Raw genomic sequence first — 144179 nt, 5'->3', positions numbered from 1 at the left:
AAACAGTTGAGGGAACATTCTGAACTGTGACTTTTGGGTGTAATTTTAAGCTGCATTAGTTGTTATAAAAGTGATAAATAGGGTGCAATGTTGGGTTTTACCCTGATCCACCCCCTCAAACCCACCCCACAACCCCACCCCCTCAACCCCACCCCACACCCCATCCCACACCTCACCCCACAACCTCACCCCACAACCCCAGCCCTGCCAGATTACCACAGACAGTGAAGATCAACTGTGATGTGATCGCACAAAACATATTTACAACTGGACAAAATGCAAGCAGTTCCTGGTATAATTTGGAAAAGACAATGAACATAAATGGGCTTTGAATTATATTTTATTCTATTAATTCTTGAGCTGTGAATATCACCGATATATTTATTGCTCACCACAAGATGCCCTTGAGAAGCTGGTGTGCCTCCTTACAGACCATTCTGATGTGTTGGGTGTTCTGGATCACAAACAGGTCACCCACACTGGAAGTGGTGCAACTCTATTTTATTACAAGGTTAACTATATTAACATACTTGAACTGTGGGTAAATGCAATACCAGCTTTAACTGTTGACCCTTGCCTAGTGCTAATCAGGTGATGCACTCAGCACATGGTGAATGTCTGTGTTGCAGGCTGTGAGCTCTGTGCTCTGAGCTGGCTGCTACTAGAATGAGCGGGAACTCTCCTGTCCCCTGTCTTTATAGTGCGTGTGCTCTCACTGGTGATTGGCTGCGGCGTTGTGTATGTTGATTGGTCCCACTGCATGTCCATCAGTGTGTGTGTGTGTGTCCGCACCATAATATACTGGTGTATATTATGACATCCCCGTTTTATATAAAGAATATGTGCCTGCGTGACAATAAATATTGTGTAGTGAATGTACCGGACTATGTGTGTGCGTGTTATTTACATGACTATGTACTGAGGCTAATCTATTTACACGGGAAGGTGCCTGGTGCAGAGAAAGAGGGTGTCACACCAACAACGAAATGAACATTATATACAAACTACTGGAACGATGAAACAGGACAACAGAACAGATCAAAGAGTCCAACATTGTAAAACTCATAAGTCAAGTCTCTGAGGTGGGCGACGAATTCTGGTTGACCGCCTCAAGGGTGGGTCAGGAGCCACCGGCTGAGGAACAGGCTGGGCCACGGCAGAGTGAGGAGGACGCAGAGTATTCGGAATCTCCACATAGTCCAGGTTGGGGACAACAGGAGGGCGTGGCACCGGTGGAGGATCGCGTAGCGAGCGTGGAATGAGACGAAGGGCACGCCGATTGCGGCGGCGAATGGAACCATCTGGCAGACGAACCAGGAACGAGCGGGGAGACACCTGCCGAAAAACCACAGCAGTTACAGACCAGCCACCATCCGGAAGATGGATGCGGACGTTGTCATCCGGCGCCAGAGCAGGGACATCAGTCACCCGAGCGTCATGCGCCGCCTTGTGTTGTGCACGAGACTGTTGCATCTGCTAAAGGACCAGAAGGTGTTCGAGGTCTGGGACGTGAATGGACGGCACTGTGGTCCTGAGGGTGCGACCCATGAGCAGCTGGGCTGGCGACAGGCCTGTGGAGAGTGGGGCCGAACGATAGGCCAGCAAGGCGAGGTAGAAGTCGGATCCTGCATCGGCAGCCTAGCAGAGGAGCCGTTTGACGATGTGGACGCCCTTTTACGCTTTGCTATTGGATTGGGGGTGCAGGGGACTGGATGTCACATGCACAAAGTTGTACCTGCTGGTAAAGTTGGACATTCCTGGCTCGCGAAGCAGGGGCCATTGTCCGACATCACAGTGAGTGGGATGCCATGACGAGCAAAGGTCTCCTTGCAGGCATGGATGACCGCCGATGATATGATGTCATGCAGGCATATGACCTCCGGGTAGTTCGAAAAATAGTCTACAATCAGAACATAGTCCCTGCCGAGGTCAACACCTACCTTAGACCAAGGGGACGTGACCAACTCATGGGGCTGTAGGGTCTCACGTGGTTGGGCCAGCTGGAACCGCAGACAGGCGGGGCAGTTGAGCACTGTGTTGGCGATGTCCTCATTGATGCCGGGCCAGTGCACAGCCTCTCGGGCCCTCCGTCGGCACTTCTCCACGCCAAGATGACCCTCGTGTAGCTGTTCCAAAACGAGCTGGCGCATGCTGTGCGGGATCACGATGCGGTCCAGCTTCAGGAGGACACCATCGACTACTGCCAGATCGTCCCTGATATTGTAGAACTGTGGGCATTGGCCCTTGAGCCACCCGTCCGTCATGTGGCGCATGACACGCTGTAGTAGGGGGTCAGCCGCAGTCTCGCGGCGAATGTGGATAAGGCGTTCATCTGTGGCCGGCAGATTGGAGGCCGTGAAGGCCACATGGGCGTCAACCTGGCAGACGAACCCCTCTGGGTCACAAGGGGTGTTGACTGCCCTGGACAGAGCATCGGCTATGATCAGGTCCTTGCCCGGGGTGTATCGGAGCTGAAATTCATACCGCCGGAGTTTAAGCAGAATGCGCTGGAGGCGAGGGGTCATATCATTCAGATCTTTTTGTATAATGTTGACCAGCGGGCGATGGTCGGTCTCGATACTGAATTGGGGAGGCCGTACACGTAATCATGAAATTTGTTGACCCCAGTCAACAGGCCCAGGCACTCCTTTTCGATCTGAGCGTAGTGCTGTTCCATGGGGGTCATGGCACGTGACGCATATGCAATGGGGACCCATGATGAGGCCTCATCGCGTTGCAGGAGCACCGCCCCAATGCCGGATTGGCTGGCATCCGTTGAAATGTTTGTTTCCTTCGTGGGATCAAAAAATGCCAATACCGGGGCCGTGGTAAGCTTGGTCTTAAGCTCCTCCCATTCGCGCTCGTGGGCGGGAAGCCATTGGAAGTCTGTCGCCTTCCTGGCGAGGTTCTGAGCAGTATTGCATTTCTTGAGGTAAGCATTCATGAAATGAAAGTTAGGTTTCTCATTGCCCCAGATGACTTTTAATAATGATGCAAGATCGAATTATTTTTCCTGCCTTATTCACAAGGAAAGTCAGTCCACAGGTGTATTAAACAAAATAATTGCTATTTGGATAAATGGCGAATTCTGGGTTACATAGACGATTTCTTGCGACTCATCTGAATAAGATTAGTCTGGGCTTCTGAAAATTCTAAAAATTCTGGGAGACAATCTCTGTGCCTATTAGCCTCACTTTGGTGATTTTGACTAATTGGCAAATTAGGACTAATTTTATGAGTCTGCACAGCTGGTAGGGGGTTCTGTATCCCGTGCCCCCGTCCACACACAGGAAGCCCCCAGGAGGACACGATCGAAATTCAAAGATACATGACTCATTACATTTTTGACCATTCTGTTTAATGGTCAGAAAATAATGGTCTGTCTGCGCCAGAGTTTCTGATCTGTTCCCCCGGCAGGCCATAATTCCCATCTGAAATACAGCCTCATAAAATTACCCAGTTTGATCTCCTTATGCAGGGTCCCACATGAAAGGGTGACGGAGGCTATAACTAAGGTTGCAGGCAGCTGCGTTTCACTCCTATTCCTACTTGGCTGCTCTGAAAGCTGGGGATAGGGAAAGATGCGAAAGTTGCCCTCCTCTCATTATAGCTCCTCATCGCAGGCGCTTGTTCTAAATTAAGAAATGTAATTTAGACAAATGCTAGAGTTGAGACATTTATTGCTTTGTCACAAATGCTGTAATTATGTGACATAATGCAGCTAATGAAGCTTGTTGAGTTCTTCATCTGGTTTTTTTTTGCAGATGCAAATAAGGAGCTTTCAAGCTTCAGATGCGGGGGTGCTATTCCTCTTCAAAATTTAGCATCAAACTGAGTGGACCATTTGTCCCTTCCAGAACTCATCAGGTTACTCCTGAAGCAAGGAACGAGAACATCCCCTCTGGTCTGAGAACTATCTGTCGGGAAACTGCGAGAACCTGAATCATTTCCCAGGGAAATACACTAGTAGCAGAATTTATTGTCCAATCTGCAGTCTGCTCTTCAGATTGCTCAGCATGTAAGATCAATTCATATCGAGTGAGGATTTGCCTCGAGTAGCAAAGAGATGTGTTACATACAGTAAGAAGGGGCTGAATTCTCCGTCATCGGGATGCTCCATTTTGCCGGCAGCCCAGGGGTTCCCGACAGCGTGGGGTTGCCCCATAATGGGAAATCCCATTGACTAGCCGGTGAAACGGAGAATCCCAGCGGCGTGCTGAACCAGAAATCTGGGGCTGGATTCTCTGCCCCCCCCCCCCGACACCGAATTCGCGTTCAGCGACGGGCGGAGAATCCGCTTTGCACCAAAATCGGGATCGGTACCAGTTTTAAATTATCCCCCCCCACCCCCACCCCCCCCTGAAAATCAGCATATTCGTGGAGTATGCCGCGCCGAGTATCCACCGCCTCAAGCCACGGCCTGAGGCCTACCCCGCGATGCTCCGTCCCCGATCGGCCGAATTCCTGACGGCGTGGAACGCTCGTGATCCCAGCCGTACGGGAACCTCGCGAAGCGGCTGTGGACTCAGTCCGGGGCCGCCACAGTCGGGGGAGGGCCAATCTGCGGGCAAGGGGGGTGCTTCATTCGGGGCTGAGGGCAATGTGGGCGGGCGGTCCGGGGCGCACGAGCGGCCGATGCGGGGCTCTATTTCCGCTGTCCTGGTCCGCGGGCTGAGTCGGCCATGGAGCACGGCGCTGCCCCGGGTGGTGCAGCTGGAAGATTACAGTGAGTTCTGCGTGAAGTGGACGAAAAATACAAATTAGGAGCAGGAAGAGCCACTCGGCCTCTCGAGCCTGCTCCCCCATTCAATAAGATCACGGCTGATCTCATTGTAACTTCGACCCCACATTCCTGCCGACCCCCATAACCTGTTACCCCATTTGTTAAACAAGAGTCGATCTAACTCTGGCTTAAAAATATACAAAGAGTCTGCTCCCAAGCCTTTCAGCAGAGAGTTCCAAAGACTCACAACCCTCTGACAGAAAAAACCCGAATTTGCTCCTTTTTGAAATGCTCGCCTCAGATTCTGTCCAATCTTCTGACCAATCTCTGTGTAATTATATGCCTTTTGTTTAAGTTACATAGAATTTACAGTGCAGAAGGAGGCCGTTCAACCCATCAAGTCTGCACCAGCTCTTGGAAAGAGCACCCGACTTAAGCCCACGCCTCCACCCTATCCCCGTAACCCAGTAACCCCACCAAATCTTTTTGAACACTAAGGGCAATTTATCATGGCTAATCCACCTAACCTGCACATTTCTGGACTGTGGGAGGAAACCGGAGCACCCGGAGGAAACCCACGCAGACACGGGGAGAACGTGCAGACTCCACACAGACAGTGACCCAAGCCGGGAATTGAACCTGGGACCCTGGAGCTGTGAAGCAACTGTGCTAACCACTATGCTAGCGTGCATAGTTTGATCCTATCTTTAACTGTTTTAGCTGGCCATGGGTGGTGGGACCTCCCCTCGAAAATGTTCTTTATTGTTGGAATGTATCTATTCAGTGTATTCTGAAATATTCTCTTAAATGTCCACCACTGCATCTCAATTGACCTTTCCCTTAACTTTTATGCCGGTTCAGTTTAGCTAACTCTGCTTCCATACACTCATAATTACCCATATTTAAGTTAAAAGTACTAGTCTTGGACCCACTCTTCTCTCCCTCAAATGAAATGTAAAATTTGGTCACATTATGATCACTGCTACCTAGGGGTGTCTTCACTAGTAGGTTATTAATTAATCCTACCTCACTGTATAATGCCCACATGGAGATGGGGCTTTTTACAGACGATTAGTGATATCAGGGGCGTCATTCTCCGACCCCCCACCGAGTCGGAGAATGGCCGTTGGCCGCCGTGAATCCCGCCCCCGCCCCCGCCGAAGTCTCCGGTACCGGAGATTGGGCGGGGGCGGGAATCGGGCCGCGCCGGTTGGCGGGATGGGCCGAAGTCCCGCCCAGAAATTGCCTGTCCCGCCGGCGTAAATCAAAGCTGGTATTTACCGGTGGGACCAGGCGGCGTGGGCAGGCTCCGGGGTCCTGGGGGGGTCGCGGGGCGATCTGACCCCGGGGGGTGCCCCCACGGTGGCCTGGCCCGCGATCGGGGCCCACCGATCCGCGGGCGGGCCTGTGCCGTGGGTGCACTCTTTCCCTTCCGCCTCCGCAACGGTCTCCACCATGGCGGAGGCGGAAGAGACTCTCCCCACTGCACATGCGCGGGAAACTGTCGGCGGCCGCTGACGCTCCCGCGCATGCGCCGCATTTCCGCGCCAGCTGGCGGGTCAACAAACGCCATTTCCGCCAGCTGGCGGGGCAACAAACGCCATTTCCGCCAGCTGGCGGGGCGGAAATCCCTCCGGCGCCGGCCTAGCCCCTCAATGTTGGGGCTCGGCCCCCAAAGATGCGGAGCATTCCGCACCTTTGGGCCGGCGCGATGCCCGTCTGATTGGCGCCGTTTTTGGCACCAGTCGGCGGAGATTGCGCCGTTGGGGGAGAATTTCGCCCGTTATTCTTCTTGAGCCTGGGTATATAGTTTGATGGACTTACAAGGAAATCAGGCAGTGAGCAGCACTTATGGAACTAAGTTCAATTCCTACCCTATTAACTTATCTGGAGAGACAATCAAGGCAACTCCTTTCTCAATCATCTGATTTTGCCCTGTTCATGGCTGAGCTCCCAGATCCAGGGCAGAGGAAACATTGGCACATTATCTTTAAAGAAAGTAAAAACAGCAGATCGGGCAACATCTGTGGAGAGAGATCATTTCAGTCCTGAGGAAAGATCACAGACTCAAAGTGTGTGAACTCTGTTTCTCTCTCCACCGACATTGCCTGACCTGCCGAGTAATTCCAGCATTGTCTGTTTTCAGTATCAAGGTACTTTGCTTTCGGCCTTTCAGAATGATTTGTGAGAATAACTGTTTTGAGGCTGAGCAATAAGTTATCCATTCTATTTCCGGTTAGCAAAAAAACTGCGAGCTTCTTAGAAAAGTACTTATTTTACCATTAGAATGCATTAAAGCTCTCGGTGGTTAGCACTGTTGCTTCACAGCGCCAGGGTCCCAGGTTCGATTCCTGGCTTGGGCCACTGTCTGTGCGGAGTCTGCACGTTCTCCCCGTGTCTGCGTGGGTTTCCTCCGAGTGCTCCGGCTTCCTCCCACAAGTCCCGAAAGACATTCTCGGTAATTTGGGAATTCTGAATTTGCCCTCTGTGTACCCGAACAAGCGCTGGAATGTAGCGACTAGGGGATTTTCACAGTAATGTCATTGCAGTGTTAATGTAAGCCTACTTGTGACAATAAAGATTATTATTACTAAAAAAAAATTATTATTATTTAATAATTATTATATCTGCTATTTTTAGCTGGAGTTCTTTTCAGAAAGCCATTTATTTGTTACTTGTAATTGGTTACCACAAACCTGTTTGCCTGTGCCAGAATATTACAATCCTTTAAAACAACACTCATTTTTTCAAGTTTCAATCTCCCGAACATTTCTATTCGATGTGTGTGTTTGAATTATTTTCATCTTTGTGCAATATTTTCAAGATGCATCTTGTGTTTTCTTCGTTTCCATGATAAAATAAGGATGAAGTATATTTGATACAGAACCGTTTAGACCCCAAAGTAATCTACAGCCTGAAGCATTTTCTTGATAAAAGAGACTTGAAATTGATCCTTTCACGTTGACCTGGAACAGCGCATCACGATTCATAAGATAGCGAGGAAATGTGTCCTGAAGCAATTATAAATGATTATGATTGAAATTAAGTCTGCATTCACAGTCTGTTGCTTCGACCAATTAAACCACTGCCTTCATGTATGTTTGCGAGGCTATCTATGGTAATCCTTTGCTGTGACCTTCAGTTATTTTCACTTCAATCATCAAACAGAGGCTAGTCTGCTGATGATTACCGTTAATTTTCAGAATCCAAATTACTGGTCTGATTCCACTGAATGACATTAAATTACCATCAGCAGTTCAGCTTGGGAGTAAATGGAACGCTGGCTCTGGGGTTTTCTTCGAGTAGTACAGAAGGGATTGCACAGGATGAAATGGATACAAGGACAGGGAGAGAGCACCTTTCTTTAGAATACCAGACTGAAAGGATAAGGCTGTAGTGTAAATGTTGAAAAATGTAGTAAGCATAAAAATCAGGAGAGAGATATAACTGGGTAGCTAATCCAAAGGCATTCAGCATGCTCGGTTTTATTGGTCAGAATATTGAATACGGGAGTTGGGACGTCTTGTTGATGTTGCACAAGACATTGGTACGGCCACACATGGACCACACTGTGTTCAGCTCGGGTCACCCTATTATAGGAAGGATATTGTTAAATGAGAAAGAGTGCAGAAGAGATTTACAAAGATGCTACCAGGATTTAATGGTCTGAGTTACAAGGAGAGGCTGGACAGGCTGGGACTTTTTTCCCTGGAGTGTAGGAGGCATAGGGGTGATCTTATAGAGGTGTATAAAGTAATGAGGAGCATCGATAACGTAGATAGTCAACATCTTTTCCCAAAGGTAGAGGAGTCTAGAATTAGAGGGCTTGGTTTAAGGTGAGAGGGGAGAGAGACAGAAGAGACCAGAGGGGAAATTTCTTCACACAGAGGGTGGTGAGCATCTGGAACGGGCTGCCAGAGGCAGTGTAGAGGTGGGTACAATGTTTTCCTTTAAAAAGCAGTTCGACAGTTACGTGGGCAGGGTGGGTATTGAGGCATATGGGCCAAATGTGGGCAAGTGGGACTAGCTTAGTGATAGAAACTGGGCGGCATGGACAAGCTGGGCCGAAGGGCCTGTTCCCATGCTGTAAACATCAATGACTCTGTGACTCTAATATGGCAGCATGCATAAAGTCAGAATTAGCCTCCCCTGACCTGCAGTCACTAATGGCATCCCTCATTCTCAGCACTGCCTGTTGTAAACTACCTCAAAGGGATATCTGCATGTCACCAATCAAAGAGACACACATAGCTCTGCTACTGGTGCCTTCCAGATTTCTATGTTGGTGTATGCCCAAAGATCTTTAATTCATTTTTGACATGTAACCCCCGTTGGCCAGGCTTGCATCTATTGTCTTATGATCTGGCAAGTGGTAAGTGCTATGCAAACTAAATCCCAAAGCGAAACTTGGCAAGCTGTCACAACACTTTTCTTTTTGTATTTTGTTTTCTTTTTTTCAATAAATTTAGAGTACCCATTTCTTTTCCAATTAAGGGGCAATTTAGCGTGGCCAATCCACCCAACCTGCACATCTTTTGGGTTGTGGGGGTGAAACCCACGCAGACACGGGGAGAATGTGAAAACTCCACACACACAGTGGAGCCGGGTCCTCAGTGTCATAGGCAGCAGTGCTAACCACTGCGCCACCGTGCTGCCCTTTCTTTTCGTATTTTTACCACAAGGCGATACGTGTGCTGAAGCCACAAAGTCCAGTAACACTTTTGGCATTTTAAATATTAAATTAAAATGTTTATTATGGAAAGAAAACTTAAACACACAAGATTTCCTACTTGTTTGCCTCACAAATAAACGTCCCGTTAGAACATAGAGAACATAGAACATACAGTGCAGAAGGAGGCCATTCGGCCCATCGAGTCTGCACCGACCCACTTAAGCCCTCACTTCCACCCTATCCCCGTAACCCAATAACCCCTCCTAACCTTTTTGGGCACTGAGGCCAATTTAACGTGGCCAATCCACCTAACCTGCACGTCTTTGGACTGTGGGAGGAAACCGGAGCACCCGGAGGAAACCCACGCAGACACGGGGAGAACGTGCAGACTCCGCACAGACAGTCACCCAGCGGGGAATCGAACCTGGGACCCGCAACAATCCCTGATGGATATTTAATCAATAACAATTTTAGTAATATTACCACAAGACCATCCCATGGTCGGCACGGGCTTGGAGGGCCGAAGGGCCTGTTCCTGTGCTGTACATTTCTTTGTTCTTTGTTCTTTGTATGTCACAGGGCTTCTTTCTCTAACTCCCACTCTGCTGTGGAAATTCAAGAAACTTTAAAACAAAACCTACGTTCTGACAAAAACAGACACTTCCCTGGATTGACTTAAGCTGCCTCACTTTGCTTCTTCACAGTTCTATCCAAGCACAGAGCACACACCAAGAGGTCCTACAGGGCCATCTACCATCCCCCAAGCTCTCAGCATCTCTCCTTAAGTACTTCTCCCATTCTTCTTCTTGATTCCATTCCACGATCAATGACCACTAAGCGAGGTTGTAGTCCAACTGAAGGCTTTAATAAGCTAGATGTTTTCCCCCGGCAGCTCAGGTACAGAATGAAGGCTGCTGGGGCGGCACAGGCTCTTATACCCCACCTTGCAGGGCGGAGCTACCATACAGCTTGACCAATAGGAAACATATAATATCTACCAATGGTGTTCCAGCATTACCAGGTCCCGTAATACCTCGACACAGACTACCACACATTGTCCTTATCCTTTTTTGAAATTTAGCTTTCGCAGAATATAAAAATCTTTATTTTCTTTATTGCCACTACTTTTGTGGCCCATGTGTCACTTGTATTACTGTATGATGTCCAGGTATCTCCACATTCAGGCATGGACTGTTTCAGTAGCTAAGAATTTGCGAATGGTTTTAAACGTGGTGTTCATCACCAAATTTTCCCACTACTAACGTTATGATGGAAGAAAAGTCACCAAAGTAGCAGCTGAAAATGTTGAGCCTTGGAGATTTAGACCATCAGGACAGAGAAGAGGAGAAGCATCTTCACCCAGAGAGTGGTCGGCCTGTGGAATTTATTACGACAGGTGGTAGTTGAGGCCAAAACATTGCATGTTTTCAACAAGCAGTCAGATATAGCACTTAGAGTGAAGGGGATCAAAGGATATGGGGGAAAGCGGGATTGGGCGATTTAGTTGGATGATCAGCTATGACCATAATGAATGGCAGAGCGGGCTCGAAGGGCCGAATGGCCTCATCCTTCTCCTGTTTCCTGTGTTTCCATTACCCTGACAAACTCCTGCAGTGATGTCCTCGAACTGAGATGATTGGCCTTCCAACAGGAAGTCAGTAGCCCTGGCGGAACACAAACTCACCAGCGGTGAGCAGGTTTTCGCTTGATAGCAAAGCTAATGACCACTTCCATCACAATAGTGATGATCGAAGAAGAAACTGATTTGGTGACAAGTGGCCGAGTGGGACTGCAGAATGTAAATGCCAGCAGCTACGAGAGGAAAGAGCAAAAGGTGCTACACCACTTACTCTGAAGAAAACTATCATTGAAGGGTGGCCTGATTCAAATCAGCTTGTCCACAAACACCTGAGGCCAGGGCAAGCTCAGCCTCTCTCGGGGAGTCATTTCACAACTGCCACTCCCGGCGCTGTGCGGCATCAGTGCTAAGAACTGTCATCTTGTTTTGTTGTCTGAAATAAAATCACACGATTTGAGCTTCTGCTGTTTAGAAAAAACAAGGCTGCTCATGATTGGTTGAAAACGATGCAGGTTATTTCCTATTTCCATTTTAGAATTTTTCCTGGTGGATTTTCTGGAGATGAAGTGTAGTCACGGGGAGGTCTATAATGATAAGCAAAAGACAGGGTGGATTCTGCAAACAGTCCCAGGCTGAAAGGACTGAGAGGTTCAATAGCTTATTGAGAGGAAGTAGATATTACTGTAATTGTAGCTCATGGAGAATGCTCCATTAAATATTGAATAAATAACTGCATTATCAGAAAGTTGAGACTTGTGAAGAGGTATATGTGTAGGAACACACCAGCAGGTAGATGTGTAAGAACACACCAGCAGGTATATGTGTAAGAACACACCAGCAGGTATATGTGTAGGAACACACCAGCAGGTATATGTATGAGAACACACCAGCAGGTATATGTGTAGGAACACACCAGCAGGTATATGTGTAAGAACACACCAGCAGGTATATGTGTAGGAACACACCAGCAGGTATATGTATAGGAACACAACAGCAGGTATATATGTAGGAACACACCAGCAGGTATATATGTAGGAACACACAAGCAGGTATATGTGTAAGAACACACCAGCAGGTAAATGTGTAAGAACACACCAGCAGGTATATGTGTAGGAACACACCAGCAGGTATACGAGTTAGAACACACGAGCAGGTATATGTGAAAGAACACACCAGCAGGTATGTGTGTGAGAACACACCAGCAGGTATATCTTTAGGAACACACCAGCAGGTAGATGTGTAAGAGCACACCAGCAGGTAAATGTATAGGAACACACCAGCAGGTATATATGTAGGAACACACCAGCAGTTATATGTGTGGGAACACACCAGCAGGTATATCAGTGAGAACACACCAGCAGGTATATGTGTAGCAACACACCAGCAGGTATATGTGTAAGAACACACCAGCAGGTATATGTGAAAGCACACACCAGCAGGTATATGTGTAAGAACACACCAGTAGGTATATGTGTAGGAACACACCAGTAGGTATATGTGTAGGAACACACCAGCAGGAATATATGTAGGAACACACCAGCAGGTATATGTGTAGGAACACACCAGCAGGTAGATGTGTAAGAACACACCAGCAGGTATATGTGTAAGAGCACACCAGCAGGTAAATGTATAGGAACACACCAGCAGGTATATATGTAGGAACACACCAGCAGTTATATGTGTGGGAACACACCAGCAGGTATATCTGTGAGAACACACCAGCAGGTATATGCGTGAGAACACACCAGCAGGTATATATGTAGGAACACACCAGCAGGTACATGTGTAGGAACACACCAGCAGCTACATGTGTGGGAACACACCAGCAGGTATATGTGTAGGAACATACCAGCAGGTATATGTGTAAGAACACACCAGCAGGTATATGTGTAGGAACACACCAGCAGGTATATGTGTAGGAACACACCAGCAGGTATATGTGTAAGAACACACCAGCAGGTATATGTGTAAGAACACACCAGCAGGTATATGTGTAGGAACACACCAGCAGGTATATGTATGAGAACACACCAGCAGGTATATGTGTAGGAACACACCAGCAGGTATATGTGTAAGAACACACCAGCAGGTATATGTGTAGGAACACACCAGCAGGCATATGTATAGGAACACAACAGCAGGTATATATGTAGGAACACACCAGCAGGTATATATGTAGGAACACACAAGCAGGTATATGTGTAAGAACACACCAGCAGGTATATGTGTAAGAACACACCAGCAGGTATATGTGTAAGAACACACCAGCAAGTATATGTGTAGGAACACACCAGCAGGTATACGAGTAAGAACACACGAGCAGGTATATGTGTAAGAACACACCAGCAGGTATGTGTGTAAGAACACACCAGCAGGTATATGTATAGGAACACACCAGCAGGTATATATGTAGGAACACACCAGCAGGTATATATGTAGGAACACACCAGCAGGTATATGTGTAGGAACACACCAGCAGGTAGATGTGTAAGAAAAGACCAGCAGGTATATGTGTAAGAGCACACCAGCAGGTAAATGTATAGGAACACACCAGCAGGTATATATGTAGGAACACACCAGCAGTTATATGTGTGGGAACACACCAGCAGGTATATCTGTAAGAACACACCAGCAGGTATATGTGTAGGAACACACCAGCAGGTATATGTTTAAGAACACACCAGCAGGTATATGTGTAAGCACACACCAGCAGGTATATGTGTAAGAACACACCAGTAGGTATATGTGTAGGAACACACCAGTAGGTATATGTGTAGGAACACATCAGCAGGTATTTGTGTAGGAACACACCAGCAGGTATATGCGTGAGAACACACCAGCAGGCATATATGTAGGAACACACCAGCAGGTACATGTGTAGGAACACACCAGCAGCTACATGTGTGGGAACACACCAGCAGGTATATGTGTAGGAACATACCAGCAGGTATATGTGTAAGAACACACCAGCTGGTATATGTGTAGGAACACACCATCAGGTATATGTGTGAGAACACACCAGCAGGTATATGTGTAAGAACACACCAGCAGGTATATGTGTAAGAACACACCAGCAGGTATATGTGTAAGAACACATGAGCAGGTATATGTTTGAGAACACATCAGCAGGTATATGTGTAAGAACACACCAGCAGGTATATGCGTAAGAACACACCAGCAGGTATATGTATAAGAACTTACCAGCAGGTATATGTGTAAGAACACACCAGCAGATATGTGTGTGAGAACACATCAGCAGGTTTATGTGTAGGAACACACCAGTAGGTGTATGTGTAGCAACATACCAGCAGGTGTATGTGTAGGAACACACCAGCAGGTATATGTGTGAGAACACACCAGCAGGTATATGTGTAACAACACACCAGCAGGGTCATGTGTAAGAACACACCAGCAGGAATATCTGTGAGAACACACCAGCAGGTATATGTGTAGGAACACACCAGCAGGTATATGTGTAAGAACACACCAGCAGGTATATGTGTAAGCACACACCAGCAGGTATATGTGTAAGAACACATCAGCAGGTATTTGTGTAGGAACACACCAGCAGGTATATGCATGAGAACACACCAGCAGGTATATATGTAGGAACACACCAGCAGGTACATGTGTAGGAACACACCAGCAGCTACATGTGTGGGAACACACCAGCAGGTATATGTGTAGGAACATACCAGCAGGTATATGTGTAAGAACACACCAGCTGGTATATGTGTAGGAACACACCATCAGGTATATGTGTGAGAACACACCAGCAGGTATATGTGTAAGAACACACCAGCAGGTATATGTGTAAGAACACACCAGCAGGTATATGTGTAAGAACACATGAGCAGGTATATGTTTGAGAACACATCAGCAGGTATATGTGTAAGAACACACCAGCAGGTATATGCGTAAGAACACACCAGCAGGTATATGTATAAGAACATACCAGCAGGTATATGTGTAAGAACACACCAGCAGATATGTGTGTGAGAACACATCAGCAGGTTTATGTGTAGGAACACACCAGTAGGTGTATGTGTAGCAACACAACCAGCAGGTGTATGTGTAGGAACACACCAGCAGGTATATGTGTGAGAACACACCAGCAGGTATATGTGTAATAACACACCAGCAGGGTCATGTGTAAGAACACACCAGCAGGTATATGTGTGAGAACACACCAGCAGGTATATATGTAAGAACACACCAGCAGGTATATGTGTAGGAACACACCAGCAGGTGTACGTGTAGGACACACCAGCAGGTATATGTGTAGGAACACACCAGCAGGTACATGTGTACGAACACACCAGCAGCTACATGTGTGGGAACACACCAGCAGGTACATGTGTAGGAACATACCAGCAGGTATATGTGTAGGAACACACAAGCAGGTATATGTGTAAGAACACACCAGCAATTATATGTGTGGGAACACACCAGCAGGTATATGGGGAAGAACACACCAGCAGGTATATGGGTAAGAACACACCAGCAGGTATATTTGTTTAAGAACACACCAGCAGGTATATGTGTAGGAACACATCAGCGGGTATATGTGTAAGAACACACCTGCAGGTATATGTGTAAGAACACACCAGCAGGTATATGTGTAGGAACACACCAGCAGGGTTCTGTCTATGAACACACCAGCAGGTATATGCGTAAGATCACACCAGCAGGTATATATGTGGGAACACACCAGCCAGTACATGTGTAGGAACACACCAGCAGCTACATGTGTGGGAACACACCAGCAGGTATATGTGTAGGAACATACCAGCAGGTATATGTGTAAGAACACACCAGCAGGTATATGTGTAAGAACACACCAGCAGGTATATGTGTAAGAACACACCAGCAGGTATATGTGTAAGAACACATGAGCAGGTATATGTGTGAGAACACATCAGCAGGTATATGTGTAAGAACACACCAGCAGGTATATGCATAAGAACACACCAGCAGGTATATGTGTAAGAACACACCAGCAGGTATATGTGTAAGAACACACCAGCAGATATGTGTGTGAGAACACATCAGAAGGTTTATGTGTAGGAACACACCAGTAGGTGTATGTGTAGGAACACGCCAGCAGGTATATGTGTAGGAACACACCAGCAGGTATATGTGTGAGAACACACCAGCAGGTATATGTGTGAGAACACACCAGCAGGTATATGTGTAAGAACACGCCAGCAGGTATATGTGTAAGAACACACTAGCAGGTATATGTGTAAGAACACACCAGCAGGTATATGTGTAAGAACACATCAGCAGGTATATGTGTAAGAACACACCAGCAGGTATATGGGTGAGAACACACCAGCAGGTATATGTGTAGGAACACACCAGCAGGTATGTGTGTGTGAATACACCAGCAGGTATGTGTGTGAGAACACACCAGCAGGTATATGTGTAAGAACACACCAGCAGGGGTGATGGGTGTTTGAATGTAGCTATCAGAATTTTGGAGAAACTCAAATTCATTCAGATTGTTGCAATCTAACACACGGCGGAAATAAGCCATTCGGTCCATCAACTTGTTCCTTTGGCAAATTATGTATAATATACCTTATCACAAATTTCATTTGATTTGTTTTATTATTGTCACATGTATTAGTATACAGCGAAAATATTGTTTCTTGCATGCTGTACAAACAATGCACACCGTACACAAGGAAGGAAGGAGAGTCTGCAGAATATAATGTTACAGTTATAGCAAGGTGCAGAGAAAAGATCAACTTAATACGATGTCGGTTCATTCAAAGTCTGATGGCAGTAGGGAAGAAGCTGTTCTTGAGTCGGTTGGTACGTGACCTCAAACTTTGCTATCTTTTTCCTGACAGAAGAAGGTCGAAGAGAGAATGTCCGGGGTGCGTGGGGTCCTTAATTATGCTGGCTGCCTTTCTGAGGCAGCGGGAATTATAGACAGAGTCAGTGGATGGGAGGCTGGTTTGCGAGATGGACTGGGCTACATTCATGACCTTTTGTAGTTTCCTGCGGTCTTGGGCAGAGCAGGCTCCATACCAAGCTGTGATACAACCAGAAAGAATGCTTTCAGTGGTGCATCTGTAGAAGTTGGTGAGAGTCGTAGCTGGCATGCCAAATTTCCTTATTCTCTATTTCATGTTCTCTATTTAATCTCCTGCTCGAAGATTCTGCAGAAATACTGCCTGAACAATTCAGCTGAACTCCCGAATATCTATCCATCTTCACAATCTTTATTATTCGAGTGGACATGTGCTATTCACAGAAACAAATTCATCCTTTCTCCAGAATGTGGCGACTATGGGATTTTCACAGTAACTTCATTGCAGTGTTAATGTAAGCCCGCTTATTAATAAAGATAATAAAGATTATTATAAAAATATTATTATTATTATATTTGGCACATTGGGCAATTTCCTGACGAAGGAAGCTGAGAGGCGACAAATGTACCCCGATAACCAGGCCAGCGATGTGAAGAAGATGTGTACAGATGTTTTTGAAGAAGGTCCCTGCCTGCAAACTCAACGTGTGGAGGGAAAATAGCAATGGGGAAATCGGGATTGAAATTAAGATATTAATTTAAAACAAATTGCCAGTGCTGGTAGGAACGAAAAGCCTCCTCTTGCCTTTTTCTAACGTTCAACTGAACTCCATATCTAAAAGTAATGCTGGTACCTGGATAACACCTTTTAGCTCCTGATGCTTTCTCCTGTGATTTGATCTGAAAGGTTTGGATTCATGCAGAGCCCACACTGATGGAAATGTATGTGTATTTGTGCCAATCTAGTGATTTAATAAAGAGTGACCTGAGAAAAGTAAACGTCAGGATTAGGCTGTGATAAAAGATAATTATTTTGAAGGTCAGGTGATTTTTTTTTTCTTGATCCTTTTTTGATTGTATTTGTTTATGGTAAATATTTCCTGGTGTAAACCTTGCTGTCAGTGTGTTGTATCAGAAAAACAAAACCTGCTTTGGAGAGGAAGCTACCTGATTTCTGTTGTCCTGCATTTGGCTGTGGAATATACCAAGTAATAAATATCAATCGCACTGGCATAAATGAACTGCTGAACTGGACAAGTGAGTTAGGAACATGCTCCCTATTCTAACACAGCTTGGCTTTGAATCCTGATGGAGAGAGGGTCCTCTCTTACTTGGATCTGGAGACAATAGCAGAGGCAGTAAAGACGTGACTCGTCTTAAAGCTAATATTTTGCTTCTCATTCCCTCTATTCATTTACCCAAACATTCATTTTCTCACACACAGACGGACACTGTGCTAGTTTGGCCATTTCTTGCTCTGTAAAGCTTTGCTTCAAGGGACGTTTCACCCGTTAACGTTCTGAAACATCAACTCTTTTAATTGCCTAAGAAAGGGCAGTGCCAGATTTCCGAGAGTTAATCATGAGTACCTTGCAGAACCCTTGTGTCAGGCATGTAAGGGAGGCGAAGGCATGGTGGAAATGAAAGCCCAATGATGACCATGAATCCATTGTCTTAAAAATTCATCTGCTTCACTAATGTCTCTTCCTCTAGGAAACCTGCCATATTTAGATGGTTTGGCCGACATGTGAGTCCACACCCAGAGCCACACTAATGTGTGTGACTGTTAAATGCTGTGAAATGGCCTGTCTAGCCGCTCTGCTTTATCCAACCATTACAAAGTCAATAAAAAGGAAGGAAACCAGACAGAGCAACCGGCATTAACTGAGGCACCGGAAATGACAACACGAAACCCAACCCTGCAAAAGTCTCCTTGTGCCGAAGTCAAGTTACAGCGTTACACGCATGCAACAGCGTGGAATCAAACCTTGCAGACAAAATGTCCCAGAAACCAGCACACAATTCCTGACAATATCCTATCCCTCCGATAGGCCAGACCCAGCACATTAATGTACAGGCAGGAGGGAGGTGTTGTGGGAGTACTCAACATAGAATGAACATGGGCAAGAAGCCTCCTTCTCATTGGCACGTAGAGCTCCCCCTCAGCTTATGAATCCGTACTCCTCCATGACGCAGAATGCACTCTGGATGGAGGACTTTAATGTCCATTACTAAGAGTGGCTTGGTGGACTACTAGTGACTGGGCTGGCTCTGCAGCAGAGGGTGCGGGAACCAAGAAGAGAGAAAAATATGCTTGACCTCACCCTCACCAACCTGCCTGTCACAGATGAATCTGTCTGTGACAGTATTGGTAGGAGTGACAAATATAAAGTCAATGAGGAGACAAAGTCCCATATTCACATTGAGGAAACCCTTCATTGTGTTGTGTGGCACTACCCCCGTGCTAAATGGGATAGATTTGAACAAATCTAGTGTTGGGGGAGGTTACTGGGTTATGGGGATAGGGTGGAGGTGTTGACCTTAGGTAGGGTGCTCTTTCCAAGAGCCGGTGCAGACTCGATGGGCCGAATGGCCCCCTTCTGCACTGTAAATTCTATGAAACACGTCAGCGAGGGGCTCTGAAATCCTTCCGCTATCAATGAATATTCGCACAATACTTTGACGTTCATTTATGTTTAATGTTTTGTTCAGAATTCAAGTGCTCTGAATCCTAGACCAAAGTCTGGGGAATGTAAATCTGTCGCAGCTCCAGTCAAAGACAGGGGGGAGTCTCCCTCGAACTCTAGGGAACTCATTATGACATGTTAATCAACAGAGAATCTGGAAATACACAGCAGATTTGTCAACATGCCTGGAAAGAGAAATGACTGGTAAATGTTTTGGGTATTGTAACTTAATTCGAGTTGCTAATGATCTGGTGTGCTAATCACTAATTGGACGAGACAAGGAGAAAGGTAATAATGGCCGGTGTAGCTTCCGTTGAAAACCTGCAGTAAGAAAGAAAGTGGTGGAGGGTCTACGAAAAGGATTTCTTTGACAATAAAAAGACAAAAGGCCGCATAGCAGCCTGGAACGTGCCATGCTACACGATGAAAGTGCTGCAGACAGCAACTGCAAATAAGGGGGTACTTTGGTGTAGAGCCCCTCCCATACACATGTCAACGTGTCTCACTTTCATCAGATGCCAACTGCGTACTGTGCCCCCGCTGTGAGGGAAATGAGAGAAAAATACAACCGGACCATGTGTTTAAACTAAACAGCTAAAGAATGTTTTCAGCAGTAACACATCCCAAAGCTATGACCTCTACAACCTCGAAAGACAAGAGTACCAGGCAGATAGGAACGTCACCATCTGCAAGTCATGCAGCATCCTGACTTGGAACCATATCATCGTTCCTTCACTGCTGCTGGGTCAAAATGGTAGGGGCAAGATTCTGGTGCGGCACTCCCCCGCCGGCAGCGGGATTCTCCGTCCCGCCAGCCGGCCAATGGGGTTTCCCATTGTGGCAGCCCCAGGCAGTTGGGAAGTCCCCGGGTGTGGGGTCGTTGCCAGCACAGCGGCGAATGCAGCCCCAGAACTTTCTACTGTTGCTCTTTTTAGCCTCAGTTTATTAGCTCTGATTGTGTCACCTTTGCTCACGAGTCACCAGGTATCTTTCTGATACCGCTACGTGGTTCAAGCTCGAGTTATGATTAATAAGTCAACACACCGCTTAGTAAGATTGACATCAATGGTCATTTATTATGTACAGCAATAAATACTTACATAATAATCCGACTATCTATATCAAAACCTACCACTACTGGCCAATACTTAACTTTAGGAGATGGCCCACCAGGTCAGGGAAACAAATGGTTTATCGAATTGGATCTGGCCTGCGGGATTCAAAAGGCTGATACGGGTCGATGGCTAGGAATTTCTATCGGGTAGCGATCGCTGGAGTAAGACTTACGGTTCTTTGTCGAAGGTTCTTGCGAAGGTTGCGAGCAGGTGAAGAAGGGAGAGAGAGAGAGAGATCTGAACTTGGCCCCTCACTTTATAGGGCCCAGGGGCTTCCCGCCTCTCGGGGCGGCCCTTGACCCTGAGTCCCAAGTGATTGGACTTGTTCCCAATCACTGGGTTCGATATGCTCCAATAATGGGGCGATTCCTCGATCGGGGGGTGGTCGCTCACCTGTCTTTGTTTCGGCCACTGCAGGCGCCGAAAGGTCTGGTCCGGTATTCAATTGCTAATATGTTGCAATTGTTCCCGGGGATAGCCGATTAAACTGTGGATGTCTGGGTTGATGGGCTGCTAATAGTCGCAGGTATCAATCTGGGCCGACTTCCCCAGAGCCGAATACGCTATTCTGTCTGCAGCTGTCCGTTTGTGTCCTGTTGGCTGCTTTTCCCATCAGCCTTTTCGGTGAGCCATTTTATATCGGGTTTTGGCCAAATTAATCGGGAATCAGCCATTTTAGGTGGCTACACTACCGAGCATCACCGTAGATGTATCGACACCAGAGGGGTTGCCATGGTTCAAGAAGGCAGCTCCCTACCGCAGTTTGAAGGGATGTTTTGGATAGGCAACAATTTCCAGCCTTGCCAGTGACTCCACATCCTGAGAAGGGATTTTTAAAAAGCATTTTCAGGAGCAAGGTGAGATGGAGAACCCGCAGTGTGGTGAAGGTGAGATGCGAGGGGTGAATCTGCAGTGTGGTGAAGGTGAGATGCGAGGGGTGAACCCGCAGTGTGGTGAAGGTGAGATGCGAGGGGAGAATCCACAGTGTGGTGATTAAATGGCTGCATTTTCTAGAGTCTGTGTTCAATTTGTTTGGAACTTCATAGCAGGCTGAGGATGAGCGCATCCGAGTGGGGAATAGGAAAATGAGTTGACATGTTGAGTCATGGGGATGACACATCGGAAAAGGCCAGAATCCGCAAAGTGGCCATCCAATCGTTCGACGGAGTTCTCAGTCAGTAATTATCGGACTGAAATCACGTTTGTAGGAATTGGTTTTCAAGAAGGTTTTGAAGGCAGCAAGAGGATAAATATAGTTTACTGAGAAGTTCCAAAGTGTGAGTGAGTATTAGGTAATCTTCGAATACTGGAAGAGCACATTTTCAGCAGTAATCCTTGTGGTAGTATGTATCAGGGGTCATGTGGGACTGGAAGCCCTAATGTCATTGGCTGGCAGATCCCGGGTCCTGGTTGGCCATTGACCTCTAGCTCCGCCCTGAAGGCGGAGTATAAGAAGCCGGAGTCCTCCCCCGCAGGCCATTCTACTATCGAGCTGCGGGGGAACAGACACGCTTAATAAAGCCTCATCGACTTCACTCTATTCGTCTCACGGAGTCTTTGTGCGCTACAATTTATGAAGCGTGCCTAAAAAGGACTATGGAGCTCAGGATCATCCCGGAATGCCTGAGGATCAGCCCCCACGCAGTGAACGCGGCAGCAGCCTTCAAGCACTGGCAGACTTGTTTCGAGGCCTACCTCAGAACGGCCACCGGCCGGGTCACAGAAGACCAAAAACTACAGGTCCTGCACTCGAGGTTAAGCACGGAGATTTTCTCCCTCATCGAAGACGCGGAGGATTTCCAGACGGCGTTCGCAGCACTGAAAAGTATCTATGTCCGCCCAGTTAACCAAATCTACGCTCGCTACCAGCTCGCGACGAGACGGCAAAGTCCCGGAGAATCGATGGACGAATTCTACGCCGCGCTACTAATTTTGGGACGAGCCTGCAGCTGCCCTTCGGTGAACGCAAACGAACACACGGACATGTTAATGCGCGATGCTTTTGTGGCAGGTATGCAATCCTCCCAAATCCGCCAAAGACTTCGAGAAAAAGAGTCGCTAGGACTCTCAGAGGCACGGGCCCTAGCAGCCTCCCTAGACGTGGCCGCGTGTAATACCCGCGCCTACGGCACCGACCGCGTGGCAGCCCATTGGGCTCCGTACGTACCCGTCGCGGCAAACCCCCTACCCCCCCCCCCGGACACCCCACAGGCTTGCGCAGTCCAAACGCCAAGTCGCACCGGGGGCGCCTGCTGCTATTTCTGCGGCCAGGCGAAACACCCCCGGCAGCGCTGCCCGGCCCGCGCAGCGATCTGCAAGAGCTGCGGGAAAAAGGGCCATTTCGCGGTTGTGTGCCGGTCCCGCGCGGTCGCCGCTGTCCCGGGAGAACAGGGAGCCCTGCACGCCGCTTACGCTCCCCAACCTCCCCAGCGCCCCATGTACGACCCGCAGGCGCAGCCACTCTGGGTTCCGACCACCGCGGTCCTGGGAGAACAGGGAGCCCTGCACGCCGTTTACACTCCCCAACCCCCCCCCCCCGTCCCCACGTATGACCCGCCGGCGCTACCAATCTGGGTCCCGACCACCGCTGTCCCCAGAGATGAGGGAGCCCCGCGTGGTTCTAACGCTCCCCAACCCCCCCAGCGCCCCATGTGCGACCCGCAGACGCCGCCATTTTGGGTCCCGGCCACCACGAGGGGAGGAAGGGCGCCGCCATCTTGGACCACCCCAGACCTGTACGACGCGTGGGAGCGGCCATTTTGTCCACCCCCGCCACCATCTTGTGACCCCCCAGCCATGTGCGATGTATGGGGGCAGCCATTTTGTTCATCCCCGACGCCATCTTGGACGGCAACAACGGACCCCACTCCACTACTACAACCACGTCTCGCTTCAATTACGCTCGATCAAGCTCGGCCCCGGACACTCCAGACGACGACGGCAACGATGCTAATAAACGGGCACGAGACACCATGCCTAGTCGACTCCGGGAGCACGGAGAGCTTTATCCACCCCGACACGGTAAGATGCTGTTCCTTGACCACCTATCCCAGCGCACAATAGATTTCCCTAGCTGCAGGATCCCACTCCGTACAGATTCAAAGTTTCTGCATAGTTACCCTAATGGTGCAGGGGAGGGAGTTCAAAAACTACAAACTACACGTCCTTCCCCAACTCTGCACCCCCACATTACTGGGATTAGATTTCCAGTGCAATCTACAGAGCCTTACGTTCAAATTCGGCGGCCCAGTACCCCCACTCACTATCTGCGGCCTCGCAACCCTCAAGGTGCAACCCCCGTCCTTGTTTGCGAACCTCACCCCGGATTGCAAACCCGTCGCCACTAGGAGCAGACGGTACAGCGCCCAGGACCGGACCTTCATTCGGTCCGAAGTCCAGCGGCTACTAAAGGAAGGCATAATCCAGGCCAGCAATAGTCCCTGGAGAGCACAGGTGGTAGTAGTGAAGACAGGGGAGAAATAAAGGATGGTCATAGACTATCGCCAGACCATCAACAGGTACACACAACTAGACGCGTACCCTCTCCCCCGCATATCCGACATGGTCAATCGGATTGCCCAATATAAAGTCTTCTCCACCGTGGACCTCAAGTCCGCCTACCATCAGCTCCCCATCCGCCCAAGTGACCGCAAGTACTCAGCCTTCGAGGCAGACGGGCGATTATACCATTTCCTAAGGGTCCCATTTGGCGTCACAAACGGGGTCTCGGTCTTCCAACGGGAGATGGACCGAATGGTTGATCAACATGGGTTGCGGGCCACGTTCCCGTATCTCGACAATGTAACCAGCTGCGGCCACGACCAGCAGGACCACGACGCCAACCTCCAAAAATTCCTCCAGACCGCCAAAGCCTTGAACCTCACGTACAACGAGGACAAGTGCGTTTTCAGCACCAACCGGCTAGCCATTCTGGGCTACGTAGTGCGCAATGGGATAATAGGCCCCGACCCCGAACGTATGCGTGCCCTCATGGAATTTCCCCTCCCGCACTGCTCAAAAGCCCTGAAACGCTGCCTGGGGTTTTTTTCATACTACGCCCAGTGGGTCCCCCAGTACGCAGACAAGGCCCGCCCCCTAATACAGACCACGACCTTCCCTCTGTCGACAGAGGCTTGCCAGGCCTTCAGCCGCATCAAAGCGGATATCGCAAAGGCCATGATGCGCGCCATCGACGAGTCCCTCCCCTTCCAGGTCGAGAGCGACGCATCCGATGTAGCTCTGGCGGCCACCCTTAACCAAGCGGGCAGACCCGTGGCCTTTTTCTCTCGAACCCTCCACGCTTCAGAAATCCGCCACTCCTCAGTGGAAAAGGAAGCCCAAGCCATAGTGGAAGCTGTGCGACATTGGAGGAATTACCTGGCCGGCAGGAGATTCACTCTCCTCACCGACCAACGGTCGGTAGCCTTCATGTTCGATAATGCACAGAGGGGCAAAATCAAAAACGACAAGATCGAGCTCTCCACCTTCAACTACGAGATCTTGTATCGTCCCGGAAAGCTGAACGAGCCGTCCGATGCCCTATCCCGCAGCACATGTGCCAACGCACAAATTAACCGCCTCCAAACCCTCCACGAGGACCTCTGCCACCCGGGGGTCACTCGGTTTTCCACTTTATCAAGTCCCGCAACCTCCCATACTCTTTAGAGGAGGTCCGTACAGTCACAAGGGACTGCCACATTTGCGCGGAATGCAAACCGCATTTTTTCAGGCCGGATGGTGCGCACCTGATTAAGGCTTCCCGCCCCTTTGAACGCCTTAGTCTGGATTTCAAAGGGCCCCTCCCCTCCACCGACTGCAATACATACTTCCTTAATGTGGTGGACGAATACTCCCGCTTCCCATTTGCCATTCCCTGCTCTGACATGACCGCGGCCACAGTCATTAAAGCCCTGAACACCATCTTCACACTGTTCGGTTGCCCCGCTTACGTCCACAGCGACAGGGGGCCCTCTTTCATGAGTGACGAGCTGCGCCAGTTCCTGCTCAGCAAGGGCATAGCCTCAAGCAGGACGACCGGCGACAACCCCCGGGGGACGGGCAAGTAGAGAGGGAGAACGGCACGGTCTGGATGACCGTCCTACTGGCCCTACGGTCCAGGGACCTCCCAGTTTCACGGTGGCAGGAGGTCCTCCCGGACACTCTCCACTCCATCCGGTCGCTATTATGTACGAGCACTAATCAAACGCCCCATGAGCGTCTCCTTGTCTTCCCTAGGAGGTCCTCCTCTGGAACGGCGCTGCCGACCTGGCTGGCGGCCCCAGGACCCATCTTGCTCCGAAAGCATGTGCGGGCACACAAGGCGGACCCGTTGGTCGAAAGGGTTCACCTCCTCCACGCAAATCCGCAGTACGCTTACGTGGAGTACCCCGACGGCCGACAGGACACGGTCTCCCTGCGGGATCTGGCGCCCGCCGGCAACACACACACCCCCCCGACACCATTCACCCAACCCCCCCCCTTCCTGCCACCGCCGCACCCCGCGACCGCCCCCTTCCCAGGAGTATCGGTTCCCCTCCCCTCAGGCCTGACCAAGAATAAAGCCCAAGCTGAAACCGTAAGGCTCCCGGAGACGACAACACCAGTACAAGCACCACCACCACCACCGGGGCCGAGGCGATCGACACGGACGACCAGACCGCCCGACCGACTCGTGGCGTCGATCTAAATCAATATATGGACTTTTCACAAGAACATTTTGCTTTTCTCCTGATACCTTCTGTAAATAGTTGAAACAGGACAAAATTGTACATACTGTATTGCCATATGAATGTTTTCCTCCCAGGACCAGCCCTGTAAACCCTTACCACCATGCGAAGCATCACCCCGCCGGGTTCATTTTTGACAAGGGGTGAATGTGGTAGTATGTATTAGGGGTCATGTGGGACTGGAAGCCCTAATGTCATTGGCTGACAGATCCCGGGTCCTGGTTGGCCGTTGACCTCTAGCTCCGCCCTGAAGGCAGAGTATAAGAAGCCGGAGTCCTCCCCCGCAGGCCATTCTACTATCGAGCTGCGGGGGAACAGACACGCTTAATAAAGCCTCATCGACTTCACTCTATTCGTCTCACGGAGTCTTTGTGCGCTACAATCCTGAGTTTGAGTAGAATGTGAAAGACTGGCACTAGGCCACAGATCTGAGGTGATAGGGGACATTTGGAGTTCTTTCAGTGGTGGTGGCAAATTGTGTCTGCCATGTGAGCAACTTATATTTACGGGATTTTGCCCACAATACCCTTAATCCAATTATTGATGCATTTACCTCGAGCAAAAACAATGGGGTCCCTCGGGAATCACAGTGGCACAGTGGCACAGTGGCACAGTGGTTGGCATATTTTCCTATCCATCTTGGAAGCGGAGGTCCCAGGTTCGATCCCGGCTCTGGGTCACTGTCTATGTGGAGTTTGCATATTCTCCCCGTGTTCGCGTGGGTTTCGCCCCCACAACCCAAAGATGTGCAGGGTAGGTGGATTGGCCCTTAATTGGAAAAATTGGAAAAAATGAATTGGGTACCCTAAATTTATAAAACAAAACAATGGAGTCCCTTGTGATCTAAATCAGATATCAAAGTTACTTGGTTATAGATTTCTTCAGTCTTTGAGGGCAGAACTAGCTAACGCAAAAGAAAGTGAAGTTTGCTTTAAATTGTCGATCTGTTTATTCCAGAGGAAGGTAAATGTACAGAACCATAATCATAGAACATAGAACATTACAGCGCAGTACAGGCCCTACAGCCCTCGATGCTGCGCCGACCATTCTAAAGCTTATCTACACTATTCCCTTATCATCCATAGGTTTATCCAATGACCATTTAAATGCCCTTAATGTTGGCGAGTCCACTAGTTGCAGGCAGGGCATTCCACGCCCATGGTTAGTTTTCTTCAATTAGAGTTGACGCAAGTTATTTCTGCATTGTGGTTTGCCTTGCCTAATGTAAATAGAGTACCACCTCTATTCAAACATATTGAGGCACGATCAATTTGACTGGAGACGGCGTTGAATCCAAACTGAGGCTTTATTAGTATCAGATGTGTGGCCTCCCACAGCAGCTGGCAAAATGGCTGCGAGCTGGAGGCCACGCATATTTATAACCTGCCTCCTGGACGGAGCTAGCATGCAGGGGCCACAGGTGAACCTGTAGTGCAGGTTCTATCGTACAACCCCTGATATCAGAAAACAGTGGTTTACCACACATATTAAGCCTTCCTTTCCTGCGACTAATCTATCTCGGCAACTACCATGTTTCAAGAAGCGAGGTAGGCTTTTAGATGTTGTTATTTCCCTTTAATCCTTCACATTACACAGAGGACTGAAAGTGTTGTGTGACACAGTGGGTGAGAGCTGTTTTCTGATTAGCCAGACAGAGAATGAATTGCTGAAAGTTTACGGGGGGGAAACAAATCTTCCAATCAGCACATTCGCCATCTGTCTTGTGGGTGACTATTATAAATTTATTAGAACATGCTTCTTTTTCAACAAATGCAGAAGTGAACTATTGTTTACAAATCCTTTCTACAGAAAGGAGGGCACGTGGATGAAATGTGACGGATATGACAGGGAGAATTCTGACTTTCTGTCTTACAGAAAACAAGAAGAACAGAAATTTAATTTGACCATACTGTTTGAAAGCGTGTGGCTCAGGTGGGAGAATCATTAATATCTGTTAATCAGCAATCTCGGTATAGACCCGCCTCAGCCTTCCCGTACCAGCCTCCCCGAACAGGCGGCGGAATGTGGCGACTAGGGACTTTTCACAGTAACTTCATTTGAAGCCTACTTGTGACAATAAGCGATTAAAATAAAAAAATGTTTAAAAAAATACAGCACCTAAATGTCATTTCAACAGTGTATTATTTTCACCTCAGGCGCCTTTGTAAAACATGGTGGTAAATGTGTGAAGGTTCCAAAAGATAAGTTTGAAAATCATCTTCGCGCCATTCGGAAATCCAAAGCTTTCCTTCAGCTGCCGTAAGGGAAGTATGGACCACAGCGGCTGTGGGGAATTGCTCCTCCCAACAGAAAACACAAGCCGATACATCCCTACTGCACTGCAATGGATTAATTAAATCGATACGCTACTGACTGATGGAGATGGTGATGGAGCATGGACATCAAGTAATAATGTGCTTGACTCACTCTCTCTCCAGAGAGAGAGGATGGAGCACACTGTACTCGTGAGCGGCACTTCCTGTAACCTGCTTATATATAGTGTAAAAAAAACAATTTTAATCAAGTAACAGAGTAAGACAGCCGTTTGTCAATAGGTCATGCATACCCATAAACCAAGAACCAGGCAAGAATCCAGAGATCATGATGACAATCCAAACCATGGGGGCAGCAGTGGCAACACCAATGTAACAACATTTGGTGCCATCGTCATAAACACAGCAAGAGTGAAAAACACTTGGTGGAAGCTTATATTTACAACTCGACAAAAGAAAGAGGCAAACTAGAGAAAGGGAATGTTTTCGTAACCTGTGAGCTGTTTATGCTCCTCCCACACCCATGTGAATGTCTCAACAGCTTGCAGAGAGGCCCAAAGTGAGGGTCAGGGAAGTGGCTCCTTTCTGATATCAAGGGGAATTGAGCCTTCAGACTGAGAAGCAAAAGCACCGTCAGTTTGTTTCTTCATACAGTGAGTCCAGTAGCAGACGATGCCTGAGGCAGGATTGGGAGAGTGTGACATCATTCTCAAGGCCTTCAATACATCTTTTAGCCTGAAGTGAAACTTAGTGGCCAGAGGTCCCAATGACCTTCAATTATTTCCCACTGACGTATATCACCTCGCTAATTCTTGAAGGTACAGGGCTCTGACCATGGCCTTTTAGTCGTGGGCATTCGATATGAAAAACTCTTCGAATTTCTGCAGACTCCGGGCTACTCTACATCAGGTAGCCCAGTATCCGAGGCAGGCTGAGCTCAGAGACATAGATCGGGCTATAATTTGGCGTGAATCTGAGGCTGCTGATGACTCTGCTAACTGTGTAGGTCCATAGGTAGTGGCCTCACCCACACAAAGAATGCCAAAATGGGCAGGCCACTCCACAGCGGCAACCATTTTGAGATGTTTGCATTGTGTTGTGAGGAAATGGGACCAATGCCAGGACTGCCCAGCTAGGGGCAATATGGGAAGGTTGAACATTTCAATCATTTCTGAAAATTCAACTGCATCTATCGAGGTAGAAGACAAGAGGGTATTTATGAAAAATACTCCACTTAAGGCAAAGCCAAAATTACAGAGTTTCTGAGGGAAATGTGTGTAGAAATGCCGCTATAAATATATAATTATAAGATTTCAATAGTGATTGTCCTGTGAAGTAGTGATTAAAAATTAAGAGTACCGTTCAGTTGCTGGACAAAGTTTTATAAAGTTTAGAAAGATGCCTGAGTACAATTGTGTGCTGAAGTACACCAACATCCTGTAGCATACCCTCAAGAGTATTGACAACCCTCAAGATTATTGACAGACAGAGGGATCTAGGTGTGCAGGTCCACAGGTCACTGAAAGGGGCAACACAGGTGGAGAAGGTAGTCAAGAAGGCAAATGGCATGCTTGCCTTCATTGGCTGGGGCATTAATTATAAAAATTGGCAAGTCATGTTGCAGCTGTATAGAACCTGAGTTAGGCCACACTTGGAGTATCGTGTTCAATTCTGGTCGCCACACTACCAGAAGGATGTGGAGGCTTTAGAGAGGGTGCAGAAGAGATTTACCAGGATGTTGCCTGGTATGGAGGGCATTAGCTATGAGGAGAGGTTGAATAAACTTGGTTTGTTCTCACTGGAACAAAGGAGGTTGAGGGGCGACCTGATAGAGGTCTACAAAATTATGAGGGGCATAGACAGATTGGATAGTCAGAGACTTTTTCCCAGGGTAGAGGGGTCAATTACTAGGGGCATAGGTTTAAGGTGCGAGGGGCAAAGTTTAGAGGAGATGTACGAGGCAAGCTTTTTACACAGAGGGTAGTGGGTGCCTGGAACTCGCTACCGGAGGAGGTGGTGGAAGTAGGGACGATAGTGACGTTTAAGGGGCATCTTGACAAATACATGAAAAGGATGGGAATAGAGGGACACGGACCCCGGAAGGGTAGAACATTTTAGTTTAGACGGCCAGCATGGTCGGCACGGGCTTGGAGGGCTGAAGAGCCTGTTCCTGTGCTGTACTTTTCTTTGTTCTTTGCTCTTTGTATAAAGTGGCCTATCCTCTAGCACAAGGCAGTACCGATGAGAACAGGAACTGGCACTGGCATCAACTCAGAAAGGAATTGATAAAATTGCTTGAAGGATGTTGACAAAAAACAGAAGATGTTGTCCAGCATGTGTGTTTAACATGCTTCCTGATGGGATTAGCACTTTTTGGGTATAATTATTAAAACCACACTGTAGAATAGTTGATTACATTGCAGCATTTTGCAAGGTAATGTGTGGCCCTGCAGTGCAGTGGTGACAGTTCTCCCCTTAATCGGGTTAGAGGTGGCCGTGGCAGACTACATTGCTTTTTACTCAGAGATTTAAGGTAAATACTACTTTTAAGTATTGATGGATATCTTAAATATCTGTGTGTAACATTAATAACACCTGAATTATCTATTAGAAGCAAGATTATATTTGCTTTACCTCGAACCGTCAATATTGTGATTGAATTACCATCAAAAATGAATTGCATGTTTGGTGCTTGAATAAACCTTTACATACTTCAGAAAGCATGTTGTGTCATATAATCTTCTACATCCAAATTCAATAACCCATCTCCGTACACTCGTCAGTGGGGAAAGATATTGTTGAGAAGAGATGCCTGAACTGTATAATATCGGGGTTGTTCTCATCTCGCTAAAATGGGTTAAAAAGGTTACCTTGAAGACAGCAATATTCTCTGGTGGTACCTTGCCTTCAGGGAGAGTTAGCTCAGTTCTTCAGACCCACTTACGTGTTGGTGAAACCTGTCTTCCTCAACCTTAATATTTTTAATATAAATTTAGAGTACCCAATTCTTTTTTTCCAATTAAGGGGCAATTTAACGTGGCCAATCCACCTACCCTGCACATCTTTGGGTTGTGGGGGTAAAACCCACACAGACATGGGGAGAATGCGCAAACTCCACACGGACTGTGACCCAGGGCCAGGATTCGAACCCGGGTCCTCAGCGCCGCAGTCCCAGTGCTAACCACTATGCCACATGTTGCCCCTTTCTCAACCTTAATAGGAGTAATGATCCAGAAAGAACATCTGATTTAGAATAATCCTAAAAAGGGGCTGGGATTATAATCCATTTCAAGCAAATGGTTTTAATCAAGACTGCAGTGAGAAGTAAAGACTTCAGTTCCACCTTTAACATTGTAATGAGGATATGTCCCTGTAATACTCAGAAATTACTTTTCAACTTTCATATGACACGGAGTTTTGCAATTTGAAATGAGACAGTGCAATCTATTTAAAAATGCAAGGCCATCTCCGAGGTGAATGTGAAAAAACAGAGATGACCCCCTCAATGGGGAGCGAAGGGAAGCATTGCCTATCAGAAATTCATCACTGTCTAAAGAAGAGACATTAAAATGCAAAGTACTGGATATTGAAAGAATGTCTGCCACAGACACAGCCAAAGCCTTTTGGAAACGCACAAGGGAGAGACCAGGCTACAGCTACTGCAGAGGGATTTTACACAGAGAAAGAAATCTGTGCCTCGCTGACAAGTAAAAGACACTTAAACATAACTTTCTTTACTGGTTTTTAACTTTCTTTATTTTGATAACCCTGTGCATAACACATGTCTTTGCTTTTATTTCTTGGCATTAGTGATTATTAATTTGCTTTTCCTTTAACTCAAGAACACTTAGTTTGATTTGGCTTCTCATTGTTCACAGCTTAAATAGTTACATACATTCTGGTTTGGAAAAGGCATATCCTAACGGAAAAGAAACTTAAACCTTTGTTTTGACCAACTGAAGAAGTTGAATAGAGAGGATCCAATTGACCACTTCTCACCTGGTCAGAGCAAAACTGACCCTGGAGCTGGTGTTAATATTCTAGCAGATGACCGAGTCTGGCTTCAGTCAATATTCCATCATCCATCAGATAATGAATTGCAAAGTCCGGTTGGCACAAACCTTCCAAAAAAGGAAGGATAATTTCTCCTGTTCTTTATAATAATATATGATCTTTATTAGTGTCACAAGTAGGCTTACATTAACACTGCAACGGAGTTACTGTGAAAACCCGTTAGTCGCCACATTCCGGCGCCTGTTCGGGTGCACAGAGGGAGAATTCAGAATGTCCAATTCACCAAACAAGCACATCTTTGGGGGCTTGTGGGAGGAAACCAGAGCACCCGGAGGAAACCCACGCAGACACTGGGAGAACGTGCAGACTCCGCACGGACCGTAATTGAAGCCGTGAATTGAACCCGGTGTGGTGTTGGGTGTTCTGACACACAGATGAGCCAACACAGTTGTATATGGTACAACGCTTCTTTATTTAAACTCACTATTTACAGTTTGGTCTTTGCACTCTGCACGTGGGGGGCTCCCTGCTTGTGGTGTTTCAACAGCTCTTTCTTGTTCCCTTCTCCCCAGACCTACTGACCACCAGGTGTCGTGCTCGTGCTTTTTATGTGGTTGGTGTTCTTGTCTGTGATTGGTTGTGGTGTTGTGTACTCTGATTTGCCTGTTAGTGTGTCCATCATGATGTGTGTGTTTGAATATCATGACATCCCCCCTTTTTACAAAGATATGTGCCTACGTGGTAATAAATATGATCGTGACGTGAGTGCATCTAAGAGTGTGTGTGTGTCGTGTGCAGCATGTGCCTATGACGGAACTATGTACATGGGGCGATGTCGGGTGCGTCACATGAATCAAGTTGTACCATAACATAACATAAATGCGAACGAGAGAAGAAGAAGAAAAAAAAACTTGAACAGTTGTCCAGTCAGACGACATCTGGAACGATAAACAACAACAGGTTATCATGTAAAATCGTGGAACTTGTTAAACATATGAACGGTATTATAAGTCCAGTCTAATGGGTTTGCGACAAATTCGGGTTGACCGCCTCAAGGGTGGATCAAGAACCACCGGCTGCTGTGCAGGCATGGCCATGGGTGGCGATGGAAAGGGCGTGATGTGCGGCAGCTCCACAAAGTCATCCTCGGAAGCCTGTTGAGGATCTGGCGTGCTGTGTGGCTGTGAGCGTGGAAGTCGGCGAAGGGCGCGCCGATTGCGGCGACGCACGGAACCATCCGGCATGCGAACCAGGAACGAGCGGGGAGCCACTTGTCGGAGGACTTCGGCCGGTGCTGACCAGCCACCATACGGTTGATGGACGCGTACTTTGTCTCCGGAGGACAGGGGGGGCAGGTCCGTCGCTCGTGTGTCGTACCGACCTTTCTGGCGATCACGCTGCAGTTGCATGTTCCGAAGAACCGCCTCATGGTCTGTTGTCGGTGCCAGGACGGAAGGTACCGTCGTCCTGAGGGAGCGACCCATTAGTAGCTGCGCTGGCGAGAGGCCCGTGGATAACGGGGCCGATCGATAGGCCAACAAGGCAAGGTTAAAGTCCGATCCGGCATCAGCCGCCTTGCACAGGAGCCGCTTTGCGATGTGGACACCCTTTTCAGCCTTCCCGTTCGATTGTGGATGCAGAGGGCTGGATGTCACATGAGTGAAACCATATGCTGCGGCAAAGGACGACCATTCACGGCTGGCAAAACAAGGTCCATTGTCTGACATGACAGTCCTTGGAATGCCATGGCGAGCAAACGTTTCCTTGCAGGCCCCAATGACTGCGGACGACGTCAGATCATGGAGAGGCATGACTTCCGGGTAGTTTGAGAAGTAGTCTATAATAACAATGTAATCTCTGCCGAGCGCGTGAAATAGGTCAACACCCACCTTCGCCCAGGGGGACGTCACCATCTCGTGTGGTAGAAGTGTTTCCGGAGGTTGCGCCGGCTGAAACCTCTGACAGGTTGTGCAGTTGAGCACCATGTTGGCTATGTCTTCATTAATACCCGGCCAATATACCGCCTCCCGGGCCCTTCGTCTGCATTTTTCGACGCCCAAGTGGCCTTCGTGTAGTTGATGAAGAATCATCTGGCGCACGCTGTGTGGAATAACGATTCTGTGCGATTTCATAAGGACCCCGTCTATATTGGTGAGATCATCCCGCACATTATAAAACTGGGGGCACTGCCCTTTTAGCCACCCTTCCGTCATGTGGCGCATCACTCGCTGCAGAAGGGGGTCAGTCGCCGTCTCTGCGCGTATGTGGGCCAGACTAGGATCATCAGCTGGCAGATTTGCTGCTGTCAGAGTCACGTGTGCCTCAATTTGGCGCACGAACCCCTCTGCATCTGGTGGTGTGCTCACTGCTCGGGAAAGAGTGTCCGCCACAATGAGTTCGTTCCCCGGAGTGTAGATCAGTTCAAAATCGTACCTCCTGAGTTTAAGTAAGATGCGCTGGAGGCGAGGAGTCATGTCGTTCAGGTCTTTGTTAATGATGTTGACCAGGGGGCGGTGGTCAGTTTCGACCGTGAATCGTGGCAGGCCATACACATAGTCGTGGAACTTGTCCAGTCCAGTTAACAAGCCCAGGCATTCTTTTTCGATTTGCGCGTAGCGCTGTTCGGTAGGGGTCATGGCTCGTGAGGCATACGCAACCGGGGCCCATGATGACGTGCTGTCTTTTTGCAGGAGTACCGCTCCAATACCAGATTGGCTGGCGTCTGTTGATATCTTTGTAGGGCGAGTCGTGTCAAAGAAGGCCAGCACTGGTGCCGTGACCAGTTTGTGCTTGAGCTCCTCCCATTCCCGCTGATGCGATTGGTGCCAGTTGAATTCCGTCGATTTTTTTACGAGATGGCGCATATTTGTTGTATGAGAAGCCAGGTTGGGAATGAACTTCCCAAGGAAGTTGACCATGCCCAGGAATCTTAAGACAGCCTTCTTGTCAGCCGGTCGTGGCATGGCTGTGATGGCGCTAACCTTGTCTGCATCGGGACGGACCCCGGACCTTGAGATGTGGTCCCCGAGGAATTTCAGCTCCGTCTGGCCGAAAGCACACTTCGCACGGTTGAGACGCAGGCCATTTTGTCGTATGCGGGTAAAGACACGTCGTAGACGATGCATGTGTTCCTGCGGAGTGGTGGACCAAATGATGATATCGTCCACATATACACGTACCCCTTCGATGCCTTCCATCATCTGCTCCATAATGCGGTGGAATACTTCAGATGCCGAAATGATGCCGAATGGCATCCGGTTGTAGCAGAATCTGCCAAAAGGGGTGTTGAATGTGCATAGTCTTCGGCTGGCCGGGTCCAGTTGGATCTGCCAGAATCCTTTGGACGCATCCAATTTAGTGAATATCTTGGCTCGCGCCATCTCGCTGATGAGGTCTTCTCGTTTCGGGATGGGATAGTGTTCCCGCATGATGTTGTTGTTCAGATCTTTTGGATCTATACATATACGGAGCTCGCCAGAGGGCTTCTTTACACAGACCATGGAGCTGACCCATGGCGTGGGCTCCGTGACCTTGGATAGGACCCCTTGGTCCTGAAGAATCTGCAGTTGTGCCTTGAGGCGGTCTTTGAGAGGCGCAGGAACCCTGCGAGGTGCGTGAACGACAGGGATGGCGTCCGGTCTGAGTCGAATTTTGTACGTGTGTGGCAATGTCCCCATGCCTTCAAAAACCTCCTGGTTGTGAGCGAGGAGGGAATGGAGATTTGCGTGGAACTCAGCATCCGGGAAGTCGGATATCTCATCTGGAGAGAGAGACATAATACGCTGTACCAGGTGAAGGACCTTACACGCTTGTGCGCCCAGTAACGAGTCCTTTGATGAGCCAACAACTTCGAAGGGGAGTGTGGCCGTGTACCTCTTGTGAGTCACCTGTAGCTGGCAAGATCCTATGGACGGGATAACGTTCCCGTTATAGTCAACCATCTTAAGCCGGGATGGTGTGATGGATGGTTTGACCTTCATGGCCTGGACTGCAGAGTAAGCAATCAGGTTGGCGGATGCGCCGGTGTCCAGACGGAAGGCGACGCGCGATCGGTTGACCGTCAGGGTGGCACACCACTCATCGTCTGGATTGATGGCATTGACCTTGTTGACATCAATGACGGAGACTCGGAATGCATCCTGGTCATCTGCATCACTTAACTGGAAGTCTTGATGCGTGGGCTGGACGGTCCTGACTCGTGTGCGAGGTTGTCGAGGATGCGCCGGATCCATGGGTTGAGGCGCACGACAGCGGGCTGCGTAGTGGCCCATCATGGCACATCTGTGGCACTGTCGGTTTTTTGCAGGACATTGCCCTTTTAAGTGTAGACCTCCACAATTGCTGCACGTCATGACGTCACGGCGTTCGTTGCGCCACTGCGCATGCGCAGTGCGATCTTGCGGTGGGCGCGCCTGCGCAGTGCGTCCCTCGTTGTGGCCGTTATTTTTGGCGCGCACCTGCGCGGGAGACCGCGAAAAGCGCGGGAAGCGGCCGCTGTCGTCCGGGCCGTGGGTCGGGAGGTAATCGACGGCCTGGATGCGTTCGACGTCGTGGGCGGCCTGGCTTGCCGATTCGACGGCTGGGGACCCCCTCCGTGCCAGCTCGGACGCCTGAAATCGGGCAAAACGGCAGGTAGCATTTTCGTGGAGGACACAGACTTCCACAGCAGACGCTAAGGTGAGGCTTTTCATTTTAAGAAGCTGCTGGCGTAGGCCACTAGAGGCAACGCCAAAAACAATCTGGTCCCTGATCATGGACTCTGTAGTGGTGCCGTAACCGCAGGACTGCGCTAGAATCCGGAGGTGCGTCAAAAAGGGTTGAAAAAGCTCCTCCTTACCTTGCAGGCGTTGCTGAAAGATGTATCTTTCAAAACTTTCATTTACTTCAACTTGAAAGTGCTGGTCCAGTTTGAGGATGACCGTGTCATATTTGGCCTGGTTTTCGCCTTCTTCGAACACCAGTGAGTTAAAAACATCGGTTGCGTGCGGGCCTGCGTAGAAGAGGAGCATTGCAATCTTCGAGTCATCCGAGACATTCTGTTTTTCGATGGCACGGATGTACAGGTCAAATCGCTGCCTGTAGAGCTTCCAGTTGGTGCCTAGGTTCCCCGTGACTTGCATCGGCTGCGGTTTGCCGGTGTGGTCCATGTCCAGAATGGCAGGTTAGTAGGCAGGTATCGATCCACTCCTGTACCATGTGGTGTTGGGTGTTCTGACACACAGATGAGCCAACACAGTTGCATATGGTACAACGCTTCTTTATTTAAACTCACTATTTACAGTTTGGTCTTTGCACTCTGCACGTGGGGGGCTCCTTGCTTGTGGTGTTTCAACAGCTCTTTCTTGTTCCCTTCTCCCCAGACCTACTGACCACCAGGTGTCGTGCTCGTGCTTTTTATGTGGTTGGTGTTCTTGTCTGTGATTGGTTGTGGTGTTGTGTACTCTGATTTGCCTGTTAGTGTGTCCATCATGATGTGTGTGTTTGAATATCATGACACCCGGGTCTCTGGCACTGTGAAACAACAGTGCTAACCACTGTGCTACCATTAACAAGGACTGATGGCTCATTGGTGCTTTCTATGTTGTCCACAATCAACACACAGCCTTACTGAGTGGACAATGCATGAGGCGGCAGCAGCGCTATGGTATTGTCACTGGACAAGTAAACCAGAGCAGGATCAGGGGACCTGGGGATCAAGTCCCACTATGGCCGATGGTGCAATTTGAATTCAATAAAAATCTGTAATTAAAAGTAGAATGATAATCACTGTTAAAACCCCATCTGGTTAATTGTCTTGAGGGAAGGAAATCTGTCGTCCTTACATGGACTGGCCTACATGTGACTCAGATGTGGGTGATCTCAAATGCTGCCTGAAATGGAGGGCAGTTAGAGACGTTCAATAAATGCTGGCCCAGCCAGAGACACTCAAGTCCCGTAAAAACGAATGAATAAAAATGTCATTGTACCGCTGGGAATTCTGGTAAAAACAGCCCATGGTTTTTCATGAAACAATCATCAACATTTTCTGTTAGAGTCAGTGGGACCTCACCCCCCAGCAACTGAGGAGGTTTTATTCAATCAATGTTCTTTCCAGCCACATAATCATGGGTGGATATTGAGGTTATGGATCTCTCTGTTCTTTATGAAGCTGGCATGGGGGTTATGGATACAGAATGCACTGCCGCAGACAGTGTTATCTCTGGGCTGGCTCCTCTCTGAAGAACGGAATAGGCAGCTGCAGCACTGACTAATCTGTTGGAGGATGAGGTCCTCGAGATTGTTTTGAGGAGTCAGCTATGTGTCTAGCAGCTGAGCAGTGCTCAGATCTTTATTCCACTGAACCTTCCAATGCAATGCCTACTTTATCACCGAGCGACATGAGGAGTTCTCCAGGGAGAACAGCGTGCTTGATTCTGTGTCAGAGTCCATAGAGGAACTCATTGCCAAAGACTTGGCAGCACCTATCTCCAGGGGTCTCTCCGTCTCTTGGGCAGTGCCTTGGCGTCGTGGGAGACTTGCTGCCACTCCGGGGAGGTGGGTTCTGCAGACCCTGCCACAGGTTTGGCAGCTTGTGTTTGATGAGGTGGGTGGGTGAGACGCTCTGGATTCTGGGCTCTCCTTCCGCTGTTTACCCTTGGCCTCCACGTGCTCCACCCTGTGACACTCGAGGTGATTGGCACCATCGCGGATGCCTTTTCTCCAGCTTGTGCGTTCTAAGACAAGCGATTCCCACGTGTCGGTGGGAATGTTGCATTTATTTCGAGAGGCTTTCAGAGTGTCTTTGTAGCATTTCCTCTGCCCTCCTATTGATCGCTGCTCGGGGTAGAGCACTTGTTTCGGGAGTCTTGTGTCGGGCATGCAGACAATGTGGCCGGCCCATCACAGCTGGTCGAGCTTGGCCAGTACCTCGATACTGGGGAGATTGGCCTGGGAGAGGACGCTCACGTTGTTACGCCTATCCTGCCAGTGGATTTGCAGGATTTTGCAGAGGCTCCAGGGATATGTGGTGTCTGCTATACATTGTCCAGGTTTCTGATACATGGAGGAGGGCGGTGACCATGGCTGCTCTGTAGACCATGAGCTTGGTGCTGGGATTGAGGTGTCGGTCTTTGAATACTCTGTTCTTCAGGCATTCGAAGACTGCACTGGCACCTTGGAGTCGATGCTGGATTTTATCGTCGATGTCTGCTTGCACCGAGAGGAGGATCCCGAGGTTTGGGAGCTGATCCACATAGTCCAGGGGCTCACCGTGGGTCTTGATGGTCGGGGGGGAGGGGCGGGGGGGGCAGTTTTGTGTGTCAGGAGTGGATTGGTAGAGAACCTTTGTTTTCCGGATGTTTATTCTGAGGCCCATTCTCTCATATACCCCGGTGAATGCGTCGATGGGTTGTAGCTCAGCCTCAGAATGTGCGCACACACACGGGTCGTCTGCGTACTGCAGCTCGATGACAGAGGTTGGGACGGTCTTGGGTATGGCCTGGAGGCGTCGGACGTTGAACAGTTTCCCGCTTGTCCGGTAGATTAGCTTCACTACAACGGGAGCTTCAGGGTGACGGGGTGGAGTGTTGCTGCGAGGAAGAAGGAGAAGAGCGTTGGTGCAGCCCTGTTTGACCCAGTTTGTATGCGTATTGTGTCTGTGGTGATTCTGTTGGTGAGGATGCTTGTGTCATCGTGGAGCAGACGGAGGAGAATGGTGACGAATTTCTGCGGGCAGCCGAATTTGAGGAGGATGCTCCACAATCCCTCACGGTTGACAGAGTCGAAGGTCTTTGCGAGATTGAAAAAGGCCATGTACAGAGGCTGATGCTGCTCGCAGCACTTTTCCTGGGTTTTGTGCGTACTGAAGATCATGTCCATTGAGTCTCTTCATGGGCAGGAGCTGCATTGAGACTCAGGAGCTCCTGAGCCACTGGAGGAGGCGGTTGAGGAGGATTCTCGCAATGACCTTTCTTGTGGCGGAGGTCAGGGAAATCCCTCCGTAATTTCCGCAGTCGGACCTGTCTCCTTTCTTTGGGATGGTCACAATTAAAGCATCTCCGAGATCACCCAGCATGCTCTCTTCCTTCCAGACAAGGGGATGAGGTTGTGGATTCTTGTCAAGAGTATCTCTCCGCTGCATATTTCTGCGGGGATTCGATCTGCGCCAAGGCCTTGTCGTTCTTCAGCTGTCAGGTGGCCTTTTCCACCTCAGGCGAGCTGGGATTGCGCTGTGAAGGTGGTGGGTGGCGCATTGTGGGAAGGTGTTGAGGACGCTTGTGTTGATGGCTGTGTCTCGGTTGATGAGGTCCTCAAAGTGTTCTCTTCAGCAGGCATTGACTGCCTCTCTGTCTTTGATGAGCGCCTCTCCGTTTTTGGCTCTCAGTGGGGTGAAACCCTGAGTACCCAGCACGTAGATGGTTTTGATAGAGCTGAAGAAACCGCGGACATCATGGTTGTTAGTGAGTTGCTGAGTCTCCTGTGCTCTTTCCACCCAGAGTTCTTGATTACATCTCGGCCTTCAGCTGCCTTGAGGATTGTTTCTTTTCACTCGAGTTTTGGTGGAGCTGCCAGTTCAGGAACGCCTTGCACTTGTGGTCAAGGAGATCCTGGATCACCTGATCGTTCTCGTCGAACCAGTCTTGGTGTTTCCTGGTCGAGAGTCTGAGTGTCTCCTCGCAGGTGCTGACTATGATGGCTATTAGGCGGACCAAGCGCTGTGGACGTTCTGCGGCTGTGGCTTGCTGGTTGTCATCAGGTTAGGTTTGAGGTGTCAGCTGAGTAGCTCTTTCTTCTCGGGTCTTTGAGTCAATGCCAAAGAGTTGGCAGCACCTATCTCCAAGGGTAAAAGACAATTGATGCTCAAATTCCAGTTCAAGCTGGAATCCTTCATCCCAGTAGAGCTGTTCTTCAGCACATAAGCTGAGCCACAATTTTCAGAATCCTGTACAATAAACTAGTCTCAGTGAAATTGCCTGCAGGAGATTTATCTAGATTCCATTCTAGAAAATGGTGATATCTTATCCTCTTATCCTCAAAAATTCTTCCCACACAGCTGCTTCACACAGAGCAAAGTGGGACAATATTCTCAGTGCTGACTGAAGATGTACCAATTCTCACCAACCTACAATTTTTCCCTCATTAAATGTTTGCAGGAGCTTTGCTATTTTTCATCTGTCATCCAGGTTCAATAGAATTTCAGTCTTCAACATATTTTTCATCTTCGATGCAGTAGTAAATGATATAGCTGTCCGAATCTTCAACTCCAATGAAGATCCTTCATCTTCTCAGGCCTTTCCCCAGTATGCTTTCAGGAAATCAAACTCAAAGTCCTAACTTCTACTCTTCCTGTTTAATCGAGTTCAAGGAATGATGTCTTTTAGTCTTCTCTCTTCCAAAAGACCTTCACTGCAAAGGATCCATTGTCCTTACGGTTCCACAGTCCTGAAGTCTAAACTCTGATCATCCTCAGCTCTGCAAAGTTACTGCCCCATTTCTCAGATCATGATGTCCTCCAAGATAAATATACAAGCCCTCATGTCCAGAAGATGTCCCGCCTCAGGGCCAAGAACTCTGGGAGACGGAATTCCTCATAACAGTGACTTGGCGAGGATGAAGGGTAGACGTTGGAGTTGTAGCTGTGAAAGGGAGTTGCAGAAATGCAATGTTAATGATAAAAATCATAGGTCGCGATCCTCCGGCCACACTGCGCCAGAAAAACAGTTTGCAATGGAGCAGCGTGGCCGATGGAAGCTGGGAGACGGCACTCCCGGGATCTACACGGCTTGCAAGTTCAACGCAATCTCGCGAGTTGGCGGGAGGTGAATTCCACCCACAATGGGCGGGATCTCTTTTTGGCAAATCTGCATATTAGAGCGAGGCAGTAAGCCTTACTCTAATGTGCAAATTGCCGAGGTACCAGAGGCTTTGGGATTCAATCCTTTTGCCTTAGAGATCTCGGGCGAGCGCTGATTGGTACTGATCCCCACAAACAGGAACCAGTCGGAACAGCACTTGTGGGTGTCTCCTACGGGATTGGAGGCCTCTAGCTGCAGTCTCTTTGAGCAGGGTGGTGCCCTGCCACTGCTGGAACCATCTTAGCACCCTGGCAGCGCCAGCCTGGTACTGCCAAGGTGCCCGGTGGCGCTGGCAGGGGCATTGCCATGGTGCTAGGTTGGCAGTGCCAAGGTGCCAAGCTGGCATTTTTTGTGTGAGCGTGATTGGGCCGGGGTTGTCCAGTGTGGGTGTTGGGGGGGCGGAGGGGGTGTGACCCTCCCATATTGCGTTCGGGCTGGGGGGGAAAGTTTGGATTCTTTTGGGGGTTTCGGAGATCGGGATGTCATTTAAAATGGCTACCTGATCTCTCGCTACAACGGGGAGTTCCGGTGAGCAGAGCTCCGCACTGTAAAAAACGGAGCTATGTGCAGCCTCGTTCAGGCCCTTTATTCAACACAAGTCGCATTGAATAGCCACTGCTTCTCGGCACTGCGGGTGCTCGGAAACACGCGGCTAAAAGCACTCGTTCGGGGACTTTGTAACCTTTTGGGAAGACTGCGTCTATAGTTACATGTTATTGTTCAGAATTTGGTGGAACACTTGGGTGCAGTGTGCTGTGATGGGTTAATAGAATGGATATGCTAATAAGTGATACAGATGGTGCTGTATCACTGATATCAGACAATTGTGTGCTAGACTCTCTCAAAGGAAGATGGAACACACTGTACTCATTAAGCAACATCCCTACTCTGAGTGTTAATAAATCCCTTCAAAGCAAGTACCAGAGTAAGCCTGCAGTCTGTCTGGGGGAGAGAGGTCATTCATATAGGTAATGAGGTACCATGCCTGGGGTCCATGGATCATGGTGTTGATCCAAAACCCCTACTATCCAGCGACTCCTCACCAGTTTGCTGCTGGCATCTTAACTGAGACTGTCGATTGTCTGATGTTGGCTGCATAGCTTGCCCCTCTCTCGTCCGCTTCTGAGAGGCAGCTAGCTGGCGGAATGAATATCAGTTGCAAATTAATATCGGTCGGGGGTCTTCGAAAGGTTCTAGAGTGTGACTCACCAGATCCTCCCAAAGAACCCTGGCTCTCGGGGAGAGGGCTCGGGACTTTCTTGGAGAGAAAACGCGTCTGTCCAACCATTGCATTCAATGAAGTTAACTGGTGAAAGATTATACCAGAAACCTCAATCAAACTCTTCCCTTCAGGCACTTTCAATTTTGAGTTTTGATTTCCAGCATTCAGCTTCCTTATTTTTATCTCCAGTTAGATGGATGTGCAGAATATAAATGGACATTGGATCATGATTGACACAGTATCATCATTCAAGCTTCACTTGAACTTTCTGATATATATATTTAAAATGTCTTCATTGTGGGTCCCAAACTGGATGATAAGTCATATTATTCACTTATCTAAATTGAATTCTCAAAAGAGCGTGAAGAGAATTTTGATCTTTTTTTTTAATCAAGGGGAATTGTCTTATACTTTTTATAGTTTCAAAATAAAACCCTTTACAGTCACTCATTGAATTGCTTTGACTCTTACCATGGATAATGCTTACGCCCTAAATCAGCAAAATGTACAGTATTTCTCCATCTTCTAAGTGTAACCACAACATTAAATACATTTCCTTAAAGTGGCCCAGGAATTCAGGATTTGTCTGTATGGAGCACTCTTTTAATCTGTCTAAAAATAATCCAGCCGACAAGTTGAAGTCTGAACAAGGTAAATATTAGTTTATCACAAAAGCTACTGCCAAAAGTTATCAGAGTGAAAAGTGATAAAAGTATTCATAAAATACAGATACAAAGATTAAAATGCAGATCAAAGAAAAATATGTCTAAAGATGAAATTTCAAATCAGTCTCTGAGAGGTATCATTGTGGGCCAGTTGCTTGTGTGCCTCTATTTCTGAAGCGAAGGGAGTTGAAACTTAAAGTTTTTTTAGTAGCTGAGATTACTTCTGCAGTCCACAAATCTGTGTTTGTCTCTCTCAGGCAGATTCAGGAGGTTTCTTGGAGAGAGAGTTTCCTTTCCTCCTGAATACTGCAGTTACAGCACTTGAACATTACCTGAAGTTTTTTGGCAGAAGCAGCAGTTGATTTATCTAAAGAAAGAACCTCCCTCGTTGTCCTCCCTTGGCCAAGAATCCTACTGAAGTTGTTTCTCAGATGTCTTCCTGGGGTTCTGCACCCAAAATGGATGTTTACGTATGGCTCCTATATTTTTTATTGAGTTAGCCTGGGGCACTGTCCCATCCATTGTCTTTCTTTTTTTAAATATAAATTTAGAGTAACCAATACATTTTTTCCAATTAAGAGGCAATTTAGCGTGGCCAATCCATCTAGCCTGCACAGCTTTGGGTTATGGGGGTGAGACCCACGCAGACATGGGGAGAATGTGCAAACTCCACACGGAGAGTGACCCAGAGCCGGGATCGAACCTGGGACCTCGGCGCCGTGAGGCAACAGGGCTAACCCACTGCACCACCGTGCTGCCCATCATTTGTCTTTCTAACAAGGTAATTAACATTTTAAATGTCTCAGTCACAGTGACGCAGTGGTTGGCACTGCTGTCTGACGGCGCCGAGGACCCGGGTTCAATCCTGGCCCCAGGTCACTGTCCGTGTGGAGTTTGCACATTCTCCCCATGTCTACGTGGGTCTCACCCCCACAACCCAAAAAGATGTGAAGGGTAGGTAAATTTCCCCTTAATTGGAAAAAAAGAATTGGCTACTCTAAATTTAGATTTAAAAAAGTATCTTAGTCATTAACCTGAATGGTTTTCATTCTCCCAGGTGTCAGGGGATAGAAAAGAGCTATTTACACCTCAAGGAAAATCCATTGTTGGTTTGAGGTCTCATTGGGCGAGATTTTCCGTTTCTGAGACTAAGTGTTGACGCTGAGGCAGGATTCGTGCATTTTCACAACGGAAAGACTGGCACCGAACCTGGACCGATTCAGCGACTGTCAAGGGGCAGCACCGGCGCCACGCGGAACACAGTCGATTTCAACGATAAATGGTGCGGGATTCGCCGGGTCCGTGAACGATACTCAGGAGGTTGACAAGCTGCAGCCGCACATACACATTACACTCCCCACACACACTCATCCCAGCCGCACACACACATTACACCCCCCACACACACTCATCCCAGCCGCACATACACATTACACTCCCCACACACACTCATCCCAGCCGCACATACACATTACACTCCCCACACACACTCATCCCAGCCACACACACACATTACACTCCCCACGCACACTCATCCCAGCCGCACATACACATTACACTCCCCACACACACTCATCCCAGCCGCACACACACATCACACTCCCCACACACACTCATCCCAGCCGCACATACACATTACACTCCCCACACACACTCATCCCAGCCGCACATACACATTACACTCCCCACACACACTCATCCCAGCCACACACACACATTACACTCCCCACGCACACTCATCCCAGCCGCACATACACATTACACTCCCCACACACACTCATCCCAGCCGCACACACACATTACACTCCCCCCACACACACTCATCCCAGCCGCACATACACATTACACTCCCCACACACACTCATCCCAGCCGCACATACACATTACACTCCCCACACACACTCATCCCAGCCGCACACACACATTACACCCCCCACACACACTCATCCCAGCCGCACATACACATTACACTCCCCACACACACTCATCCCAGCCGCACACACACATTACACTCCCCACGCACACTCATCCCAGCCGCGCACACACATTGCACTCCCCACACACACTCATCCCAGCCGCACACACACATTACACTCCCCACACACACTCATCCCAGCCGCACACACACATTACACTCCCCACACACACTCATCCCAGCCTCGCATACACATTACACCCCCCACACACACTCATCCCAGCCGCGCACACACATTACACTCCCCACACACACTCATCCCAGCCGCACACACACATTACACTCCCCACGCACACTCATCCCAGCCGCACATACACATTACACTCCCCACACACACTCATCCCAGCCGCACACACACATTACACTCCCCCCACACACACTCATCCCAGCCGCACATACACATTACACTCCCCACACACACTCATCCCAGCCGCACATACACATTACACTCCCCACACACACTCATCCCAGCCGCACACACACATTACACCCCCCACACACACTCATCCCAGCCGCACATACACATTACACTCCCCACACACACTCATCCCAGCCGCACACACACATTACACTCCCCACGCACACTCATCCCAGCCGCGCACACACATTGCACTCCCCACACACACTCATCCCAGCCGCACACACACATTACACTCCCCACACACACTCATCCCAGCCGCACACACACATTACACTCCCCACACACACTCATCCCAGCCTCGCATACACATTACACCCCCCACACACACTCATCCCAGCCGCGCACACACATTACACTCCCCACACACACTCATCCCAGCCGCACACACACATTACACTCCCCACACACACTCAGCCCAGCCGCACACACACATTACACTCCACACACACTCATCCCAGCCGCACACACACATTACACTCCCCACACACACTCATCCCAGCCTCGCATACACATTACACCCCCCACACACACTCATCCCAGCCTCGCATACACATTACACCCCCCACACACACTCATCCCAGCCGCGCACACACATTACATTCCCCACACACACTCATCCCAGCCAACAAGATGGCACTGGTTACGCTGGAGCCCGCCCACACAGCTGTTGGGTCAGCTCGGGCCAGAAGGCACCTAGGGGAGTGGCCTGGAGGGACACCTATATGACCCTGGCCCTAAATTCACAGTGGGCTGTTCGCGGCATGCACAGCTGCATGGCTGCCTTTCCGGCTGCAGCAATGGTGTTCGTGCCCGTCCACCCCGACCCCACAACCCACCCCCAGCCACCCACTGTTTCTCCCCCCCAGCCCGGTCAGAAACCCTCGGCCAGCGGCACGACTGCCAGCAAACGATGGTGGTGTTGGACATTTTCCGTACCTCCTCTCTCCCCCTCAGCTGCCGCCACGAATTTTAAAAGCACAAGTGAACCTCGCCGTTGGAAACTTGACCCGTCGGAGATGGAGAAGGGCGGAGGCCCCGGAGAATACCGGGTCGGGCCCGCTAATGATACGCAAACAATGTTTACGGTACATGTGTTCATGGTCACATTGACGCCGCTGTTGAGGCACCAGCGAATTGCAATTTGGCGTCAAATCGGCACCCACCGTAATTTTGCCCTCGGAATCTATTCTCTGCCCAATCACGTTTCCTGATTTCGGCATCAGCCAACGGAGAATCCCGCCCCATTTCAAAAAAATTTCAAGTCAGGGAGTGTCTGCTTGTAAACCACCCTTAGCTGTCCGGACGGAAGCTTGACAGTACTGCAGTCGGCCAAAGGTCCATTTCTTGTGACAAATTAAAAAAGGAACATGAGCTCTCTTTGCAAAATCTATAATATCACCACCAGGTGTTCATAACACAAGAAAGAATTTCCTTTAAATGAAGTGATCTGTTGAAGGGAAATCTGGAAGCCATTTTGTAAGATTCCACAAACAGCAGTGTGATGAGTGGTCTGTCAATCTACTTTCTTTGTGCCATTCATTGAGAGCGGAATGCTTTTGTGTGAAGCAGTAGGAGGCAGGTAGGACCTTCAGACCAGTACACTGTTCCTTTTTTAAAAAACTTTTTCTGAGTTACCAAGCCAGGGCTCAGAGTGTGGGTCAGGGGCGAACCCCGAATCCAGCTCCTCGCCTGCTCCAAAAAACTAATTCAAATTGAATCCAATTCATGGTCCCCACATGAGAGACATACCAGATCTGAACCAAAGGCTCAATCTACATGACACTTGATCTTAGCCAAAAGGCCCACCATTCTCACTCTTTCTGCCTTTTATTTCCCAATGTCTTTGTCATTCAAATTTTTCCACCCTCTAACCTATCCCTTTTTGCTCCACCTGACCCTTTTCCTTTCTCAAACGTGTAAGACCCATCTCAATCCTACTTTTCTGAAGAAGACTCATATTGGACTCGAAATTATAACTCTGTTTCTCTCCCCACAGATGCTACCAAGTCTGCTGCTTTTTTCCAGAATTTTTAAAAAACTTTTAAGTACCCAATTATTTTTTTCCAATTAAGCAGCAATTTAGCGTGGCCAATCTACCTACCCTGCACATCTTTTGGGTTGTGGGGGTGAAACCCACGCAGATATGGGGAGAATGTGCAAACTCCACACGGACAGTGACCCAGAGCCGGGATCGACCCTGGGACCGCGGCACCGTGTCCCAGCAGTGCTAGCCACTGTGCCACCGTGCTGTCCCAACTTTTTGTTTTTATTTTGGATCTCCAGCATCTGCAGGATTTTGCTTTTGTTTTCGGGACTTGGTTTAAAGGCCTGAGTTTTGCAGTAAAAATAACAGTGAGGCTATCAGAGTTTGGTTGCCAGTATTAAAATCTGAAAGGAACTTCAACTTCCAGGGTTGCCTATGCAAGGTTAATCAGGAAGTTACTGTCTGAGATCACGAGTTTCACTGCATTCATACCTTGCCAAGAAATTCAATATTGAAATAAATGGAATTGCATGAAAACATGAACATAGTCAATGGCTATCCAGTAGACAGACCAGGGAAACTTACACTTTATCCATTTCAGGCTTGTTAATCTTTGAAGAGTATAATAAATCTTGTCGATCAATCTCTCCTGCCCTTGACAATTAACTGATATCTTGGAGATTTAAAAATTAAATAAAGATCTGTGTGTTTTTTTAACTTTTCTTTTCTCTCTGTTTTATCCATCTCTTTATCGGTCTTTCTTTGTTTCTATCACTTTCTTTTCCTACATCTGATTGAACATTGATTATCAAATTAAGTTCTACCCCAGCAAGGAATTAGAACATTCACTTTTCTGATTGCAGATAAGTTGTGTGTCGTTGGTGAGGTTGAGTTTCTCCACGGTTAATGGTGTGTTGCTGCTGCATTACCACTCTCGGGAGTGTCTGTAAATGCCAGTCTATGCCTGTGGAAGTTGAGTGGAGGGTGACCAAGGGAGGGTTCGTAGGGAAGGGTGGAGCAGAGGTTGGGAAAAGGGGGGAAGCGATAGTGCAGGAATGTCCGGCTATCCTTTAAATATGGTGCCTGAACCCTTCGTCCCAATGGAATTACGGTGGTGACGGCAACCTCCAGCCTGACAGTGGACATTACACCCATTTCCACCATACTCTGTAATGTTCTTTGATTGGGCTGATGTCGAATCTCGATATTGCCATATGCACAAAGAACAATAGACTTTGTTTTATAAACAAAGTTATTTACTCGTAACACTACACTAACAAATAACTAAAATGTCTGAGAGGAATACAGTTGGAAATAAATGTCGAACACTAACTTACAATAAAATACAATGGAGCTGCTCTAGTCTGTGACTGCTATCAACTCCTTCCAAACCCCTTCTGAAGGAACACATGGTGCATCCGGGTCACGGGACGCCGTACTCGCCCCACCTGCTGGTCGGATGCTAGAGCTACAACAGTAAAACATATAACTTCTAATACACATGCGCATCATGTCATAGAATTTATGGTGAGATGAACTACTCATATTATATACAGATGATAGTCTACCTATCATCACTGACGCCAGAATGGAATGGAGTTTTAAATGTAATAAACTGCTTACTGCAAAATACAGGCTAATGTCTTGCTTGAAGAAGATACATGCAATCATTATACCTTCATTGTTTTGTATAATTCCCCCTCATTGGGATCATTTAATAATGTCCTTGGAGCAGCTCAGATGAGGAAATTATAGGAATTAACTCTTTCAAACGTGTCAATTACCATTAGCAATAATTGTTAGTTTGAGCCTCAGCAGAACTGAATACCCGATAATTGAAAAACGGATAAAGGGGTTGGTGCTTTTTAGATTCTTCAGAATTTCTTATATTTGAAATGTAATTATTAAGGTGACAGCCTCCGTCTTGTAGGATGATGGTTTGATCTATGATGGCCCACTCTGTGTTCAGCATCTTGTGAGAGGCTCAGGAGTCTCAGCCTGGCATGATGCTGCTGTAGTTGCTGCAGGCAAGGCAGTGAGCTGAGGGAGTGCACGATTCACTAGCCTCGATCTCCTCAGGGCTCAGTCCTTGGTCAGCTCACCTTCTCGTTTCTGTTCACCTGTCCCAATCACCCTCCAAAACAATCAGCCTCCAGAGGTCACGGCCTCAGTGACTGTCAAAATTAATTACTTTTTAATTTAAATCTGTGAAGTCGTAGATTTTAGACTTTCCAGTAGCTGTGTAGTTGGAGGTGGCACAGTGGCACAGTGGTTAGCACTGCAGCCTCACAGCGCCAGGGTCCCAGGTTCGATTCCCGGCTTGGGTCACTGTCTGTGCGGAGTTTGCACGTTCTCCCCGTGTCTGCGTGGGTTTCCTGCGGGTGCTCCGGTTTCCTCCCACAAGTCCTGAAAGACGTACTGTTAGGTGAATTGGACATTCTGAATTCTCCCTCAGTGTACCCGAACAGGCGTCGGAGTGTGGCGACTAGGGGATTTCACAGTAACTTCATTGCAGTGTTAATGTAAGCCTACTTGTGAAAATAAAGATCATTTAAAAAATTTAAATTATTATTTCATGAACCCTGAACCCTGTTATATCATTGTGGTGGGTGGGGGTACGGATGTTGTTGGCAGAGACAGTGGTGGGTCGGGGTGGGTGGGTGGGGGTAGTACAGATGTTATTGGCAGGTGTCATGATATCCACATCAGCATATCATGGTGCAATCACACACACACTGATGGACAGATAGACGGACCAATCAACACACGCGCAACATCACAGCCAATCACCAGTGAGAGCACACGCACTATAAAACAGGGAGCACCACAGTTCCTGCTCATTCTACCAGGAGACAGCTCAGAGCACAGAGCTCACAGCGTGCTACTCAGACATACACCATGTGCTGAGTGCCTCACTAAGATAGTGCTAGGGCTGGGTCCACAGGTTAGCTGGTGAAGTACAAACCACAGCCAGAAGTTAATAGTTATTATTGTACAGAATAATAAAACAGAGTTGTACCAACTACAACCGTGTTGGTTCATTTGTGTATCGGAACACCCAACACGACAGCAGGGACAGTGGTGGGTGGGGATACGGACGTTGTTGGCAGAGACAGTGGTGGGTGGGGATACAGACGTTGTTGGCAGGGACAATGGTGGGTGGGGATACGGACGTTGTTGGCAGAGACAGTGGTGGGTGGGGATACGGACGTTGTTGGCAGGGACAATGGTGGGTGGGGATGGGTGGGTGGGGGTACGGATGTTGTTGGCAGGGACAATCGAGTGGGAAAATCCTGCAGGCGCAGAAGCTGTTTTGCAACTCCCTCTGGCCTCCCTGTCCCCACTGCCATTCCTGCCCATTGAAAATATCCCCCTAAGTTTCATAATTCTTTGCAAGTTTAAAGAAAAGTGAATAGTTGCATTTATATAATGGGCGGGGTTCTCCATCGGCCAACGCTGGAATCGGGAAACTCGATTGGGCGGAGAATTGGTTCCGATGCCAAAATCATGGCGGACGCCGGTCTCACGCCAAATCGCAATTCTCTATCTCCTCGACAGTGGCGTCAATGCTTTCCAGAATGCACGGACAGGGAACGCTGTTGGCTTATCCGTCGCGGGCCTGATCCGGTATTCTCTGGGGCCTCCGCGATGCCGCACCTCGACTGGACTGAGTTCCCGATGGCCCAGTTCACTTGTGCTTTTAAAAATAACAAAACCGGTGTGGTGGCTGCTGAGGGGGAGAGAGGGGGTACGGAACGTGTCCAACATTGTCGTAGTTTGCTGACAGTCGTACCACTGCCGGGGGCTCCTGCCAGTGCCGGGGGGAGTGGCCAGGAGGTGGGCTGTGGGATCGGGGTGGATGGGCACGGAGCACCATTGCCGCGGCCGGCAAGGCAGCCATGCAACTGCGCACGCCGCTGACTGCCCGCTGAGAACTTAGAGCCCTGGGTCATATGAGTGTCCCCCCTGGGCATCCCCCAAAGTACCTTCTGGCCCCAGCTGACCCAGTAGTAGGATGGGCGCGCTCCAGCACAGCCAGTGCCATCTTGTTGGCTGGGATGAGTGTGTGTGGGGAGCGTAATCTGTATATGCGGCTGCAGCTTGTCAGCCTCCCGAGTGTCGATCACGTAACCGGCAAATCCGGCACCGTTTTTTATTGGAATCGACTGTGTTCCACATGGCACCAGTGCTAGCCCCTCCGCAGTCACCGAATCGATCCAGGTGCGGCGCCAGTTTTGCTCTCGTGGAACTCCACAAATCCTGCCCCAGCGTCAACACTAGTCTCAGGAATGGAAAATCCCGCCCAACATCTTTAATGACCTCATGATTTACCAAAATGCTTTATCACCAATAAAATACTTTCCAAGTTAAGTCAATGTTGCAATGTTAAAAACACTAACTAAAGAGTCTTGTAGAAGACATTTTAACATTCCTCGGCCCAGTTTTAACTCTGTAGGTGAGGCCCTTTTGAGTAAGTCAAAATCGGGCCCAGCCTGTATTTTGCCGTATGGGAGCTTGTGGTGGTATGCATTAGAGGTATTACGGTACCCTGTGATGCCGAGAGGCGATTGGCGGATAGACGCCGGTTCCCGATTGGATCAGCTGCCTATGGCCCCACCCAGTAAGGTGGAGTATAAGAGCCCGGGTTCTCCCAGCAGCCGCATTTTGTAACTGTGCTGCTGGGGAACAAGTCTGCGTAATAACGCCATTGATTGACTCCTTCTCATCTCGTCTCATGAGTGATTGATTGTGCTACAATTTATTATGCAGACTTTAAACAACATGGAGCTCCGAATCACCCCAGAGTGTCTGCGAATCAGCCCCCACGCGGCAAACTCAGCGGCCACTTTAAAACGCTGGTTAGCGTGTTTTGAAGCATACCTCCGAACGGCCACCTGCGTACCTACAGAAGACCAGAAAATGCAATTCCTGCATTCCAGGGTGAGCCCGGAAATCTATACTCTCATAGAGGACGCAGACGATTTCCAGTCGGCGCTCGCCATGCTGAGAGGACTCTATGTTCGGCCCATCAACCAGGTTTATGCACGCCACCAGCTCGCGACGAGACGGCAAATCCCCGGGGAATCGCTGGACGAATTCTACAGTGTGCTGTTAATACTGGGGAGAAATTGCAACTTGCCACCGGTTCCGGCTAATGAACATACGGAGCTACTGATTCGGGATGCTTTCGTGGCAGGTATGCTCTCGTCTCAAATTCACCAGCGATTGCTGGAAAAAGACTCACTCGGCCTCAAGGAGGCACGGGCCCTTGCAGCCTCGTTCGATGTGGCATCGCAGAACGCCCGTGCCTACGCCCCCGACCGCGCAGCAGCCTCTTGAGCACCGTGGACCCCCGCCGCGACCGAACGCCCGGCACCCCCAGCTCCTCCGCAGGCCTGTGCTGCCAGAGCACTAGATCACCCGGGTGGGCCCCGCTGCTACATTTGTGGGCAAGCGAAACACCCCCGACTGCGCTGCCCGGCCCGCTCAGCCCTCTGTAAAGGGTGCGGAAAAAAGGGGCACTTTGTAGCAGTGTGTCAGGCCCGGGGGGGTCGCCGCAATCTCCGGGGGAGAACCAGGACCCCAGCCTCAACCTCCCCAACAATCCATGTGCGGCCACCGGGCGCTGCCATCTTGGGTCCCGGACCCCATGCGGGAGGGATGGGTGCCACCATTTTGTGCTCCTCCGGCCACGTGCGATCAATGGGCGGCGCCATCTTGTCCACCCCCGACCGTGTGTGACCTGTGGACGCCGCCACCTTGACTGACGGCTAAGGACCCCGGGATGGACGGCCCCACGGGGCCTGAGGAAAACGCCCCGATGCAGCAACAGCGACTGGCTTCGGTGACCCTGGACCAGTCGCGGCCCCGAACGCTCCAAACGGCAACAACGACGGTACTCGTCAACGGGTACAAGACGCCCTGCCTGATCGAATCTGGGAGCACGGAGAGTTTTATACACCCCGATACGGTAAGACGCTGTTCCCTTCCGATCCACCCGAGTAATCAAAAGATTTTCCTGGCAGCAGGATCCCATTCTGTAGAGATCAAAGGGTTCAGCATCGCGAACCTCACGGTGTGGGGGAGGGAGTTCAAAAACTACTGGCTTTAGTCCTCCCCCACCTCTGCGCTGCCACACTCCTGGGGTTGGATTTCCAGTGCAACCTCCAGAGTTTAACATTTCAATTCGGCGGCTCTATACCCCCACTCACTATCTGTGGCCTTGTGACCCTCAAGGTCGACCCGCCTTCCCTGTTTGCGAACCTCACCCCGGATTGCAAACCCGTCGCCACTAGGAGCAGACGGTACAGCGCCCAGGACTGAACATTTATCCGGTCAGAAGTCCAGCAGCTGCTGATGGAAGGCATAATCCAGGCCCTGGAGAGCCCAGGTGGTAGTTGTAAAGACCGGGGAGAAGCTAAGGATGGTCATAGACTTTAGTCAAACCATCAATAGGTACACGCAGCTGGATGCGTACCCTCTCCCCCCCGCATATCTGACATGGTCAATCGGATTGCACAGTACAAGGTCTTTTCTATGGTGGACCTTAAGTCCACCTATCACCAGCTCCCCATCCGCCCGAGTGACCGCAGATACACTGCTTTTGAAGCAGATGGGCGGCTCTATCACTTTTTAAGGGATCCATTCGGCGTCACTAATGGAGTCTCGGTCTTCCAACGGGAGATGGACCGAATGGTTGACCGGTACGGTTTGCGGGCCACGTTTCCGTATCTCGATAACGTCACAATCTGCGGCCACGACCAGCAGGACCACAACGCCAACCTCCGAAAATTCGTCCAGACCGCAAACGCCCTGAATCTCACAGACAACAGGGAGAAATGCATGTTTAGCACCGACCGTCTAGCCATCCTCAGCTACGTAGTGCGAAATGGAGTGAGAGGCACAGACCCGGAACGCATGCGCCCCCTTATGGAGTTCCCCCTCCCTCACTGCTCCAATGCCCTGAAACGCTGCCTGGGCTTTTTCTCTTATTACGCCCAGTGGGTCCCTAACTACGCGGACAAGGCCCGTCAGCTAATCCAGTCCACTGTCTTTCCCCTGTTGACAGAGGCATGCCAGGCCTTCAGCCGCATCAAAGTGGATATCGCAAAGGCCACATGCACGCCATCGACGAGTCCCTCCCCTTCCAAGTCGAGAGCGACGCGTCCGACGTAGCTCTGGCGGCCACTCTCAACCAAGCGGGCAGACCCGAGGCCTTTTTCTCACGCACCCTCCATGGTTCAGAAATCCGCCACTCCTCAGTGGAAAAGGAGGCCCAGGCCATAGTGGAAGCTGTGCGACACTGGAGGCATTACCTGGCCGGCAGGAGATTCACTGTCCCCACCGACCAACGGTCGGTAGCCTTCATGTTCGATAATGGGCAGTGGGGCAAGATCAAGAACGACAAGATCTTGCGGTGGAGGATCAAACTCTCCACCAAAAATTATGAGATCTTGTATCGTCCCGGGAAGCTAAACGAGCCTCCTGATGCCCTATCTCACGGCACATGTGCCAACGCACAAGTGGACCGCCTCCGAACCCTCCACGAGGACCTCTGCCACCCGGGGGTCACTCGGTTCGATCACTTCGTAAAGACCCGCAACCTGCCCTACTCCATCGAGGAGGTCAGAACAGCCACCAGGAACTGCCAAATCTGCGCAGAGTGCAAGCCGCACTTCTACAGGCCAGATAAAGCGCACCTGCTAAAGGCTTTCTGTCCCTTTGAACGCCTCAGTCTGGACTTCAAAGGCCCCCTCCCCTCCACCGACCGCAACACGTACTTCCTGAACGTGGTTGACGAGTACTCCCGTTTCCCACTCACCATCCCCTGCCCCGACATGACCGCGGCCACGGTCATTAAAGCCCTCTGCACCATCTTTACACTGTCCGGTTTCCCCGCCTACATCCATAGCAACAGGGGGTCCTCCTTCATGAGCGACGAACTGCGTCAATTCCTGCTCAGCAAGGGCATTGCCTCGAGCAGGACGACCAGTTACAACCGCCGGGGTAATGGACAGGTAGAGAGGGAGAACGGAATGGTCTGGAAGACCGTCCTGCTGGCCCTACGGTCCAGAAATCTCCCAGTCCCTCGCTGGCAGGAAGTCCTCCCGGACGCCCTTCACTCCATCCGCTCGCTGTTGTGTACCGCCATTAACTAAACGCCTCACGAATGCCTCCTTGTCTTCCCTAGGAAGTCCTCATCCGGAACGTCACTCCCGACCTGGCTGGCAGCCTCGGGACCCATCCTGCTCCGAAAACATGTGCGGGTACACAAATCGGACCCGTTGGTCGAGAGGGTTCACCTCCTCCACGCGAACCCTCAGTACGCCTACGGTCTCTCTGCGGGACCTGGCGCCCGCCGGATCTACACACACCCCCCCAACACCAATCACCCCCTCCCTCCCACCGGCGCGCCCCACAGCCGCCCCCTTCCCGGGTGGATCGGTCCTTCCCCCGGCCCCGCCTAGGGGTCGTGAAGCAGGAAGAGACATCGCTACGCTCCCAGAGACGACGGTGCCCGAGCGAGCGCCTGCATCACCACCGGGGCTGAGACGATTGGGGAGGACGACCAGGGCACCCATTCGACTCATCGAATCATTATAACAAAGCAAGAAATGCCTCTGTAAATAATTCAGTTGCCCAGTAAAAGCGGCATTGTAAATAGTGCTAGGAGTTTGATATCGGAGCATAGCCCCTGTGTTAGTGGCATCCCAGGTACCGATTCTGTAAACCCCTACCACCATACGGCCCACTTCCCCCGCCGGGTTCTTTTTTAACAAGGGGTGAATCTGGTGGTGTGCATTAGGGGTATTACGGTACCCTGTGATGCCGAGAGGCTATTGGTGGATAGACGCTGGGTCCCGATTGGATCAGCCGCCTACTGGCTCCACCCAGTAAGGCGGAGTATAAGAGCCCAGGTTCTCCCAGCAGCCGCATTCTGTAACTGTGCTGCTGGGGAACAAGTCTGTGTAATAAAGCAATCGATTGACTCCATCTCATCTCGTCTCGTAAATGATTGATTGTGCTACAGAGCTAACATAATCTTTGCAATTTGCACAATTCCTCCTTGGAAGAACATAAGAACATAAGAATTAGGAACAGGAGTAGGCCATCTGGCCCCTCGAGCCTGCTCCGCCATTTAATGAGATCATGGCTGATCTTTGTGGACTCAGCTCCACTCTCCGGCCCGTACACCATCTCCCCGAATCCTTTTATTCTTTAGAAAGGCATCTATCTTTTTCTTAAAAACGTTTTAAGAAGGAGCCTCAACTGCTTCACTGGGCAAGGAATTCTAGAGATTCACAACACTTTGGGTGAAGAGGTTCCTCCTACACTCCGTCCTAAATCTACCTCCCCTTATTTTGAGGCTATGCCCCCTAGTTCTGCTTTCCCCAACCAGTGGAAACAACCTGCCCGCATCTATCCTATCTATTCCCTTCATAATTTTATATGTCTCAATAAGATCCCCCCGCATCCTTCTAAACTCCAATGAGTACAGTCCCAGTCTACTCAACCTCTCGTCTTAATCTAATTCCCTCAACTCTGGGATCAACCTAGTGAATCTCCTCTGCACTCCCTCCAGTGCCAATATGTCCTTTCTCAGGTAAGGAGACCAAAACTGAACACAATACTCCGGATGCGGCCTCACCAACACCTTATACAATTGCAGCATAACCTCACTAGTCTTGAACTCCATCCCTCTAGCAACGAAAGACAAAACTCGATCAGCCTTCTTAATCACCTGTTGCACCTGCACACCAATGTTTTGCGACTCGTGCACCAGCACACCCAGGTCCCTCTGCACAGCAGCATGTTTTAACATCTTACCGTTTAAATAATAATCCATTCTGCTGTTATTCCTCCCAAAATGGATAGCCTCACACTTGGCAACATTGAATTCCATCTGCCAGACCCTAGCCCATTCACCTAACCTATCCAAATCCTTCTGCAGACTTCCGGTATCCTCTGCACTTTTTGCTTTACCATTCATCTTAGTGTCGTCTGCAATCTTTGACACATTGCACTTGGTCCCCAACTCCAAATCGTCTATGTAAATTGTGAACAACTGCGGGCCCAACACTGATCCTTGAGGGACCCCAATAGTTACAGGTTGTCAACCAGAGAAACACCCATTTATCCCCACTCTCTGCTTTCAGTTAGTTAACCAATCCTCTACCCATGCTACCACTTTACCCTCAATGCCATGCATCTTTAGTTTATGCAGCAACCTTTTGTGTGGCACCTTGTCAAAAGCTTTCTGGAAATCCAGATATACCACATCCATTGGCTCCCCGTTATCTACTGCACTGGTAACGGCCTCAAAAAATTCTACCAAATTAGTCAGACACGACCTACCCTTTGTGAACCCATGCTGCGTCTGCCCAATGGGACAATTTCCCTCCAGGTGCCCCGCTATTTCCTCCTTAATGATCGATTCCAGCATTTTCCCTACAACCGAAGTTAAGCTTACCAGCCTATAATTACCCGCTTTCTGCCGACCTCCTTTTTTAAACAGTGGTGGCACGTTTGCTACTTTCCAATCCTCTGGGACCACCCCAGAGTCTAGTGAATTTTGATAAATTATCACTAGTGCGTTTACAATTTCCCTAGCCATCTCTTTTAACACTCTGGGATGCATCCCATCAGGGCCAGGAGACTTGTCTACCTTTAGCCCCATTAGCTTGCCCAATACTGCCTCCTTAGTGATTACAATCATCTCAAGGTCCTCACCTATCATATCCTTATTTCCATCAGTCACTGGTATGTTATTTGTGTCCTCCACTGTGAAGACTGACCCCAAAAACCTGTTCAGCTCCTCAGCCGTTTCCCCGTCTCCTATTATTAAATCTCCCTTCTCATCTACCAAAGGACCAATATTTACCTTAGCCACTCTTTTTTGTCTTATATATTTGTAGAAGCTTTTACTATCTGCTTTTATGTTCTGAGCCAGTTTACTTTCATAGTCTACCTTACTCGTCTTTATGGCTTTTTTAGTAGCTTTCTGTTGTCCCCTAAAGACTTCCCAGTCCTCTAGTCTCCCACTAATATATGCCACTTTGTATGTTTTTTCCTTCAATTTGATACTCTCCCTCACCTCCTTAGATATCCACGATCGATTTTTCCCCTTTCTACCGTCTTTCTTTTTTGTCGGTATGAACCTTTTCTGAACACTGTGAAAGATCGCTCCGAAGGTTCTCCACTGTTCCTCAACTGCTTCACCATGAAGTCTTTGCTCCCAGTCTACCTTAGCTAGTTCTTCTCTCATCCCATTGTAATCGCCTTTGTTTAAGCACAAAACACTAGTGTTTGATTTTACCTTGTCATTCTCCAACTGTATTTTAAATTCCACCATATTGTGGTCGCTCCTTCCAAGAGGATCCCGAACTATGAGATCATTAATCAATCCTGCCTCATTACACAGGGCCAGATCTAGGACCGCTTGTTTCCTTGTAGGTTCCATTACATACTGTTCCAGGAAATTATCCCGGGCACATTCTATAAACTCCTTCTCAAGGCTGCCTTTACCAACCTGGTTAAACCAATCGATATGCAGATTAAAATCTCCCATGATAACCGCTGTACCATTTCTACATGCATCCGTTATTTCTTTGCTTATTGCCTGCCCTACCATCCTGTTACTATTTGGTGGCCTATAGACTACTCCTATCAGTGACCTTTTCGCCTTACTATTCCTGATTTCCACCCAAATTGATTCAACCTTGTCCTCCATAGCACCAATATCATCCCTTACTATTGCCCGGATGCCATCCTTAAACAACAAAGCTACACCACCGCCCTTACCGTCCATTCTATCCTTTCGTATAATCTGATACCCTTGGATATTTAACTCCCAGTCGTGACCATCTTTTAACCATGTTTCAGTAATGGCCACTAAATCATAGTCATTCACGATGATTTGCGCCATCAACTCATTTACCTTATTTCGTATACTACGAGCATTCAGGTAAAGTACACTTATGCTGTTTTTTATGTCTTTGTTATGAATCCTAACACCTTGATCAGTAACTTTTTGCAATTTATTTTTCCTCTTACCCTTTCCCTAATTTTCCTTGTCTTTGAACCCATATCTCTACATAATAACCTGTCACGTAACCTGCTGCCTTGATCTCCATTAACCATTATACTGTCCATAGCTTTACACTTCCCTTCCCCCCAACTTGCTAGTTTAAAGGGGATATAGAGGCACGGTCAAAAAACATTTGCAGTGATTGTACCAGAAAGAGTTTATAATTCTCTGGAAAGACTTCGCAGGCTGTGGTTCGTTTGTCTAGAAAAGAGAAGGACCGATAGTGGCCTGTTTGAGGTTTTGATGATAATGAGAGGAATTGATTGGGTAGATATGGCAAACATGTTTCCACTTATGGGAGAGACGATAAGGTCAATATTATAACATGTATGATAATAATAACTGTGATATATCTATAGCTACTCGTAAATCAAAATGTAGGTGCAGGAGTAACCGCTTCACCGCCAGAGCGGTGGGAATGTGGAACTCGTTACTGCAGCAAATTGATGAGAGGAATTGCAGGGGTGAACTTAACAGGAAGTTAGGTAAACCCATAACGAAGAAAGGTACAGCACGGCAGACTGAGGGGGCGAGATGGGTGATGGGAGGAGGCTTTTGTGCTGCATTAACACCAGCATTACGCTGTTGGGCCAAAGAGATCCATTATGTGCTGTGGACTCAATGTAATTTGATTTAACTTGGTGCAGTTAATGATATCATCTTGGATTGACAAGATTAAAAATTCACCAGGTTTACGCCCGGGTGGCAGGTAGAAATTTACCTTGTTTTCTGTGACTTCGCCTTTGCTGTGCATTTAGAAATCAGTTTATGTAAATTAAATGCAACCAGCCATTTATAATACTTTTAACACAATATATCAACATCAAACTCTGAAACATTACAAAATACAACATTTTCATGTGTGCAGTTTGTATTTATTATCGGGAACAATGTGAGTTTGAGGGACGAGCCACAATTCAACCCGAAACCTGGGAGATTACATCTGCAGCAACAAACTCATTCCCATAAGATCACGGGTAATTTCAGTACTTCTGAAGAGATTTTTAAGGTGTTCTGAGGACGAAATTCAATGTCGACAGAAGCAAGTGCAGCAGGGCCTCCACTAGCAGGGGACGGTGGTGGGGGGAGCACCGAGCAGGGGGATTTGGCCGAATCCTGTGGGCCCCTCTCTTCAGGGAGCAGTGTCCTTGACAAACTGAGGGTTGGAGCCAGATGCCATGAGGCAAGGGAGATAGCAGGAAGGACAAATCTGGGACTTGTGACTTGTAGCACAATCAGCACCATAACCACTAACAGGACAGCTCAAGGACTATGTGTGTGGCTCGAGAAAAGGAAGTGGAGTAGACAGCTGGCTGCTGGAGACACCAATGTGGTAGCACCCCTGAATGTGAGAAGCCCCAAGGAGAGGAATTCCCCTCACGTCTGGGAGACAATGTAATCTGGATCATTTGACCGCGAGAAGGTATCAATCGGATCTCCACTAATTGAACTCTGCTGCTGGCTGACTAGAGAGAAGGGGCTGGATTCACTGTATTGGAGGATAAGTGCCGACGCTGGCGTGGAAACTGTGGCGGTTTTACGATGCCAAAATCGGCACCGACCCCTCACCGATCCTGGGACCGATGAGGGGCTAGCAACTGCGCTGGGTAAAACTCGACAAAAAAGGCTGGAGAATGGGCGGGCCCATGGCCGTGCATGCGCATGGCGATGTCCTGCGACGGCCGCGCTGTAAAATATGGTGCCGACCATGCGCGGACCCGACCTGCAAATACTGCCACCCTGGCCACCCCCTGGCCAAGCCCTGGACGCCGTCAGGCCACGCCCTGGCCACGGCCTGGCCATCCCCCACCAGTCCCCCCAGAAGCATCCCCCCGGCCAGGAACACCGATCCCAGACAACTGTGGCGGCGATGGACACAGTCGCAAGCGCCACGCTGGGCTCCCGACCGCTGAGACCACACGTCCCCGCCCGGTCGGGGGCTTGGCCCATCAGCGGCAGAGCATCGGGGGAGGGCCTTCCGAGGATGCGGCAGCGCCCTTCCAATGCCGCGTAGCGCGCGACACAATGACTCCATTTTGGAGGGGCGGAGAATGGAAAACCAGCGTCAAACTGGCTCCGCCCCCAATTTGGGTGGCAGACGGAATTCTCCACCTGATCACCATTTACGAAACGGCATCAGGCAACGGAGAATCCCGCCAAGGAATTCTCCCGCCCTTGTGATTCACTTTTTCTGCTGACAATGCACCCACTGCCCTGGGGTTCCCGGCCGTGTCGGGTGGTTACACTGGGAAATCCCGTTGACAAGCGGCGGGTAGGTAGGACTCCGCCCCCAGCAAGCGGCGCACTGGCGAGAAACCGGGTGGGGGACCGGAGAGGCCACCCCAAGAGCTGAACTCTTGATGGTCTCCTGGTGGATTCTGTGATGTCAGTCCTGAATACCCATCACAAAGAGTCTGTTCCGGGAAGCTAAACTTTTCAATTAATATTTCCAAAGACTGAGACGAGTGGAATAATGCTTCACAACCTTTGTGACATCCATAAGACCAGAAGACATAGGAGCAGAATTAGGCCATTCGGCCCATCGAGTCTGCTCCGCCATTCAATCATGGCTGATAGTTTCTCATCTCCATTCCCCTGCCTTCTCCCCATAACCCCTGATCCCCTTATTAATCAAGAACCTATCTATCTCTGTCTTAAAGACACTCAGTGATTTGGCCTCCACAGCCTTCTGTGGCAAAGAGTTCCACAGATTCACCATCCTGTGGCTGAAGAAATTCCTCCTCATCTCTGTTTTATAGAATTGTCCCTTCAGTCTGAGGCTGTGCCGTCTGGTTCTAGTTTTTCCTACAAGTGGAAACATCCTCTCCACGTCCACTCTATCCAGGTCTCGCAGTATCCTGTAAGTTTCAATAAGATCCCCCTCATCCTTCTAAATTCCAACGAGTATAGACCCAGGGCCTCAAACGTTCCGCATACGACAAGTTCTTCATTCCAGGGATCATTCTTGTGAACCTCCTCTGGACCCTTTCCAAGGGCAGCACATCCTTCCTTAGATACGGGCCCCAAAACTGCTCACAATACTCCAAATGGGGTCTGACCAGAGCCTTATACAGCCTCAGAAGAACATCCCTGCTCTTGTATTCTAGCCCTCTTGACATGAATGCGAACATTGCATTTGCCTTCCTAACTGCCCACTGAGCCTGCACGTTAACCTTAAGAGAATTATGAACAAGTCCTCCCAAGTCCCCTTGTGCTTCTGATTTCCGAAGCATTTCCCCATTTAGAAAATAGTCTATGCCTTCTTTCCTTCTTTCAAAGTGCATAACCTCACATTTTCCACATTGTATTTCATCTGCCACTTCATAGCCTACTCTCCTCGCCTGTCCAAGATCTTCTACAACCCCCTTGCTTCCTCAATACTACCTGTCCCTCGACAGATCTTTGTATCATCTACAAACTTACCAATAGTGCCTTCAGTTCCTTATTCCAAATTATTAATGCATGTTGTGAAAAGTTGTGGTCCCAGCACCGACCCCTGAGACACACCACTAGGTACCGGCTGCCATCTTAAAAAAGACCCCTTTATCCCCACTCTCTGCCTTCTGCCAGTCAGCCAATCCTCTGTCCATGCCAGGATCTTACCCTGAACACCATGGGCTCTTAACTTATTTAACAGTGTCCTATGTGGCACCTTGTCAAAGGCCTTCTGGAAATCTAAATAAATCACGTCCACTGATTCTCCTTTGTCTAACGTGCTTGTTACCTCCTCAAAGAACTCTAATAGACTTGTCAGACACGACCTCCCTTTGACAAAGCCATGCTGACTCAGTCCTATTTTACCATGCACTTCCAAGTACTCCGCAATCTCATCTTTAATAACAGACTCTAAAATCTTACCAATGACCGAAGTCAGGCTAATCGTCCTATAATTTCCCATCTTCTGCCTCCCTCCCTCCTTACACAGCGGTGTTACATCAGCCACTTTCCAGTCTTCTGTGAACTTCCTGCCTCCAGTGACTCCTGAAAGATCACCACCAATAACTCCACAAGGCTGATGCAAAGTAACTATTCAGTTCTTCTGCCATTTCTTTGTTTCCTATTATTACTTCTCCAGCCACATTTTCCAGTGCTCCAATCTCTATTTTTGCCTCTCTCTTACCTTTTATATATGTGCTTGGATTACACAATAAATGAGGGGCTGCAGACTGACTGTTTCTTGCACACTTTGTCCAATCAGGATCATTCTTCCAACAACTCTCAGTATTGGTGCAATCACGCTGATTCCAGATGAGGAGATTGTGAGTTGTATATCACAACGTTCTGACACATCAAATGCAAATAATTGATTCAGATTAGTCCTCTTTCAATTTAAAAACAGCTGGAACTAAATCAATCAATATTCAGCTGTACCCACATGAGACAATACATCCTGTAAATTTAATAATATTGGAAAAGGGGAATCCACGGCAGTTATGCCAATTTCATGCTGCAGGGTAATTGGGAAAAGGAGAGACACCGACAGGATATTCCGGACTGTGGGGATAGGGGTCTGGATTCTCTGTTTCAGTGGCAAAGTGCAGGCTCAAACGGAGAATTCCCGGGCGTTTTATGATGCACAAATCGATGCCGAGGGGTTAGTAGCGGCGCTCGGTGAAACTCCCTCGAAAACTCCCTGCGGTAGAATGGCCGAGTTCCTGGCCACGCATGCGCACGGCAACGACCTGCAGCAGTCGCGCCGTACAACATGGTGCCAGCCGTGCGCGAACATGACCCGCTATCTGTGACCCCCACAGGCCACACCCTGGCCATTCCTCACCAGTCCCCCCAGCCCTCGCGGAAGCCCCCTCGGCCAGCGGCACGAATCCCGGCCGAGTGTGGCGGCGCTGGACACAGTCCACAGCCGCCACTCCGGGTTCCCGACCGCTGAGACCGCACGTGTCCCGTGCGGTCGGGAACTCGACCGACCCACCATGGGTGAAACATGGTGGGAGGGTGTGCTGTTGATACGGCAACCCCGTTTCAATGGTGTGCGGCACACAACGCGATTACGCCACTTCCGAGGGGGTGGAGCATGGCTGACCGGCGTCAAACCAGCACCTGTCCCGATTTTGCCGTCGGCGTGGATTCTCCTCCCGATCGCCGATTACGATATTGGATCGGGCAACGGAGAATGCCGCCCTGTGATGATGCTAATTAATAGGGGGCCACCAAGTTTCAAAATGCAGCTATTCGTGGAGATCCTTTTGCTCTCTGTAAAGAGAGAGTGATGTCTCTGCGCCTGCTGAATGTGAAGACTTTTGAGTGCCGAGGTTAAAGAAACGCCATCGTTAATTTTACTCTTGTGTGGTAGAAGACTCAGTCATCTGGAAGAGCAGCCTGATCTGGGCCACAGAATCAAAGGACATTGAAGGATACATTCATAGTTGATAAGCCTGTTGAAGACAAAAGCTAATGAAATTCTTGGTTTCATCTCAAGTAACATAGAAGATAAAAGCAAGAGGTCGTAGTTTTATATTACACCTTAGTGAGGCTACTTCAGTTGGAATAGAAATGTGTAATATTAGGCTGCACATTGTGGGAAAGTGTTGAAGGTTTGGGCGAGATCAGCACACATTCACTGTGATGCTGCAGGGTTCAAAGATATACAAATAGAAAGAATTGGAAAATTTGATCTTACTTTAGAATTCAAGATGTGTAGATGCCAGCGTTTAAAATTCAACATCGATGAAAAGGGAAAAATGAGAAAAGGTGTTTGAAAATTATGAATGGGGTCTGCAGGTAGAGGGAACCGGAAGGTGCTGCTCGCTGAGGGCGGCAAGAAAGAGAAGTCACAGATACAAAATTAAATTAAAAAGATTTAGAACAGAGGGAAGGAGAACCGTCATCCCTTGGAGAGTTGTGAGGCTGGGGAATTGGTTTCCAAGGTTAGCGGCTGAGTTAGAAACTGTGTCAACAGCCAAAATTAGATTGAATGTGTGGATGAAAGAAGAGGAGATTAAAACCGATACAGGAACAGGTTGGACAAATGTGATTAGAACTTCTTGCACATGTCGAGAGTAAAAGTTGACACAGGCTGGTTAAGCTGAATACATTATTTACCTGCTGTAATTTCTGAGGGTTTCTATGTGTTTTAATACTGTTCCCTCAGAGAAAAGAACAACAAAACGCTGGAAGATTTGAGCCAAACATTCAACATGTTTCTTCTCAGCAATTATATTGACAAGAAGTAAACGGCATAATACCAATTTTAATGTTAATATTTCTGTAAATTGTTCCATTACTGTTCTTCCATTCTGGAATAATCGTCTGACAGGGTACAATGGAATACTAGAGAGGAGATTAAAGAATATCTGGAACAAAAACAGCTTGAATAGTGGTGTTTATGATCCACTCGAGACTCCTCCCTTCTTTGCTCATCTAACTCTCTCGGCATAACCCCCAATTCTGTACACACACATATGCTGGGCTAAATCTTTCTCTTCAATTATATCCATATTATTCGTCAAATATTCCTTGTGGTGATGAGAACCACAATCACATCATGTCCTGGGCAAAATAGGTTTCCTCAGAATTCCCGATTTGATTTTGTTGACCGTCTTGTATTGACGACCTTAATTCTAGTTCTATGTTTCCCTCAAAGGGGAAGCGCCCACATTTTGGTTACTCTCACTGTGGTTACTCTCACTGTGGTTACTCTCTCTGTGGTTACTCTCACTGTGGTTACTCTCACTTTGGTTACTCTCACAATGATTACTCTCACTGTGGTTACCCTCACTCTCGTTACTCTCACTGTGGTTACACTCACTGTGGTTACTCTCACTGTGGTTACTCTTACAGTTGATCCTCTCACTGTGGTTACTCTCACTGTGGTTACTCTCACTGTGGTTACTCTCACGGTGGTTACTCTCACTGTGGTTACTCTCACTGTTGTTACTCTCACTGTGGATACTCTCACTGTGATTACTCTCACGGTGGTTACTCTCACTGTGGATACTCTCACTGTGGTTACTCTCACGGTGGTTACTCTCACGGTGGTTACTCTCACGGTGGTTACACTCACTGTGGTTACTCTCACTGTGGTTAGTCTTACAGTTGATCCTCTCACTGTGGTTCCGCTCACTCTGGTTACTCTCACTCTGGTTACTCTCACGGTGGTTACTCTCACGGTGGTCACTCTCACTGTTGTTACTCTCACTGTGGATAATCTCACTGTGGTTACTCTCACTCTGGTAACTCTCACTGTGGTTACTCTCACTGTGGATACTCTCACTGTGGATACTCTCACTGTGGTTACTCTCACTCTGGTTACTCTAACTGTGGTTACTCTCACTGTGGTCACTCTCACTGTGATTACTCTCACTGTGATTACTCTCACTGTGGTTACTCTCACTCTGGTTACTCTCACTCTGGCTACTCTGACTGTGGTTACTCTCACTGTGGTGACTCTCACAGTGGTTACTCTCACTGTGATTACTCTCACTGTGGTTACTCTCACTGCGGTTACTCTCACTGTGATTACTCTCACTGTGATTACTCTCACTGTGGTTACTCTCACTGTGGTTACTCTCACTGTGATTACTCTCACTGTGGTTACTCTCACTGTGGTTAATCTCACAGTGATTACTCCCACTGTGATTACTCTCACTGTGATTACTCTCACTGTGGATGCTCTCACTGTTGATACTCTCACTGTGGTTACTCTCACTCTGGTTACTCTGACTGTGGTTACTCTCACTGTGGTGACTCTCACTGCGGTTACTCTCACTGTGATTACTCTCACTGTGATTACTCTCACTGTGGTTACTCTCACTGTGGTTACTGTCACTGTGATTACTCTCACTGTGGTTACTCTCACTGTGGTTAATCTCACAGTGATTACTCTCACTGTGATTACTCTCACTGTGATTACTCTCACTGTGGATGCTCTCACTGTTGATACTCCCACTGTGGTTACTCTCACTCTGGTTACTCTGACTGTGGTTACTCTCACTGTGGTGACTCTCACAGTGGTTACTCTCACTGTGATTACTCTCGTTGTGGTTACTCTCGCTGTGATTACTCTCACTGTGATTACTCTCACTGTGATTACTCTCAATGTGGTTACTCTCACTGTGGTTACTCTCACTGTGGTTGCTCTCATTGTGGTTACTCTCACTGCGATTACTCTCACTGTGTTTACTCTCACTGTGGATACTCTCACTGTGCTTTCTCTCACTGTGGTTACTCTCACTGTGGATACTCTCACTGTGGTTACTCTCACTGTGATTACTCTCACTGTGGTTACTCTCACTGTGGTTAATCTCACTGTGGTTACACTCACTGTGGTTACTCTCACTGTGGTTACTCTCCCGGTGGTTACACTGACTGTGGTTACTCTCACTCTGGTTACTCTGACTGTGGTTACTCTCACTGTGGTTACTCTCACTGTGGTTGCTCTCACTGTGGTTACTCTCACTGTGATTACTCTCACTGAGAGTACTCGCATTGTGATTACTCTCACTGTGGTTACTCTCACCATGGTTACTCTCACTGTGGTTACACTCACTGTGGTTACTCTCACTCTGGTTACTCTGACTGTGGTTACTCCTACTGTGGTTACTCTCACTCTGGTTACTCTGACTGTGGTTACTCTCACTCTGGTTACTCTGACTGTGGTTACTCTCACTGTAATTACTCTCACTGTGAGGTTACTCTCACTGTGGTTACTCACACTGTGATTACTCTCACTGTGATTACTCTCACTGTGGCTACTCTCACTGTGGTTACTCTCACTTTGGTTACTCTCACAATGATTACTCTCACTCTGGTTACTCTCATTCATGTTACTCTCACTGTGGTTACTCTCACTGTGGTTACTCTCACTTTGGTTACTCTCACAATGATTACTCTCATTCTGGTTACTCTCACTGTGGTTACTCTCACTGTGGTTACTCTCACTTTGGTTACTCTCACAATGATTACTCTCACTGTGGATACTCTCACTGTGCTTCCTCTCACTGTGGTTACTCTCACTGTGATTGCACTCACTGTGGTTACTCTCACTGTGGTTACTTTCACTGTGGTTACTCTCACTCTGGTTAGTCTCACTCTGGTTACTCTCACTCTAGTTACTCCCACTCTGGTTACTCTCACTCTGGTTACTCTCACTGTGATTACACTTACTGTTGTTACTCTCGCTGTGGTTACTCTCACTGTGGATACTCTCACTGTGGTTACACTGACTGTGGTTACTCTCACTCTGGTTACTCTGACTGTGGTTACTCTCACTGTGGTTACTCTCACTGTGGTTGCTCTCACTGTGGTTACTCTCACTGTGATTACTCTCACTGAGATTACTCTCACTGTGATTACTCTCACTGTGGTTACTCTCACCATGGTTACTCTCACTGTGGTTACACTCACTGTGGTTACTCTCACTCTGGTTACTCTGACTGTGGTTACTCCTACTGTGGTTACTCTCACTCTGGTTACTCTGACTGTGGTTACTCTCACTCTGGTTACTCTGACTGTGGTTACTCTCACTGTAATTACTCTCACTGTGAGGTTACTCTCACTGTGGTTACTCTCACTGTGATTACTCTCACTGTGATTACTCTCACTGTGGCTACTCTCACTGTGATTACTCTCACTGTGGTTACTCTCACTCTGGTTACACTCACTGTGGTTACTCTCACTGTGATTACTCTCACTGTGGTTACTCTGATTGTGGTTACTCTCATTGTGGTTACTCTCACTGTGGTTATTCTCACTGTGGTTACTCTCACTGTGAGGTTACTCTCACTGTGGTTACTCTCACTGTGATTACTCTCACTGTGGTTACACTCACTCTGGTTACTCTCACTGTGGATACTCTCACTGTGGTTACTCTCACTTTGGTTACTCTCACAATGATTACTCTCACTCTGGTTACTCTCATTCATGTTACTCTCACTGTGGTTACTCTCACTGTGGTTACTCTCACTGTGGTTACTCTCACAATGATTACTCTCACTGTGGATACTCTCACTGTGGTTCCTCTCACTGTGATTACTCTCACTGTGGTTACTCTCACTGTGATTGCACTCACTGTGGTTACTCTCACTGTGATTGCACTCACTGTGGTTACTCTCACTGTGGTTACTTTCACTGTGGTTACTCTCACTCTGGTTAGTCTCACTCTGGTTACTCTCACTCTAGTTACTCCCACTCTGGTTACTCTCACTCTGGTTACTCTCACTGTGATTACACTTACTGTTGTTACTCTCGCTGTGGTTACTCTCACTGTGGATACTCTCACTGTGGATACTCTCACTGTGGTTACTCTCACTCTGGTTACTCTCACTGTGGTTACTCTCACTCTGGTTACTCTCACTGTGATTACTCTCACTGTGATTACTCTCACTGTGATTACTCTCACTGTGGTTACTCTCACTGTGATTACTCTCACTGTGATTACTCTCACTGTGGTTACTCTCACTGTGGTTACTCTCACTGTGGTTACTCTCACTCTGGTTACTCTCACTCTGGTTACTCTGACTGTGGTTACTCTCACTGTGGTGACTCTCTCAGTGGTTACTCTCACTGTGATTACTCTCACTGTGGTTACTCTCATTGCGGTTACTCTCACTGTGATTACTCTCACTGTGATTACTCTCACTGTGGTTACTCTCACTGTGGTTACTCTCACTGAGATTACTCTCACTGTGATTACTCTCACTGTGGTTACTCTCACTGTGGTTAATCTAACAGTGATTACTCTCACTGTGATTACTCTCACTGTGATTACTCTCACTGTGGATGCTCTCACTGTTGATACTCTCACTGTGGTGACTCTCACAGTGGTTACTCTCGCTGTGATTAATCTCGCTGTGGTTACTCTCGCTGTGATTACTCTCACTGTGATTACTCTCACTGTGATTACTCTCAATGTGGTTACTCTCACTGTGGTTACTCTCACTGTGATTGCTCTCACTGTGGTTACTCTCACTGCGATTACTCTCACTGTGTTTACTCTCACTGTGGATAATCTCACTGTGGTTACACTCACTGTGGTTACTCTCACTGTGGTTACTCTCACTGTGGTTACACTCACTGTGGCTACTCTCACTGTGGTTACTCTGACTGTGGTTACTCTCACTGTGGTTACTCTCACTGTGGTTGCTCTCACTGTGGTTACTCTCTCTGTGATTACTCTCACTGTGATTACTCTCACTGTGATTACTCTCACTGTGGTTACTCTCACCGTGGTTACTCTCACTGTGGTTACACTCATTGTGCTTACTCTCACTCTGGTTACTCTGACTGTGGTTACTCCTACTGTGGTTACTCTCACTCTGGTTACTCTCACTGTGCTTACTCTCACTCTGGTTACTCTGACTGTAGTTACTCTCACTGTAATTACTCTCACTGGGAGGTTACTCTCACTGTGGTTACTCTCACTGTGATTACTCTCACTGTGATTACTCTCACTGTGGCTACTCTCAATGTGATTACTCTCACTGTGGTTACTCTCACTCTGGTTACTCTCACTGTGGTTACTCTCACTGTGATTACTCTCACTGTGGTTACTCTGATTGTGGTTACTCTCATTGTGGTTACTCTCACTGTGGTTACTCTCACTGTGGTTACTCTCACTGTGAGGTGACTCACACTGTGGTTACTCTCACTGTGATTACTCTCACTGTGATTACTCTCACTGTGGTTACTCTCACTGTGATTAATCTCACTGTGGTTACTCTCACTCTGGTTACTCTCACTTTTGTTACTCTCACTGTGATTACTCTCACTGTGGTGACTCTCACTGTGGTTACTCTGATTGTGGTTACTCTCACTGTGGTTACTCTCACTATGGTTACTCTGACTGTGGTTACTCTCACTGTAATTACTCTCACTGTGAGGTTACTCTCACTGTGGTTACTCTCACTGTGGTTACTCTCGCTCTGGTTACTCTCACTGTGATGACTCTCAGAGTGGTTACTCTCACTGTGAGGTTACTCTCACTGTGGTTACTCACACTGTGGTTACTCTCGCTCTGGTTACTCTCACTGAGATGACTCTCAGAGTGGTTACTCTCACTGTGGTTACTCACACTGTGGTTACTCTCGCTCTGGTTACTCTCACTGTGATGACTCTCAGAGTGGTTACTCTCTCTGTGGTTAATCTCACTGTGATTACTCTCACTTTGATTACTCTCGCTGCGGTTACACTCACTGTGGTTACTCTCACTGTGATTACTCTCACTGTGGTTACTCTCACTGCGGTTGCTCTCACTGTGGTTGCTCTCACTGTGGTTACTCTCACTGTCGTTATTCTCACTGTGGTTACTCTCACTGTGGTTACTCTCACTGTGATTATTCTCACTGTGATTACTCTCACTGTGATTTCTCTCACTGTGGTTACTCTCACTCTGGTTACTCTGACTGTGGTTACTCTGACTGTGGTTTCTCTGACTGTGGTTACTCTCACTGTTTTTACTCTCACTGTGATTGCTCTCACTGTGATTACTCTCACTGTGATTACTCTCACTATGGATACTCTCACTGTGGTTACTCTCACTGTGGTTACTCTCACTGTGTTTACTCTCACTGTGATTACTCTCACTATGGATACTCTCACTGTGGTTACTCTCACTGTGATTACTCTCACTGTGGTTACTCTCACTGTGGTTAATCTAACAGTGATTACTCTCACTGTGATTACTCTCACTGTGATTACTCTCACTGTGGATGCTCTCACTGTTGATACTCTCACTGTGGTGACTCTCACAGTGGTTACTCTCGCTGTGATTAATCTCGCTGTGGTTACTCTCGCTGTGATTACTCTCACTGTGATTACTCTCACTGTGATTACTCTCAATGTGGTTACTCTCACTGTGGTTACTCTCACTGTGATTGCTCTCACTGTGGTTACTCTCACTGCGATTACTCTCACTGTGTTTACTCTCACTGTGGATAATCTCACTGTGGTTACACTCACTGTGGTTACTCTCACTGTGGTTACTCTCACTGTGGTTACACTCACTGTGGCTACTCTCACTGTGGTTACTCTGACTGTGGTTACTCTCACTGTGGTTACTCTCACTGTGGTTGCTCTCACTGTGGTTACTCTCTCTGTGATTACTCTCACTGTGATTACTCTCACTGTGATTACTCTCACTGTGGTTAATCTCACCGTGGTTACTCTCACTGTGGTTACACTCATTGTGCTTACTCTCACTCTGGTTACTCTGACTGTGGTTACTCCTACTGTGGTTACTCTCACTCTGGTTACTCTCACTGTGCTTACTCTCACTCTGGTTACTCTGACTGTAGTTACTCTCACTGTAATTACTCTCACTGTGAGGTTACTCTCACTGTGGTTACTCTCACTGTGATTACTCTCACTGTGATTACTCTCACTGTGGCTACTCTCACTGTGATTACTCTCACTGTGGTTACTCTCACTCTGGTTACTCTCACTGTGGTTACTCTCACTGTGATTACTCTCACTGTGGTTACTCTGATTGTGGTTACTCTCATTGTGGTTACTCTCACTGTGGTTACTCTCACTCTGGTTACTCTCACTTTTGTTACTCTCACTGTGATTACTCTCACTGTGGTGACTCTCACTGTGGTTACTCTGATTGTGGTTACTCTCACTGTGGTTACTCTCACTATGGTTACTCTGACTGTGGTTACTCTCACTGTAATTACTCTCACTGTGAGGTTACTCTCACTGTGGTTACTCTCACTGTGGTTACTCTCACTGTGGTTACTCTCGCTCTGGTTACTCTCACTGTGATGACTCTCAGAGTGGTTACTCTCACTGTGAGGTTACTCTCACTGTGGTTACTCACACTGTGGTTACTCTCGCTCTGGTTACTCTCACTGAGATGACTCTCAGAGTGGTTACTCTCACTGTGGTTACTCACACTGTGGTTACTCTCGCTCTGGTTACTCTCACTGTGATGACTCTCAGAGTGGTTACTCTCTCTGTGGTTAATCTCACTGTGATTACTCTCACTTTGATTACTCTCGCTGCGGTTACACTCACTGTGGTTACTCTCACTGTGATTACTCTCACTGTGGTTACTCTCACTGCGGTTGCTCTCACTGTGGTTGCTCTCACTGTGGTTACTCTCACTGTCGTTATTCTCACTGTGGTTACTCTCACTGTGGTTACTCTCACTGTGATTATTCTCACTGTGATTACTCTCACTGTGATTTCTCTCACTGTGGTTACTCTCACTCTGGTTACTCTGACTGTGGTTACTCTGACTGTGGTTTCTCTGACTGTGGTTACTCTCACTGTTTTTACTCTCACTGTGATTGCTCTCACTGTGATTACTCTCACTGTGATTACTCTCACTATGGATACTCTCACTGTGGTTACTCTCACTGTGGTTACTCTCACTGTGTTTATTCTCACTGTGATTACTCTCACTATGGATACTCTCACTGTGGTTACTCTCACTGTGGTTACTCTCACTGTGTTTACTCTCACTGTGATTACTCTCACCGTGGTTACTCTCACTGTGATTACTCTCACTGTGATTACTCTCACTGTGGATACTCTCACTGTGGTTACTCTCACTGTTGTTACTCTGACTGTGGTTACTCTCACTGTGGTTACTCTGACTCTGGTTACTCTGACTCTGGTTACTCTCACTGTGGTTACTCTCACTGTGATTACTCTCACGGTGATTACTCTCACTGTGGTTACTCTCACTCTGGTTACTCTCACTGTGATTACTCTCACTGTGATTACTCTCACCGTGGTTACTCTCACTGTGATTACTCTCACTGTGATTACTCTCACTGTGGATACTCTCACTGTGGTTACTCTCACTATTGTTACTCTGACTGTGGTTACTCTCACTGTGGTTACTCTGACTCTGGTTACTCTGACTCTGGTTACTCTCACTGTGGTTACTCTCACTGTGATTACTCTCACTGTGATTACGCTCACTGTGGTTACTCTCACTGTGCTTACTCTCACTGTGATTACTCTCACTGTGATTACTCTCACTGTGATTACTCTCACAGTGGTTACTCTCACTGCGGTTACTCTCAATGTGGTTACTCTCACTGTGATTACTCTCACTGTGATTACTCTCACTGTGATTACTCTCACTGTGGTTACTCTCACTGTGGTTACTCTCACTCTGGTTACTCTCACTCTGGTTACTCTGACTGTGGTTACTATGACTGTGGTTACTCTGACTGTGGTTACTCTCACTGTGATTACTCTCACTGTGATTACTCTCTCTGTAATTACTCTCACTGTGCATACTCTCACTGTGGATACTCTCACTGTGGTTACTCTCACTCTGGTTACTCTCACTGTGGTTACTCTCACTGTGGATACTCTCACTGTGGTTACTCTCACTGTGGTTACCCTCACTGCTGTTACTCTCACTGTGGTTACTCTCACTGTGGATACTCTCACTGTGGTTACTCTCACTCTGGTTACTCTCACTCTGGTTAATCTGACTGTGGTTACTCTTACTGTGTTACTCTCACTGTGGTTACTCTCACTGTGATTACTCTCACTCTGGTTACTCTCACTCTGGTTACTCTGATGTGGTTACTCTCACTGTGGTTACTCTCACTGTGGTTACTCTCACTGTGATTACTCTCACTGTGGTTACTCTCACTGTGATTACTCTCACTGTGATTACTCTCACTCTGGATACTCTCACTGTGGTTTCTCTCACTGTGGTTACTCTGACTGTGGTTACTCTCACTGTGATTACTCTGACTGTGGTTACTCTCACTGTGGTTACTCTCACTGTGATTACTCTCACTGTGATTAGTCTCACTGTGGATACTCTCACTGTGGTTACTCTCACTGTGGTTACTCTCACTGTGGTTACTCTCACTGTGGTTACTCTCACTGTGATTACTCTCACTGTGATTATTCTCACTGTGGATACTCTCACTGTGGTTACTCTCACTGAGGTTACACTCACTGTGGTTTCTCTGACTGTGGTTACTCTCACTGTGGTTACTCTCACTGTGATTACTCTTACTGTGGTTACTCTCACTGCCGTTACTCTCACTGCGATTACTCTCACTGTGATTACTCTCACTGTCATTAATCTCACTGTGGATACTCTCATTGTGGTTACTCTCACTGTGATTACTCTCACTGTGATTACTCTCACTGTGATTACTCTCACTGTGGATACTCTCACTGTGGTTACTCGCACTGTGGTTGCTCTCACTCTGGTTACTCTCACTGTGGTTACTCTCACTGTGGTTACTCTGATTGAGGTTACTCTCATTGTGGTTACTCTCACTGTGGTTACTCTCACTGTGGTTACTCTCACTGTGGTTACTCTCACTTTGGATACTCTCACTGTGGTTACTCTCACTGTGGTTACTCTCACTATGGTTACTCTCACTGTGATTACTCTCACTGTGATTAGTCTCACTGTGGATACTCTCACTGTGGTTACTCTCACTGTGGTTACTCTCACTGTGGTTACTCTCACTGTGGTTACTCTCACTGTGATTACTCTCACTGTGATTATTCTCACTGTGGATACTCTCACTGTGGTTACTCTCACTGAGGTTACACTCACTGTGGTTTCTCTGACTGTGGTTACTCTCACTGTGGTTACTCTCACTGTGATTACTCTTACTGTGGTTACTCTCACTGCCGTTACTCTCACTGCGATTACTCTCACTGTGATTACTCTCACTGTCATTAATCTCACTGTGGATACTCTCATTGTGGTTACTCTCACTGTGATTACTCTCACTGTGATTACTCTCACTGTGATTACTCTCACTGTGGATACTCTCACTGTGGTTACTCGCACTGTGGTTACTCTCACTCTGGTTACTCTCACTGTGGTTACTCTCACTGTGGTTACTCTCACTGTGGTTACTCTGATTGAGGTTACTCTCATTGTGGTTACCCTCACTGTGATTACTCTCACTGTGGTTACTCTCAGTGTGATTAATCTCACTGTGGTTACTCTCACTCTGGTTACTCTCACTTTGGTTACTCTCACTGTGATTACTCTCACTGTGGTTACTCTCACTGTGGTTACTCTGATTGTGGTTACTCTCACTGTGGTTACTCTCACTGTGGTTACTCTCACTGTGGTTACTCTCACTGTGGTTACTCTCACTGTCATTACTCTCAGACTGTGATTACTCTCACTGTGGTTACTCTCACTGTGGTTACTCTCACTGTGATTACTCTCACTGAGGTAACTCTGATTGTGGTTACTCTCACTGTGGTTACTCTCACTGTGATTACTCTCACTTTGATTACTCTCACTGCGGTTACTCTCACTGTGGTTACTCGAACTGTGATTTATCTCACTGTGATTACTCTCACTGTGGTTACTCTCACTGTGGTTACACTCACGGTGGTTACTCTCACTGTGGTTACTCTCACTGTGATTACTCTCACTGTGATTACTCTCACTGTGATTACTCTCACTGTGATTACTCTCACTCTGGATACTCTCACTGTGGTTTCTCTCACTGTGGTTACTCTGACTGTGGTTACTCTCACTGTGATTACTCTGACTGTGGTTACTCTCACTGTGGTTACTCTCACTGTGATTACTCTCACTGTGATTACACTCACTGTGGATACTCTCACTGTGGTTACTCTCACTGTGGTTACTCTCACTGTGGTTACTCTCACTGTGGTTACTCTCACTGTGGTTACTCTCACTGTGGTTACTCTCACTGTGGTTACTCTCACTGTGATTACTCTCACTGTGATTACTCTCACTGTGATTACTCTCACTGTGGATACTCTCACTTTGGTTACTCTCACTGAGGTTACACTCACTGTGGTTTCTCTGACTGTGGTTACTCTCACTGTGGTTACTCTCACTGTGATTACTCTTACTGTGGTTACTCTCACTGCCGTTACTCTCACTGCGATTACTCTCACTGTGATTACTCTCACTGATTACTCTCACTGTGGTTACTCTCACTGTGGTTACTCTCACTGTGGTTACTCTCACTGGGGTTACTCTGACTGTGCTTGCTATGACTGTGGTTACTCTGACTGTGGTTACTCTCACTGTGATTACTCTCACTGTGATTACTCTCACAATAATTACTCTCACTGTGGATACTCTCACTGTGGATACTCTCACTGTGGATACTCTCACTGTGGTTACTCTATATCTGGTTCCTCTCACTGTGATTACTCTCACTGTGGATACTCTCACTGTGGTTACTCTCACTGTGGTTACCCTCACTGCTGTTACTCTCACTTTGGTTACTCTCACTGTGGATACTCTCACTGTGGTTACTCTCACTCTGGTTACTCTCACTCTGGTTAATCCGACTGTGGTTACTCTTACTGTGTTACTCTCACTGTGGTTACTCTCACTGTGATTACTCTCACTCTGGTTACTCTCACTCTGGTTCCTCTGATGTGGTTACTCTCACTGTGGTTACTCTCACTGTGGTTACTCTCACTGTGATTACTCTCACTGTGGTTACTCTCACTGTGGTTACTCTCACTGTGATTACTCTCACTGTGATTACTCTCACTCTGGATACTCTCACTGTGGTTTCTCTCACTGTGGTTACTCTGACTGTGGTTACTCTCACTGTGATTACTCTGACTGTGGTTACTCTCACTGTGGTTACTCTCACTGTGATTACTCTCACTGTGATTACTCTCACTGTGGATACTCTCACTGTGGTTACTCTCACTGTGGTTACTCTCACTGTGGTTACTCTCACTGGGGTTACTCTGACTGTGCTTACTATGACTGTGGTTACTCTGACTGTGGTTACTCTCACTGTGATTACTCTCACTGTGATTACTCTCACTATAATTACTCTCACTGTGGATACTCTCACTGTGGATACTCTCACTGTGGATACTCTCACTGTGGTTACTCTATATCTGGTTCCTCTCACTGTGATTACTCTCACTGTGGATACTCTCACTGTGGTTACTCTCACTGTGGTTACCCTCACTGCTGTTACTCTCACTTTGGTTACTCTCACTGTGGATACTCTCACTGTTATTACTCTCACTCTGGTTACTCTCACTCTGGTTAATCCGACTGTGGTTACTCTTACTGTGTTACTCTCACTGTGGTTACTCTCACTGTGATTACTCTCACTCTGGTTACTCTCACTCTGGTTACTCTGATGTGGTTACTCTCACTGTGGTTACTCTCACTGTGGTTACTCTCACTGTGATTACTCTCACTGTGGTTACTCTCACTGTGATTACTCTCACTGTGATTACTCTCACTCTGGATACTCTCACTGTGGTTTCTCTCACTGTGGTTACTCTGACTGTGGTTACTCTCACTGGGATTCGTCTGACTGTGGTTACTCTCACTGTGATTACTCTCACTGTGATTACTCTAACTGTGGATACTCTCACTGTGGTTACTCTCACTGTGGTTACTCTCACTGTGGTTACTCTCACTGTGGTTACTCTCACTGTGATTACTCTCACTGTGATTACTCTCACTATGGATACTCTCACTGTGGTTACTCTCACTGTGGATACTCTCACTGTGGATACTCTCACTGTGATTACTCTCACTGTGATTACTCTCACTGTGATTACTCTCACTCTGGTTACTCTCACTCTGGTTACTCTGATGTGGTTACTCTCACTGTGGTTACTCTCACTGTGGTTACTCACACTGTGATTACTCTCACTGTGGTTACTCTCACTGTGATTACTCTCACTGTGATTACTCTCACTCTGGATACTCTCACTGTGGTTTCTCTCACTGTGGTTACTCTGACTGTGGTTACTCTCACTGTGATTACTCTGACTGTGGTTACTCTCACTGTGGTTACTCTCACTGTGATTACTCTCACTGTGATTACACTCACTGTGGATACTCTCACTGTGGTTACTCTCACTGTGGTTACTCTCACTGTGGTTACTCTCACTGTGGTTACTCTCACTGTGGTTACTCTCACTGTGGTTACTCTCACTGTGATTACTCTCACTGTGATTACTCTCACTGTGATTACTCTCACTGTGGATACTCTCACTTTGGTTACTCTCACTGAGGTTACACTCACTGTGGTTTCTCTGACTGTGGTTACTCTCACTGTGGTTACTCTCACTGTGATTACTCTTACTGTGGTTACTCTCACTGCCGTTACTCTCACTGCGATTACTCTCACTGTGATTACTCTCACTGATTACTCTCACTGTGTATACTCTCATTGTGGTTACTCTCACTGTGATTACTCACGCTGTGATTACTCTCACTGTGATTGCTCTCACTGTGGATACTCTCACTGTAGTTACTCTCACTGTGTTTACTCTCACTCTGGTTACTCTCACTGTGGTTACTCTCACTGTGGATACTCTCACTGTGGTTACTCTCACTGTGGTTACCCTCACTGTGATTACTCTCACTGTGATTGCTCTCACTGTGGATACTCTCATTGTGGTTACTCTCACTGTGATTACTCACGCTGTGATTACTCTCACTGTGATTGCTCTCACTGTGGATACTCTCACTGTGGTTACTCTCACTGTGGTTACTCTCACTCTGGTTACTCTCACTGTGGTTACTCTCACTGTGGATACTCTCACTGTGGTTACTCTCACTGTGGTTACCCTCACTGTGATTACTCTCACTGTGATTACTCTCACTGTGGTTACTCACACTCTGGTTACTCACACTCTGGTTACTCTCACTGTGGTTACTCTCACTGTGGTTACTCTCACAGTGGTTAGTCTCACTGCGGTTACTCTCACTGTGATTACTCTCACTGTGATTACTCTCACTGTGATTACTCTCACTGTGATTACTCTCACTGTGGTTACTCACACTCTGGTTACTCACACTCTGGCTACTCTCACTGTGGTTACTCTCACTGTGGTTACTCTCACTGTGGTTACTCTCACTGTGGTTACTCTCACTGTGATTACTCTGACTGTGGTTACTCTCACTGTGATTACTCTCACTGTGATTACTCTCACTGTGATTACTCTCACTGTGGATACGCTCACTGTGGTTACTCTCACTCTGGTTACTCTCACTGTGGTTACTCTCACTGTGGATACTCTCACTGTGGTTACTCTCACTGTGGTTACCCTCACTGTTGTTACTCTCACTGTGGTTACTCTCACTGTGGATACTCTGACTGTGGTTACTCTCACTCTGGTTACTCTGACTGTGGTTACTCTCACTGTGTTTACTCTCACTGTGGTTACTCTCACTGTGATTACTCTCACTCTGGTTACTCTCACTCTGGTTACTCTGACTGTGGTTACTCTCACTGTGGTTACTCTCACTGTGGTTATTCTCACTGTGATTACTCTCACTGTGATTACTCTCACTGTGGATACTCTCACTGTGGTTACTCTCACTGTGATTACTCTCACTGTGATTACTTTCACTGTGGTTACTCTCACTGTGGTTACTCTCACTGTGGTTACTCTCACTGTGATTACTCTCACTGTGATTACTCTCACTGTGGTTACTCTCACTGTGGTTACTCTCACTGTGGTTACTCTCATTCTGGTTACTCTGACTGTTGTTACTCTGACTGTGGTTACTCTCACTGTGTTTACTGTCACTGTGATTGCTCTCACTGTGATTACTCTCACTGTGATTACTCTCACTGTGGATACTCTCACTGTGGTTACTCTCACTGTGGTTACTCTCACTGTGGTTATTCTCACTGTGATTACTCTCACTGTGGTTACACTTACTGTGATTACTCTCACTGTGATTACTCTCACAGTGGATACTCTCACTGTGGTTACTCTGACTCTGGTTACTCTCAATGTGGTTACTCTCACTTTGATTACTCTCACTGTGATTACTCTCACTGTGGATACTCTCACTGTGGTTACTCTCACTGTGATTACTCTCACTGTGATTACTCTCACTGTGATTACTCTCACTGTGATTACTCTCACTGTGGATACTCTCATTGTGGTTACTCTCACTGTGATTACTCTCACTGTGATTACGCTCACTGTGATTACTCTCACTGTGATTACTCTCACTGTAGATACTCTCACTGTAGTTACTCTCACTCTGGTACTCTGACTGTGGTTACTCTCACTGTGGTTACTTTCACTGTGGTTACTCTCACTGTGATTACTCTCACTGTGATTACTCTCACTGTGGTTACTCTCACTGTGGTTACACTCACTGTGATTACTCTCACTGTGATTACTCTCACTGTGATTACTCTCACTGTGATTACTCTCACTGTGGATACTCTCACTGTAGTTACTCTCACTGTGGTTACTCTCACTCTGGTTACTCTCACTCTGGTTACTCTCACTGTGGTTACTCTCACTGTGGTTACTCTCACTGCGGTTACTCTCACTTCGATTACTCTCACTGTGATTACTCTCACTGTGATTACTCTCACTGTGGATACTCTCATTGTGGTTACTCTCACTGTGATTACTCTCACTGTGATTACACTCACTGTGATTACTCTCACTGTCGTTACTCTCACTGTGATTAATCTCACTGTGGTTACTCTCACTCTGGTTACTCTCACTGTGGTTACTCTCACTGTGTTTACTCTCACTGTGTTTACTCTCACTGTGGTTACTCTCACTGTGATTAATCTCACTGTGGTTACTCTCACTCTGGTTACTCTCACTGCGGTTACTCTCACTGTGTTTACTCTCACCGTGGTTACTCTCACTGTGATTACTCTCACTGTTGTTACTCTGACTCTGGTTACTCTCACTGTGATTACTCTCACTGTGATTACGCTCACTGTGGTTACTCTCACTGTGGTTACTCTCACTGTGGTTGCTCTCACTGTGGTTACTCTCACTGTGGTTACTCTCACTGTGGTTACACTCACTGTGGTTACTCTCACTGTGGTTACTCTCACTGTGATTACTCTCACTGTGATTACTCTCACTGTGATTACTCTCACTGTGGTTACTCTCACTCTGGTTACTCTCACTGTGGTTAATCTCACTCTGGTTACTCTGAATGTGGTTACTCTGACTGTGGTTACTCTCACTGTGGTTACTCTCACTGTGGTTACTCTGACTCTGGTTACTCTCACTGTGGTTACTCTCACTGTGATTACTCTCACTGTGATTACTCTCACTGTGGATACTCTCACTGTGGTTACTCTCACTGTGATTACTCTCACTGTGATTACTCTCACTGTGGTTACTCACACTCTGGTTACTCACACTCTGGTTACTCTCACTGTGGTAACTCTCACTGTGGTTACTCTCACAGTGGTTAGTCTCACTGCGGTTACTCTCACTGCGGTTACTCTCACTGTGATTACTCTCACTGTGATTACTCTCACTGTGGTTACTCTGACTGTGGTTACTCTCACTCTGGTTACTCTGACTGTGGTTACTCTGACTCTGGTTACTCTCACTGTGGTTACTCTCACTGTGATTACTCTCACTGTGATTACTCTCACTGTGGTTACTCACACTCTGGTTACTCACACTCTGGTTACTCTCACTGTGGTAACTCTCACTGTGGTTACTCTCACAGTGGTTAGTCTCACTGCGGTTACTCTCACTGCGGTTACTCTCACTGTGATTACTCTCACTGTGATTACTCTCACTGTGGTTACTCTGACTGTGGTTACTCTCACTCTGGTTACTCTGACTGTGGTTACTCTGACTGTGGTTACTCTGACTGTGGTTACTCTCACTGTGATTACTCTCACTGTGATTACTCTCACTGTGATTACTCTCACTGTGGATACTCTCACTGTGGTTACTCTCACTCTGGTTACTCTCACTGTGGTTACTCTCACTGTGGATACTCTCACTGTGGTTACTCTCACTGTGGTTACCCTCACTGTGATTACTCTCACTGTGATTACTCTCACTGTGGTTACTCTCACTCTGGTTACTCTCACTGTGGTTACTCTCACTGTGGATACTCTCACTGTTATTACTCTCACTGTTGTTACTCTGACTCTGGTTACTCTCACTGTGGATACTCTCACTGTGGTTACTCTCACTGTGATTACTCTCACTGTGATTACTCTCACTGTGGTTACTCACACTCTGGTTACTCTCACTCTGGTTACTCTCACTGTGATTACTCTCGCTGTGGTTACTCTCACTGTGATTACTCTCACGGTGGATACTCTCACTGTGGTTACTCTCACTGTGGTTACTCTCACTGTGGTTACTCTCACTGTGGTTTCTCTCACTGTGGTTACTCTCACTGTGGTTACTCTGACTGTGGTTTCTCTCACTGTGGTTACTCTCACTGTGATTACTCTCACTGTGATTACTCTCACTGTGGATACTCTCACTGTGGTTACTCTCACTGTGGTTACTCTCACTGTGGTTACTCTCACTGTGATTACTCTCACTGTGATTACTCTCACTGTGGATACTCTCACTGTGGTTACTCTCACTGTGGTTACTCTCACTGTGGTTACTCTCACTGTGGTTACTCTCACTGTGATTACTCTCACTGTGATTACTCTCACTGTGATTACTCTCACTGTGGATACTCTCTCTGTGGTTACTCTCACTGTGGTTACTCTCACTGTGGTTACTCTCACTGTGGTTTCTCTGACTGTGGTTACTCTCACTGTGGTTACTCTCACTGTGATTACTCTCACTGCGATTACTCTCACTGCGATTACTCTTACTGTGATTACTCTCACTGTGGATACTCTCATTGTGGTTACTCTCACTGTGATTACTCTCACTGTGATTACTCTCACTATGATTACTCTCACTGTGGATACTCTCCCTGTGGTTACTCTCACTGTGGTTACTCTCACTCTGGTTACTTTCACTGTGGTTACTCTCGCTCTGGTTACTCTCACTCTGGTTACTCTCACTCTGGTTACTCTCACTGTGGATTCTGTGGTTACTCTCACTGTGGATACTCTCACTCTGGTTACTCTCACTCTGGTTACTCTCACTCTGGTTACTCTCACTGTGGTTACTCTCACTCCGGTTACTCTCACTCTGGTTACTCTCACTCTGGTTTCTCACATGGTTGTTACTGTGAGAGTAACAATGGGGCATCATTCTCCTACTCCCCAGCGGGTCGGAGAATGACGGTCGGCCGCCGTGAATCCCGCCCCCGCCGGTTGCCGAAGTCTCCGGTACCGGATATTTTGCGGGGGCGGGAATCGGGCCGCGCTGGTTGGCGGGCCACCCCCCGCTCGATTCCCCTGCCCGGATGGGCTGAAGTCCCGCCGATAAATTGCCTGTCCCGCCGGCGTAAATTAAAGTACCTATTTACCGGCGTGACAAGGCGGCGTGGGCGGGCTCCGGGGTACTGGGGGAGGCGCGGGGCGATCTGACCCCGGGGTGTGCCCCCTCGGTGGCCTGGCCCGCAATCGGGGCCCACCGATCCGCGGGCGGGCCTTTGCCGTAGGGGCACTCTTTCCCTTCCGCCTCCGCAACGGTCTCCACCATGGCGGAGGCGGAAGAGACTCTCCCCACTGCGCATGCGCGGGAAACTGTCAGCGGCCGCTGACTCTCCCGCGCATGCGCCGCCCGGAGATGTCAGTTCCGCGCCAGCTGGCGGGGCAACAAAGGCCGTTTCCGCCTACTGGCGGGGCGGAAATCCCTCCAGCGTCGGCCGAGGCCCTCAATGTTGGGGCTCGGCCCCCAAAGATGCGGAGCATTCCGAACCTTTGGGGCGGCGCGATGCCCGTCTGATTGGCACCGTTTTGGGCGCCAGTCGGCGGACATCGCGCCGTTTGGGGAGAATTTCGCCCAATTTAAGTGGTCTTCTTACCTCATGACCAAAAATTAGTTCAAAAGGACAAAATTTGGTAGACTCATTAGATGCATCCCTAATTGCAAACAATACGAATGGGATTCCTTTATCCCAATCCTCTGGATAATCTTGACAATTCGCCTTCAACATTGTCTTTAATGTCTGATGCCACCTTTCTAATGCTCCCTGCGATTCTGGATGGTACGCAGTTGATTTAAATTGTTTTATTCCTAAGCTATCCATAACTTCTTTGAATAACTTTGAAGTAAAATTTGTTCCTTGATCCGATTGAATTCTCTGGATAGTCCATATCTAGTAAAGAATTTAAGTAACTCCTCCACAATCCTTTTAACTGTAATATTACATACTGGAATGGCCTCTCGAAACCAAGTAGGCACATCCGTTATAGTCAAAAGATATTGATTCCCACTTTTTGTTTTAGGAAGCAGTCCTACACAATCGATTAGGACCCTTGTAAAAGTTTCCTCAAATGCTGGAATGGGTATTAAGGGCGCTGGTTTTATCACTGCTTGAGGTTTCCCTATCACTTGACATGTGTGACACGATTGACTAAATTTAACTACATCTTTATGTAGTCCAGGCCAATAAAAATGTTTCTGGATTTTAGCTTGAGTTTTCCTTATTCCCAAATGACCTCCCACTGGTACCGCATATGCAACTCGCAACCCCTCCTTTCTGTACCCTACTGGCAATACTACTTGATGAACTTCTGCCCACTTTTCATCCACCTGCATATGTACAGGTCTCCATTTTCTTATCAAGACATAATTTTTACGGTAATAACACTCTGGTATACTCTCAGATTCCTCTTCCATATATGCTTTCTGATATATCCGTTTTATTTCTACATCTTTCTGTTGTAACTCCGCCAATTTTCCGGAACTAAAAATATCCACCTCATCCTCCACCTGTTCTTGTTCTTTTTCAACCATCTGATCAAAAATCGTTTCTGATAATTGCACTCCAACTTCATCTTCACTCTTTGATTTCTCCTCTTGTCTTCACCTGTGACTTTGCGACCTTGTTACTACACAATCCAGAAAAATCTCAGGATATTCGTCCTTCAACACTTCAGTTGACTGATTTACCACTGGCTTTTCAACCACAGTAGGCATCACTCCCACCTGCGATCCAGCTATATCATTACCCAAGATAAACTGTATTCCTGGACAAGATAGTTTCTCTATTACTCCTACTACCACTTCACCACTCTTTGGACTTTCCAACCTTACCTTATATAATGGAACGCTACTCCTCTCACCCTGAATTCCACATATCACCACCTTTTCTGGCAACATTCTTCCCAAACTACATAATTCCTCATCTCTTACCATTAAAGATTGACTAGCCCCTGTATCTCTTAAAATTGTGAATTCTTTACCTGCTCCTCCTGATACACATGAGTAAACTTTACCCACACAAATAAATTCTTTAAAGACATCTGGCACCTTCTTCACAATTACTCCTTGATCAGGCTGTACAATCGTCTGCACCTCCTTCGCTTTCCTTGGGCTTTCCTTTACCACTCTGACAAATCCCAATATCTTAGCCTGTTTTATCACATCAGCCTTCCCAGTGCTTTTCTTCAACCACCAACACTGTGACTTTACATGGCCTAGTTTATTACAGTGAAAACATCTGAAACTTTTCATTTCTTTTCCACCCTCCTGGATTTCTTTTTTAATCTGAGGTACACTCTCTTTATTGTCTCCCATCAGATCACCTTTACCTTTACCACTTGAGTATTTCTCATGTCCCCAGTTTCTATCCCTCACCGGCTGAAACTGATGTCGGAAACCAATCTTGGATTTCTGAACTGATTCATAATCATCTGCTATTTCCGCTGCTAATCTCAGTTTTAACCCTCTGTTCTTCCACATGAGTTCTCACTACATCAGGAATTGAATTTTTAAACTCCTGAACAAGTATAATTTCTCTGAGAGCTTCATACGTTTGGTCTATTTTCAAAGCCCTTGTCCACCTATCAAATTTACTCTGTTTGAGCCTTTCAAACTCCATGTATGTTTGACCAAATTCCTTCCTTAAATTTCTAAACCTTTGTCTGTAAGCTTCAGGCACTAGCTCATATGCACTTAAGATGGATTTCTTCACCTCCTCATACTTTCCAGATACCTCCTCCGGTAGTGATGCAAACACTTCACTAGCTCTACTTACCAGCTTTGTTTGAATCAGTGACACCCACATGTCCTGTGGCCATTTCATTTGTTTAGCTACCTTCTCAAATGAAATGAAAAAGGCTTCCACTTCTTTCTCGTCAAACCTTGGCAATGCTTGGACATACTTAAATACATTCCCACCAAGCGTTCGACTATGATGCTCTTTCTCACTATCCTCATCACTATCATCCACCTGTACGTTTCCCTTTACGTCTGCCAATTTTAACTGACTGTCATGTTTCATGGCCATTTTCTGAAGTTCAAACTCCCTCTCTTTATCTTTTTCCCTGATCTGTATCTCCCTTTCTTTTTCTTTTTGTTCTGCTTGGGCTATTCTTTCTTTTCTCCTTTCTTCTCTCTCCTTTTCTTTTTCCTCTCTCTCACTCTTGTATGCCAGCCGCTTTAGTTCTTTCTCATGTTCCATTTGTTTAATTTGCAATTGAATTTTTGCCATTTCCAATGAGTCAAACTCTATCTCAGGCAACTTTAAATGCTTAACCACCACCATAATTACCTCACCTTTTCGCATTTTGTCAGGTAATGTTAACTGCACTGTTCTTGTCAAATCTAACAGTCTGCTTTTAGTCTCTGTCCGTAAGGTACTACGTGTGACCTTCTCCACCCCCAAAAACTTCTGAGCCTCTGAAAGAGCCATTGTTCACAACACTCTCCCCACTTCAACTAAAATACCACACTGGAAAAGCAACAATCATTCACTGTCTTTAAGTTCACAAAAGCCAATCCAATAGATAGACTTTTATCCCCCTCGAGCCCCCAATTGTTATGGGCGAGGCGTTTTCCGAACCCCAAAATGTATCATGGAGTTCAACCAACCTCTCCCTTTAATGTATTTGTTGCTTTTTCTAGCACACGGCTTGTTCCCTAGGTGTGGGATCACAATTATGGACACGTGGGTTTTTAAACACAAAACACTGTTTATTCCACGAACTCAACTTAACATCTTAAATAAACATTGGATCTTTTAACACCCCTTACTTCAAAGATAACTCAGAAAATATTGCAACAGTAAATACTTCCTTAAAATTTTCCTTCAAACGTCCAAGAAACTTAACACCTTTAAACAAAATCACATCAGGTTAAAGGCTTTACAATTATGAGTTTAAATCACCCAAATGATCCAGAGATGGTCTTTTATGGCAGAGATCACAGCTCACTGCAAAGACAGGCACACACAAGCTGTTTTTAAAACTTCAAAACTAAACTGAAGCTCTCTGGAAACACACAGGCACGCTGCTTTTAAAACTGAAACTAAAAACCTGCAAAAATGGCTCGCCTAAAGCCCAGCTCCACCCACTCTCTGACATCACTGTTTTCTTAAAGGTACATAGCTTAAACATCCATGCCTTAAAGGTACTCTCACATGACACTGTGGTCACTCCCACTGTGGTTACTCTCACTCTGGTTACTCTCACTCTGGTTACAGTGAATGTTCTCTCTGTGATTACTGTCACTGCAGTTACTCTCATTTTTTTCACTCTCCCTCTTTTCACTCTGGTTACTCGATCAATATCTTTTGTTATCTGAAAGACCCCTGTCAGATCACCCCTTGTGAATGAAACTGTAAACAATAGGGTAATTTTCAACCTGATATACAATGAGAACCTGGGGCGAAATTCTCCCCAAATGGCGCGATGTCCGCCGACTGGCGCCCAAAACGGCGCCAATCAGACGGGCATCCCGCCGCCCCAAAGGTGCGGAATGCTCCGCATCTTTGGGGGCCGAGCCCCAACATCGAGGGGCTAGGCCAGCGCCGGAGCGATTTCCGCCCCGCCAGCTGGCGGAAACGGCGTTTGTTGCCCCGCCAGCTGGCACGGAAATGACATGTCGGGGCGGCGCATGCGCGGGAGCGTCAGCGGCTGCTGACAGTTTCCCACGCATGCGCTGTGGGGAGAGTCTCTTCCGCCTCCGCCATGGTGGAGACCGTGGCGGAGGCAGAAGGGAAAGAGTGCCCCCACGGCACAGGCCCTCCCGCGGATCGGTGGGCCCCAATCACGGGCCAGTCCACCGTGGGGGCACCCCCCAGGGTCAGATCGCCCCGTGTGTCCCCCAGGACCCCGGAGCCCGCCCACGCCGCCTTGTCCCACTGGTAAATAGGTACTCTAATTTACGCCGGCGGGACAGGCATTTTCTCAGCGGGACTTCAGCCCATCCGGGCCGGAGACTCGAGCGGGGGGGGCCCGCCAACCGGCGCGGGCCAATTCCCGCCCCCGCCGAATATCTGGTACCGGAGACTTCGGCAACCAGCGGGGGCGGGATTCACGGTGGCCAACGGCCATTCTCCGACCCGCTGGGGGGTCGGAGAATGACGCCCCATATTTTGAAATTAAGAATCCTGGTCTTAAAATTTCACTGAGAGTTTTGATTTGACCAGACTCCAACATGTGTTCGGATACTGGATGAGAATGCCAGACACATTTTGTTTTATTTTGGAAGAATGTGAGGGAAGGATAGTTCACTCCAGAACTAATGACTCTGATGAACTTTAAATTAAACACAAAATTAACCACATTAAAATCAAATAATTAGCTTTCCAATTAACAATTAAACAAAGGGGAAAATAATACTTAAACAATCTACATCTGCCTCTACTTCCAATCAAGCAACCCAATACCGTTCAAATGCCACTTAAATATAAGGTAAAAAACCAGGTTACTTGCCTCGCTGTGTAGAGACCTATTAAGAGCATATCAAGTACACTTCTACCTTGTCAGACTCAAATCCTGTGTCAAACTGCTGTTCAAATCAAAAGATTATAGCAGACTGCAAAACTACAGACAGACCTGGCTCCTCCCATTAGTTACATCATCTGTATCCCACTAAATTCCATGAACAACTTAGCTAAAACTAAATACAATCCTCCATAAATGATCCACACACCAGGGAACCATCCAAAATATAAACATTGTTCCATTAGCCCTTTATCTGTATCCAAGTATGTGGTTGGAATGATGGATTACCTCACTCTTCTACAACTTCTTAATTACAGTTTTGCTGACATACTGTCTGTATGCATTTCCAATCAGGGTTTTTAATAACATTACTGTTGCAAATATAATCACTAAGAGTTTCTACATTTATCACAATACTGATATATATTGTGCTGTGTTTATGTTTGTCGTACCATTTTTAAAAAATGTTTTAAAAATAAATTTGGAGTAGCCAATTATTTTCTTTCCCAATTAAGGGGCAATTTAGCGTAGCCAATCCACCTACCCTGCACATCTTTGGGTTGTGGAGGTGAGGTCCATGCAGAGACGGGGAGGATGTGCAAACTCCACACTGATAGTGACCCAGGGCCGGGATCAAACCCGGGTCCTCGGCACTGTGAGGCAGCAGTGCTAACCACTGTACCACCGTGCTGGCCTGTGTTACCTTTATGCACATATTATGTATGTGTATCCCACTGTAAATTCTATTAGCTGGTTGCTTTTGGATTCTTTCACTGGCAGATCTTTCTGATTTGCAAGCTGGATCTTCCCAGCCCTATGGTCTGGGAGGCAGGAAGATTGTCAGTATGGTGGAGGAGATGCCAGGAGGAATTTTTTTTTAAAGAAATTTAGAGTAACCAATTATATATTTTTTCAATTAAGGGGAAATTTAGCGTGGCCAATCCACCTAACTGCACATCTTTGGGTTGTGGGGGTGAAACCCACGCAAACACGAGGAGAATGTGCAAACTCCACACGGACAGTGACCCAGGGCCGGGATTCGAACCCGGGTCTTCAGCGCCACAGTCCCAGTGCTAACCACTGCGCCACCGTGCTGCCTGTCAGGAGGAATATTGCCAGAAGCTGAAAGATCAGTAGTGTGGTTGCTCAGCCGTGTTGCATTCTTTTCTTTATCGCAAACATACCAATCGTACATAAAGGACTGGTAAAACAATAATGTGCGTTACTTAACAAAGGAAAGGACTATGGGTGGAATCCATTCTGGAGTCTACATTCGGTGGCAGGAGCAGAAATTGGAACCTTTCCCAGTGGGGGTTGGGATGTCTGATTCATTACTTATGCATTCAGGTGGAGCACTGCAAACTGCTGACCGGTTCCCACCTCCACTCCGCTCTGCCTCTCACTTTTTAGCCTTTGTGAAACTCGGCCAAGTGACACTCAATACGGGTCAGGTTGTGACAGTCCAGAAACGCGGTGAGTACTCACTTCAAAATTGTGGAAGAAGCCAAGCTTACCAGTTGTCCACCACTTGCACACTGTAATTAAAGTGAATATTCTAACTTCCTGCTGGAGAGGAAGTTAATTTGGAGAGGGAATTTAATTCCAGTGAGGTTTTTTAATGAGCATGATTAACTTGCTAGTGCATGCAAAATAGCTTCTCAAAGTTTTGGACACTACGGGTCAATTTAGTGTGATCAATCCACCTAACCTGCACATCTTTGGACTGTGGGAGGAAACCAGAGCACCCGGAGGAAACCCACGCACACACGGGGAGAGCGTGCAGACTCTGCACAGACAATGACCCAAGCCGGGAATCAAACCCAGATTCCTGTAGCTGTGAAGCAACAGTGCTAACCGCTGTGCTACCATGCCACACCCAAGAAGCTTAGCTTTAACCTGCCTTTAGATTCCCCGAGAACAGAATTTTCCAGTCCATCGCTACATCTGGAAAATTATTTTTTTGGCCTCCAGCCAAATTAAATTCCCCCACCCACCACTGGCTTCCCTCTGCTGGTGTGATTGGAGGATCTCAGTCCATATACAGATAATTGAAACTGGGAAGCTGTATGAACACGCCTGACCTGTCAGGCTGCTGCAGTGTTCTGTTTACAAAGTACCCGAGATTATAATCGCATCCTGTCTCGCAGGAAGGTAAATTAAAGTCACCATTGTCCTAGATGACCATAGGCTGTTTCCCCTTTGAGGGAGGAGAGCTGATAGGTGGTGGTTTAACCGGAGCACCCGGAGGAAACCCACGCAGACACGGGGAGAAAGTGCAAACTGCACATAGAGTCACTCGAATTGAACCCGAGTCCCTTGCGCTGTGAGGCAGCAGTGCTAACCAACGTGCCACCATGAAACCCCAAATATCGTGACATTTAAGATCATTCTTCCACCTCAGGCAGCGAGTCCATTGTGGGAAATCTGGGGAATAGACTCTATGATTTTCCATCTAATAGAGAGACAATCACAGGGGGTCGACACCACCAGAACCGACAGTGCCCTTTCGGCCTCTCACTTTCTTACCTTGACTGACTGTTCTCAGCACCCAATCCACCACAACCCAGATGCCAAGCCCGTCTGTCTTCCTCTTTTGCATGTCCCTGACCTTGCTGCCTCAAGGATAACTCACCATGATTGGTCCCAGGCCTCCAGGCAGGTTGCTTTTCTCCAGAACTCCCTCCTTGTGCTGTTGAGTTCAACAAATAAAGTTACTGATCTCGGGTAAACCTGAACAAAGACAACAATTGCATGCCACCATTAAACGGACACGAGCCAGGTAACATGAGATTCTCATGCGCCACTGACTTTATCCTGAAGGTAGAAATATATTTTGTCAATGAATATTCATGGTATGCAAATGTGTGACAAGGGTGAGGCATGGCCCAATGCAAACATGTCATTGACTTTGGCCCATGACAGAGAGCCTCGTCTAAGTGGGACAAATCCTGGAAATAGGGAAAATTCTAAATCACGCCCCCGGAACCAGCATTTCCGCCTATGCTGGGGGCAGGAGCAGTTCAGTCTGGGATTCACGCATGCACAATATTAAAATCACCAGCTTTCTCCACTGAAGTGGAATTTTGGGAGATCAGGAGTGTGGAATCCGGAGTGTGCAGATTAGAAGTAAGTGGTCGGAACTTGGTGGTTGTGTTTGGATGACCAAGGTATTCCTTTAGACGGGGGTCCCAAAGACGAGTAAAAGAGGCAAGGCATCTTCTCCAATTGTTAAAAGCAAACATTATTATGTGCTTTTTACATGCAACATCATTGAAACTTTCCAGCTGTTGAGGGACTGTTAAAGCGCTATCCAAATGTCAAAGAACTGTCCAGAAACTGCCCAGCAATCCATGAAATTGTGAAAACTCTTCAGGAACTGTCCAAGGATACTCGGTGAGTTGGCATGGAGGGGCTGAGGGAAAAGTGTGGTGGGCAGCGTCATGGGCTGGCCAGAGTTGTTACTAAGTTGGCGCCTTGCACCCAGGCCACCCCTGCACCCGACAGCATTAGTGCTGGGGCCCCCTGCCAGACTCCTGTTTCAGCTCATAATCTGGGCCTTAATGTCTGCATCTCAACCACAATCAGGAAATTGGAATTCTCCCTCCCGCCTCATTCAGTGTATGAATTTTGTAGCTTTGTAGACTCCATAATATCCTCCTCTTCCATGTGTCGAGTGTGGAGATTATTGAGTTTGCCAAACCTAATCTGCATTTATCTGTCACTTTGCAATATTCCGTTGAAATTTTCATAACTTTCTGCAGGTATGCACTTTGTACATTTCCTGAAGAAAAATATCTGGTTTGATTTGAATTCACTAAAAATAGGGTGCCCTATCTAATTGGTTAAATCATTTAAACTCAGTTGATTTTCCCCTTATCGATTATATATTTCAAGGCTGCACTTTAAAAGCCCTGACAAGGAGGTTTCTTGGCCCCAATGCCTCTGTTATTTACATTATTGATTGGGTCCAATAATGGTTTTATATTGCTTTTAGTCGAGACTATTGATCCCACTCAAACAAATGTACTGTAAAAATAGACTTGACTTAATAAAAACTTCAGAGGGCAATAATTTTTCTTTATTTCACCTAAGCAGCTTTTCCAAGGTGATATACATTTTGCCACAACATCAGTAAAAATTAAAGTGCACTGAAAATCAACTTGTGTTAATCTAAAGAGTGGGACTGCAGACACTGAGCGTGAGCTGGAGACAGTGGTGTTGACAGGGCAGTTGGCACTCAGCATACAACAAGATTGGAGAACCAAAAACAATTAATGTGTTGGCTTGCGATAATTGGTAGGCCCATTCTGCAAGCATAACCCCTAAAAGTACGACTGGTTTCCCACCACAGATAGCTTTAAACATTTTGATTCTTTCATATTGGCAATTTGACCTTGATTTCAACTACATTTCTTTTTCTGAAGATCTATCTTTCTATTTTGCGAAGTATTTGGCTACTCCAGCATCTCACAAACTGACACGGATGTCACTTATAAAGCACATTTTAATCAACTCTTACTTGCCGATTGCTTCTAATTTATCTCCAACATTTGTTCAGTAAAACACCTTGATTATCATTCCAGCTGTCATGCTGGAATGCCTCTAATTAAGAAGATGGGGCGGGAGCGAGGCGACTCTTTGCAAGCTCTCCCCAACAGATCCACTTCTTACTTAACTTATACTCGTTCTAATCTTTTAAAATTTAATTCTAAGACTAACATAATTACTATCCTCTCTCTTTTATCTTTCCTTGCAGGCTTGAACATCCTCCAAGGCCCGTGGAGACTTTGTATAACTTGTGTTGCCCGCTTATGTATTATCTTTTCTTCCCATATACTTAATGATCTGTTGAGCTGCTCACAGACCAAACCTCGGTACGTGTGACAATATACAAATCCAAATCCAAACCAATCCAATGTTGTGTGTAGATGTGTTTGCACAAAGAAAAATTACTAATACAGGTAAATGTGACTTATATACCTAGCCACTTTGTACAGACCAGGGAAATGAACACCCTGGTTTTTTACCGCGCAATTTAAAATTTGCCAATCCCGATCATAGGACCAAAGATTCTCCCCCCCTTCCACTGCCCCTGCCACGCCCCCCCCCCCATTCCCCCCTCCCCCATCCCACGCACCCACTCATTCCAATTTGATTGAAATTGTGGAGCTTTCAATTAATACAAGAATAGACTAAATATAATCAGACATTGCTGAAGGGTGTGAGGCACCTTCACGCAAACAGAAAATCCTATTATCTTTTCCTCACCGGGTATATTAGGTTTCATTGTGCAGCAGACACCATTTGAATCCTCACTTATGAGATTTTATTTTTAAAAAGTCTTGCAGGAAGGGTTTCAAAATGTTCGATAAATCAGGCACTGAAATTCATCCAATTGGCTGAAACAATTAGATGTCAAAATATACACACCTGCTGCCAAAAATGCGGTGGAGGAATTAAAATGTGTAAGAAACAAAGTCACAAATTTAATCTCACTGAAATGCAATTTGAAAAATGTTCATCCTGAATATAAATTTCACTCATATAATTTAGAACATTGGTTTATAAATAGACAAATGGAATCTAAAAGCAAAAGGGACCAACAATAACGTGACAATATTGCGGGCGATTCTGGTTTTCGCACTTCAGGAAATATGTAACGGTTTTAGAAAGTAAAAATTCTTACAACACCAGCCCAACAGGTTTGTTTCGAATCACGAGTGAATTGACCTGCTGTTGCAAGACTTCTCACTGTGCCCAGCCCAGCCAACACCGCCGTCTCCACATGATGGCTTTGGAAAGGGAAGAGAAGAGGTTTATTGGGATGTTGCCAGGATGGAGGGACTTCAATTCTGGCGAGAGTTTGGAAAGTCTAGGACTGATCTCCTTGGAGCAGCTGGGGAAAGTCAAATGGTGAGGCAAGATGATGAGAGATTCTGGTGTGAGGAAAGAAAAGCTTCCCTTTGGTGAGTAGGTTAGAGTCCATGGATTTAAAATCATCACCTGGAGATCGAGGTGGGAGCTGAGGTGGCTTTTTTTTCGCTCAGTAATCAGGATCTGGAAAGTTCCACCTGAAAATGTGCTGGAAACTGATTGCATAAACGTTCAAAGGGAGCTAAACTGATGCTTGAGGATGAGGAACATGTGGGATTTCAGACAAAAGGTACGGATGCCGCATGAAGCATGATTGTTCCTTCTAAGGGCCAGCCCTGGAGCAATGCGCCAAATGGCCTGCGTCTGGATGGTACATCTGTGTGATTCATTGATTCGATAATGTTAAGTTGCACAATGCCACGAGAGTACAATTCAGGAAGGCAGAATTTGGATTTCACCATTCTGGAGGATTTGCCATCAGATGGAGCACACGATAGTCGTGGAGGACTAAACCTCCTGAGTGGGTAGCGGTCACATTATTTTTGCTATTCTGTTAGCCAAAGCAAACAAACATCAATTTTACCACTGAGAAAAAAATCCATCACTTTGTCATGTGAACTGACAAGAACCTTGTGAATATACAAAGGCTGGAAAATAAGAACAAAACAAATCTGGAGAACAGTGCTTTGTAATGTTATTTCATTTCTTCTGGTTCTATTCAATATTCTGAACCGGCAGTGTATAATGTGACAGCTCTATTAATACCTCCCTAATTCAGCTGGGGCAGAATGGTCCGTTGTGACTTGTCTACCAAGTTTCTAGCATTGCCTGCAGCACTTGCCTGGTTTCCACTCAGCATTGTCCACTCTATAGTACATGATGAGGAAGTCATGAGCACCAATTGCTCCTCCACCATTCTGCATTGTGGTGCACAGATTAGTTGCATTACTATTGAACGTGAAAAAAAAACTTGCCTTAATCAAATGCTGGGGGTTACAAACTGAAACCTTTCTATTGGGAGTGAAACTATGAAGCGATCCTAATTTGCACAGGGTCATTATAAACCCTGCTTACCTACGTATTATTTATCACAGATGATGAAGATCATTCACCCAATTATAGTTCACCCAGCCAGAGAGAATCTCACATCCTCCCTTTGTAGCACCTAATTATTTCTTAAACAATTTCACATTTACCCTGCACTGCACCGAAGGTTGATTGCTCAATGTACTTGTTCTTTGTGTTATGATGTGTAAAGTCATCTTTTACTTGTTTGATTCAGAGGCAATGGGGAGGCTGCAACAAATAGACAGGAACAACAGCAGCACTGAAAGATCAGTCCCAGCAGGAAATCATGACCAGGCGGGAGCTCTCTCCACTGGAAATGGCCCAAATAACTCAGTGCTGACCTGATAGAGGTCTTTAATCCTACAAAAGGGGTTGATCAGGTTGCTGTAAAGATGGGCGAGATTAGAACTGGGAGCCATCAATGTGAGATAAATCCACAAATTCAGTCGGAACACTTTTAGAGTGAGAATAAGAATATACAATTCCCGCAGGGAGGCGGCAATAGAAATGGGGGAGGGGGGGGATTCACCGTTTCCCGGTGCCGACTTCGTTATTGGCGATCGGGTGGAGAATGGAGAATCCCTTTTGACGGCGAAATCGGGGGCGGCACCAGCTTGACGGAGGTTTTGTATGCTCCGCCCCCTCCGAAATGGCGTTATCGTGTCGCACGCCGCACGCCATTGGGACGGCCTTGGCGCCTCACCTGAAGGCCCTCCCCGATGCGGCAAGGTCCCGGCCGCCCGGTTGACGTGTGGTCTCAGCAGTCGGGAACCCGGCGTCGTGGCTGCGGACTGTGTCCAAAACAGATTACTTTCTCCTGGAGTTCACCGAGCTAAACCCCTCCAGGTTTCCTTACTCACAGGTGTTGGGTGGGGTCACTGGGTTATGGGGATAGGGTGGAGGTGTTGACCTTGGGTGGGGTGCTCTTCCCAAGAGCCAGTACAGACTCGATGGGCCGAATGGCCTCCTTCTGCACTGTAAATTCTATGATCTATGTGAAATCCCCCAAATTACCCACGGTTTAGTTGGGAGATGTGAGGCGACATTTTCACTGCATTGAGCTGACTATTCTGCAGGTTACAGACGAAGTATTCGCCCCATCGGGTCAAAGTCCTGGGGGCTGTACTTGTTCATTGGGAGAGGTGACTTCCTTTGGTCTGGTTTTAGGGGGAGGGTTAGTGAGGGCGCCAGGCGCTGCTCTGACGGACCGATCATCTCGAGTTGTGAGCCTCGTGCTCCTAACTTTTCATTTCACCCCGCCCCCCGATTTGACCCACTTTTTGTTTTACAGGCTGCCTCAGTTCTCCCGTTTTCTGCCTGATCTGCCCAGGCGGACAAAACAAAGCCCAAACTGTATCGATTGCTCCTCTGGCAGGAAACTTTGTTCGAATGTGGATTGTTTTCTCACCCCTGGTCCAGCTGGTATTGTGGAACAAAAAGAACTCCTGATCTGGAATATTCTATGATGTGTGAGTTGCCTTCCAATTGGCGCCATCGTCTCTGTCATCACTTCAGACCAGTGGATACCATTATCCCCCTGGCCAATTTGAAGCCGGTGATTGGGTGATCACAGTCTCTGTTGGGCTGGGTTGGATGCAGCTCAGTGTTAGAAAGGCTTTGCTGTTTCTGGTCTTCGGACCACCAGCCTGTCTTTTAAATGTCCGTCCCTTTCCCAAAACCAAGATATTCCCTGGTGAAAATTTGGATTAAAAAGTGATGACCCTACACATCTACAAGATGTACTGCACCAAGGTTCCTGAGGCAGCAACATCCAAACCCACTACTATCTAGAAGGACAAGAGCAGCAGATACCTGGGAACCCCACCACCCGGAGGTTCCCCACCAAGTCGCTTATCATTCTGACCCATTCTGAAATGGAAATATATCGCCTTTCCTCCACTGTCACTGGGTCAAAATCCTGTAACTGTCTCCTTAACAGTGCTGTGGGTTTACTAACACCTCAAGGGCTGCAGCGCTTCAAGAAGGCAGCTGACCACCACCTTCTGAAGGGCAACTGGAGGTGAGCAATAAATGCTGGCCTAGCCAGTGAAGCCCACATCCCGTAAATGAATAAAAATAATCTGATACCCAGCTCCTGACATGCTGTCTGTTTCCAAACGAACTGCAAACAATGCTCCGTGAGGACCTCTGAGGACTGCATCCTTCAGCTTTACCCAGTCAAATTTTCCAGCTTCTTTTCCTCTCAAAAATTCTAAATGAAGGTCAAGCTACACCTACATCTCACCCAGGTGAAAAATAAAGTCAGTACTTCCTCTGCTCAAGGTGCAGTCAGGATTAACATTTTCTTTTTGTTCTCTGACCTCAAGTGGGAACCAGAACCGTAACTGCTTCCTGTGAGAAAAACCCAGATAAATTAGACAAAGGAATCTTCTAATGTGCACAGCCTAGACAGTCGCATGTTTGGGATGGTTTCAGAGAGAATTGTTGAATCTGGAACCAAATGATTCACTTCAACTTTAATGGATACAACCCCTTTCCCCCAAATTTCTAGCTTTTTGCTTCTATGGGGATAACAATAGACACCCTGGTTCTATCACGAGGTCCACAAATGGGTTATCTATTGTTCAGACTTTACACTTTAAACATGACCTAGATGATCAACATAGATTAACTTTTAATTGCAATTAAATCCAAGCTTGTTTGATTTACATCAGGGTTGCTCATCAGTTTCTCAATCAGGTATCTCCATTATTTTGCATTTAACATGTTATCCTCCAACCTAAAGGTTGTATTCATAAAGTTCAATGTTATATTCTGTAACATAGAAAATATGAAGGAGACAGCCACAACAAAATACTGCCTAATATTTTCTAATGGTTCTTGAATCTTGCCCCTTGATCTTATTTTATTTTCACGTTGTCAAATGTTATCCTTCTTTCTAAACAACTTGTTAAAGCTGACCAGCAGCTTCAAGCAAACATATGCATTTCTAAAACAGGTTATAAGTGAGAAACAGTCTTGAATGTAAGCATCACTCATGTCAAAACAAGTAATTAAGCTGGAAGTGCCTTAGGAAATATGTTTTGCAAATGGAGCTATGAGTCGAGCCAATGTTCCTTCACTTGTATTGGTAAAAACAAATAAGTAAATTAAAGCTTTGCTGGCAGGGTTTGAAAGCACAAGATTTATTGCTACTCAAAAAAGTGTTGATTTTTGTCACATTATTCCAATCTATGAAATCCATGTTTGCATGCTCACGTGTAAAAAGGATGAGGCTTTTGCTCAATTCGATCAAATGTGTTCTCTTCAACATCGAGAGGAATGATTATTTTCACCTGTATATTTTAAGTCATATTTTCACAGTAGAATCAAATAATCAATTACTGAAAGAATAAAATATATATTTTTTCAAAATTCCTAATCGAAAGGAGGTCGTAGTGACTATTAAATAATTTCAGGTTGTGTCATAAAGTGAATAGGCATTGTCCAGGGTAATTTCCTGTGAATATAATTAATTGCTGTTCTCGTTCTGATGCAGGTTCTACTGTCAGAACTACTGTCCACCATAAAGATTTGGGCCGGGATTCTCTGAGCCTGCGTCGGGTCGGAGAATCGGTGGTGACACCAGAAATTCCCGCCACGCTGCTCCGACGCCGGGACGCGATTATCCGGTGCCCGGAGAATCTTCGGCAGTCGCGCACGCACGGTCGACATGCCGCCGGTCGGGGGCCGTTGAAAACGGACCCTGCGGCGATTCTCCGCGGTCGACCGGCCAAGTTCCACCAGCGTGGTTCCAACCTGGTACCACCTGGCGGGAGCTCGGACCCACGGCCTCGGTGGCCGTCCTGATGGGGGGCAGGGGGATCAGACTCCGGGGGAGGGGCCTGTACAACGGCCAGGCCGGCGATAGGGGGCTACCGATCGGTGGCCGCACGCAATCTGGAGGGTGCCTACCTCCTTCCGCGAGAGCCCGCTGTGTGCCTGTGCCATGTTGCGCGGCGCCGGCGTGGAAACGGCCACCACGCGCATGCGGCGGCAGTGCAGGGCCGCGTATTGCCGCCGGAGCAGCGCGCAGCACTCTGGCACCATGCTGGCCCCCTGTGGCCCACTGAATCGCTGGGCCAAGAGGCCTGTTGACGCCGGCGTGAAGCACTCTGGTGTTTACGACGGCATCTACACTTGGCCGAGATTTTGGGGAATCCCGGCTTTGAACTTTTACATTGAAAATTGTGCACTCTGTAAATGTATAATTAAAGGGAATAAAACACATCACACGTGTGCAGGACAAGAATGAAGCTATCAGTGCGGCATTCCCAGTGCATCAAAGATGTGGACTGTCACCGGGGAGCATAGCTGGCAGATTTAGCAGTCCAGAGAGAAGGGCTATTGCTATATCATTGTGTCGCTCAGAGTGCTCAATTTAAAAACAAATAAACTTGGAGTACCCAATTCTTTTTTTTCCAATTAAGGGGCATTTTAGCGTGGCCAATCTGCCTAGCCTGCACATATTTTTGGGCTGTGGGAGTGAGACCCAAGCAAACACAGGGAGAATGTGTAAACTATCCAGGGACAGTGACCTAGGGCCAGGATCGAATCCGGGTCCTCAGCGCAGTGAGGCAGCAGCGCTAACCACTGCGCTGCCTCTCATCCTCAATTAACCTTTCAGTGATCTTGGGAACAATAAAGAGATTGCATGAGTTTGCACGGTTAACAAACTGCTTTATTCAATCGCACCTTCAATTGCAACAAATCCATTTGTTGACATCAGGGCATCATTGAATGAAGCAACGCTGAAGTAAGCCATTCAGTGCATTGAGTCTGTGTTAGATCTTTGGAAAAGTTATCGGATTTGTCCCAATGCCCTGCTCTTCCCCCCTACCTTAGGACCCTATTTCTCTTTTGGTATTTATCTGATTCCCTTTTGAAAGTTATGATTTAATCTGCTACCTTTCAGGCAGCACATCCCAGATCACTAGGGCCAGAACAAGAATATTATTGACAATTAAACTCCATATTTACAGAGACTTGGCTGTGATCAACTCAACACAGCATGTTAAAATTTAAGTCAGATGCAATGATAAACTGAAGATTGTTATGGGCCAGGGTTTAGAGAACCCCAAAGTGTATCATGGAGTTCACCTGACCCACAACTTTTAATAGATTGTGGTACGGGGAGCACACGGCCCACTCTACAGGTGTGGTACAGCAGAAATGAAAAAGTATTTTTTAAAGCAAAACAATGTTTATTCCATGAACTCAAGTTAACCTTTTTAAAACATACAGTGACCATCTTAGCAACCATCAATTCAAATACAACCCCCAAAGAGTACAACACTGGGTAATCCTTAATAACTTCCTAAACAACACACAGAAGACAGAAGAAACACCTTTTGACAGAAGCACATCAGGTTTACATTCACTACTGAAAACATTTAGAATTCTGAATTCACCAAATGATCACGAGATAGTCTTTTCCTGGTAGAGAGAGCAGCAGTACACCTGCTTTGTCTGGCTTCAGCTCCAACCCGCAAAACGATCTAAAACACACCCTGCAGCAAACAGCCTAAAACGAAAGTAAAAAGCTGATAGACAGCCCAGCTCCACCCGCACTCTGACATCACTGATTAACACCCATTTCTTAAAGATACCTTTCCTAAACACCGATTATTTAAAGGTACTCTCACATGACAAGATCCATTCCCCCAAAAAAATGGGCAGAAAGGACCCGTAACACTAGTTCAAAGGAAAGCAGGGGAGATCTCCGTGGTACATTGATTAATAATTATCTAAAAACAGATTATCAGATCATTATTGCATTGATGCTGTGCGTAAATTGGCTGCTCATTGCCTACATTACAATAGTGACGACACTTCCAAAGTACAGTGTTGGCTGTCAGGTCATGTCAGGTCCTATAATGTACAAATATGGACGTGATTCATCCCAAAAAGTGATGCCATTTTGGGTGGATTTGGCAGTTGATTCATGTTGGGTGTTTGGGTAGAACCAGACCAGTATGAATTTTTTGGGAGCTTGTAGAGATTCTTGCTGAACTATTCCACATTTTTCTGCACTGGGAAACTAAAGATGGTGGCAAGACCAGCTTTTCAGAGATTGGTCCGCCATATTTGAAGAGTACTCCAGAGCCCCACCCACAGACAACATGACCCCCCACCCCGTGAAGATGTGGGTAACATTTCCAACCTTCGCCCCCAGAGGGGATCCTCCCCCGCCCTCCATCACTAGATATCTGCGTCAGCCCCACCCCCACCATACCACCCAGGCATGAAGGTGCTGTGGCCCCACCCTCATCCATCCTTGTTGGCATCGTGGCATCATCCCCCCTCCCAATGTGAACTTACCCCACCATGGGTCACTGAGGGACCACTTTAAGTCCACTTTCCTTTCAATCCCCCCCCCCCATGCAGCTGATTCTTGCCCTCCCTTCAACCCCCCACCCTTCAACCCCCCACCCGTCAACCCCCCTACAAACCCCTTTCATAATCCCTCACCCTTCAACTCCCCCTCCCTTCAAACCCCCTTCATATCCCTTCCATAACCCCCACCCTTCATAAACCCCCGCCTTTCATACACTCCTTCATACACTCCCTCCTTCACCCCCCCTTTCTGCACCCCTTCAAGTCATGATGCCCTCAGGCCCCACCCCTTGGCAGTGCCCCTTGCTATGACACCTAGGGCGCGGTCAATTCCAGCCCCATTTGACCCAGAGTTGCATTACAAGTGAGTTAACCAATAATTCTTAGAAATAACCCAAAATCTTTGGCCCCTGGCTGCCCAATAATTACAGTCATCAGGTTTGTAAACATAAACACAATTACTGTTTACTTATAACCAGAACTATAATGAAATATGCAGCAAATACAATTGGTTAACTGTTATCTGATTCCTAATTCCCCACTTTAACCTGCCCCGCACCCTCTCTACACACAAAAGACAGACAAACACAGAAGGAAAGAAAGGGGGGTAAAAAATAAAAGAAAAAGCCCTTGCTCAGGTGGGCATTTCCCGAATCTTACTCCTGTTTAAACATTGCTTTCAGTTCAAAGTTTTGACTTCAGATTCATGTACTGTAATTCAGGAAGACAGCACTCACAGCCTTTCTGGACAGTGAGACAGATTTATGGGGCAGGATTCTCCGAACCCCCGCCGGGTCGGAGAATCACTGGGGGGCGGCGTGAATCCCGCCCCTGCCGGCTGGCAAATTCTCTGGTGCTGGGGACTTGGCGGGGGCGGGAATTGCGCCTCGCTGGTCGGCGGCTGCAGGCAGCGCCCCCCCCAGCGATTCTCCGGCCAACGATGGGCCGAGTTGCCGTTCATTTTAGGCTGGCGTAAATTACAACATGTACTTAGCGGCGGGACCTGGCTGCGCAGGTGGCCTCCAGGGTCCTTGGGGGGGGGGGGGGGGCGGTGGGATCTGGCCCCGGGAGGTGCCTCCACGGTGGCCTGGCCCGCGATTGGGGCCCACAGATCCACGGGCGGGCCTGTGCCATGGGGGCACTTTATTTCTCTACATTGGCTGCTGTGGACCTCCATGATGGCCGACGTGGAGATGAACCCCCGCTGCGCATGCTGGCGCTCCCGCGCATGCGCCAACTTGCGCCGCCCAGCGGAGGCCCTTCGGCGCCGGTTGGTGTGGCGCAAACCACTCCGGTGCCGGCCTAGCCCCTGAAGGTGCAGAGGATTCCGCACATTCGGGGTGGCCCGATGCCAGAGTGGTTCACGCCACTCCTTCGCGCTGGAGTTGCCCGCCCTGCCAATTCCCGCAGAATCCCGCCCATGGTATTTGCTTGCAGCTTGTGATGGTTTTCCTCCAGATTCATTCATCCAGGTTCTTTGCAGCTTCAGGAATACAGAGCTCAAAGTCTTTCTGGAGAGGGTGAAAAAAAAACATGTCCTTGTCGCTCTGTGTCCAGCAGGTAACTGAAACCTTCAGGTCTCTGAGAACCATCTCACTGGGCTAAGATCCAATCACCACCTGTTACCAGGCAGAGTACAGCCTTTTGGACCAATTCATTGTCACCAGTCAATCAATCAAACTGAGAACCACTGAACCTCCCCCTCTGGGGTTGAATCGTCTAAAGCTCCTGCTCAAACTAGCAGAGACTAGCAGAGTGTTCTCTCCTGCTACTGCTAAATTCTTCATTCTCTCTGCTGCTTGACTTAAAGACACATGCCCATTAATCACCCATGGATAAAAAAGGCGTAATGTCAAAATGAAAGAGAGGGGGAATAAGGGAATTAACAGTAAGTAACTTAACACCCTTAGCCGCCTGGCACTGCTGAATGGTAGCTGGGCACTGCCCCTTGCACCCAGGCATGGTCATCACACCTGGAATCCATTTGTGGAAACCTTACTGATTGGCGCCGGCATCACGTTGCGTCACTGGGGCTGTGAATCCTGGGAGTCTGGAAACGACGGCCTCGAATGAGTTGTGCGTATTTAAATTAGTTTAATGACACCTTGAAATGTTTTGGTCTGGATCATGCCAGGTGCCGTGGGTCATGAGCATTGCGATCGGCTTGGCGCCCGGCACAAAACACGTTTTGGGGCACTTTATTCACCAGAAATAGCGGGTTCGAAACTGGGCACAACGTGGCTGGAAAATCGCACCCGATATCTTCTTGATTGAAAAGTAATTCAGCAACAGAACCTATCGATATTAGCCTATCGATATTAGCCTATCGATATTAGCCTATCGATATTAGCCTATCGATATTAGCCTATCGATATTAGCCTATCGATATTAGCCTATCGATATTAACCTGTTAACCTGTGAGGTAATGGCTTTCCAGCGTCGGATTTACGGGGATATTCCAAAAATGTGCTGGGGAATCCCTCTTGGTGGTTTCCAGGTAAGGGTTTATGCGTTAATTGTCCAGAGGCGCTAACATTCCATGAACAATTCTGTTGGACAGAGAACTGTCTGATAAAGTGATTTAAATCACTAACTTTGCTGTTCCTGCCAGTGGATACATTAATAATTACTCTGTAAAGGTGAGAAGAAATGGACCCAATTCTAACTTCAACATAACTATTTTAAATACCCATACCAGTCCCCACATGGACATCCCGTACACCTCAAAATTTACAGGGCACTTCTCTCTGTCCCCCACTAAATACAGTCGCATAATAATAGTGGTTAGCACTGCTGCCTCACAGTGCCAGGGACCCGAGTTCGATTCTGGCCTTGAGTTACTGTCTGTGTGGAGTTTACACTTGCTCCTCATGTCTGCTTGAGGTCCCTCTGTGAGCTCCGGTTTCCTTCTACCTGCAACGAGACATCTTTCTTGAAGATACTGCTTGTGGATCATCCTCAGACAATGGCAGAAACTCTCAGTTGATGACATGGAACACAGAGGACAGGAACAGGCCCTGAGGCCCAATTGGTCCATGTTCTTCTTTATGCTCTTCATGATTCTCCTCTCGGCCCTCTTCGTCTCACCCCATCAGCATATTTTATATTCCTTTCTTCCTTAGGTGTTTATCCAACGTTCTCTGAAATGCATCTGCGCTATTTGTCTTATCCAGTCCCTGTGCTAGCTAATTCTTCATCACTCTCTGGATAAGGAGTTTTAACCTACATTCCCTATTGGAGTTATTAGTTCATTCTCTCAAGTTTTTCTCACCCTGACAGTGCAGAGGTCAGACTTTTGACTGTTCCTGTAGCTAATTATTCCTGGAACAGGTCGGCAGCTGCTTCGAGCTTGCGGATCATTGCACCACATGAAACATACACACGTACATACACACACACACACACATGCACACAGGGGGCAATATGATCATGGCCAATCCACAGTGGCACATCTTTGGATTGTAGGAGGAAACCCACGCAGACACGGTGAGAAAGTGCAAACTCCAGTCACCTGAGCCTGGAATCAAACCCGGGTCCCTGGCGCTGGGATTGGATTGGATTTGTTTATTGTCACGTGTACCGAGGTACAGTGAAATTTATTTTTCTGTGAGCTGCTCAAACAGATCATTAAATACATGAAGAAAAGAAAATACATAATAGGGCAACGCAAGGTACACACTGTAAATACATAACACCGGCATCAGCTGAAGCATACAGCCATGTACTGTTAATCAGGTCAGTCCATAAGAGGGTCGTTTGGGAGTCTGGTAACAGTGGGGAAGAAGCTGTTTTTAAATCTATTAGTGCTCAGACTTTTGTATCTCCTGCCCGAAGGAAGTGGTTGGAAGAGTGAGTAAGCCGGGTGGGAGGGGCCTTTGATTAGGAGAGAGGTCTTTGATGGTGCTAACCACTGAGCCGCCCAGCTTATTAGATACGTTCTTCCAATCATAGTCCCTCATTTTGGATTTCCCAGCAAGAGGAAACATCGTCTTTATGTCCGCCCTTTCACAATCCTTAACAGTCCACACCAGGCCTTATCTTTTCTTATTGTATAACCTCACACTTTTGGTATCATCCTTGTACATTGAAATCAATTAAATAAAAATCAGACAGCTTTCACCAAAGGCAGGTGATGCTTTGTAACTGAATGCAGGCTGGTTGTTGAAGAAAAACATCATCTTTAGTTTCTCTGAGAGCTTAAACTGCTCCTGGCCCTTTTGAGCTGATGAAGATCCCATAGCGAGGGAGGCTGGGCATCTGGGAGGGTGGGGAACAGAGAAACCAATAGAGTATCTCCTCACAGACTAACAATGGTTAATGTCCCCACTGGTGTAAAGATCAAGAAGCAGAGCAGACAGATTTAATGTAATTGATTAAAGAAGCAATGATAGCATTAGAGAAAAAACCTTTCCTCACACAGCGAGTGGTTAGGATCTGGAATACACTGTCTGTGAGTGTGGTGGAGACAGATTCACACAGCGAGTGGTTAGGATCTGGAATACACTGTCTGTGAGTGTGGTGGAGACAGATTCACACAGCGAGTGGTTAGGATCTGGAATGTTCTGTCTGTGAGTGTGGTGGAGGCAGATTCACACAGCGAGTGGTTAGGATCTGGAATACACTGTCTGTGAGTGTGGTGGAGACAGATTCACACAGCGAGTGGTTAGGATCCGGAATGTTCTGTCTGTGAGTGTGGTGGAGACAGATTCACACAGTGAGTAGCTAGGTTCCGTAATACACTGTCTGTGAGTGTGGTGGAGACAGATTCACACAGCGAGTGGTTAGGATCTCGAATGTACTGTCTGAGAGTGTGATGGAGACAGATTCACACAGCGAGTGGTTAGGATCTGGAATGTACTGTCTGAGAGTGTGATGGCCGACAGATTCACACAGCGAGTAGTTAGGATCCGTAATACACTGTCTGTGAGTGTGGTGGAGACAGATTGACACAGCGAGTGGTTAGGATCCGGAATGTTCTGTCTGAGAGTGAGAGAGACAGATTCACACAGCGAGTGGTTAGGATCTGGAATGTTCTGTCTGAGGGTGAGAGAGACAGATTCACACAGCGAGTGGTTAGGATGTGGAATGTACGGTCTGTGAGTGTGGTGGAGGCAGATTCACACAGCGAGTGGTTAGGATCTGGAATGTTCTGTCTGTGAGTGTGGTGGAGGCAGATTCACACAGCGAGTGGTTAGGATCTGGAATGTTCTGTCTGTGAGTGTGGTGGAGACAGATTCACACAGCGAGTGGTTAGGATCCGGCATGTTCTGTCTGAGAGTGAGAGAGACAGATTCACACAGCGAGTGGTTAGGATCCGGAATGTTCTGTCTGAGAGTGAGAGAGACAGATTCACACAGCGAGTGGTTAGGATCTGGAATGTTCTGTCTGAGAGTGAGAGAGACAGATTCACACAGCGAGTGGTTAGGATCTGGAATGTACTGTCTGAGAGTGTGGTGGAGACAGATTCACACAGTGAGTGGTTAAGATCTGGAATGTTCTGTCTGTGAGTGTGGTGGAGGCAGATTCACACAGCGAGTGGTTAGGATCTGGAATGTTCTGTCTGTGAGTGTGGTGGAGACAGATTCACACAGCGAGTGGTTAAGATCCTGAATGTTCTGTCTGAGAGTGAGAGAGACAGATTCACACAGCGAGTGGTTAGGATGTGGAATGTACGGTCTGTGAGTGTGGTGGAGGCAGATTCACACAGCGAGTGGTTAGGATCCGGAATGTTCTGTCTGTGAGTGAGAGAGACAGATTCACACAGCGAGTGGTTAGGATCCGGAATGTTCTGTCTGAGAGTGTGGTGGAGGCAGATTCACATAGCGAGTGGTTAGGATCTGGAATGTTCTGTCTGTGAGTGTGGTGGAGGCAGATTCACACAGCGAGTGGTTAGGATCTGGAATGTTCTGTCTGTGAGTGTGGTGGAGACAGATTCACACAGCGAGTGGTTAGGATCCGGCATGTTCTGTCTGAGAGTGAGAGAGACAGATTCACACAGCGAGTGGTTAGGATCCGGAATGTTCTGTCTGAGAGTGAGAGAGACAGATTCACACAGCGAGTGGTTAGGATCTGGAATGTTCTGTCTGAGAGTGAGAGAGACAGATTCACACAGCGAGTGGTTAGGATCTGGAATGTACTGTCTGTGAGTGTGGTGGAGACAGATTCACACAGCGAGTGGTTAGGATCCGGAATGTTCTGTCTATGAGTGTGGTGGAGACAGATTCACACAGCGAGTGGTTAAGATCTGGAATGTTCTGTCTGTGAGTGTGGTGGAGACAGATTCACACAGCGAGTGGTTAGGATCCGGAATGTTCTGTCTGAGAGTGTGGTGGAGGCAGATTTGATTCAAAAGGGAATTGGATTGTGAGCTGTAAAGGAAAAATGTGCAGAGAAAAGGTGGGGAATGTCACTTTGCTCCTTCATAGAACAGGTGCAGACAGGATGGGCCTCCTTCTATGCTATCTACTCTGTCCAGTCTTCAGGATTTTGTATTTCCTCTCAAACCTTCTCTTCTCCAAGGACAATAGTCCCAATTTCTCTAATCTTTCTACTTCACATGAAGTTCATCACCTCATACGTAACGTGTGAGTTAGGGGCAGAAGTAGGCCACCAAGCCCCTCGCGTTTGCTATACCATTCAATAAGGGATGCCATTTAGTGGACTTTAGTCACAATCCGCTGAATAGTATGTTTGATGGGTGTTTCCCTGGGGCTTCAGCACAGAGAAATATTCCGCTATTTAACAACACTTTGCTGTTTATTTTGTCCTCGTGTAGATTCTCTCCACTGAGGCCACACTGAGAGAGATTTCCTGCTTTAGTATGCCAGCAGGAAAGGCTCCTTGCAGACTGAGGTACCATTTTGGAAGGCTGCTCCGCTCTTCCCCTCCCCCACTTTAAGGCCCCCCCCCCGCAGCCCGATCTCTGGCAGTGCCAACCTTGCACCTGGAGTCCCTGGCGCTGCCATGGTACCAGGTTGTCAGCACCAAGGTGGTTGTGTGCCAGGTGTGCCAGGGTGCCACCCTGCCCTGTGCCCGGCCACATGGCAGTCTTCAATGATCTGGGAGACTCCCCCAGGTGTCATTATGCCTGGTCCACGTTTGTGTGGACCTGTACTAACGGGCGCCCAGGTGCGGCTCATGAGCCGTGGGCGCGGGGCAAATCCCGCCAATGTAAATTTAGATGAGTCACATGGCTCAGTTAGATATGCTGATCAGGACCACGCCCAGTCAGAGCGAGGTCACGCTGGATGTTTTTGAGTGTGACGAATCTCACGAGAGGCTCTCGGGTAATTCAATGGCCTCGTTCCATAAGACCATAAGACATAGGAGCAGAATTAGACCACTCGGCCCATCGAGTCTGCTCCGCCATTCAATCATGGCGGATATTTTCTCACCCCCATTCTCCTGCCTTTTCCCCATAACCGCTGATCCCTGTATTGATCCAGAACCTATCTATCTCTGTCTGAAAGACACTCAGTGATTTGGCCTCCACAGCCTTCTGCGGCAAAGAGTTCCACAGATTCACCACCCTCTGGCTGGAGAAATTCCTCCGACACCAAGCCGGGCGCGATGAGACCGTTGAATCATGTCCCAGATCATGGCTGCTCTGACGGTAATTTCAACCATTCTCAGGCATCTCTTCTGCACCTTAATCCATTACTGAGAAATTAACAATTTAAGGACTGAGAAATACAAATTAAAGTGAGTGAATTTAATCATAGAATTTACAGTGCAGGAGGAAGCCATTCAGCCCCTCGAGTCTGCATTGGCCCTGGGCAGAGCACCCTACTTAAACTCCACACTTCCACCCTATCCCCTTAACCCAGTAACCCCAACCTAACCTTTTGGACACTAAGGGGCAATTTAGCATGGCCAATCCACCCAACCTGCACATCTTTGGACAAATCAGGTACTGAAATCGAAATAAAGTGAGGGAGAATGGGCAGCACGATGGCACAGTGGTTAGCACCGCTGCCTCACAGCACCAGACACCCAGGTTCAATTCTGACCTCAAGTGACTGTACGGAGTCTGCATGTTCTCCCTGTGTCTGCGTGGGATTCCTCCGGCTGCTCCGGTTTCCTCCCACAGGCAAGAGATGTGCTGCGTAGGTGTATTGGGCATGCGAAATTGCCCCGTTTTGTCCAAATAGGTTAGTTGGCATTACTGGGATGGGGCTGGGCACCGAAGTAGGGTGCTCTACGGAGGGGTGGGGGGGGGGGGGGGAGTGCAGACTCGATGGGCTGAATGACCAACTTCTGCACAGCAGGAATTCTGTGGTTCTACAGAAAAATTGGGTAAAGAGAAAGGCTAAATAAAAAAATAAAATTTACAGTAAAAAGAAATTAGCATCTAAAGTAATTAAACTCCACACGTCATAATAAATATTCTGTGGCAGGGTGATTGGCAATAATTTATACTTAACACACTATTAAAAGTGTGCTTAGATAGGCAGCACGGTGGCACAGTGGTTAGCTCTGCTGCCTCACGGCGCCGAGGTCCCAGGTTCGATCCCGGCCCTGGGTCACTGTCCGTGTGGAGTTTGCACATTCTCCCAGTGTCTGCGTGGGTTTCGCCCCCACAACCCAAAGCTGGGCAGGGCAGGTGGATTGGCCACTCTTTGGAGGTCCACCAACAAAACAGAAGAAAAGAAACAAACTGAGAGACAAGGCAACAAAGTGCCGGTCCTGTTAGGGGCACTGCCCAAACGTAACAAAGGTCAACAGAAACATAAAAACATCAAATAAGAGTGCAGTTAAAGGGGTCAATAAAGCCCCCCAAACCCTGCGGTGCCCACCGGGCATGGAAGGCCTCGATGGTGCCCGTGGACACTGCATGCTCCCTTTCCACAGACACCCCACCAGGAATGTAGCCGCGGAAGAGGGGCAGACAGTCTGCCGGACGACCCCCTCAGTTGCCCGCTGCCTGGACCTATAAATGGCGCACTTCACCAAGCCCAGGATCACAAGGAGGTCCTCCGCCTTCCCCGCCCCTCTCCGCACCGGGTGCCCGGAGGTCAGGAGCGTGGGGCTGAAGTGCAAACAGAACTCCAGCACAAGATTGGTTAGAAAACTAAAAAGGGAGTGCAGCCTAAAACATGGAACATAGACGTGGTCCACGGACTCCACAAGGCCGCAAGAATGGCAGGCTTCTTGGGAGTCCGTGAACCGGTGCAATCGGTGATTGTACGGCACTGCTGCACGCAACACCCTCCACCCCAGGTCCCCAAGATTGAGGGGAGGACTCCTCCATAGAGGGACCGCCAGTGGGGACCTCCTCCGCTGGATGACAACAAGGCACGCCATGGCGTGTCCGGACGACGGGCGAGGGTAAGGAGATGAAGGGTGTGCGGCAGCAGTCCGTACAGGAAACCCCTCCGCGCGGAGATTATTTCCGCGAGGCAGGTAGGATTGTGGGGCACCAGCCCCCGAGGGAGGTTCCGTGGTCTGGAGCCAATGTGGAATTCCGTCCGGGCAGGGGTTCTCCCAGACAGGACACCACCACACACCTGCGCGTCCTCCAAACCACGAGTGCCATCAGGTCCGAGCACGGCCATTTTGAGGTCTCGGATGGCATTGGCTGCGAGCCGGACATCCACTGCCGTGTGTTGCGTTAACTCATGTGTCATCCAGCCCACCCCTCCACCACCCGGCACGTCCCCGATCCTGGCCACCCGGCAGCCACAGCCCACCCCTCTGCCAGCCACTCGAAATGGCATGGATGGAGGTGTGGAATCCTGAGCAGTGGCTCCCTGACGACAGCCACCACCTCTGACGGGGGGACGGGGGGACGGGGGGGGGGACGCTGTGGTGCGAGGCAACCATGTTCCAGACTTTGAGGAGGTCCTGGTAAAAGATGGGCAGCCCCTGCAGAGGGTAACGAAGGCCGTGCAGATCTCTGAACAGGAGCTGCCCATCATAATTCAGGCCGTGCACCTGGCGGAAGAAATGCGTCGCCAGGGCACACCATCGTGGAGGGGGCTCAACGTCGAGGTATCATTGCAAGGCCTGAAGGCGGAGGGTTGCCACCTGGATACCACCTAAGCGGGAGACTCAGAGCCTCAGCAGCGACCAGATTCTCTGGATCTTTTTGACAAAGTCAGGGGGGGGGGGGGAAAGTGAGCAGCCGGTACCACAACATGGAGGCGATCAGCTGGTTTATGATGAGAACTCGACCCCTGTAAGACAGCACTCGGAGCCGTCCTGTCCAGCGTCTCAAGCGAGCGGCGACCTTGGTCTCCAGCTCCTACCAATTAGCCGGCCAGGATTCCTCAGCCGGGCAAAGATGGACTCGCAAATAAAGGAGGCTGGTCCTGCTCCAGGTGAAACGCCTGAGCTCCTCTATGAGGGGGTCCACCTGCCACGGACCGGCCAGGTGTCCAGAACACATGGCCCAGTTGATCCTGGCAGAGGACGCATCGGAGTACACAGCCTGGCACTCTCGCATCCTCCGCAGGTCAGCAGTGTCAGTGAACATGAGGAGCACGTCATCAGCGTAAGCCAAAAGGACCACCGCAATGCCCGGCCTGCGCAGAAGCAGTCACGACAACCTCCTCAGCAGGAGGCGCAGGAAAGGCTCCCGCAAATAGAATAAAGTTGACCAGACAAAGGACAGCCCTGACGCACTCCTCTCCCAAAGCGAAAGTGCGGCGTCAGGGACCCGTTAACCTTAACGAGACACTCTGCGGCAGTGTACAGAAGTCGGATCCGAGCGACAAATTGCGTGCCGAACCCGAATGCTCCCAGAGTCCCGAGTAAATATTCGTGATCCACCCTGTCGAATGCCTTTTCCTGATCAAGGGACAGGGAGGCGCTCGACACACCAGTCCTCTGGGAATGATGGACCAGGTCGCGGACCGGATGGATGGTGTCGCGGATTGTGCGGCCCGGGACCTTGTAGGACTGGTCAGGGTGGATCATGTGACCCAGCACAGTGTCAAGGTGCAAAATCTTGTAATCTGTGTTGAGGAGGGAGACCGGACGCCAGTTTTAAAGGTGGCGGAGATCCCCCCTCTTTGACAGCAAGGTAGCGGTGGCTCTGCCCCATGAAAGGGGTATCTCCCCGGTTACGATAATTTCCTCCAGGAGCCCCGCATAGTCGCTCCCCAGGACACCCCAGAACGCCCTGAAGAACTCCACGGTCAGCCCGCCAACCCTGGGGCTTTGCCCTGGACAGGCTGTCGTGGGCGCCGGTCAGCTTCCCAGGGTTATAGGGGTATCAAGCCTATCGGCGGCTTCCTGGCTGATCTGTGGCAGGTCCTCACACAAAACTCTGCAAGCATCCTCGCCGTAGAAGCTTGGAATTTGGGCTCTGTTGTGTTATGTACTCTGGGATAACACAGGCTGCAACTCGATGCAGCTTTGACCAAAAGATACTCCAGACGTTGAAGTAAGTTCAATGTGATTTATTGAACCATTAGCACAGTTCTCTATGAGTTCGACACTCCTGCTAATCTTGCTATAGTAACTCAGTCTAACTAACCAGTCTGCTCTAAGCCACGTGGTGGGTGTGATGCTTCTGATCTGCTCCTGTCCTTCTCTCTAAGTGGCACCTGTGGAAAGAGACAGAGCATGTGTGCCCTGTCCTTTTACATATGGGTTTTGTAATGCCCCCTTGTGGTCATGTCACCTCTGGGTGTCTTGACTGCCCATTGGTTGTGTCCTATTCCATGTGTTCATTCGCTGTATGTCTGCATGTCGTCTCTGGTGCTCTTTCTAGTGTTTACTGAGTTGTAGTGTATTTACATTAACTCCTTGTGTATTTCCAGTGATGCATATGACCACATCCCCCCTTTTTTGTGTTACATATTTTCTGTACAGTGTTAAAGAAAAATTGAACAAAAACAGATAAATAAGTGATGACATGTACAGGTTATGATGACTGTGATGATTATACAATACCAAATAATATTTATGAGTCCAAAGTTCATGAATTTACACGGGTCGAGTGGCTTTCTTGTTTTGTTATTGAAATGTCGATGTCGATGTTGTCATTTCCTTGTGAACGCCGTCAGTGTCGCTGTGCTTAAGGAACCAAGAAGTCATCAGGAGGTGTTCCGATGGTCAAATCACTTCATTGTCTGAGGTGGACACTTTTCTTTTATGCCTGTGGTAGCAAATCTTGATGACATCTTCTCTGAAAGCTGGTTTGCTTGTCCGTAGCGTAGCAAACGTGAATTGGTAAGATACGTTGACATGCCATGGTATGTTTGCACTCTCGCCATTGTTCTGAGCTGAGCAGTAACATTGTCCTTCATGGGCAGAGTTGTACCAGTCGTACCAGTTGTTGTTCTATTGTTGTTGTCATTGTTGTTATTGCCGTGCTTGTTGTTGTGTTTGTTGCCTCTGGTACGCTTCTTGTTGTTGTTTTTGTAGATTTTGTTGTTGTGTTTGTTGCGCTCAGTGACCACCCCGAGTGGAGAATTCGAGTCCTTCACAAAGTGACTTGTGTCAGTGTTCTTTGTGGCATCTGCTGTTTCATTGAGCGTGCCGTCTCTGATTCCTCGGCGCTCCCCGTCTGGAGTCATGTCCGGTTCACTGGAATCATCTTTGGCTTGTCGATGCTCCCCGTCTGGGCCCTTTCTGATTCACCTGAATCACCTTTGGTTTCTTGATGCTCCCCGTCTGGAGTCATTTCAGGTTCTTGTGGAGAGGCTCGAGTAGATGAGGTTTGAATTAACGTGGAGTCATTGGAGTCACTAGTAACCTCACTTTGATTGTCGAGTGCCTCTGTCCATACTAGCTGAGATCGGTCAGTCTCGCTGAGATGGCGCACATCTTGTATGGAATTGTGAAGCCTTTGTCACTTGTCACACATTCAGTGGGTAGACCTTCAGTGTCTTCTTGTCGGTTAGATGAGCTGGGTAGACTGTCAGAGTCTCCTTCTGGTGGCTCGAATAATCTGGATAGACTGTCATAGTCTTTTTGTTGTTGACGTGAGTGTGGTAGATGGTCATAGTCATCTTGCTGTGCACTTGAGCGTGTCCTATTCTGTGTGTTCATTAGCTGTATGTCTGCATGTCATGACATCTCCGGTGCTCCCTCTAGTGTTGACTTAGTCGTAGTGTATTTACATTAACCCCTTGTGTATTTACAGTGATGCATATCACCACAGGCCCGAACCTCCTCTGGATCCGAGATGCGGGACCCGTCATTGGCCAGCAGCATAAGGAGCTGCTGATGGACCCCGTGCCTATTTTCCAGCGAGTAGAAGAAGGGGGAGCCGCGGTCCATGTCCTTGAGGATCTGGATCCGCGGCCTCACATATGCGCCCAGGGACCCGACAATTTGCAGGTCCCGCAGCGCGCCCTTCTCTCTGTACACCAGCCGCAGGGCCGTGTCCTCATCGGGCTGCACGAGACATGACTCCAGGTCGAACACCTCCTTCTCCAACTCCTCGACCCTGGATATCCGCCTCTTTGTCGACCCCCTCGCATATTCCTGACAGAAGGTACATACGTGAGTCTTTCCCACGTCCCACCAGCGCCTCAAGGGGGGGGAAGCCTCCCCGCTTCCTTCTCCAGCCGGTCCAGAAGTGACGAAACGAGCCCAGGAACCGCTTGTCCTCCAGCAGCAGGTTGTTAAAATGCCAGTACGCGGACGGCGACTTGAGCACGAGACAGGGCGAGACCCGCCCACACGAGACGGTGGTCCGACCATGGCACCTGCTGCACAGAGGCCATCGGGACATGGGGCAGGTACGCCCTTGAAACGTAGAGGCGGTCGATTCTGGGCGCGCCAACCTCAGGCCTCACAAAAGTGAAGATGCTGAGTCAGGATGGAGAGTCCGCCAGACGTCCTCCAAGTCAAAGAACCCGAACAGGGCCCTTAACTTCACCATCGCATGAGAGCTGCACTGGGTACCGAGGTGGTCCTTTGTCCCGAGGGTGCAATTAAAATCCGCCCCCTCCCCCCCAGGATGATGGTGCCAAGATGAGTGGACACTTGCTCAAAGAAAGTCGTCTGCCTCTGGCCAGCTTGGGGGAGCGTAGACATTCACAAGGTGAAGTACCTCGACCCCCTCGCGGACCGTCAAGTGCAGCAACCGGCCTGGCACTGCAGGAAGCAGTTTCTTGCCGTAAGCACGGTGCATACTTCCCGTCCCGGAGGACCGAGAAGTTCTGGAACCTGCGGAACGCGTCCCTGCTGCCGTTAATGTTGAGGCTGCCTATGGTCACCTCCATGTCAGTAGTAGAGTGCTACCTTCACCTTTTCAGTGCTCGGAAGGAGCAGAGGAGCGCGGGCCCCTCTGCCCCCTCAGGAGTCCGGCGAGGAAAGATTACTGCCAGCGCTGCCCAGAAGCGTCCGCGTCTCCCGCCTCTTTAACGTAGGCACGGGAAGACCGGATGAGCAGCGGAAAGACTGGATGAGCAGCGCCAAGTCCGACCACCGGTCGAGGGCGAGCTGCGCTCGATTTCGGCAACCGCGGTTTCCACACAGAAAACCCCGGAGCTCCCCTCGAGGGATGAGGGGCGACTCGATGTTGACCACGAGGGAGTCCACCATCTCGCTGCTGATGCACCCACAATCATCCCCCATGCCCCCCACCGAGCAACCGTCCTCCTCCGGGCAGTCGCCGTCTGGGACCGAGTCCTCTGCCACATTGAGTGGTTGGGCCGAAGGGCCTGTTTCCATGCTGTAAACTTCTATGATTCTATGAGTGCAGCGGACGGCACGGTCCCACCCACCAGCCCTGGGTCTGCCTCGATCCCACCTCGCGGATCGTCAACAGACGGGTTTCTCGCAGACTCCTCTAACTGTATCGGGCCAGAGGGAGGTGGCGGCTCAGACCCCCCCCCCCCGCCTCCTCTTGCGATGCCGGGCCACCGGATAAACCCGGAAACAGTTCCAGAAAAAGCTGCGGGATGGAGATGGGGACACCCGGCGTCGGAGGCTGGGATGGAGAGGGGAGGCGCTCCTCGCCACCACCACCCATTGACCCCGTGATCAGGGAGCCGTCACAGCTCTCCGGCGCTGCAAAACGGAACACCTCTGGGGTACAAAATGGCACCGGGTGGAACGAGCCCTCAGGGGTCACCCTCGTGCCCGGCCCCGAGGCATCCTGCTCGGGGGTCCCGCTCGAACCCGGCCCCGAGGCATCCTGCTCGGGGGTCCCGCTCGAACCCGGCCCAGAGGCATCCTGCTTGGTGACTTGCAACAGCTCAAGGGTCGAAAGGTAATGGACTTTGTCTAATCTCTTCCGGGGAAGCGGTGTAATGTCGAGGGCCAGAGGTCAGGACGCCACCCTCTCCACACCGGCGGGGTCTTGAGTGGCGCCACTTGCGGAGGTTGCCCTGTGCCGAAGAAGCCTCTGCCCCCGGGTTCCAGATGTTGGTGACTTCTGCGCCAGCCGGGAGCACACGCATCACCGCACCCCGCCCCTTGCTGACCCGCGGCAAAACGACGCCGGGCCCAGTACCCGACGCTCAGGCGTCACTGGGGTCGGGATGGGCTGGAGTGGCCGCGCTGGCCCCAGGCCAGAGTTTCGGGGTTCAGGGTCTCCAGTTGAATGTGTCGGGGGTATTTGCAGCCGATCCCCGCCTTGCCTTCTTTCGGGCCTTGTGGCCGGGTAGGTGCCCTCACTCCTCCAAGCCGGCTGATGATTGGCCAGTAGACGCCGTCACAGTCTCCCCCTGTAGGGTTAGGGTGGAAATGCCAATGGAGGAAGAGGGGCCGGCGGTGCCATTTGCAGCCACCTTGGTATCAGCGGCGGCTTTGGAAGCGGGGTAGTTCTTCCGCAACGTGCCCCACCTTCTTGCAGGCGCGGCACCGCACGCCATCTGCAGACCAGAAGATGCAGAAGGTCTCCCCTAGATGGCAGACCTCGAATCCCCCCCCAATACCTCCTCCCGGGCCAAGCGAATGAAAGCCTGGTGCTGGAAGGAGTAGAAATACCTGAGGGGGGCATCCTTCAGGCCAAGAGGAAGCGGCGCTACCTAGGAACGAACCTCCTCCTGGAGCTGGGCGGTGGGGGAGGAGCAGCTCTGTCGGGAGGTAAGGCGGCACATTAGACAATATGACCCTCTCGGCGGTGGCCTCAAGAGGGTCCACTGCCACATAGATCCCGCCTACTGCGAGCCTCTTTTCAACATAGAACATGGAAAATACAGCACAGAACAGGCCCTTCGGCACACAATGTTGTGCCGAACCTTTGTCCTAGATTAATCATAGATTATCATTGAATTTAGAGTGCAGAAGGAGGCCATTCGGCCCTTTGAGTCTGCACCGGCTCTTGGAAAGAGCCCCCTACCCAAACTCAACACCTCCACCCAACACCAAGGGCAATTTTGGACACTAAGGGCAATTTATCATGGCCAATCCACCTAACCTGCACATCTTTGGACTGTGGAAGGAAACCGGAGCACCCGGAGGAAACCCACGCAGACACGGGGAGGACGAAACTGGGACCCTGGAGCTGTGAAGCAATTGTGCTATCCACAATGCTACCATGCTGCCCTTAAGAACAAATAAATCTACACTATATCATTTTACCGTAATCCATGTACCTATCCAATAGCCGCTTGAAGGTCCCTAATGTTTCCGACTCAACTACTTCCACAGGCAGTGCATTCCATGCCCCAATAATCTCTGGGTAAAGAACCTACCTCTGATATCCCTCCTATATCTTCCACCTTTCACCTTAAATTTATGTCCCCTTGTAATGGTTTGTTCCACCCGGGGAAAAAGTCTCTGACTGTCTACTCTATCTATTCCCCTGATCATCTTATAAACCTCTATCAAGTCGCCCCTCATCCTTCTCCGTTCTAATGAGAAAAGGCCTAGCACCCTCAACCTTTCCTCGTAAGACCTGCTCTCCATTCCAGGCAACATCCTAGTAAATCTCCTTTTCACCTTTTCCAAAGCTTCCACATCCTTCCTAAAATGAGGTGACCAGAATTGTACACAGTACTCCAAATATTGCCTTACCAAAGTTTTGTACAGCTGCATCATCACCTCACGGCTCTTAAATTCAATCCCTCTGTTAATGAACGCGAGCACACCATAGGCCTTCTTCACAGCTCTATCCACTTGAGTGGCAACTTTCAAAGATGAATGAACATAGACCCCAAGATCTCTCTGCTCCTCCACATTGCCAAGAACTCTACCGTTAACCCTATATTCCGCATTCATATTTGTCCTTCCAAAATGGACAACCTCACACTTTTCAGGGTTAAACTCCATCTGCCACTTCTCAGCCCAGCTCTGCATCCTATCTATGTCTCTTTGCAGCCGACAACAGCCCTCCTTACTATCCACAACTCCACCAATCTTCGTATCGTCTGCAAATTTACTGACCCACCCTTCAACTCCCTCATCCAAGTCATTAATGAAAATCACAAACAGCAGAGGACCCAGAACTGATCCCTGCGGTACGCCACTGGTAACTGGGATCCAGGCTGAATATTTGCCATCCACCACCACTCTCTGACTTCAATCGGTTAGCCAGTTCGTTATCCAACTGGCCAAATTTCCCACTATCCCATGCCTCCTTACTTTCTGCAGAAGCCTACCATGGGGAACCTTATCAAATGCCTTACTAAAATCCATGTACACTACATCCACTGCTTTACCTTCATCCACATGCTTGGTCACCTCCTCAAAGAATTCAATAAGACTTGTAAGGCAAGACCTACCCCTCACAAATCCGTGCTGACTATCCCTAATCAAGCAGTGTCTTTCCAGATGCTCAGAAATCCTATCCTTCAGTACCCTTTCCATTACTTTGCCTACCACCGAAGTAAGACTAACTGGCCTGTAATTCCCAGGGTTATCCCTAGTCCGTTTTTTGAACAGGGGCACGACATTCGCCACTCTCCAATCCCCTGGTACCACACCTGTTGACAGTGAGGACGAAAAGATCATTGCCAACGGCTCTGCAATTTCATCTCTTGCTTCCCATAGAATCCTTGGATATATCCCGTCAGGCCCGGGGGACTTGTCTATCCTCAAGTTTTTCAAAATGCCCAACACATCTTCCTTCCTAACAAGTATTTCCTCCAGCTTACCAATCTGTAATCTTCAAGGGCGAGGTGAACCACCCTCCCGGCCCTCAGGAAAAACACGACTTTCCCGTACATTTGAGAGGCGGACAATGGCCGAGGGCCGCCAACCCTGGCCATCGCGCGACCGCACGCTTTGATGGTGATGGTGGAGTGAGCACAGCACTTTACGCCCATCTTTCGGGACAGCAACTGGAAAGGTGGCAGAGCTGCGGGAGCAGTGGAGGCCGAGAGGCTATCACTCCCCAGGTGGCTCTGGTCAGCCCCGCCACTGGCGTAGGTGGATTGACTTTCAGGGCAAGTGCCACGCCCACCCCAATGCAGGCTTTTTCACATTAGAATTTAATTGACAAAATTGATAGTGGGAAGGGGGGGGTGTTTGGGGGAGAGCGAGGTGGAATGACATACTTTCCCCCTAGGAAGGGGGAGCAAGGCAAGAAAGGGAAGGGAAGAGAGAACACGGAGCACTGTGGGAGGAGGTCAGCAACACTGGAGGGTTTGGGCACCATAGATGGAATGGTGCCCGACGTGAGAGACTCCCAAGACTCCGGGTGAAGCTGGAGGGTGGGAGGATTGGGGACCTTCAGCCCAGGAGGAGGCCCAGCAAAAAACACAGTCCGTGCTCCCATCCTGGGTCACCACACTGAGGTGAGTGACGTTGGTTTAAAGAAGTCTTTGACCCAAGGTGTGCTGAGCAAAATACATTCGGTGCTCCACCCTGGACCGACCACCCAATGGAACCGATCTCCTCCCTGCTGGTGTGGGGCCTTCAGCCTGGGAGAGGCCCAGCAACCAGCAATGACCCCATCCTGGAACAAGCTCACCAGAGGGAATGAGGAAGGCCTGACATTTGGGAGAACTGGGCAGGGGCCTCAGCCCGGGAGGGGCTCAGCAAACAAACAGTGCATCAGGGCTTTACTCCCACCTTATTTTTGCAGCCACCTTCCTGCTGTTGTTATTCCTTCCCTCCTTCCTTCCTCTCTCCATCCTGCAGGCAATTCAGCAACAGCCCGCACTGGGAACAGCACTCAGCAATAGAGAGAGAGCAGCTGCAGCCACTCAAGGTGGATTGGCCACGCAAAATTGCCCCTTAATTAGAAAAAATGAATTGGGTACTCTAAATTTATAAAACGAAAAGTGTGCTCAGATCGAAATGGACGGAAAGTAGCTTTCTTTGTTGAGTTCAGTTTGTATTATTTAGACAGATACAGCAGCTTGACATCCTTCAATACACTTCAGTGATCTGGCAACAAGATAACATTTTTCAAAGCAAAATGTGGAAAATTGCATCTTGAACAGACATTTAATCATGAACTGGCCAGTCACTGGAAATTGCTGGATCACTTAATGTAAACAGTTTGGGCTAGGCGGCTAGTGTTGGAAACCTTTCCTGCCACCAAATCTGGAACATCTTGTGAAGGCAGCGCTGTTAGTGCCTCGCCAGTACTTCGAGGGGCCTCCTGGAGGTTGTTCAGGTCTCCAGAGCACATCCCGGTGTGGGCAACATAGCTTCCAGGCAAACCAACAATCCCAAATAAAAGCAAAATACTGCGAATGTTGGAAATCTGAAGTAAAAACAAAAAATGATGGAAAATCTTTGCATGCTTGGCAACATTAGTGGAGTGGGAAATGGAATTACTGTTTAAGTCCACACTGTAGAAGAGTCATACGGATTTCAGATGTTAACTCGGTTTCTCTTTCCTCAGATGCTGATAGATCCTGCTGAGTTTGTCCAACATTTTCTATTTTATTCCACAGCCTCGCCATTTTTACCGTTATTTGTTGATGGGATGTGGGCTTCGCTGGCTGGGTCAACATTCTTTACCCATCCCTCATTATACAAGAGAAGGTGATGGTGAGCTGCCTCCTTGAACCACTGCAGTCCCTGAGGTGTAGGTACACCCATGTGCTGTTAGGGAGGGAGTTCCACGATTTTGACCCAGTGACGGGGAGCGAGTTGTGATACATTTCCAAGTCAGGATAATGAGTGACTTGGAGGGGAACATCCAGGTGGTAGTGTTCCCAGGTATCTGCTGCCAGCTATACCACTATTCCCAAAGTGGTATAGCTGGCAAGTTTGGAAGGTGCTGCCAAAGGAATCTTGGCGAGTTGCTGCAGTGCATCTTGTAGACGGTACACACGGCTGCCACTATTCTTCGGTGGTGGAGGGTTTGAATGTTTGTGAAAGGGGGAGCAATCAAGCGGGGCTGCTTTGTCCTGGATGGTGTTGAGCTACTTGAGTGTTGTTGGAGCTACACTCATCCAGGCAAGTGGAGAGTATTCCATCACACTCCTGACTTGTGCCTTGTAGATGGTGGTCAGGCTTTGCAGGGGGGCGGGGTGGGGGGGGGGGGGGGGGGGGGGGTGGGGGTTCAGGAAGTGAATGACTCACCGCAGAATTGGCAGCTGCTGACCAGGTCTTGTAGCCACAGTATTTATATGGCTAGCAGCCAGGCACTAATTCTTTCAAAGCAGCTCCACTGGGGACGACATGGTATCTGTATTCCTGACACCAGACTCCGAAACACCAGTTTAATTTGGAACTCCATCACAGCAGGAGACTCCAGGAGGACTCCCAGGACATTCCAGAAGAAATCAAACCTTCCCACTGACCTGCGGGAGTCCCCAAATAGAGGTTTATTTGGGAGGCGCTGAATACATCAACATACTGATGCGACCATCAATTCACTCGAGACAAGAGTAAAAGTAAACCGTGGCTTTAATCAACTTAGAACAGTGCCTGCCCGCGACTGAACAATACTGTGCGCCACCTACAGGCCGACTGCTCTTTATACCCCCCCCTCAAGGGGAGGAGCCCTGGGTGGAGCCCATACGTATCCCAACATGTTCCCCTATGGATGATGCCATACAATGGCCCATAGGTGGAGCCCACAAGGGCAACAGCATAGCATAGATGCAAAGGCAAAGCACGGTACTGATACAATGGTGGATTATTGGTACAATACATTCACTTTATCGGGAAGCTGCAGAGGCAAAGGTGAAACATCAGAGAGAGAGAGCAAACTTCCAAACAACCCATCTCCTGACCCTTCAAACACCATCAACCCACACGTGGCAGAGTCTGCAGGCATTGTCACCTCAGAGCCTATCAAACAGGAATGAGTGTATCCTCGATTCTGAGACTCTGCCTGGGACGAAAAATTGACAAATCATATTTTCATCTTGCCGATGTTACACATGGCTGCCACTGCATGTTGGTGGTGGAGGGCGTGAGTATTTAAGGTGGTGGATGGATGGGGCATCAATCAGGGCAACGGTTGTGCAAGAAGCAACATCAAGGACAGATGGCCATGGCTATAAATATCCATTCTTCTACTGTCGCTACAGCATAATAATAGACCATTCTTCATTTCTAATTTGCAAATCTCTGCTTTGAAGTTCTAAAAAAATCCTGTATGTAGGGAGCTAAAATCACCTCTCTTTGTGTGATCTCAGCTCTCTGATGGAGCCTGAAGTCTCCAGCTTGATAAGAGACAAATGTAGGATTGAAGCCTTAATTGGAAAAATGCAAGAAAGGAATAATTTAAATCTTTAGTTTTTTAATCACAGCTCTATTGGATCACTTGTTTGAATTGTGATGAGCTAATGAATTGCAGCGAGTGTATTGCAGAATGAGCCTCGTTGTAGTGAATCTCTATCTTAGTTTGTGGCCTCTGCACTGGCTTCATCAGCCACCATTTTAATGGGCGACCCTTGTCCCGAGGAGCCATCCTTCCAAATGCTGCTCTCCCTCAAACATGTCTGAGATTTGCGAGTGTCCCAAGATTGAACTGTTCTGGAGGCTTGCTGGGAAATGGGCTCACACTTGCCTGATTCATATTGTGTAGTCACGGACAATCTGGTTATTGAGGGTGTGGAATCTCTTCTGGTTCATTAGCAGACCCATGTGGGCACAGGGTTGGCGCTGTCCATCAAACCCTGCACCTGGGGCATGCCAGCTAAGCAGGTGAAGCCTATGCCCCTTGGCCACACTGATCCTGGTAAAATTGTTACACATGTGGGTCCTCCTATAAAGGACATCTGTAACCTCCCCATTGCACCTGTGTGTGGATCACCAGTGCTCCCCTCAAACAAGCCCTTCGCAGAGAGGTTCAGAGCGGAGGTGGATTTAAGGGCCATGAGCATTTGATGGCCTCCTATTCTATGTGGTGTCAACTCTTATAGGACATGACAAAGGTCCACTGTCTCCTGGGACAAACTCAGTCTGCACCAGGACTGTGGTTCCGACATCTGTAGATAGTCCGATGTCAGAAGACCCTTTGCCGGTACAGCCTCCAAAGGAGCTGTTCCCTCTGTGGTGCTGCTCCCTGTTCACCTCTGGGCCCAGCCTCCCCTCCTCAGCAGGGCGTTGATCATGGCCATGAGCAGCGGGACGTCGCTGTCCCGCTGCTCCATCACAAGTAGAAACACCAAGTCGACAGGCTCCATGATTCTCCAGAATCAGGCACTGAAAACAAAAAAAACCAAAGTGAGTGAAAAATCTGTCACTCAGCACTCGACTTCTCTGGGGCCTTCTCCGTGCACTTACCCCTCAGTGAGGGCCTCTCCACTGAGCCTCACACCCTCTGCTCTCACACTGGCACAACCCCACACCTATCCCTCTTCATCCACCAGGAGTCCAGGAGTGTGTGTCTGAACACTCCAGGGTCTCACTGGAACATATTTTCCAGCCATCCTCAAACCCCTCCCCCAGATCCCTCTGCCAACACCCCCCCCCCCCCCCTCCCCATCCCCCAGCCCACTCCTTGTGCTTGATGACAGAGATATTGAATTGATACATGGGAATCACATCTGCATCCTCAAGAGGCACCTCAAAGAAGCCCAGGTCAGGACCCACAACGGGGCGAGTGATGATAGATTCACCACAACACCTTGCTTTGGGGTTCACATCAGTGTATCCTGTGTGATGTAAACTCCTGTTTGAGCATTGGGGTTCAATGCTTGGGACTCCAATCAATGCCAGTGAACTTTAGCTCTGCATATTTCATTGGCACCATTAATGAGCTGGTAACTTCCTCTCCGGCCAGCGACTGAAGTCTCTGGTGCGCCGCACATGCACAGAACTGCAGGCGTAAGGGCGGGTGGGAGTGCACGGCGTTCAAACTCTCAGCCAGTTTTTGTTACAAGATTGAAACCCTGTGATGCGCAGGAGCAGCTGAGTGAACAGTGCGGGGACAGCGCTAACCTGGGCCACTTACTCTTATTTTAGCTCAGTTTTTACATCTTTCCATTTACATTGAAAATCTTCTGTCCAGCAGAGGCAGGAAACATTTTTTTGGTAGGTTAATGTATTATAATATAAGCATTTAGCATTTATAAATGCTTAAAATATAAATAAAGTGAAAGGAAGAGATATGTATTTTTTAAACAGTGGTTTGTCATGAGGCTGTTAATTCCATTAAAAGGGTACTTTACTGTACAAAGTGAGTTTGAAGTCACAGAAAGTGAAATAAAGATTTTCTTTAAACTTTATTTAATTCCATTAAAGGGACTGTAATGGATAGAATGTGGTGATCACTCACTAAAGAGTGTGATTGTCCACCTCAAATGATCCGCATTACTGGTCAGGTGTTCTTGCGTGGTCCTTGCATGGTCCTTGCGTGGTCCTTGCGTGGTCCTTGTGTGGTTGAATCAGCCTTTGCTGTGCCACTGTGCCGTCGTTGTTTCCTCCAAGTGTTTCAGATTCTTCCACCAGTCCAAAGATGTGGAGGTTCGGTGGATTAGTCATGATCAATTGCCCCTTAGTGTCCAAAGGTTAGATGGGGTTACAGGGATAGGGCGGGGACGTGGACCTGGGTAGAATGCTCTGTCATGGCATCGGTGCAGACTCGATGGGCCGAATGGCTCTCTTCTCCACTGCAGTGATTCTATAAACACAAATGTAAAAAATATCAGTTGTTACAAGGGCAGTGACAGCTAAATGCCCTGGGCTTTTTCAAAATCTTATGACCATGTTCTAAATTAAAACATACAAAAGTTTATAAGCATGCCACACATAAAATTATGTAATAATATCATGCAGATTTAAATAGTTTCACAGATTTAAAACAAATAACCAAACCTATGTTCACTTATAAATAACCTAAAATCATAAAATATTTTCAAAATTACTTTAATAGAATCAACAACAGTGATGCCAGTTTAAAAGAGCAAAAAATGTTTTAAAAACTTCCACTTACCTTTAAAACATTTGTTAAAATAGTTGCCTGTTGTTTTCTATCTAAGTCACTCAGCTGCTGACCTCATTACAGCCTTGATTCAAACATAAATCTGCAGTTTAAACGCGTGCCCTCAGTGGACGCTCCCAAGCTGGCTGTACCATATGGGGTGGGGCTGCGCTCCTCCTGCACCGCGCTGGAGCCTGCACTCACGGCAAGCTCGGGTCGCTACAGAACCCCACGAAGATAGGGACGCCGAGATGATAGAGTTTCTCGACTCTGACTCTGTGATGGACATGCAGGACGCTTCCGAGGGGGAGCCCTCGGTTCTGCAGCCCATGGACTTGCAGCCGTTATGTCGCTCACCTCGGAAGCGCCGTTGTACCTGTCGTTATATGCCATCTTATTTGGCGCCTCATGCGCATGATGCCCAGCCTGACGTCAATAGAGTCTGACGCACCCCTTCGCCAGTGTCTTTGGCAGGCACCTCAGACTTTGCGGGGGGTGGGGGGGGGGGGGGGAATGTTATAAGCTCCCTGGATCCTATTGGCTGGGGTCAATTGGTTACCCCATGGTACTCAAGGAATATGAGCTCCCCCAATGAGGGTGGGGCGTGGGGCGACAATCATTATCAGTGCAGCTGTATAAATAGAGCTGGCCAGTGCGGTACTCGCTCGAGAGGGAATGAGTACTGGCCCTCTGTACATATTCTTGTGAATAAAGTTATTTTCTGTTTGACTCTATAACTGGTGCTGGATACTTCGTGGCCTTCACAAAATTATTCTAAAGGCTTCATCAATTTCTACTGGCATGTGCAGCACTCGACACCCTTCTTGTAACTTGACAACCTGTCAAATGTTTTTGAAAACTTGCCCTTTTGGTGGCATCTTTCAGGACAGCTGTTTAGACCACCTTGTAACCATTTAAAATTCTAATTTGATTGCTGCAACAAACGCTGGATGGTGTATTAGCCTATGTAAGGGACATTGGGCGTCATTCTCCGACCCCCCGCCGGGTCGGAGAATAGCCATTGGCCGACAAGAATCCCGTCACCCCCCCCGCCGAAGTCTCCGGTACCGGAGATTGGGCGGGGGCGGGAATCGGGCTGCGCCGGTTGGCGGGACCCCCCGCTCAATTCTCCGGCCCGAATGGGCCGAAGTCCCGCCCATAAATTGCCTGTCCCGCCAGCGTAAATCAAAGCTGGTATTCACTGGCGGGACCAGGCGGCGTGGGCGGGCTCCGGGGTCCTGGGGGGGGGCGTGGGGCGATCTGACCCCGGGGGGTGCCCCCACGGTGGCCTGGCCCGCGATCGGGGCCCACCGATCCGCAGGCGGGCCTGTGTCGTGGGGGCACTCTTTCCCTTCCGCCTCCGCCACGGCCTCCACCATGGCGAAGGCGGAAGAGACTCTCCCCACTGCGCATGCGCGGGAAACTGTCGGCGGCCGCTGACGCTCCCGCGCATGCGCCGCATTTCCGCGCCAGCTGGCGGGGCACCAAACGCCATTTCCGCCAGCTGGCGGGGCAACAAATGCCATTTCAGCCAGCTGGCGGGGCGGAAATCCCTCCGCCGCCGGCCTAGCCCCTCAATGTTGGGGCTCGGCCCCCAAAGATGCGGCGCATTCCGCACCTTTGGCCCGGCGCGATGCCCGTCTGATTGACACCGTTTTTGGCGCCAGTCGGCGGACATCGCGCCGTTGGGGGATTTTGCCCATTGTATTTCGCATCTATTATATATCCTTATATATTATAAGTTGTATTTCGTGGCAGAGCACTTCATCTAATATGGTGCTGGGTGAACTTTCTGGGTGCGAGATGTCAGTGCTCCAAAATTAAACCACTCTCCACCGATTTTCCAGCTGGGAAACAGGGTCAATGCACTCAATCCCGAGGCTCTGCTCCCTCTGCTGTGGCTGATTGAATAATAAACACCAGGGCCGGGATTCTCCAAAATCCCGGCCATGTGTTGACGCCAGCGTAAACACTGGAGTGTTTCACGCCGGCATCAATGGGCCTCTTGGCCCAGCGATTCAGTGGGACACAGGAGGCCAGCATGGCGCCAGAGTGATATGCGCTGCTCCAATGTGGGCCCTGCACTGCCGGCGCGGGTCCGAGCGTGCGCGTGGTGCCTATTTCCACGCCGGCGCCACGCAACATGGCGTAATGACACAGCGGGCCCACACGGAACGAGGTAGCACCCCTCCAGATCGTGCCCACCCACCGAACGGTCACCCCCGGTCGCAGGCCTGGTATTCATGCATGCCCCGCTCGGGATTTGATTCCCCTGCCCCCCCTCCAGAATGGCCACGGCGGCCGTGGGTCCAAGCTCCCGCCGGGTGGTACCAGATTGGGACCACACCGGCGGAATGCAGCCAGTCGACCACGGAGAATCACCGCGGGGGCTGTTTTTAATGAACTCGACCAGCGCCTGTTATTGAAAATATGGAAAGATGTGTAATTTGAAACATGGAAGTCTGGCAATATCTGGTCTGAGAGACACATGAGAGAATGTAGGGAAAGATCCCACAAAGTGTTAACAGCAGCTGCAAAGAGCAGGATTGTAAAATGCAGATATCCTTGGTCAAGCAGGCTTAGCAAACAAGACAAACAGGATTTTGAATGAAGCCAAAAACAATGGCTCACACCTTCATTGAAAGTAACTGTCTTAGTTAGCAGCTGGGGAAGAAAGAATGAGGTTCTAGGTGAGAAAATTTGCTAATACCAGGTTTATCAGTCTACGAGAAACATAATTCAAAGCCAAAATCAAAGTCAAAATTGAGCTGAGGACACAATTGGAAAATAAAACGATAGAAATGACAGGAATTAAAAGTAACACCTCTATTGAAACCAAAGCATTTTGAACACCACAAAGGACACAATGTAATCAGATCTATGAGATGAAGTCATGTCTAAATGTATACTTACTTGGATTAAAAGTATTAGATCAAAAGATACTTTTTACAATCAAAGAAAATTAAGAGTTACTTTACAATAATGTCATAAAAACCTAATTGTTAGAAAGAGAATATAAACCGAGAGACCAGGGCAGGAACTACCAGAACGAGAACCAGAGCTCAGAGGGAGAGAGAGAGAAGCAGAGAAGGAACAAGAGAAGCAGCTCGAGACAGATTACAGTCAGCTCGGTCATGGGAAAGAGACAGGGCAAAGCAGCCGAGCTAAAATAGCTAATACATCTAAGGAAGACTAGTATTTAAAGAGTAGCCAGATTCAGCTCAGAGTCAGCTCAGAGATAGCTCTCACAGCTCTGTACACGGGAATGATAGGACACAGCAACCGAGCTCATCAGCGAATACATCTAAAGAAGACCAGGGGCGTCATTCTCCGCCGGCGGGAGTCTCCGTTTTGCCGGCACCGGGGGGTTTCCAGACAGCGTGGGGCTGCCCCACAATGGGAAACCCCATTGACCGGCCGGTGTTACGGAGACTCCCGCCGGCCGGTCGGGGCAGAAATGTGGCGGGGCGGGTAGGAGAATTTCGCCCCAGATTTTTGAAAAAAGATTGATTGTCAAGTTGGGCCTGAAGGTCCCTTCAACCAACCAGAAGGATCCAGAAGCAAGATCTTTTTACTTTTCTGTAAAGACAGTGATTGCATCTTTTAAAAAGATGAAAGGAAAATATATAATAATAAAATAACTTTAAAGTTTTAACCTGAAACAGTGGTTATTAGTCTACTTTACTTACTTAGAAATGCGGGACCTAGGATCGATGCTACTAAGTGGTAAGTAGATGAAATCTTCAGTGAAGGTATGGGTTAAACCGGGGGATAACTTAAAAATATAGTTTGACCTGAATAGCACCCACTGAAGCTTGCATCGGAGTCGGGGAGTGAGAATCCCTGATCACCATTTAGAATGTCAGCCCTTTTTGGTATAGGGGGAATTCTAAGAATAGTGGTGAGTTTTCAAAAACACGCCGTGTCAACCACGTGCACGACTGCCGACGATTCTCCGGTCGCCGGAGAATCTCTTCCCGCTGTCAGAGCAGCATGGCGGGGATTTCCGGCGTCACTGGTGATTCTCCGACCCAGCACGGGCTCGGAGAATCCTGGTCCAGTTCACTGTCACCATAATAATAACATATTGGACAGGATTCTCCGGTACGCCAGCCGTGTTTTCCTGTGTAGCGCACCCTCTATGGCAGCAAGATCCTCCGCTGGCCAATGGGATTTCACCTTGCGGCCACCCCATGCCGTCGGGAACTCCACAGCGTGGGTGCATTGCCAACGGAGCGGAGAAACCTGCCGGCAAAGAATTCCGCTGGTTATGTATCGCAAACAAATACATTTTTTTTTCTTTTTAAAAATAAATTTAGAGTACCCAATTATTTATTTTTTTCCAATTAAGGGGCAATTTAGCATGGCCAATCCACCTAGCCTGCACATCTTTGGGTTGTGGGGGCAAAACCCACGCAAACACGGGGAGAATGTGCAATCTCCACACGGACAGTAACCCAGAGCCAGGATCGAACCTGGGACCTCGGCGCCGTGAGACGGCAGTGCTAACCACTGCGCCATCGTGCTGCCCCTATAAATATGTTTTTGCTTTCCAGTCATAGAAAAGTCACTGCGTTACTGTGATAGGCTGTTTGCTTCACAAGCTCATTATCAACAGTAAAACCTTTTTATACCATTTTTAGGTTTTATTTAATGCTCTTGCTCATAATTCCTTTATTGTGCAATATGGATTTAATGCTTTGGACCGTCCCTGCCATCGGGATCTTTTGGAGCCATCGATGGCTGTGCACCCCCCCCCCGCCCCCCCCCACCCCAACCCCTCTCTACCCTCCTCCCACCCACCGCTGCAGATTTCCCGACAACAGGACTCGCTCATTTCCAGGATTTGGACATCCCTGGTTACGCCAGCATTTATTGCCCATCCCTAGTTGCCCTGAAGCAGGTGGTGGTGAGCTGCCTTCTTGAATCGCTGCAGTCCTTGAGGTGTAGGTACACCCACTGTGCTGTTAGGGAGGGAGTTCCAGGATTTTGCCCCAGCGACAGTGAAGGAACGGTGATGGTTCTGTCAATGACTCCGCCCCAGCCAATGTGACATCATGTGGGTGGGTTTCACAATCGGTTAAGTACAGCCCTCGGGGAGAGGGCTGCATGCTCAGGCAGTACCCTGGCAGCCGGACAGGGGGATCCTGTTCGGTAGGCCTGTTGAGGGTGGGGCGGATGTTCCGGCTGCGTCCGAGGGGGTCAGTGAGGGGTGGGTGGGGAGGGGGTGGGGCGGTGTGTGTGGGGGGGGGGGGGCTGTCCCATGTCTATGAGGGGATCTTTTTTAACTTGATTTTTTGGCGATCCGAGCACCCTTTCCCTGGGAAGTTGGGGTTGCTCATGGGGCAAGTTCTGTCCGCGTGAAATCGTATCACCAACTGCCTTGATTTTCTTTGCCTGTGTCAAGAAATATGGCATCAGTGGAGATGGCAGGCTACACACCACTTTCCCGCCTGAATTGACGATAAATTTCCACCCTTTGCCTTTATCAGGTTCATTCCCTTCGTCCAATGAGAAACATGGTTGTCTCTGGAAATGTCGTGGTGAATATATCTGTGATCATCTGAGGGAGTAAGTGTGAGATAGATTAGCTCCTTCTTGCTCACGTCTCAAATACTTTACAAGTCTAAAGTTTCAGCCCTGTGGTATCCTGAACTCATAGCGATGTTGCACCATTGACAACCCACACAATCGGAGAATGAGTCCTCGTTACCACATTGCATAGACCCATTGAGTTGCTACAGTGCAGAAGGAGGCCATTCGGCCCATCAAGTTTTCATCGACCCTCTGAAAGAATATCCTGCCAAGACCCACACCCCCATCCTATCCCCGTGGTGCCAACCTAACCTGTACATCTTTGGACTGTGGAAGTAAACCGGAGCATCTGAAGGAAACGCTCGCAGACACAGAGAGAACGTGCAAACTCCACACAGGCAGTGACCCGAGGTCGAAATCGATCCCGGGTCGCTGTTGCTGTGAGGCAGTAAAGCTAACCCTCTATCACTCCATAAGACAACCACCACAATCAAACTGACCTCAGGTGCAAAATGATCTAACCAGAAGTCTGGAGGCCTGATGCAAATAGGACAGAAAACAACAATACCACTTGGTAAAACAATAACATGTCTTTTTAAGTTAAACTTTCTGTTAGCAGTGACTTCACTAAAGTTATTTTACCAACAATGTGGAAATGGCTTGAACCTCACTTTAACCCAGGACATCTCTGGCTCCCGTGCTGTTATGGTTGAGCCTCGTTCTTGCTCTTTGTTTCTTCAGCTCAAGGCTGAAGTGTGTTATTAGCCATGAGCCACATGCGATGCACAGTATGTCCCAGGTATTATAAAAGATTTTAATGGTATCATATCTTCCTCTAACAGTCATATCTGAAGGTTGAACGATTCACAAGAGGGTGTCATTCACATCTCCCACGCAAATTCTTCCAGGCTGAATTAACACAGTAATGTTGTCTGGAAATCAATGGCAAAGTATTGCCTCCTGGAGGCTGAACATATTGAAAATAGGCAACCATTTCATAACACCTCAGATTTAAAATTTTATGAAACAGATTAAATTGTTACGCCACCCTGGCCAAGTAAGCAGTGAATTCCAGCCCTACGCGCTCCTGGAATCACAACATAATCGAATTGACAAATAATTCTTATAAATATTCCCAAATTCTTTGGCCCTTGGCGGCCCAATGATTGCAGTCACCAGGTTTGTAAGTTGAAACACAATTACTGCTTATTTACAACAATGGTGTAATGGTGAAATACACAGCAGATACAGTTGGTTAAATCTTAGTACCTAACTCCGACTGTAATTTGCCTCCCACACTCTACACACACACACACATGCACACACACACACACACATCCAAGACAGACTAAAACAGAGGGGTAGAAAAGGGGGGAAAATGTAAATGAAAGAGAAACGAGTCTTTGCTTCCGATTATGGTCCCCTGCACGCTTTCTCCACAGTCAGCTTGGGAATCACAGACCTTGTTTTACAGCCTGTACTCACAATTGTCCTGGTGAGTCAGAGCTGCCCCTGTTTCATCAATCTTTGCTTTCCCTTCACGGCCTGCCTTCAGGCCCTGTTTTCAGGAATCCTACACCCGCAGGCTTATTGGAGAGAGAGAGTCAGCCAGATCTTTTATCAAGAGGCTTAGGAGCAGTTTTCTGGAGAGGATTTAACTGGAACTTTCAACTCCGCTACCAGAATCAGAAGTGAAAGTAAAATGGAATCCCGCGGCTCTGAAAAAACATTCCAATCGGATAATATCCAATCACCACTGTTACCAGGCAGAGCACAGCCTTTTGGGCCCATTCATTGGCCGCCAGCCAAATCAATCAAACCGAGTCAGCACTGACATCAGCCAGTCTGCAATCACCAGCCTAAAGCAGCACAGCCTTCTGGGTCATTACATTTGAATTAAAGACACAGGCTGCTACAGGCTGCTTTGCCTTAAAGTCACAGGTCGATTAAGCATCCGTGGATCAAAAATGTGACAGCAAAAAATGAAAGAGAGGGAAATAAGCAAATAAACAGGGAATAAACAAGAAGGACAATATAAATGATAAATGTATACACAAAGCTAGATCAACCTTCATCTATACGCAGTGACAATCTCTTGTCACAGGATTCTAAAACCACAATATACTTCTACATGATTCACTTTTAGTTTTAAACATCCCAGCTCCCTCAACAGCCAGGGAATTTTGTAGAAAGCTACAGCAATCCAATCAATCTATCTGGGTTATTGACTCACGACAATTTCAAAAAGACATTTTTGGAACATTTGTGATATTGCGATGAAAAATGAAATGTGGCCTTGCATATGGGTATTTTATTTATTCAGTCACATTTCATTTGCAGAATAAACATTTCAAGGGAAAAAATACAACCATGGGTAATGAACAAGGGGTGGGATTAATCGGGGGTGGCATGGTGGCATAGTGGTTGGCACTGCTGCCTCACAGCGCCTGGGGCCCGGGTTCAATTCCGGCCTCAGGTGATCATCTGTGCGGAGTCTGCACGTTTTCCCTGAATCTGCATGTGTTTCCTCCGGGTGCTCCGGTTTCCTCCCACAGTCCAAAGATGTTCAGGTTAGGTGGATTGGCCATGATCAATTGCCCCTAGTGTTCAAAGATGTGCAGGTTGACTGGGGTTACGGGCATAGGGTGGGGGTGTGGGCCTGGGTAAGGTGCTCTTTCGGAGACTTGGTGCTGACTCACTGGGCTGAATGACCTCCTTCTGCACTGTGGGGATTCTATGAATCGGGGATCTGTATAACCAATGTACTGAAGTGCAGGCGCATGACAAATGGTCAATTTCAGTACTTTTTCATTCTGTGATTCTATTATTCTGAGCAAATTATTTGAAATTTTATTACAATCAATATTAAACCCCAAAATTAGAATTGTGTAGTCACCTGAGAAATAAATGGTGTTTGGTGCATTGAGCGCTTCCATCCAGTGTATTGACTGGTGCGGTGTGGTTTTATATTGATTATCTGCTACTTACTGAATTACTGATTGAAGCCAGACTGTGATGCAAAGGTTAGACTCTACTCCAGGAAAAGAGGGGGAAGATGTGGCAGTACCGACACCTACACAAGCTGCCAATTCAGAATAGCATTGGCAGACTCTGAATAATGGCATGAGGGGAAATAAACTTTAGAATAAGTCTTAATTTTGCATAACATCTTCCTCCAAACACCCTTTCCAGTGATCTTCAGGGTCGAACGGCCCATTGGATTGCTCCATTGCAGTGGTGTCATGACAGGAGGGGAGACCCTCCCATTTTATGCTGTCTGCTGTGAGGTGTACTTTTCCAGTGTGAACATTAGTGGATCGGTGAGTGGATACTGTGATGGGTTTTGCATTAAACTCCATTTAAACAGTTTCACATTTCGATCTTTAAACTTCTCCAGAAACTTCAATGGAGTGTGGTTGGAATACACAATTGTCTCTAATGAATTGTTATGCGACATAAATGTCAAAATGTTGCAATGCCAACATCAAACTCAACGATTCCTTCTCGATGGTCAAATATTTCTCTTGATGAACATTTAGTTTTCTGCAAAAATAACCAACAGGACACTCAGGGGCAATTTAGCGTGGCCAATCCACCTAACCTGCACACCTTTGGGCTGTGGGAGGAAACCGGAGCACCCGGAGGAAACCCACGCAGGCACGGGGAGAATGTGCAGACTCCGCACAGACAGTGACCCAAGGTCAGGATTGCACCCGGGACCCTGGTATTGTGAGGCAGCAGAGCTAACCACTGTGCCACCCGGTCCTGAAACCTCAAAACCTCTTTTTGTGTTGACGGTGTTGGAAACTCCACAAGAGTTTTTGTTTTCATATTCCATGTGGTCATCTGACCGTATCAAACAATCCCTAACAAGTTCCTACACCCATCACTATTATGTAAAGTGAAATTCACCTTTCCATTTGAAAAAACCCTTCACCTGTTCATTTAATGTTTAAATTGTGTTGATTTTAGGAGCTTTGTTTCAGTAAATTTTTAAAAAGTGAAATGTTATCCATTAGTCTTTTTCCATTGGAATCTTGAGGATTCCTTTGATTTAAAAGTTCTAATAATAATTATCAGTCTCTTTCAGGGATCGTAACAACTTTTAGTTTTATGTAATGGGAATAAAAATGTGCAGAGCTATGAGACAGGCTCTCGATTCGCTTTCAGCTGTTCTGTAACATCGCACAAGTGACGATCTATCCAGTGAATTTGGAGATCAACATGTAAATCAGCTTTTGCTACGTTTGTTTAATCAGCTGTACGCAGAAAGCAGTCACTCCTGAACCTTTTGGGACTTGAGTATTTCATAGGCCAGTAAACAGTACAGTTATTGATATTTTTCCATTCTTGTGTGTCCATAAATTTAAATATCCACCTGAGACTTTGGTCTAGGACAAGAGGTGCAGTAGAAAGCTGTGTTGCAGCAAATGATTTGACCGTGAACAAGAGAGGAATGTGCACGGCTGTGAAAAGATGGCAGAGTTCAATCAAAGTTTAATTCGCAAGTGTTGAAGTATAGACTGATAAGTGACATGTTCTGAAGGATTGCACCTGCTTCATATCAGGATGAATTGTGTTCCCCGTGTTAAATTTGGATAACATCAACTGTGCTGATAAGGAGCACAATCCATTTAGTGTCAGAGATCTTTGCTAATGTCGTATGAATTGTATATATTTAGAAATCCTTTCTAAGCATTTCTTAATTAATTATCAATTTGGCCCAAACATGTGTAATTTTACTTTGTTCCTCACATGTTTCAAACAAATATTTAGTAAATTATTAGTTAAAGTGATTAATTTACACCCTCCCATCTCTCTCAATATGTTGTGTATCACGGTGAAAATTGTTATTTTTTATTCGAAGGATACATTTGCACTTCCTGGAAGATGAGCGAAACAAAGTGGGAATTGAACATGGTAATTGAGAGCGACATGAATCCGGAAACGTTTCAGATTTTAAGAACATGACAGTCTGGAAATTTCATTTGGGTTTTTTCCCCCGAAGGGAGATCACCCTGTGGAAATTAGGAACAGGAGAACAAACATTGGCTAAGAAACCTCTTGTTTTACATTGATCAGCTGCCTATTTGCATGATCCTTCAATCGACTGGGCTGAACGGTAGCACAGTGGTTAGCACCGTTGTTTCACAGCGCCAGGGTTCCAGGTTCGATTCTCGGCGTGGGTCACTGCCTGTGCGGAGTCTGCACGCTCTCCCCGTGTCTGCGTGGGTTTCCTCCGGGTGCTCCGGTTTCCTCCCACAAATCCTGAAAGATGCGCTGTTAGATAATTTGGACATTCTGGGGCTGGATTCTCTGACCTCCTTCCGGGTTGGAGAATGCCGGGGGGGGCGGGGCGGGGGGGGGGGGGGCAGGGGGGGGGCGGGGGGGCAGGGGGGGGGCGGGGATGGGGGGGCAGGGGGGGCAGGGGGGGCGGGGGGGGGGGCGCGGGGGTGGGGGGGGTGGGGGGCGGGGGGGGGCGCGGGGGTGGGGGGTGAATCCCGCACCCGCCGGCTGCCGAATTCTCCGGTGCCGGGGATTTGGCAGGGGCGGGAATCGCGGGGGAATCTGTCGCCCGTCCCGCCGAATCCCGCTGATTTCTCCCTCAGTGTACCCGAACAGGCGCCGGAATGCAGCCACTCGGGAATTTTCGCAGTAACTCCATTGCAGTGTTAATGTAAGCCTACTTGTGACAATAGTAAAGATTATTTGTTTTCTAAATCACAATTGATTGTCCCTGGGACCTGTTTATAACATCAGCTTCTTTTCTGATCATTTATTTCCACAATTCTTTAACTTGGTGGGTGTAAACGTTTTGTCTGATTTATTTCCTTTCTTGGGTGCTTTCCATTTAAACACTTCTCATTTTTAAACCATAGTGAACATCCTGCCGGGATCAACTTTGCCATTTCTCTTCATATTGAAAATGCCAATATGATTACCTTCAAATCTCTTTTCCAGAGTTCAATATCCTAAACTTTCTCATACGTTTCATTCCCGATACTCAGAATCAGATACATTCATTCCTATTTAAACTGTGCAAGTGTCCAAGAGTTTATTAGTTCTGGTCTGCAGCTGCAATTCCAAACACCAAGTTCTGGACATTAAAGTGAATTGATGCCAGGCAGGTTGTTTTCTAACTTCTCACAGACAGCTATTATGAATCACGTTCCTGTTCAAGTTACACTGAGAGTCATTTCAAACTCACTCTGAATACAACATCATCTGGCATTCGCATGCCTATTTCTCACATGAACACATCAGATTAGAAATTAAAATGAAAACACTGCTTCGGTGCTGCGCACCGCTTTTAGACATAAGAAATGCCAAAATGATAAATCATTTACAGTTTGCAGAAAATATTTCTTTTCACACATCTTCTTTCGACAAACTTGACATGAGCGATGACTGTTTTGCCGGGAGGAAATGGGTATTTTCTCTGTGTTACCAGCTGCAGTTTTTATTTACAGTTTTCTGCCTCTGGCCTGTAAGCTGGCACTCAGCTGTGCTGAGAGCTTCAGCAGACGGGGGTTCAGCACTTCATTCACCTGGTGTCGCATGAATATGCTTCAAGTTATTTGCGGCAAGTTAGCAATGTCGTACAAGTTGCAATAAAGATTTCAGAACACATTCCTTCTGCAAAACATAAATAATTATGATTGCTGTGTGAAACTTCACAATGCTACAATCTCATCGACATCTTACCAAATCAGAAGTTTAAAGTCACCACCAACTTTACATAATAAACGATAATAAGCAGAGAATCATTTCCTATTGAAACACGGAATACAAATGACATAATGCTACCCTGCAAAAGTCAAAATAACAAATATGTCCTTTAAGAACAGTTTTAGAAAAGGTTAAGTTGGCTTCAATTTGAATGATCCTGTAGCGTTTGCTATCATTCTCTTTTATAATGCAATTTGAACAATTTGATTCAAATACAAACCACATATTCACTATTATTTAATATTTCCAGTTACCATAGATTATCATAGAATTTACAGTGCAGAAGGAGGCCATTCGGCCCATCAAGTCTGCACCGGTCCCTGGAAAGAGCACTCTACTCAAGCCCACACCTCCACCCGATCCCCGTAACCCAGTAACCCCACCCAACAGTAAGGGCAATTTTGGACACTAAGGGCAATTTAGCATGGCCAATCCACCTAACCTGCACATCTTTGGACTGTGGGAGGAAACCGGAGCACCCGCAGGAAACCCACGCACACACGGGGAGGATGTGCAGACTCCGCACAGACAGTGACCCAAGCCGGGAATCGAACCTGGGACCCTGGAGCTGTGAAGCAACTGTGCTAACCACTGTGCTGACGTGCCACCCTTAGTAAACTTTCCATGGATTTGTTAACGTCAAATTATATCTGACAAACTTGATTAAGAAATAATGGAGTGGGTGATTACCGGCAATTTGATTGAAGTCTGAACTTTCAGATGTTGAAGGGGCATTGGCAGCTTGCATACAAAATTGACTAAGGGATGGAAAGTATAAAGAGGTGCCCCAGGGGTCAGCATTAGGACCACTACTCTTTTTGATATATATTGGATCTAGGACTTGGTACAAAGACACAATTTAAACATTTGCATGGGCAAAAAGCTTGAAAATGTAGTACATAATAAGAAATTATAGTTGCAGGGAGGAGGATATTAACGGAGATTAGAATTGCATAGAGTATTAAAACAGGCACAGGCCCCATCTCCAAGTACCAGGGTGGCCCTCCCTGACCCCCCGTGACCCCTATAGAAGGGAGACCCTATACAGAGGCTCGTGTAATAGGGAGACCCCCACAAGGACTCCTGTAATAGGGAGGCACCCAAAGGGACGCCTGTAATATGGGTAATATGGGACCCCCCCTCCCCCTCCCGGGAATGCTATGATAGGGAGGTGCCCCAGGGACCCTGTAATAGGGAGACCCCCCCAAAGGGACCCCTGCAGGGACTCCTGTTACAGGGGAACCCACCACAGGGACCCCTGTAAAAGGGGGATCCCCACAGGGTTCACTTTGATAGGAGGACCGCCCAAATGGACCCCTGTAATAAGAGGACCCTCACAGGGGGTGGACCTCTTTCCCGATGCCAACGGGAAGTCGGATCATCGCAATCGGGTCGGCGGCCAGCATCGACGCCGATTCCTTCCCCGACACCCGATTTTCTGACCCATCAGCAAACGCAATGTGGTCATCTCAGCGGCAGAGAATTCCACCCTCTGTTTCCACGAGCAGTAAGACTGACAACCCGTGAAGAAAGAAGCTAAGGTAATTGGTTAACAAAAGGGAGTGAAACGAGGAGACATTTCGAATGAGTGAGTTGCCATGATCTGGAATGAATCCCCGCAATCAGCAGTGGAACCAGATTCAATAGTAACGTTCAAACGAGAATTGGATAACTTCTGGAAATGGACCAATATGCCGCACTGTGGGAAAACCAGAGAACACAAACTGATTAGCGTGTGCTTTTAAAGAGCGTGATCAATGCATCAAGTTGTCTCCTTATGTGCTGTGTGATTGTATGACGAAGGAAGTTAGATCTTTAATAGATTTCTGGAAAGAATGAAGATACTAATGCAGAGATTATGCCGAGTAACACATATACAAATGCCCAATATTACATGAAAGCCTCAAACTGCACTCACTGTGACCCTCTGGAGTTGGTTCATAGGATTATACAAATTCCGAGCAGGACTACACCCTCGCCCCTCGGGCATGTCCCACCATTCAATAAGATCATAGCTTCTCTGATTGTATCCTTAACTCCACATCTCCGCCAACCCCCGATAACCTTCCACCCTCTTTGTTCATCAAGAATCTGCCTCTGCCTTAAAAATATTCAAAGACTCTGCTTCCACCACCTTCTGAGGCAGAGAGTTCCAAAGCTTTGCAGCTCTCTGACAGTAAACAGATCTCACCATCTCTGTCCTAAAAGGGTCACCACGTATTTTTAAACAATGCCCCACAAGAGGAAACATCTTCCTCTCATCCACCTTGTCAATCCCCCTCAGGATCTTATGGGTTGGATTCTTCGGCCCTGCCCACCGCAAGATCGTCACTGACGGGACTGGGATCATATAAAAGTCCTGAATTAAGGTAATAAGGTAAAGGATGGCATGAGGCACAGTGGTTAGCACTTCTGCCTCACAGCACCAACAACCCCGATGCAATTCCAGCCTCGGGCGAGTGTCTGTGCGGAGTCTGCACGTTCTCCCCGTGTCTGCGTGGGTTTCCTCCAGGTGCCCCGGTTTCCTCCCACAGTCCAATAAGATGTGTGGACCTAGGTAGGGTGCTCTTTCAGAGGGTCAGAGCAGAATTCATGGCAGAATGGCCTTCTTCTGCACATTAGGGGCTGGTTTAGCACACTGGGCTAAATCGCTGGCTTTTAAAGCAGACCTAGGCAGGCCAGCAACACGGTTCGATTCCTGTAACAGCCTCCCCGAACAGGTGCCGAATGTGGCGACTAGGGGCTTTTCACAGTAACTTCATTGAAGCCTACTCGTGACAATAAGCGATTTTCAATTCATTTCATTTCGTATGCTGCAGCCCTCTCTAAGCACAATAGAAGCACTGAACCAACCCCACACGTACAAACAACTTTGTCCAGCATGAATCTAACAATAGGTTTTATCTTTTCAGGCACAGAACATTAAGTTCAATCCACTTTAAACTAAACCTTATTTCTAATGTTTACCAATACAAATATCAAACATAAATCCATTGAAACTACCATTGTTTTCCTAACACACTGGAGAGAGTGCAGAAGAGGTTCACAAGAATGGTTCCATTGATGCAAAAACTTCAGTTACGAGGATAGTTTGGAGAGGTTGGGACTGTTCTCCTTGGAGAGGAGAAGGCTAAGAGGAGGTTTGATCGAGATGTAAC

The sequence above is a fragment of the Scyliorhinus torazame genome, chromosome 6, assembly GCF_047496885.1.
Source record: "Scyliorhinus torazame isolate Kashiwa2021f chromosome 6, sScyTor2.1, whole genome shotgun sequence".
Classification (NCBI taxonomy): Eukaryota; Metazoa; Chordata; class Chondrichthyes; order Carcharhiniformes; family Scyliorhinidae; genus Scyliorhinus; species Scyliorhinus torazame.
Note: the sequence above shows the minus strand (reverse complement) of the source record.